The sequence below is a fragment of the Mirounga angustirostris genome, unplaced genomic scaffold (assembly GCF_029215605.1).
Source record: "Mirounga angustirostris isolate CCGP_5_RB_7025 unplaced genomic scaffold, mMirAng1.0.hap1 SCAF_7, whole genome shotgun sequence".
NCBI classification, from domain to species: Eukaryota; Metazoa; Chordata; class Mammalia; order Carnivora; family Phocidae; genus Mirounga; species Mirounga angustirostris.
Window position 1 is genome coordinate 93,084,126 of NW_026991715.1, and position 142,885 is coordinate 93,227,010.

A 142,885-nucleotide genomic window follows, 5' to 3' on the forward strand; every position below is an offset into this window, starting at 1 on the left:
AAACAGTGTACGGAACACTGAGGCTCAGGGAGATGAAATTACTTGCCTGGGGCCCCACAGCTACGTGGGGGAGGGGGGGAAGGAGCCTCCGTTGGCCCATCTGCGAACTGATGCTAGCAGTTGTTCTTTGGCAGGGTTGGGGTGAGCTGCTGGCATGAAGTGTGCTGGGCACTGCAGGTACCCAGGAGGGGCAGCATCAGGGCTGGCTCTGCTCTCGTCTGGGGTGTCAGGCTGAGCCCCAGGATTTCCCAGGCCCCACCCCAACATGCCTGGGCCTGGGCGCTGGAACGAAGAGGAGCCCATCCAGCCTGTGTTGCCCAAATATTGTGGAGGCCTGTTGGTGCCTCTCCATGGTGACAGCACCCCGAGTTGGATGTGCTCAGGCACCCATGGGTGCTGTTCCATCCCTGGGACACTGCAGGAAACAGGCTGGTGTGGCCAATGCCATCTGAATGACACTACAGGGGCAGCTAGGCCTCAGCACTCTCGCCTTTCCAGAATCCCGCAAATGGGTGCTCATTAAGCCCAAGGCCATGCGCTCCAACGCTTCCCTTTCCAGCCCACCTTCCTCAGAAGCAGTCGCATTTCCAGTCCACATGCTGACTGTCTCTCTCTTTCTCTCGAAAACTCTTTCAAGGTTTGACATTTGCTGAGCACCACAGTGGGGTGGGGAGCTCAAAGTTCCAAAGCCAGAGGCCTGGGTTCAAATCCCAACTCGGTCAGTGACCAGCGGTGTGATCTCGGGCATGTGACTTGACTTGGTGCCTTCATTTCCTAATCTGTAAAGGAGGTGACCTAGAGGCCCATCCTTCTAGGGGCTCAGATCAAAACCTCGGAGACATCTTGGACTCTGCTCTCTCATGGCCGTATCTGATCTGTCAGGAAGTCCGGTCGGCTCTACCTTCGGATATATCCAGATATCCAGAATCCAAGGGTCTCTTTTCCTCTCCAGTTGGACCCCACTGCTCAGAGCCATGGCATCTCTCAAGCCCCTGTTCTTTCTGCTTCTACATTGGCTCACCGATAGCTCATTCTCAGTGCCCTGCAAACAAGGGGAAAACCAGAGTCCTTCCAGTGGCCCATGGGTCCACACCACATGGCCTCACCTCCCCTGCCTGCTTCGCCTCCCGACTCTCCCCTCGCTCGCTCTGGGCTCCCTCAGACATGCTGGGGACACTTCTGCCCTGATGAGTTGCCCTGGCCGGTCTCTTTGTCTGGAATGCTCTTCTCCAGATACAGGCCTGGCTTGCTTTCTCACCTGGGTCTTTGCTTAAATGTCATCTTATCTGACTCCAATATTTAAAGGGCAGCCCACCCCTCTCCCCATCCTCTGTATACCCATCCTTGCTTTATTTTTCCTCATGGCCTTAATCACTATTTAATACATTCTCTATTTTAATTTAGTTGTAGGTAACTCCTACAAAACGTAAGCTGCAGAGGGCAGGGAATTTTGTGTCTTTTGTTCTCAGCTCTATCCCCCGAACCTCGAATGGCATGTGGCCCACAGTAAATATGTAACTAATATTGTCCAGTGAATGGCCATATGAACGAGTAGTGCAAACCACGGGTTTGTCGTGAGGATTAAATATGTTTAATGCAAAGTACTTGGAACATGCCGAGCTCGTGTGGGAAACGCTCAGGGTGGGTTTGCTGTTGTTGGGGTGCAGATCTCTGCTCCAGAGAGCTCGGAGTGCAGCAGAGGGAGAGGCCAATGCTGCACCTGCCAGGAGGATGTCCTGGAAGAAAGCTCAACAACACGTGCTGACTCCAGGGCCGTGACAGGACCCAGCGCGCCCTAGAAATGCCGAGCAGCTGGGTGAGCAGGCGTGGGGTGGCGGAGGGGCCCCCAGTGAGGTCAGACTGTCTGCAGCTCCATGTCAGGAAGGGCCTGGGAGGCCAGGCCAAGGTGTTGGAGCTCTCTCTGTGGGCACTGGGGAGCCTCAGGAAGGCTTGGGGTGGGGCTGGGTGGGGAAAGGGTGTGAAGACTCTGAAAACCAAGACCTGTGCCCATCGAGGTCTTAGAGGGGCAGGTTATGACCTTGCATTAGAAGCTTTGTTGCCACAGTTGGGGGGGGGGGGGCGAGGACCTGAGCTCTCCCTAAACGGACAGTCTCCGTGTGGCTCCATGGTGAGGGACCTTTCTGGCGACTCCGTCCTATGCTAGCACAGCATTAGGGAGGAAGAAAGTAGCCCATGTCTGGCAGTTTTCCAGCAGAATTTCCTGGATGCTAGGGAGAAAGGGAGAGCGGCTGGATTGTGTGGCTCCCTGAGCAGCAGGAGGGGCACAGACAGGTTCTCCGTGAGGGGCAGTGAGGGTGGGCCCTGGGGGTTGGAGGCCTCCGGGGAGGGCCTCTTCAGCAGTTCCTCCACCGTGAGCTCAGTGAGCCCCTACTATGGGCCAGGACCGTGCCGTGGACTGGATGTGCAGAGTGACACAATGGAAGCAAGGCCCCTGCCGCTGTGGGGCCAACAGTCCAGCACAGGAGGTGGCGAAATCCATGAGGAGCAGACACGCGATCTTGAATCGCAAATATAAGACCTGCTCTGAAGGGAGTTTGCCTTACTGGGAGAGACTGGTGTGGACTGGAGGCTCAGGGGAAGGCCTCTCAGGGAAGATGACACTTAAGCCAATATCTGCAGGGTGAGCAGGAAGTCTTCACGCCAAGAGTGAGAGGAAGAACACCCCAGGCAGAGGGACCGACTGGCCACTTCCAGTCTAATGATACTCAAGGTGATGTTGGGTTTTCCAGGGCTGGTCAGAATCAGCACTGGGGGAGTCCACTTTTGGCAGCAAAATTGTTTAAGTGAGGCCCCGTGTCATGCTCACTGTGGTCTCCTCTGCCCTTCAAAAAACAATGTTTATCACCTTTCCCACCCTGACCTAGGGAAAAAGGGTCTGGCCAAGCAAGCATTCAAGAGACAGGGAGGTAGAGTCAACACTTTCTCCTTTGGAGGTGGGAATAATCTTACCAAAGAACAGAAGGAAAATTCATTAAAGTATTTCCTTCATTCATGTACTTATTGAGCACCTACTATGTGCCAGGCATTATTCTAGTGCAGGGCATATAGCTGTGAATAGGACGAAGTCTGTACCTTCCAAAGTTTACATTCCGGCAAGAGACCAACAATTAACAAGCAAGTGAATAAAAATATCATTTCAGGAGTGAGATGATAATTGCTATGAAGAAAATAAGGCCAGGACAGAATGGTCTAGAGTGTGGTTGGTGGTTAGGTAGGGTCTCTTTGAGAGAATGATATTTGAGCTGAATAAAGTGAGGGAGGAAGACTGAGAGGATGTGGGGTAAAGAATTCCATACAGAGGGAACAGCAAGTGGAAAGGCCCTGGGGCTTGTGACCAGTTTAAGTGGCTCAAGGAGAAGCAAGGAAGCTAGCATAGCAGCAGTAATACGAGGAAGCAGAATGGTGGTAGGAGAAGAGGTCAGACAAGTACTGAGAGCCAGGTCACATAGGGCTGTCAGGTTCCTCAGGGGCATCTGGGGCCCTAGGACTGCCATAGATGTCCTAGGATTCAAGCCAAGTGTCTGCTTTCAGGCACAGACCAGATAAGATATCTGCTCTGTAGTCTGTGATTCCACATCCCACCACCCCTCCTCCTCCTTTTGTTGAAGTCTCTCCTTCTGGAACATTCCATAAGTCCAGTTGGGTGACGATGATGGCTGCAGAGGTGGAGGGCTGTAGCCAGCAATCTTGTTGCCTTTGGAGAGAGGGCTGCAGCTGGAGGCCTAAGATCCTCCCATCTTAGGCATGGCTCTTCTATCTCCAGTCAATATACTGGCTGCTTTCTCCACTGCTTGCTCCGGATACCCTTCTCTGCCTGGCTTGATCAAAACGCCCCATACCTCACACTGGGCCCACTGGGAGCTCCAGGCTCTCTGCTGTTCCCTGGCCAGCCTTGTTCTAAGCCATCTTCTTGCACCTCTGCGAACACCCAACCCTTCTTCCTACCCTTCACGCTTCAAGTCTGGGCTTCCATTTTGTACCCCCTCTCAGCTCAGCTGGCTCTTAGCTCTGGCCCCATCAGCTGGTAACCTGCCCAACTGATGGCTAACTAGTTGATCCCCTGTTGTAGATGATGGTTTTGGGAGTTTGCCCAGTGTTGACACACACCGCTATGGCCAGGCCCTCTGTGAGGTGATGGGGATGAAAAGATGTCTGCCCTCAGGGAGCTTGCAGATGGCAGGGGCGACAGCTGTAAAGACTTGGCTGGAAGAGTACATGGCCCTCCAGCTACACCCCCACCCCCACAGCCATCTTCTTTTGACTTGTGGTCTCTAGTTTTTTAAATTATATTTGGAAAAATTTGAAATCCACAGAAAAGTTGTAAGAATCGTTCAATAAACACCTCTCTTTGCTTCACCTGGAGCAGTGGTTCTCAGCTGGGGTGATTTTGACCCCCCAGAGGACAGGTCTGGAGGCAAGGTCTAGAGATAGTTTGGTGGTTAACAACCAAGAGGTGCTCCTGGCATCTAATGCATAGAGGCCAGGGATGCTGTTAAACAGGCTATAATATGTGCCATGTGGTAACTGTCCCTCACAACAAAGAATTTTCTAGTTCTCATCACAAGCAAAAAAAAAAAGTGTAGTGATGGATATTAACTAGACTTATTGTGGTAATCATTTCTCAATATACACATATATCCAATCATTCTGTTGTACTCCTAAAACTAATACAATGTTGTATGTCAATAATATTTCAAAAAAGAAAAAGAGATACATTGAAATAAAACCACACTGAGAGTCATGAATGAAAGCCTGGAAAAATGTACACACTGAGAGTTGTGAATAAAAGCCTGAAAAAATGTATAATGTGCAAATACTAACCAAAGAAAACTGGTGTAGCCATATTCATATCAGACAAATAGATTTTAAGCAACTATATTAATAGGAATTATGAGGGAAAATACATAAATTAAAGATAAAATTCTTTAAGAAGGCACAACAATCATAAATGTGTATTTGCCTAAAAGCATAGCTTCTTATGTAAAAAGAGAAATGGACAAATCCATAATTAATTTGGGATATTTTTACTACATCTGTCAAGCAGAAAAAAGAGAGAGGATATAGACTATCTCAGCAACAAAATATATGATTTTCATTATAGATAGATGATAAATAAATGATAGAAAGATAGAAAGGTGAAAGAAAGAAAGAAAAGAAAGAAGAAAAAGAAGAAAGAAAGAAAGAAAAAAGGAAGGAAGGAAGAAAGAAAGAAGAAAGAAAAGAAAGGAAAGAAAGAAAAGAAAGAAAGAAAGAAAGGAAAGAAAGAAAGAAAGAAAGAAAGAAAGAAGAAAGAAAGAAAGAAAGAAAGAAAGAAAGAAAGAAAGAAAGAAAGAAAGAAAGAAAGAAAGAAAGAAAGAAAGAAAGAAAGAAAGATAAACAAACCCCAGCAGAGACTGGGAGACTTCCACTTATACAGTGTGGTACTAAATCTCATGGAATTTGGGCAGTTGTCCTCTAACAGCCCTGGAGATGACATATGAATGCCAGCTCAACTCTTACAACAAAATGATGAATTTGGAATTGCCACATGTAATTCTAAAGTTAAAAAAAGAAAGAAAAAAGAATTTTATGGTCCAAAATGTCAATAATGACGGGATTGAGAAATCCAGCTCTAAATCAACCAATGGTAAATGTTTGACTCATATACTTTAATCTCTCTATTTTTTTTCTTCTTCTCTTCTCGTTCTTGTTCTTTTTCTTCTTCTTGCCCTCCTCCTTCTCCTCCTTCTCCTTCTTTTGCTGAAGGAGTCAGTTTAGACATCACTCTTTCAGAGTTGGAGACATCATGACTCTGCCCCTAAATACTTACGTGCCTCCCTGCATAACCACAATACACATTTGATGCAAAACGATGATCTTGTACACAGTTTACACTCAGACATTGCCAACTGTCCCAGTAATATCCTTGATTGCATTTCTTTTTGTCACCCGGAATCCAGCCCAGGGTGGGGTCTATATTCAGCTGTCCTGGCCCTTTTCTCTCCTTCAATCTGGAACAGTTAGTTCCTCAGTCCTCTGTATCTTTCATGACCTTGACATTTCTGCAGAATACAAACCCATTGTTTTGTAGCATGGCCTTGTCCTTCAGCATGGGTCTGTCAGGTTGTTTCCTCAGAATCAGATCCAGGTCCTGCATTTTTGGCAAAGACTCCCTGACAGCCTTGCTGAGTCCTCAGTGAATCACATCAGGAGGCATGTGATGTCTGATGGTCCCAACTGATCTCTTGGCTAAACTGGTGTCGGCCAGATTTCTCCCCCACAAAGGCTTGCTTTCACCTTTTGGTTTTAATAAGTAATATGGAGACTGATGTTTGGAGACTGTTTATATCCTGCCCACCTCCAGCAAACTAGCCCCTGTGATGATTCTTACTTAAATCCATTTTCACTCTTATGGAGCCAAATGGTTTTTTCACTCCATTGATCCTTGATGATTCTGATCCGATGCTTTGCCAGCATCCATTGATGATAAATGAATTCATTTTTACTACAGTGGTTGTCCATTGATGCTTTTATGAATCCATCATTCCCTCTTCACTCATTAGTTGGCATTCTTCTGTAAGGAAGAGCTTTCCCTTCCCCTCCCTCTCTCCTTCCTTCCTTTCTTTTTTCTTTATTTTATATTTGTCAGGGTAAATTCATGGACTCTCTTATTCAATATGTCATAATCCATTACCATCACTATTCAGTGCTCAATTGTCTCCTATAAGTCGATACTCAAATTGTTCCATAGTTGGCAGCAGTGGCCTCTTCAAGCTGGCTCCTGAACCCTTTCAGTTTATCTCCATCCTTCTTTGGTCATTTCCGTACTTACTGCCAAAACTTGATGTTCCGGGCTCATCTTGTATTTTTCCTGTTTCAGCCTTGGAATCATCCATTTCCCCAAATTGCCCCGATTCCTTTTATTGGGGAATGATATTTATGAGCCAAGATGTGTGTGCTCATTGTTATCGGGGTGTCATTGATCCTGGGCCCTTTCAGCAGAAAGAACTAGAAATCAACATTCATTTGTGTTTTAATATATTTACATTGTGAGCTCATACTTTTACCTCAAATTCCAGTCCAACATCACAGGCTTCTTTCTCTTCATCTCCCTCCCATATTTGGACCTCCCAGGCTGAAAACCCTAACACCCCTACATCAATTAATGTATTTGCTCATTTGCTCTGTGCTACGGTAACTGCAAAACAGTTTCGGACCTGGTGAGCAACAGGAAACCCTATTAAGTAAAGTTCAGGCTGTCTTCTCAGCTTGGATTTGCTCTTTGTCCCCTCTGTAGTATCGTATGCTATCACAGGGATATGATATTAATTCGTTATAGTGAGATGAATTTGCTTTGATTTGAATTTTATTTCAGGTTTTGCCTAGTCTTACTGATTTGATTGAACACCTTGCTTAATTCCTCTCTGCCTCTACTTCCTGTGATGTTGGACAATGTCCCGAGCTAAAAATGCTGGGGTGTTGGTGGTGTTGTTGGGAGCTCCTTGTGCTTCAGGGTTTCCCCTGCTGCACGCTACATCTCTGGCAGAGATGATTTTGATTTCGATTTGGATTTATTTTTAAAAATACTTTATTTATTTATTTATTTATTTTAGAGAGAGAGAACAAGTGCATAAGCAGGGGAGGGGCAGAGGGAGAGGGAGAGGGAGAAGCAGACTCCCCGCTGAGCAGGGACCCCCCCCCCCCCAGGTGAGGCTCCATCCCAGGACCCTGGGATCATGACCTGAACGGAAGGCAGGCGCTTAACCGACTGAGCCACCCAGGAGCCCCTGGCAGAAATGATTTTTATACCAACTTGGCATAAGTAGCAGTAAATCCTCTGGTGAGAAGTGCATTCTTTTTCTGATTCCCCTTCATTCTCTGATGACTTCTGGAGGAAACTCTCAAGTTGCAGCTACTATGGCTTTAACGAGATGGAGACCTCCGACACCAAGCCTGCAGAAGGCAATGATATTTAGGTAAAAGACAACATTGGCTTATTTATCTCTTTGTTTCTTAGAGCCAGACTGCCTGGTTTCAGTGGTAACCTTGCTGCTTTCTAGCTGTGACCTTGGGCAAGCTACTTAAGGTCACTGTGCCTCAGTTTGCCCGTCCCCATGCTTGAGACACAGTGGCAGCCCACCATAGGACTGTTATAAGGATGAGCAGGTTAATGTTCATAATGTGCCTAGCAGAGTGCCTGGCACATGGTAAGCATCAGCTATATTCATTTTTATAACAACCTTCTGTTGATGGGAAGTGATTCTAGCTTTCCATTCAGGATAATGATGCAACATTTCCTTTTAAGATACATTTAGTTCAGCGAGGCAATGAAAAATAAAGATTGAGTTTAAAAACAAGTGGTCTGCAGATTTAGCACAAATAGCAAAACACTATGGTGTGACAAGGCAGATCTGTGGGTTTCCTGCTGCCCCTACTTGTCAATAAAATAATGTACTTGAAAGAGCACTGGAAACTGTAGAGTGCTCTCCTCCCTCTCCCCTCCCTCCCTCTCTCTTCCCTTCCTCCCCTCCTTCCTCCAGCCCTCCTTTCCTTCCTCCTACTTCCTATCCTCCTTCCTCTACCCCACGCCTCCTCCCATATACCCCCCTCCCACCTCCTTCCCTTCTATCCTCCTTCCCCACTCCTCCCTCCCCCCCTTCTCTCTCCCTCCTTCCACAAGTAATAATAAAGACTCCAGCTAGGTGCTACCCCAGGCCCCGCAGCTCCAGAGGTGAATAAGTCATGAAGCGTCCTCCGGGAATTCACAGTCTAGTTGGGGAGGCAGACTAGTAACCAGATAATTATGAGCCTGTGGTAATTGCCCTGATGGTAGATCTCAGCTGAGCATATAATTGGAATAGAGCGGGGTGGGATTGCCTCACCCAGCAGAGGTGTTGCTGACGTCAGAACTCCATCTTGAGGACTGCGTAGGAATTCCTGGGGTAAAGATTGGGAAGATGTTTCCCACGGAGAACTCCACCTGTGTAAAGTTGTGAGGCCTTAGAGAGGGTGTGTTTGCTCAGGAAAACATGAGCACATCAGGGTGGTGGGGTGCAGGGTGCAGGGCTTGGGGGTTGAGGCATGAGGCTGGGAGAGGTCCGCAGGGGTCAGTGATGAAGGAACCAGAAGGCCAAGTCAAAATCCTGCACTTGATCCTGTACTACCACGGAGACACGGGAAAGAGCAAAGTACGGCCTGACTTGGTCACATTGCATTTGAGGAAGGTCATTCCGATGCCGGGCCGCCTGCTGGGAGGGGCAGGCCTGGAGTCAGCACTTGGGGAGTCTCTCAAGCCTGACCCCACAGTCCCCAGATCCCATGCCCCTACCTCCTCCAGAGGCACGTGGACCCACTCCCACCTGAGCCATTTGTGAGCCTGGCTCCCAAGAGAGAGGCCCCATCCAGCATGTTAAAGCAAAGACTGGGTCACCCTGATCCAGTACCCTAACCTAGTTCTGCCATTCTCGGGCTGGGCGGTCTTGAACAAGTCACTTCCCCTCCAGAAATCAGTTTCTTCATAGGCACCACAGGCAGAATCCCACCTGCTTCAAGGGTCACAGTGAAACTCAGTCATGGAACTGTAAGTGAGAGTCCTTCATGCCTCATACAGGGCCCTGTCTATGCATGGGGTGGGTGTTGGCACCCAGTTTCTCAAACCCCCATAGCGCCTGGCTGAGTCAGGACTTCAACGTGCTTTGCTGCCCTGTTCCCACCCATTCCTGTCCTTTCCAGCAGATGCTCTAAGTCACGTCTCAGGGTTCCCTCATCGATGCTCTGCACACAAGAGGTTGCCAGCCCCTGCTGATGGCCTGTTCACAACACTGACACCTGCCCCTACCCTGGATGGCCCTACACTAGAGGACCCTCATACCGGAGTCACTGCTGCCATCTGTGCTCTGACCTACTTCCTGTGAGTCAGGAGGACAACAGAGGCTCAGGTCAAATAATCTTTTGCCCATGCATCCATCCATCCATCCATCCATCCATCCATCCATCCATCCATCCACTTCCGTTCGACTTCCATGCATCCATTCATCTTCCCTGAGCCCCTTCTCTGTGCCAGGCACAGAACTAAGCTCTGAGGAGAGAGGGATGAATGAGATGGACTCATGCTCTCATGCGTGGTGGGTTTGTTCAGGAGAATGGGAGCATGTCAGGGTGGGGGAGTGCGGGGTTCAGAACTTGGGGGTGGGAGCACGAAGCTGGAGAGTCTGTAGGAGTCAGGGTATAGGCTGGTGGGCAGATGACTGCACACAGGTAGACAAGATCATTTTAGGCTGTCACAGTATCAGGAAGGCAGGAACTAGGGCCCTCCAGAGAAAGATGGTCAGGTTTGTTGGAGTGCTGGCCATGGAGGAGGGCAAGGCCCCAGGGCATGTGGACTGGACTTGCTGATGGGGGGCCCCAGGGATACTGAGGAGCTGCAGCCAGAGTATTTGGCTGGCCCTCCAGGTGGCTCTGAGCCTTCTGGGCGCAGGGAAACATCTGCCCCAGCGTGGAGACCTGGGTTCCAGTCTGGGGTCTGCCACTCCTTGGCTACGTGACCTTGGAACAATCACCTTCCCTCTTGGACTTTCGTTTCATTATCTCTAGAATGGGAATCATGATAATACTGTCCTCTGAAGTGATAATGATAAATAAACATCAAATAACATCAAATAACTCAGGAGGGTGCTGGCACCCAAGAGGTGCTAAGTAAATGTTAATTTTCAGTGTCCATACCCTCTTCCTTCTTCTCATCAGAGGCCCTCAGGATTTCCAGGAACCCTGAAGACCCTGCTTGGCTGTAGCTTCTGTTATAGTAAAACAGGGTAATCATAGTGCCTGGTAAATACTGAGTGCTCGGTCAGCATGAGTCGCTGGTACAGAGTTAGGGCTTGGTCAGTGTGAGTAGCTGGTATAAGGTGTGTGCTCAGTCAGCGTGAGTCGCTGGTATATGGTGAGTACTCGGTCAGCGTGAGTTGCTGCTATAGAGTGTGTGCTGTGTCAGTGTGAGTCGCTGGTACAGAGTTAGTGCTGGGTCAGCGTGAGTCACTGGTATACGGTGAGTGCTTGGTCAGCGTGAGTTGCTGGTATAGAGTGTGTGCTGGGTGAGCGTGAGTCACTGGTATTTGGTGTGTGCTGGGTGAGCGTGAGTCACTGGTACAGAGTATGTGCTGGGTGAGCGTGAGTCGCTGGTATATGGTGAGTGCTGGGTCAGCGTGAGTCGCTGGTATAGAGTGTGTGCTGGGTGAGCGTGAGTCGCTGGTATATGGTGTGTGCTGGGTGAGTGTGAGTCGCTGGTATATGGTGTGTGCTCGGTGAGCGTGAGTCACTGGTATACGGTGAGTGCTTGGTCAGCGTGAGTTGCTGGTATAGAGTGTGTGCTGGGTGAGCGTGAGTCACTGGTATTTGGTGTGTGCTGGGTGAGCGTGAGTCGCTGGTACAGAGTTAGTGCTGGGTCAGCGTGAGTCACTGGTATACGGTGAGTGCTTGGTCAGCGTGAGTTGCTGGTATAGAGTGTGTGCTGGGTGAGCGTGAGTCGCTGGTATATGGTGTGTGCTGGGTGAGTGTGAGTCGCTGGTATATGGTGTGTGCTGGGTGAGCGTGAGTCACTGGTATATGGTGTGTGCTGGGTGAGCGTGAGTCGCTGGTATAGAGTGTGTGCTGGGTGAGCGTGAGTCGCTGGTATATGGTGAGTACTCGGTCAGCGTGAGTCGCTGGTATAGAGTATGTGCTGGGTCAGCGTCAGTTGCTGATATATGGTGTGTGCTGGGTGAGCGTGAGTCGCTGGTACAGAGTTAGTGCTCGGTCAGCATGAGTCGCTGGTATAGAGTGTGTGCTGGGTGAGCGTGAGTCGCTGGTATATGGTGTGTGCTGGGTGAGCGTGAGTCGCTGGTATATGGTGTGTGCTGGGTGAGCGTGAGTCGCTGGTATATGGTGTGTGCTGGGTGAGCGTGAGTCGCTGGTATAGAGTGTGTGCTGGGTGAGCGTGAGTCGCTGGTATATGGTGTGTGCTGGGTGAGCGTGAGTCGCTGGTATATGGTGTGTGCTGGGTGAGCGTGAGTCGCTGGTATATGGTGTGTGCTGGGTGAGCGTGAGTCGCTGGTATATGGTGTGTGCTGGGTGAGCGTGAGTCGCTGGTATATGGTGTGTGCTGGGTGAGCGTGAGTCGCTGGTATACGGTGAGTGCTCGGTCAGTGTGAGTCGTTGGTATATAGTGAGTGCTCCATCAATGTTAGTAGCCACTGTGATTGCCTCAGCAGCCAGATGACCCGTTAGCCCACACCTTGCAGACCCCCTTCTGAGTCTGGCCACTGCATCTGCCCCTGACCCCATGCCACCTCTTGCCTCCTCCCCATGGTCTCTAGACTTTTTATGCCTCAGGGCCTTTACTAAAGTGGCTCCTTCTGCCTGGCTCATGCTTCCCTCTAGCCAACTCCCTTCTGCTCTCCTTTCTCCCAGTCCTTGGGCACTCTATCATATCACTCTTTTATTTTCTCCAGCGTCTTATTTTTGCCAGGATCTGAAAGGATCTTTCTCATTTCTTCTATTTATCTGTTTATTATGTGTCCCCTTTATTTCGGAGGTTCTGGAAAGCATAGACTACATCTTGCTCCCTGCTGTGATCCCAGCTCATAGTACAAGCCCAGGTACACAGTGTGTATTTGCTGAGAGAAGGAAGGAGGACAGGAAGGGAAGGTGGAAGGAAGTAGAAGAGATGAAGGAGAGGAGGAGGGCAGCAGTGCCTGTTTAAGGAGGCAAGGAAGAGGGGGTGAGCGTGGGGAGCCCCGCCCCTCCTCCTCTGTTTCTCCACACAATCCTTTTTCAGATTTCTGTGGTGGCTTTCACCTAAGCCCAATTCCTTTTTAGTTTTTATTTTATTGTGGTAAGAACATTTAGATGAGATCCATTTTCTTAACAGGTTTTTAGGTGTACAATATAGTCTTGTTAACTACAGGCACTGTTGTACAGCAGATGTCTAGAACTTACTCATCTTGTGTGACTGAAACTTTATACCTTTTGAAGAATAACTCTCCTTCCCCCTGCCCCTGGCTCCCACCATTCTCCTCTCTGCTTCTACGAGTCCCATACCTCATATAACTAGAATCATGCAGTATCTGTCCTTCTGTGACTGACTGATTTTCCTCAGCACAGTGTCCTCGAGGTTCCTCCATGCTGTTGCCTATAGCAGGATTTCCTTTTTTTTAAAGGCTGAATAATATTCTGTTGTATGTCTATACCACATTTTCTTTACCCATTCATCTGTCCAAGAACATTTAGGTTGTCTCTACATCTTGGCTATCGTGACTAATGCTGCACTGAGCATCAGAGTTTCTGCACAGCAAAGGAAACAGTAAATATTGAAAAGGCACCCCACGGAATGGAAGAAAATATTTACAAACCATATGTCAGATAAAGGATATATATCCAAAATATATAAGGAACTTCTATGACTCAATAGCAAAAAAAAAAAAAAAAAAAAAAAAGAATAACCCACTTAAAAAATGGACTAAACACTTGAACAGGCATTTCTCCAAAGAAGATGCTCAAATGGCCAACAGATATATGAGAAGATGCTCAATGTCCCTAATCAGGAAAATGCAAATCAAAACCTCACACCTGTTAGGATGGCTATTATTTAAAAAAAAAAAAAGACAGCAAGTGTTGGTGAGGATGTCAAGAAACTGGAACCCTTGCACACTGTTGGTGGGAATGCACACTGGTGCAGCCACTGTGGAAACCGGTATGGAGGTTCCTCAAGGCAATAAAAATCAAATTATCACATAGAAACCAAGCTTACTTTTGAAGTAGCCAGTACTCTCCTTCCCCAGGCGTCTATTGTGCAGAGGTCACCGTCCTACCCCTCCCCCCCACCTTGTTCCCACTGCCCCTGGGCCTGGGCACTTTGTTGGGCACTCAGCTTAGGAAGCATCTCCTGACGTGATGTAATGAGCACTGGGTGTTATATAAGACTGATGAATCACTGAACTCTACCTTGGAAACTAATAATACACTATATGTTAATTAATTGAATTAAAAAAGAAAGCCTGAAACTTCTAAATCTGGTTTCTCATCAGCAAATGAAGATTTTGTTGCACAAGGGGCCTCTGTCGCCACCTACTGGGCATCGGGGGGAAAGGGCTCCTACAATCACCCTAAGAGCCCCTCCTGACATCTGGGCATTTATAAATAAATGCCAACAACAACAACAGCAAGAGCAACAACCATGATTACTCTATATCAGACATTGTACCAGGTGCTTTAAAGACATGTTGCCTTAATCTCCAACAACCTTGTGATGTGGCCGGGGTTATCCTCATGTTACACAGAGAGATGAGGAAACAGAAAGAATGGTCAAGGTCACACAGTTAGTGAATGGCCAAGTCTAACCCAGGTCTCTCTGGCCCCAAAGGGGAGCTGAGCAGTGTCCTGGAGAAAGGCAGAGAGGGAATGAGAGAGCGGGCAGGCAAGATGGGAGAACGGAGTGGAGTGGAGGGCCATAGAAGGCTCTAGAAACTATTCCTGGTGTCCTTCCCGGGAAGGTTCACTCACAGTCACTCTCAGGGCACCCATGCTGTCCCAACGCCTTGCTCTGAGCCCTCCTCAGGACATCCTCCCAGCCTATGCTGGGAGTGCTGATGCTGGGAAGCCTCCTCGCAGCTGCCTCCAGAAATGCTTTGTGCCTGTCTGCCTCAGGGCCTCCTCTCCCTCCCCGCCCCACCCTTTAGGGAATGTTAACTGAAGGAGCCCACTGAGCCAGGGCAGGCGCATCTCAAAATACGTATCTGATGAATGAATGATGCTCTGAAATGCACATTTTTATTCCCACCTTACAGATGAGGGAATTGAGGCTTGGAAGGGGGGAGGTGATTTGCCCAGGGCCACACAGCTCTTTTGGGGTAGGACCCAGACAGTAGCACCCTGAGTCACCTCCCAGAGGCATCCATCAGAGAGCTCTGGGTGGCTGGACTCCCTCAATGCTAGCTGAAGCCCCCAGCTCAGGCTTGGGATCAAAGGCAGCCCTGCAGGAAGCCCTTCCCAGGCCGACTTCCCCAGAACTGGGACAGGCTTTGACGTCAACAGGTCCACATTCCTGCCTCCAGTCCCAGGGCGGGGGCACTGGTTTCCTCCCTCCAGCCTTGGCATCACCAACAGGAAGCTGGGTCATGTGGGTGGGTTGGGGCGGGGCAGCAGCAGAACAGGGCGGGGGCAGGTGCCCAATCCAGGCATCAGCTCCCAGCCCGCAGCCAGTGCCTACCTGGCTGGGGCCCCTGGGGAGGGCCAGGGGCTGGCATTAGGATGTGCCCCAGGGTCACACTGTTTCCAAGGCGTGCCCAAGGGGCCCTCAGTGACTTCATCCCTGTTGGTCTCCTCTAGCTAATGCACTCGCATTGACTCCAATTGATCTCACTGATTAACAGTAAAGGCCACCACGGGTTGAGCGCCTCACTCATTCTCATAAACAATTCTCATATCTTCCTTTGCCAGATGAGGGGACTGAGTTACTGGCAAGCTAAATCAGTCGCCCAAAGTCCCGCAGCAGTGGGGAGTGGGCAGGGCAGGGACTCAGAAGGGCGCGGCCTCCTCACCAGCTCAGCCCCTGCCACTGCAGTTGGGAAAATGCAAATCGATTCGTGTCTCTCCTGGGCTAACCCCTCTTCCATGGCTCCCCATTTACCCCAGGGACAAAAATCTGTGCTCTGAGGATGGCATTCTATGCCCTTTTTCTCCTGTTGACCTCACCTCCCCAGTCAGCTTTCCTTCTTTCAGTGTATTGAGCCACTGCTGATTTCTGGAAACCATCATTTTTTTCATAACGGCCACCTTTTATAAAGGAGGAATCGGATGGTCAGAGGGGACGGAATTTGTATAAGATCCATAGAACTGTTGGGGGACAGAGTCAGAATTCACACTTAGGTGTGGCTTCTCCAATGCCTTCCATGCCCAAGGTTCCCAAATGTTAGGGGGCCTGTTCCAATGGCAGCTGCCTGGGCCCAACCTGGGAGATGCAGGGGAGTGGGGGCTGGTAACCTGCATTGTCAGTGATCTCCCCCTCCCCCTTCCCTGCCATGAGTTTGAGCACCTCTGCTTCCCAACACTCCGCGGCCACCAGGGCTATCTGGTGGACTCCCAGTTGTCGTAGAAACTGTAAGACTTCATCCTGTGGGGCTTTTCTAGCCAGTGGGCCCTACCCACCCAGGGCTCTTATCAGCCAGAGCCCACCTCCCAAGGAACGCCTGACTTCTCACTCCCCTTCTCCCTCAGGGTCCTGCACGCTTCCCTCCCCTTTGTCTCTTCTTCCCTAGGGGCAGGTACATTTCACAGACCTGAGGAAGGGCTTGATTGTGCTCCGTGTCCTGCGGAGGGCTCTAGACACAGAAGGCCAGCCCCATCCCAAATCTCTGATTTGGAGGTCCCAGGTGATGCTGCAGCTGCTTCAGGACCACACTGTGAGAACCACAGGTGTAGAGGATGTGAGATGCAGGGGTGACCAGCCAGCAGGCAGGGGGTGGGGGTGAGGTCACCATTTTCTACCATGTACAGCTGTGCCTCAGTTTCCTCATCAACCAACATGGAGAACAAAAATACCTACTTCTCAGAGTTGTGCTGAGGTTTGAATGGTGCATGAGAGTAAGGGACTAGTAATTTGCTTTTCTTTCCCAATCAGAAGTCCTTTTCCAGGCTGGTTCCTTCCACAAATGTTTCTGAGCCAATGCATGTGTCTCCCCTGAGGTTCTTGGGCTCCGGTTCCCACAGGGGCAGGGAGAATTTTTGCCATCACTCTGATTTCTGTGGCACTAGCTCTGTGGAGCAGGGGCTGGTGGTTCAATAACCCCATTTGACAGATGGGGATACTAGTCGTGGCTGAGCATCCTCTCTGCACACAGCTGGGAAATGGCAGGGAAGGGAATCAAACTGGGTCTCAGTGTCTAGTAGCCCTCAATGCTTCTCAGGGAGACCACCGCGCTCACCCGGAAGGAGGAGACCCCTGGCGCCCGGCTTCATCCTCTGCCTGGGGCTTGGTGTAGACAGGGTCAGCAGGGCGATTTTTCAGGTTACGGCGCCCTCTAGTGGCCAGCGTGCAAAGGCGAGGAAGGCCTAGAGATAAGAGGCTTGAATTCCAGTAGCTAAGAGAAGGAGGTGGGGATGGAGGTGGGTATCTATCTATTAGGCAGCAGGCTCGTCAGGTGCAAAGGTCCTGAGGGCGGAGGAAGCCTGGTGAGTGCGCTGGCGGGATCTGGGCTGAGTGGGGCAGATGGGAGGGAGACAGTGATGGGAGAAAGGGAGTCAGACCCAACCTCACAGGGCCTTCAGAGCCTCCGTGGGAAGTTTGCTTGTCCCCTTGGTGCGCCAGGATGGTGTCATGGTCAAGGGGTGGGCTCTGGCCCTAGGCCATGTGGGTTTGAATCCTGTCTCTGTCTTATGCCAGCTGGGTGACCTCTGGCAAGTTGCTGAAGCTCTTTGTGTCTCAGTTTCTTCACTTGGGCAGTTGGGATCTTAACAGAGCTCCCCTCATAGAGCTCCTGTGAGGAATGAGTCTGCACAAGTAATACTCCTGGAACGGGGTTGGGGGGGGCGGGTTGGAAGCGCCCCCTGAGTGCTGGCGGGTGTTGTTGTTGTTCTAGTTATTGGAGGGTTCTGGGGCGGGGCGACAGGATCCGAATCCCAGTGGCAGGAGGACTCTGGCTTCTGAGGAGGGTGGCTTGAAGGGGCATGGAACCAGGGAGAGCAGGGAGGGGCTGCTGCAGCCCACGGGAGGCGAGATGGTGGTCACGTGGACTGGGGTGCTGGTGGGGAGGAGACACATTCCACATGTCGTGAGGAGGTCAGATCAGTGGGGCTTGGCTGATGGATTAGATATGGTGGGGTCCGGGCGCGAGGGAGAGAGCGGTCCCACATGACTCCCAAGACCCAGGACTGCACAGCTGGACAGAACACGAGCTGGGGACCAGGGGGTTGTTACTGGATGGATTGGTATTAAGTAACTGATGGGGGGGGCGGGGCGGGTGCTGGCGTCTGCAGGAAGCGCAGGGCTAGTGCGCAGCTGCGGGGCGAGGCCTGGAGGAGGTGTCGGGGAGTGGACGGCTGGGAGGCCCAGTGCTCCAGGTGAGAGGGTTTCTGGGTCACCTGCGTCGAGGCCGCCACCGCGAGGGAGAGGATGCGGATGTGAAGGAGGCGAGGCCTGGTTCTGAGCACCAAGGAGAGTCCACCAGCAATGGCTGGTTAGGGAAGGGTGAGCTGGAAAAGATCCCTGGGGCTAGGGTTTCTGGACCTAGCAGCACCTGGCCCAGGAAGGCGCATTTCTGTCTGCCCGGCCTGAGCCTTCTGCCTCGAAAGCCTGTTCAGCTCCATCCACCATGTACATTCTTCTTGTTTCTTGTATTTTTGTTTTAAGATTTTATTTATTTATTAGAGAGAGAGAGTGCAGAAGCAGGGGAAGCGGCAGAGGGAGAAGGAGAAGCAGACTCCCCGCTAGCAGGGAGCCTGAGATGACTTGATGACTCAGGGCTTGATCCCAGGACTCTGTTGTTTTAAAGATTCACCCCAGGGTGGGGGGATGGCTTAGCCCGGTGATGGGTATTAAGGAGGGCACGTACTGCATGGAGCACTGGGTGTTATACGAAAACAATGATTCGTGGATCACTACATCAAAAACTAATGATGTATTGTATGGTAACTAACATAACATAATAAAAAAATTTTTTAAAGATTTTATTTATTTATTCATGAGAGACACAGAGAGAGAGAGGCAGAGGGAGAAGCCGGCTCCCAAGGAGCAGGGAGCCTGATGCGGGACTCGATCCCAGGACCCTGGGATCATGACCTGAGCCGAAGGCAGACGCTTAACGACTGAGCCACCCAGGCACCCCATAACATAATAAAATTAAATTAAAAAAAGATTCACCACAAAGGCAAAAAACAAGGAAAAGATTGATAGCCTTGGCTACCTGAATTATCATTTTTTCTCTTTACGTATAAAACATCTAAGCAAAATTGAAAGTCAAATAAGAAACTAGGAGAAATACTTTCAACATATCTGGCCAACAAAGGATTATTGTTTTTACTAGCATTCTTACTCTTTGGGAATAACACTTAGCCAAAAAATCCTCAAAGGACAAGGAAAAGTAATTCACAATAAGATAGGCAGTACTCAAACAATAAAATGCAGTTGTTGCCAATAATAATACACAGTGATTGCAACATCAAGGAGAGGCCATATATTTAAAGTATCGAATTGATTGAGGATGAAAAATAAATCATACCCAGAGTTTGTGAGGTTATAGGGAAGTAGATAGTCCCACGTTGCTGGGGAAGTTGTAAATTGTTTCAGGGTTTTTGGAAAGCGGTTTAGCAGCAGAGGTCTAATGTCTTAGATCTTTGCATATTTTTTGACCTAACACTTCCTCTTCAAGGAATTCCTCTTATAGAAATTCCTATAGAAATTATCCTATAGAAATTGTGAAATGAGCAAAAAGAGCTTCAAGGACCTGCATGATAGGGCTGTTAATAATTGGAAAATGTTGCATACAATTAAAATGTTTATTAGTAGGAGAACGATGAATACATTATGGATCATGCAATCAATGGAATACTGTGCAATTCTTAGAATTAATGATAAAAATATACAGTAGCAATTCGGAAACTGCCAACACATGGTAAGGACTCTGGGGAGCAGCTGCCCTAGAAGCGACCGCTCAGCTAAAGAAGCCTCGGGGCCACAGGAGTAGAGCAGGGTGGGAGCCCACGTCCCTGGGAGACTCTCAGGGTGATCCTGCCATGCCTCCCAGCCCTCTGGGCCTTCTGTCTTCCTCCAGACTTTCACTTAGGCCTATAGTCCCTGTACAACCCCTCAGCTGGCCCGATCCTGTCCATCTCCCTCTTCTCCTCCCCTCCCTGCCCTGCCCTCTCTCTCTTCCACAACACACTCCCGCGTCCACTCACACACACTCACACCCTCTCTCGCGCATGTCCACACTCACGTGTACCCGCCCACATTCACACACTTAACACTCCCAGAAACTCACCCCCCCCCACATATAGGAACACTCAGCCACCATATATTCATATGCACTCACACACTAACATGCACACACCCTTTCACACCCGCACTCCCACTCAAGACATCCTTACACCACCGCTACACACTTACATACACATCACTCCCACCCACACATCCGCACACTCACCCACATATTTGCACATGCTCACGCTGACACCTGGTCTCATATTCTTCTGCACTTGCACTCACAGGCCCACTCCTGCAGCCCCCCACCCCCTTTCTCTCTGAGATCAGCAGCTGCTGCTCTGAGCAGTCCCCTCCTCTCCTACCTGGGCTGCCCCTGAGGACGGGCTCCCTCTAGGTATTTGAGGCAGAAGATGCGTCCAAACTCATGCTGGGTGCCGGGGGGCCGAGGATGGCTCTGCAGATTCCCAGCTCCCTCTCCTTGAGAATCTATCATCTGGCCACACCGTCCTCCCTTCTGCCTCATGGCTGCCATCTGCCACCCCACTGGACGCCCCCCCAAATCACAGAAGACTGGAGCTCACTTGGGGGGACCTGGATGCTCACAGGAGTGGCCCATCCAAATGCTGAACTTCATGCCCTCCCACCTCCAGTGACCTTCTCTTCCCCAGCCCCTCAGCCCCCTGGCCCCACTGCACACCAGTGACCTGTCATCCTCAGAAACTATTACCCTGCAATCCCCCTGTGGCTCTCCAGGTTTCCTGTCCCACTCTGAGAACACAGCTTCCCCCCGGCTGTCTTTTCTCAAGCCCCCTCCTTCTCCCTTACTCACAGCTGATGATCTCAACTTATTCTTCATGGAGTAACAGAGGTCTCCAGGGGCAAAGCTCACATTCCGCACCACCAAACCTACCACCTTCCCACGTGGTGGACACCTCCTCTCTCCTGCCACACAGCAGGTGTCCTTCTCCCCACCACAGCCACCTCGCCTTTTGGGCTCTGGGTCTCCTTGGGCTTTCTCAGGAGCCTAGCTTATTTGATTTTCCCTCCCTTCCACATTACTGATGTCTTCTTTTTTAGCTGATCTCCCTACAGCATCGTCCACATGCTCACAGGAGTGGCCCTGTGAGCCCGTGGGCCACATCTGGCCTGCAAAAAGGGCACAAGGGCTCAGCAGGTAATTGATGCTCTAGGACCAGTCTGGGTCACCGTATGGATGGAATTGAGGATCAGCTCCTAAGTTCTACGTCCACTCCCCATCAACATCTTGGCTTGATACAAGCCCCTGGAACTTGGCCATGACCTTGGGGAAAAGGGAGGGAAACCCAGTGGAATGGGGTCTCAAAGTAGAAATGAAGCTGTGAGGAAAATAAGCTCATTTCATGCATGCCTGGGTTTATGGATTGAGAGTCATACCAATTGTACACATGCTTCCCTCTCTGCCCCCACTCCAAGTGCATACCCTCACACACATTTTACCAGGGTCAAATGATCTGTGGGCCACATCTGGCCTGCTAACCCCCTGAGTGCAGACCACCTCCATCTTTGTCCCGGACCACTGCGGTGGCCCAGCACATCTGTCTGGCCTCTCCCAGCCCCCGGTCATTGTCCACAGCTTCTCCAGAGCTTGATTGAGCACCTACCTTGTGCCAGATGCTGGGGGTAAAAAGTGAGTAAGATAGACTTGTCTCTGCTTCCATCCAGCTTCTGATAGGGTGAGAGAGAAAGTAAACCGACAGAATGTGATAAATGCAATGAAGAGGGACACCTGGGTGGTTCGGTCAGTTAAGCAGCTGCCTTCGGCTCAGGTCATGATCCCAGGGTCCTGGGATAAAGCCTCACATCAGGCTCCCTGCTCAGCGGAGAGCCTGCTTCTCCCTCTCCCTCTGCCTGCCATTCTCCCTCCTTGTGCTCTCTCTCCCTGACAAATGGATAAATAAAATCTTTTTTTTAAATGCTATGAAGAAAACGGGGTGCAGGAACACACATCTGCATAGTGTGGTCAGGAAGGGTATTTCTGAGTACGTGACATTTAAGCTGAAACTTTAACATGGCAAGACCTTGCAGGCCCTAATGTGGAGCTTTGGGCTGGATGACATAATCTTTGAAGGATTTTAAGCAGAGGAATGATGTAATTTGGTTTACGTTTTGAGAAACTCTCTGCAGCCGCTGTGTGGCCATCGGATAAGGTGGGGTGAGATCAGGAGGAGGTGGGAAGCCTGGACCAGCCAGGCCATGTGCACAGCCCTCTTTCGGGGGAATGACACCAGCTGACAGCATCCACCCACATGGGAGTGGGGTGGGATTTGTCTCCTGGCGAAAATTGAGGTGCTGTTTCCCAAAGGAGGGGAATGAAGGCTGGGCAGGAAAAAACAGCTGTCCACGTCAGGGACCAGAATGGAAGGTATCAAAAGGAATATTATGGAGGTGAAGAGCATAAGGAAGAAAAGGGCTGTCTCCACCTGGGATGTGTGGAGGCTCAATGAAAGAAGAGCTAACATAAGTAGCAAATATGGAGGGCTGTGCACTCCGGGAGGAGAGATCTCTCTTCCCTGCTGCTGATTCAGGCGGAGATGGAAGAAGAGTTAGTGACGTTCTATGGTGGTTTCTCAAGGGTGTTCAAGCTTAAAAAGCTGTGATCCACATTTTCTGGTCTGAGAGACAGGCCAATTTCAGCAGCTATCAGAAATAACTCCCTCTTGGACACCTTCACCCGCTGTCTTCCTCACCTACCGGGTAGTCATTTGTTCAAGTGGAGAGCCATCTGGGGGTGCCTACTAAGAGGTGGGCACTGCTCTGAGCACCAGAGATCCAAAAGTGAACTAGATCTTATCCCTCCTCTTGAGGACAAAAGGTTTACCGAAGGAGACAGAGAAGTAAGCAAGTTAGTACAGATTAACCCAGCCCGGTGGTACAGGGGTGAAGGGTGGCGTCTGCCAGGGAAGGCTTTCTGGAAGAGGTCATGTGGAAACTGTGAGGTTTGAATGGAGAGCAGGTGAGTAGGAGTGACCCTGGTAAAATGTGTGTGAGTGTATGCACTTGGAGTGGGGACAGAGAGGGAAGCATGTGTACAATTGGTATGACTCTCAATCCATAAACCCAGGCATGCATGAAATGAGCTTATTTTCCTCACAGCTTCATTTCTACTTTGAGACCCCATTCCACTGGGTTTCCCTCCCTTTTCCCCAAGGTCATGGCCAAGTTCCAGGGGCTTGTATCAAGCCAAGATGTTGATGGGGAGTGGACGTAGAACTTAGGAGCTGATCCTCAATTCCATCCATACGGTGACCCAGACTGGTCCTAGAGCATCAGTTACCTGCTGAGCCCTTGTGCCCTTTTTGCTTTCTGCCCTGTGGAGAAGAGAAATCCTAGGTAAGGGAGGAGAGGAGAGACCCCAGGTAAGGGAGGGAAGTGCCAGGGGTCACGGAGACTCAGTTAATATTTAAAAGCTAAGAGCCTCCCACTTTCATAAAATTGGCTTACTCTGGGGGCGCCTGGGTGGCTCAGTTGGTTAAGCGACTGCCTTCGGCTCAGGTCATGATCCTGGAGTCCCTGGATCGAGTCCCGCATCGGGCTCCCTGCTTGGCAGGGAGTCTGCTTCGTCCTCTGACCCTATCCCCTCTCATGTGCTCTCTCTCTCTCATTCTCTCTGTCTCAAATAAATAAATAAAATCTTTAAAAAAAAAATTGGCTTACTCCGGCTAGGGCATAACAAAGTGCAGGGTCAGGGTGATGGGGTGTAGGAACTGTAGGGGAGCAAGAGAGGGCAAGAGTTGGAGTGGACCCCACCCATCCTCGCTCTTTTATCCATGAAGGAGGGGGTGACCTGAGCCTGACAGGGTCACTGTTCTCTCCATCAGCAATGGGTGGGCTCTTAAAGGCCATCTGGGGTCTCACAATTTCACTCTTCCCAGATCCTGCAGTGAGAGGTCTTGTAGGTAGTTTGGGGCTACCACCTACCTCTTGTGTTACTGTAGAAACCAAGGGTAACAAACAAGTGCCAGTCACTTTGCTGGGGCCATGGAGCTGACAGAGCCCACTTCTCAGCCCCTACCCAGGGCACAACGCTGGTTTCCCTTGCAAACAAACGGGGAATGATAAACAGCCCTTGGACACTCATTGTTCTGATTTAATCTGATTTAACTGCTTAGCATTAGCTGGGCAATTTTGCAATTTATCAGGAAAACCACAGCTCTGGGGAGAGGCTTAAAAGGTGAACCAGGGCTTAAGTGTTTTCTATTTTATGTGAAGGAGGAAGGGAAAATAGCAAGGACTATTTACAAAGAAATATTCAAAAGCTATCATCAAGGTACAGTATACATCCTCTCCAAACCATCTCCTTATACTTTTGTTGTTGTTGTTGAAATTGGCCTGATAAATCACCCAGACTGGAATGAAGCTGCCTTGGGACTTTTGCACCCACTGTTCCATCTACCTAAAAAAACCTTTCTTCCTTTTCTCCACCTGGAGACCATCTGCTCCCCCTTCAAGATGCTCCTCGGGAGGTGCCTCCTTCCAGAAGTCTCCCTTGACCCTCTCAGGGTAGATCAGGGCTCTGACATCCTCTGGGTTTAGCCTGGTCGCTCTGCTGTGACATCTGCATCCGTTTCTGTCCCGCCCCCTGGTGGCGAGTTTGGTGAGGTCGAGGGTGTACTGTTCGATTAACCTGCTCCCTGGGCTGGGCTCCCCTGGGCCAGCTCTCTAGACGGCTGCCTCGCTTTGTCAGATCTCTTTTCCCACTGTCCAGACCCTTCTTGCATTAAACAATGATAATGACATTTCCAGGATTCATATGCTGAAACCCTGATCCGTCAGCGCGACTGCCTTTGCAGATGGGACCTTTGGGGAGGTCAGGAGGGTTAAATGAGGTCGGAAGGGTGGGCTTGTCCAGTAGGACTGGGGTCCTCATAAGGAGAGGAAGAGATGCCAGAGCACTCTTGCTGTACATGCGTGCAGAGGAAAGGCCAGGCCGGGCCGTGATGACAGGAAGAGAGTCACCAACACACCACCCTGCCAGCACCCTAACCTTGGACTTCCAGCCTCCAGAACGTTTCTGTGGTTTAAACCACCCAGTCTGTGGTATCCTGTTATGGCGGCCCTGGCAAACTGGGACACGAGTGTAGGGGAGCCCCCCGCCCCCCCGCCATGGCCAGAGCAGCAGGTTTAGCAGCGCTGCCATCCTTCATCTATATTTGAAGAATTTTTTTCCTTTCCATTTTTTTCTTTCCAATTTTTTTTCTTTCCAAAATTGTGGTGGGGTGCCTGGGTGGCTCAGATTGTTAAGCGTCTGCCTTCTGCTCAGGTCATGATCTCAGGGTGCTGGGATCGAGTCCCACTATGGACTCCACGCTCAGCAGGGAGTCTGCCTCTCCCTCTCCCTCTGCTTCTCCCCCTGCTTGTGCTCTCTGTCTCTCTGTCTCTCTGTCAAATAAATAAATAAAAGCTTAAAATAAATAAATAAATAAATAAATAAATAAATAAATAAATAGTGGCAAAATACACATAACATAAAATTTATCATCTTAACCATTTAAAAATATTTTATTTATTTGAAAGAGAGAGCAAGAGTGAGCTGGGGGAGGTGCAGGGGGAGAAGGGAGAGAGAGAATCTCAAGTAGACTGCACACTGAGCACAGAACCCGACGAGGGGCTTGATCCCACAACCCTGAGATCATGACCTGAGTCGAAATCAAGAGTTGGCCGCTTAACTGACTGAGCCCCCCAGGCGCCCCCCATCTTAACCATTTGTAAGCATACAGCTCAGTGACATTAAGCACATCTTTATTGTTCAGCCATCACTATCATCCTTCTCCAGAACATTTTTCATCTTCCCAGACAGAAACTCTGTGCCAGTTAAATACTAACTCCACACCCCGCTTTCCCCAGTCCATGGTAGCCTCTCTTCAGCCTTCTGTCTCTATGAATTTGACTACTCTAGAGACTGCATGTAAATGGAATCATACAGTATTTGTCTCTTTGTCACTGGCTTGTCTCACTCAGCATCATGTCTTGAAGTTTTCTTTTTATTGCATTTCCCACTTGTTTAATTTTAATGTGCCTGACACAGGGTTGATGTGTGGGTTAGACTGAGCCAGTCAGATCAGTGGCCTGAGGTGGGGACCAGAGTTAGGGGCCAGGTAGCATCCTCCTAGTATTGCAGGGTCTGGGGAAGAAACCTGTCCTGGTCCTAGCTCCAGTCCTTCCCCAACAAAGCTGCAGCACAACCCAGACTTTGATGTAACCTCAGCCCGGCCCCAGTGTCACCCTAACTTGTCCTCCTCAAGCTTCCCTGGACCCACAAGGCCATTTACAGGAGCCGGGATTCCAGGTCATCTGGTGACATCTCCAGGATCTGCTAGGGGTGGGGTGGGGGCAGTGGATTCATCCAGCCCCTGGACCTTGACTGCCTGTCCAGCAGTTTCTTTCTGCTCGAGTCTTTGCTCACTCTCTCAAGACCATGAGAGGGCGACCGTGCTCCATCTTCTGCAAAGAAACAGCCGCTCCCAAGGAGGAGCCAGGAAAACCCTCTTCTCTGGACCCCAGGACTTCCAGGTTCACGGCCTGGAAGGTGAGAATAAGGAAGAGCTCGTTGTTCCAAGGGGATGGGGCCCTACTCCATTGCCCTGAGCCCTAGCAGGAGCCTTCTTATCCGGAGCTTGGGAAGCCTGACCTGTGGGAGGAAACCTGCCTAGGAGCCAACTAGCCAGCAGAGTCCTGGGATCCTCTTGGAGGAAGAGAGGCTGGTTGTAGCAGAAGGAAAAGTCTCCTGGGGACCTCTGTCTGGGCCCTGGTCTGTTCTTCCAGCAGGCTGCCCTGCGTCCTCTGTGCTGGGGCAGCTCCCTTCTGTAGAGCATGCTTGGGCCAGTCGCTGCTGGACGTCTGCTGTCCACCCTCCAAGGCCCAGCTCTTGTGTGACTTGCTCAGGGAAACCTCGACCCGTACCCAGGCCTCTGTTAAGAACACCATCAGCTGAAACCCCTCTCCCCATCCTTTCTCCCGAAAGGGTGGAAAGACAGGAAAACTGGCCCAGGAAGGAAGGTCCTGGAGTCAAATCTGGACAGCTCTAGAACTACCTGGAACTACTTCTCAGAGGGGGCAGAGGCTGAAGGGAGACTAGAATTCCTCAGAATAACGGAGAGTGTTCTGGTTTTTTTAAGGTGCGGGGTGGTAGCAGAAAGGGAGAAGAACACTAGCTAGCAAGGAGACTAGATGGGGAAGGCCAGAGACATCTCACTGGGAAATTTCTTTCACTTCTGTCCTGTGCTGGCAATGGGCATCTTCTATCTCCGCCCCTACCCCCCTCCCCGCTCCATCCGTCCTTGGTGGGGCAGATCTCCCTGGGGGACGTGGAGGTGGGCATGGCCAGTGCTGAAGCTGTGAGCAAGGCCAGGCTGTAGGCAGCTCCCTGCTCAGTTGAGCTGGGGGAAGGCCTGGCCCTTCCCACGCCCCTCCTGGAATGTAGGGCTGCTCCTGGGAGTTGAGCAAAAGTGTGACTTTCCCTCTGGAGTCTGAGGTCAATCAGCCTCCCAGGCCTGGTCCAGCATTCTTGATGGGGAGCCAAAACAAGCAAGGGGCGAGGGGCCGGGGCAGACTCCGAGGCCTGGCAAGCCCCCGCCATTTGATTGCCCCTTGCTTTCATTCCTTGTGGGGAGGAGGTGTGTTAATGCCAGAAATTCCACCCTGGGGGGAGGGGATGTAAATACCAAGGCTCTCCTATTTGGTAGACCGTGCTGGTCACCTGTAGATGCTGCTAACAGTGTCACAGGGCCAACTCCTGAGACAGTACAGAGCCTGAAGGAAGGCCCAGGGGACCGTGGGAGACAGGCCCAGCTGGGATGGGGGGGTGGGTAGTGGGACAAGGGAGGGAAGTGATATAGCACAGCCTATAATACTGGTAAAAAGAATAACCACCGTTACTGAGCACCTCCTGAATGCCAGCCACTGCCTGACTCAGTTGGTTCATCTTGACACAAAAGGGGGCTGAGGCCTCAAAGATCCAGAAACTGAGGCTTAAAGAGGGTCAGTAACTTGTCTAAGATCCCACAGCAGAGGCAGGCCTGGCCCCCAGGCTCATCCGTCTTCTCTGCTATGCTCTCATCACCCCCTCACCTCTGCCACCCACCTCCCCACTAGGCACCGACATGCTGGGCACAGCTGCTCCAAGCTGCGAAGCCAGGATGCAGACTCCCCTGGGCGAAGGTCCCCAGGAGACATTTTCGTTCTGCTACAATCGGCCTCCCCTCCTCCCCCTGCAGGCTTGAGGGGATGGTCCTACAGGCCCTACCTAGAAGCAGGGTAGTGAGGCATAGAGAAGGGGGCTTCCCATTGTACAACTCCAGAGGCCATATCCATGCAAGCTTCAGGATGAACAGCACCCCCGGGGGCCACTTGGGGAGGCCAAGTGCCCCTGCTTGTTGGGGAAGAGTGTGGATGCGAACTCAGGTCAGTTCTGCGGACTCCTAAGCAGGCCCTTTGGACTCCTGGGAGGATGGCTCAAGCCTTTCCTGGGCAGCTGGGGGGAGGCAGGTGAGGGCAGTCTGAGGAGCTCTACTCAGGGAGAAAGGTTACACCTGGGCAGGCCAAGCCAGGAGGGGAGGGGGCTGAGGAAAGCTGACTGGCTGCCCCAGGCACTTTGTGTTGATGCAGCTGCCCCTGGGCTTCTGGAAGCTTCCCCTGGGTGCGTTTAACAACCAAGGCGGGGGCTCTGTTCCCACTGTGGATGCCTGGAATATTCGTGTTTTCCACATCCCTGTGTGGGAGCCAAAACCAGCTTCCAGGAGCCAGGAGAATTGAGCCTGAAGGGAGAGGGGAAGATTCTCTGGCCCTGGAACTGGCCTTTGTGTAAGTAAGGGACCCAGCTAGGCAGATTTCTCTTTGTCCTTCTATGTGCACAGCCTGGTTCCCTCCCCTCCTTGCCCCACATTTCTTCTCTTTTCTCCTCCCCCTCCTCTTGCTCATTCCCCCCAACCCCCTTCTGATAATTTACCCACAGACAAACTGTGATGCTGTGGAAAGAGTCAGACCTGGTTCAAATTCCGGCTCCACAGCTCACAGCTGTGTGATTTGGGGCAGGTCATTGCCCTCTCTGAGCCTCTCTTCCCTTGTCTGTAAAATGGGACTATAATATCTATCTGACAGACTCTTGGTGGGGTCAGTGAAATCACAAGTACATATGTTCCGGGACCATTTGCCCTTGAAAACCACTGGGTCTAGATCCTGGGAACTACTTTGGTCTTTGAGAGGCCATATGGAATGGCATAAAGTTACTTAATCTGAGTCTTGGTTTTCCCTCGTATAAAATGGAAGTAATGATGGGACCTACTTCAAAGAGCTACAGTGGGGAGTCAGAGATGTCATGGGTGTCCTTAGCACATGGTAAGTGTTCAGTAGGTGATTTGTTATTATCTTTGCGGAGGATTGTTGTCCTGCAGGAACCCGGGGAATGAGGGAAAGAGAAGTCTCCATATAGAACTCCTCTGAGGCTAGCTGTGCTTCCAGCAGTGGGGTGGTGAGGGTCGGGGCACAGGCTTTGTACATTGAAGCCCTAGAATAGAAATATGATGTACCAGGAAGCATGACCCAGGCATTAGTGAAAGCCTGAACAGCCCGGAGAAAGAAAGATGTTTAAATTATATCACCAAATGATCTATAGTCTTTATGCCTTGAATCCAATCTGTCCTAGCAGCCTCAAGACCACACTGGTCTGAACGTGTCTGTTTATGAGTCTGCCTTCCCCTCTAGATTGGTTGGTCCTTGAGGGCAAGGGCCATGTCATCCTTGGTTTCGTGTCAAGTGTGGGTATGTGACAGAAATTGATTTAGAGATTGGGCTTTTGATCCAAGGGGTCAAAAGACAGATGCCCTGGGACTTTTCCTGAAAGGTTTCTAAAGGGTCACTAAGCTGGTATGATATGAGTGAGGAGCCACTGGGGACCATCTTGGTTACCACAAAGGGAGAGCCTGCCTGAGAGTGATGTCAACCCAGAGGAAAGCAGAACTGAGACAGAGGCAGACGCCTGATGACATCGTGTGAGCACCTGGATCCAGCCATTCCTGAAGCAAGAGTTGACCAGTTTAGTTGTGTGAGTTGTTTCGTAAGTTGTTTTTCTTGAGTTGGGTTTCAGTCTCTTAAAACCCAAGGAGTCTAGATTAGTATGGTCTTTCCCCACCTTTATTTAAAAAAGAAAAAGTCTTGATTATCAGAAGATAGCTATGAAAATGTCCCCTGGCCTAGTAGAGATAAGTGATATCTTTCAGAGGCACATTTTGCCTTAGCTCTGAAACAGGTACATCTAGGGTCCAATCCTTCTTCTACCTTGAAGGGACCCTGGCTCCCTTACCTGTAAAATAAGACCAACATTGTTGTGAAGAATCATCAAGAGAAGTAGGAAAATCATGGTTTCTTTAGCTTCATAAATGCAACTTCATTTCTCTTACCCCATTGCTCCCCAAACTCAGTGTCACCAAACCAGGCTATTTCAGCAAGCCAGGAAAAACAGGCCTGAGCAGCTCCACCTTCTCCCTTCGCCTGCTACTCCTGATACCATGCAAGGCTCCACCCCCAGGAATCTGGGTCCTAAAGCCTGGTCTGGAGGAAGCCCAACCAAACTGGTCAGCCTGGCCTGGTCTCCACTGGAAGCTTGCAGGCCTTTATCTCCACCGTGACTAAATTTGGATCTCAAACTCAGACAATCAGCCTGGGAATTCCTGACGAATTCCAGCAAGCGTTAGCTGTTTTCATTGGTTTTTACAGAGACGGGAGATATTTTTTCCAAGTAACAAGTTTAAAAGCAGTAATTTGTCATTAGAGAAAATTTAGAAAACGGGGAAAAGTCCAATAATACCATTATCCTGACACAGCCCCCATGGAGATTTTTGCTTCTTTCCTGTTGGTTATTCCAACACAGTCTTGTTTGGAGGCTGTTGTTTATTCGTTTGCTTGCTTGCTTGTTTTTACATCCACGAGATCAGAGTGTCTGTGCAGTTTTATATCTTAATTTTCCCACCATGTTTTGACATAAACATGTTCCCGGGTTACAAACTCTTTGCTGAGTGCCAGACGCGGTGCCTAGCACGTCACCAGCATGATCTCGATAATGCTCACACCCATCCTAAAATCAAGAAACCTTACGATTCTTGCTTTGCAGATGAGCAAACTGAGGCACAAAGAGGTTAAGTGTCTCTCCCAGTCATGGTGAGGACCGGGCTGTCCTAGGTATACTAGGACATACATCTAGGTATACATCTGTTATACAGATGTATAACTAGGTATACATCTGTATCACAGTTCGTTCAACCTTTCTTAGAGAGCTAGAGATGCCCATTGCTCCTGCCTGCCCAGCACTAGTTCCCTGGAGACTGCGATTTCCTACTCTCAGTTCTAGGAGAGCAGCTATTGGGTGGAGTTGAGCGCCTATGCTGGGTCTGGCCAATCAGAGGCCCGTATCTCCCTGGTCTCTGCGATTGGCTCAGGAAGGGACACGTGATCCAGGTGGGCCCACACAGGGAGGCTGTTGGCTGCGCCTGCGTTGTGCTGTGGCCAATTGTCTTCAGAACCTGCCTGGGAATGGGTCGCTGCAAAGGAGGACAGAGCGAGAAGCGGGGGAGACCAAGTCCTGTTGCAGCATTTCAGATTCTGGATCCAGTTGCACCTGAAGTGGGTTCTTGGGTTCATGATACTGGACTTTGCAGTTAGCTGAGCTTTTAAATTCCCTTAAATCAGTTTGAGTTTGGTTTCTGTCACTTGCAACCGAGAGTTCTGTCAAGTTCACCATTGCTGTTGGACGTTAGGGTGGCTTATACAATTTTTCTTTACCATTATAAATAATGCTGCAATGCACATCTTTACATATAGAGCTTATCCTTGATTAGAACTATTTCCTTGTGATATTTTCACAAAAGTTACTTGGCAAAAGGATCAAACATTATCAGGATTCTATGGACATTTTGCAAATCGTTCCCTCAAGGTTGGCAATGTTTTGTATCCCTTACCTTCACTCCCCAACAGTATGTGCAACTGCGATTTTTAAAATTGAGTTCTGAAGAAGCTTTCTTTTTTAACAAGCCAAAGTTGTATTTGTTTTTTAAACAGAAAAATTATGTTAATATAAAACAGATAAAAATAGACAAAAACCAAAACACACAACACACAAAAGCACAACACACAGGACCAGTGCAAACCCTTTCCAACCCACTCCCCCCAAGTTTTAAAACCTTTATTACAGATCCCCAAAGATTAGATTGTATTGGAGAAGTCACAGTATTGAATCAGAAAAATAAGAAAAGAGACATTTTTAAAAAGGTCTGTATACAGGTAGTGGGGGGATGGGATGAGAGAGTACACCTCATCACTCCTACATCAAAAACATAATGCAGAAGGGTTTCAGTGATGAGCACATATTTCTAGAATACTACTATGTATGCTAGTCCCCTGCCCACTTTTTGAAGTTGCTTTTAAAAAGGATAAAAAGTGCACAGACACTTTCATAAGGCACAGACAGATTGGTGTACAAGTCATTTCATTAGGGGCTTGGGGAAGACAATTAAATACCAAGAAATGCCACATGTTCCTGAGCAGGCATCCCTCTGCCAGAACTGGGGCAGGGATGGGATTGGGCAGGGAGAGGTTACTGCCTCTCGTTCTCCAAGACTTTGCACAAGCCCATTCTCAACTGGAACTGATGGGGCTCTCTGGGCACCCAGGTATTGATTCCAGCAACCACTCCCAAGCCTGAAAGTAGCAGGTAGCCGTCTCCCCACGGGTCTCCCTGGTGGGACCTGAGGGTAATCATCCAGCGGTGGGGCCCTTGAGGGTTCTGCCCAAGGCCATTTTGGCAGCAGCTCACTGACTACAAAATATCTGGCATTTCTAACGCAGAGGAGGCTTCTCAAAGCAGGCAGGAGGTTCTGGGTCAGGAAAGCAGTCATGGGCACTCACCAGAATAGATCCCCAAAGGCAACAGAATGGCCAAGAAAGCCCAAAGGATTCTGTCCCTAGCATCTCATTATCCTCTAATGTCTCTACCTCTGAAGGCAGAGCTAGGGTGCTGTCCTCTCTGCTCCGCATTCCCAGCACCCCATACCTAGTAGGCACGCAGCAGATGCTTGTTGAATGACTTTGTGTGCATGTATATGTGTTTTACCAAACCCCTGAGCCCTCGTAACTTGATTTCGGATTTCTCCCGTAAACCTTTAATGAGTGCCTACTATGTGCTAGCACAGGACCCAACGCTGGAGGGAGCAAATAAAAGTTTACAAATCCGTCCAGCTCCGGACTGTCTGCTCCCTGCGGCTCTGTCTTTAGGCCCAGTTCCCAACACTGTGTGCAGAACCCAGGCCATGCTGATGAGCGGGTGTTCAGCAAAATGTTACCGCACATAGAGGAGCAGCTGCCCTGGGCAGCTAAACCCCAGCAGCCTCCCAGTTCTGGGAATGGACTAGGAAAAGGGGCTTGTGTTGACTTGGAAACAGCCCAATTTCTCTGGTGGTTCAAAATAAGCAGGCACAAGACCACAACAAGGGAGTATCTTCTGGTCACCCCCTTCTTAGCCCTAGCGTCCCTGCCTGAGCGAGTGGCAGTGTTGAGGCCCAGGAAGGTGGTGGGACAACGCCCTCAGCCCCTCCACGAAGTTGCCCCGTATGTGCACCCCTGTGTCACCAAAGGAGGCCTTCAGGTTGGACTCAGGATCTCACATAGCTCAGCTCTGCCAGGAGAAGGCAGGCAGCGGGAAGGTGAGCCTGAAAGGAAGGACACTTGTCCTTCTAGGGTATGGGTGGCAGAGGGACCACAGCCTGGGGCTGGAAGCCTCCATACAGGCGCCGGTGCCCAGGCTCTCTCCAGGGGCTGCCTAGAGAAGTTTCAAGAAAGAAAACTCAAGGCAGTCTCAAGCTTTCTGGAGCTTGGGGCCAGGCAGCGGAGAGAGTGGGATTCAGCACCAGACACTCCTGGGTTTGAATCCCAGCCCTACCACCTGCTGCATGTGATCCTATCACTTCACTCACAGGACCTCAGTTCTCTTACCTGTCAAACGGGAATAATACCGTGTTTTGTCAATTCTAAATAGCACAGCTTTTTTTTTTTTTTTTCACATTTCAAGTCTCTGATTAGAATGAATCATATAGCTGTGGTATCTCACAGTTAAAATTCGCATTTTTTCCCTTAGCGGTACATAAAATGGTGTATTTTACAATCAGTGGTGTTTTAGATGTGACTCAGTGGGGTAAGACCTGCCTCACAGGATTAATGCGTGGAGACGCCTCTCCAGCCCAGCGCCGAGGCACATAATGACGTGAAGTGAAAGAGAGGGGTTCCCTTTCCTCTTTCTCCCGCCACGTGAGGGCCATGTGAGCAGCTCCTCTATAGCACTGAATAAATCAGTTTAGAGCATCAGGAAATGTCTGGTTTTTAGAAGACAAACACCCCCTTAATTCCTCTTGGAAACAGGGAGGCTATTTATAGCAGCTGCGGAGCAAGTTAAACAGGCCACCAGCTCCTTTTGATCCAGGTAACAGGTCACCAGGAGCATGGCCCAGTCCACGTCGGGTCCAGGCCCTCAGTCACTGGTTTCCTGGTGGTGGCTGTACATGACCCTGGCTGGAACCCAGGGGTGGGGGCAGTTAGGAAGAGCAAGAGGCAGGGGAGACCAGCTGCCTCCTGCTGGCTTCGAGGACCACCAGAGCTTGTGACTGGCTCAATCCGGTCAGTGGGCACTGCTGCCTGGAGAACCAGCTCTGGTGGGGAGGAGGTCACGAGTCCTTTCCCACATGGTCTGGGCCCATACATGGGGAAATTGGAAGGCTCCTGCTGGCCAAATGCAGCTGGGCACTGAGTGCTACCCAGCGTCTCCGGCTCTCGTCCTCCCCAAAAACTTCCGTCACAAGATTTAAAGGTGGGCATGTTTCCCAGATTCACTAGGGGGACAATAACCAATCAGGGGTTCTTGCAGGGGCAAGAGTGGGGGTTCTGAAGTTGAGATCAGGTCAGAACACTATGACCACTCCAGGCAGAGAAGAAGCAGTTGGTCCAAGACCTAGAACATTACAAAGACCACCTGGTCTTACAGGCTTTGATTTGATGAGGGCCCAGCTGAGCTGGGCTCTGGGCCCCCAGACACCCAGCACACATGTGTTCTATGAATGCAGAAACTCTCTGAATGTTCTCCTTTCTCTGCCATCATCTGTGCAGCAGAGGAACAGATTAGGAATTGTAGTAAAAGTGTTACCTGTTCTTTGTAGGGTGTCTTGGGCTTTTTAGATGTTATGCTGGTTCCCTCGTGGGTTCTGGAGTAGGAAGGACAGATTGAGAACTGAGAATCAGAGAGGCCCAGGGGCTTCCTTAAAAGTACAGCACGGATAGGGCAGAGGTTAGGCCCTGAACTGGGGGCAGAGCGGGCCTGGGCCAGCCTATCAGCCCAGGGGTGGTCTGGGAGTCTGCAGACATGGGCCTCCGCAGGGGTGCGGAAGTCGGGGACAGGGCCAGGTCCCAGGAAATGCCTGTAAATGGCCCTGGGAAGGGGGAGAGTCCCAAGGTCAGCATTTTAATGTCTCAGCTCTTAACATCTTAATGATCATTTAACATCTTAGTAATCAGCAACGTAAGGGAAGCTGAGAATCAGAACCAGTTGCAAAGTCTTTTCCTCCTACCGCTTCCCCAGCAGGCTGTCCTGGTGATGCCCACCGCTGCTGGTGAATGCCAGGCCCGGGCTGACAACACGAAATGTGAAGAGCCGTCTGCGTGATGGGGTGGCCTTTCCAACTGCAGGTGAGTCACCTGCCTCCAGGATTCTTTCTCTCCTCCAGGAAAAGAGAACCTGCTGCTTGCCTTCTTCTTGGGGACAGCAAGGGATGGGACAGACAAAAAGCATCTAGAGGGACCGAGTCAAGGTGCACTATGCTTATTATTAGGCTATCTGGGTTGAAGGGGTGAAAAGGCTTCTGGGGATGACACCACCCAGAGCTCTCGGTGGGCCGCAGCACCCATCAAAACTCCTCTCTAGGACTGAGGAAGAAACTAAAAAAGCAAATTGTTCTTTTCTGTTCTCCACCCACCTTCCCCCCAAGGCGTTGCTGCTTTGGAGCTGTAAACAATGAGCTATTTTTTCCTTCCCTTACAAAATCTGAGTGTCCCTTTTCTATACCATCCAAGGGAGTTCTGTTTAGGTGCAGGCTTCATACATTCAAAACCAGCTGACGTTACAGCCCCAGAGAGTGAACAATTTCTAGTCACACTACCGTCTGGGCTCTGGATTGCACATTCCTTAGTGTTAAATAACCTCCCAGAGCCAGGATCCCTGGATAAATACCTATGCGTTCTCTCTCACTCGTTCTCTCACACACATTCTCTCTCTCTTCTCTGGCCACTCCCTCCCCTCACCCTCTCTCACACACACTCAACCCAACTCCAGCAAAAAGCATTGCACAGGGAATGCTGTTTCCCAGCCGAGAGGTCACCGAGGGACAGGGTGGTCTGCTAGGCAGTTCCTGAGCTTGCTTTTGGGACGGCCTTTTGGGGGCAAAGCACTTTTGAGCCAGAAGCAGCCCTTGCCTGGGCTCAGACCCCCAGGGCCTCATCTCCATGACTGTCATGCCTTGCCCACCATTGGAGAGTGGCAGATGGGATGGCCACTGCCCTTGGACTCCCTGGTGGCCATAGCAGTTGCCTGGCTCAGGGGGCCTTCAGAAAGGTGACCTTGCTCTGGCCAAGGCCCATTGGTGGGCCAGGCTACGGCCTGTAGATCTTAATGACATCCTTGATGGGTCGCCGGCAGATGGGGCAGCAGGCGCGGGCCTGCCTCTTGAGCCGTAGGCCACAGCTGTGGCACAGACACATATGTCCACACGTGTAGATGACTGTGTCCACTTCCCCGTCAAAGCACACCGTGCACTCGCCATTCTTGCTGCCTGCCGGCTCCGGTGGGGAGAACACAGGGGACACTGGGGGGCTCAGCGGGGAGCTGGGTGCGGTCACTGCAGAAAGGGAGAACAAGACAGACCTTAATAATGTGGTTTTCACGTGGGTTCTGCTGGGGCAACCCCAAGAAGGCAGAGCTTCTATGGCCGAACTTGTGGGGAAACAATTTTTAGAGACACCAATTTGGGGTTTTTCTCCTGGGCTTTGCCCCCTTCCTTACTCTCCCTCCCCCAAGCATCAAGCACCATGATCACCCTTTGGGATACGACATGGAGATTTCTCCTCCCTCTAGATGACTGTACAGCCGAGGAAGGAGAAGATGCAGGCGGAAAAGGTGGCCATCCTTGCTTAGCCTCAGGAAGGCTCTGGCGCAGCTGAAGGAGCCAGGCCAGCCACCAGCCCCTACCCCCTCTAGGGTTTATACCTCCTTACCCAGGGATGACTCAGATGCTGAGGAGGACTGGTTGACACTGAAGGCCATATCAGAATCGCTATCATCCTGGGAGCCGCTGAGGGACCCTGATGGGGACGTGGTCGCAGGGCTGGACTGCAAGGTGCCTGAAACCAGAGAGACTCCATCAGGGGTGGTAGAAGGTGAGTCCTGTTCTGCTAGTCCCTGGCTCTTCGCTCTTTTGCACCTTAGCTTCCCCATCTGTCTAATGGGGGGATAAGAGTTGCCTCCCAGGTTTCTGCTAAGGATTGATGGAATTGTACATGTGTGGTGGACACCTATTCTTTGCCTGCTCGGCCTCCAGTCTTGTTTATTTCAGAAACAGTACCAGGATTTTTTGTTGGGGCACTTACTTCACCCTCACTCACATGATCTAGGCCAGGCCAGAAGAACTTCTACCCCTTGGTCTCAATGATGGTTTAGGTAAGGCTACATAACCCAGTGAAGGTCAAAGAGGTCTTCATGAGAACACTACAACTGTTGGGAAAGAAGGGGCGCATCCATTGGGAGGTAGGTCTGGCACTGTAGAGCCTGCCTGAGAGTGAAGCCAACATAGGGGAAAGTGAGCTTTGGGATGGGATCCTGAGGACATGCTTTTAAAACCTCGATCCGTCTGTTCCTGAATCCATCCAATATACTCCCAGACTTTTGAGGTATGTGTACCCATACATTTCCCTTTCAGTTTAGGTCACTTTGGGGTTTTGTCACTTGCAACTACAAGATTCCTGACTAGTAGTAGTCAACACGAATGAGTTTTCTCCCTTATGTTCACTGCTGGTTCAGATAATAATGGGTTATTTCTTAGGTGAGAGAGATGTTCCTTCCCTTACCCTACTTGAGGATGGATGGACAGATAATGCAGTGCTAGGGTTGCTGACAGGTAGAAATCAGGAGGGCAAGTCCCTGGCCTCCAAAAGAAGTCACTTCTATTCTACCTTCTCTTCCTGACCACTCAAGGACTCATCCTGGTTCCTCTGGAGGTGCTGGGGAGGAGGGTAAGGAAGACTGATTCTAGGCTTAGTTCTTGCCAAAGCCCCAGTGGGGAACTTAGGCAACTCATCTCAGGGTAAATGGTGACTATGTCTGGTCATTCCTTAAAAACAAAAACAAAAACAAAACAACAAACGATACCACCGCTTCCTTGTTCCTCCTCTGCCTGCAAACAGCAGTCATTGTTGTTACTACGTATTAAACATGCTAAAGGTGGCAGGCACCTGCTGAAAGCATTATATGCACCTCATCATTTCATCCTCATGACAATGCCAGGATGCAGGTAATTGCTCCCTCTGTACACAAAAGGAATCCAAGGCTCAGAGAAGGTCTGTGATTTGCCCAACATCTTCATGGCTGACCAGCTATGTGACTGGGACAGTCAGTTAATCTCTATGTACTTCAATTTTCTTATCTGTGGATGGATTAATGATTTCGGTTTCATAGAGGCATCAGGAGTATAAAATTGAATGAGATAACAGGGAATGTTCATTCTTTCTGTTACCATTTGGACTGACTTCTTGAATCATGAAAATGGAGCTGTGCTCTCTGGGAACCTTCCCTGACCACCACCTCCATTCTACCAAATGGGAGAGAAGCCCCTCTGCAGTGGCCCCCATCACATGGTGCAGCTCTCCATTCAGGTGTGTAAGTTCCTGCTGGGCATGGCCTATGTCCTGTCCTCTACCATGCTCCATCCTGGAGCCCAGGGCCTGGCCCACAGCTGGTGGGTGCTCCGCGTCTATTGGTGGCATGAATGAAGGCAAAATCATGTCCAAATCAGATGGTTCAAGCCTCCATCCCATTTGCTGTGGATGCTGTTATTCTGATGTCCTCTTTTAAGTGTAGCTGTGTTTACTTTTTCTCCTACAACTTAATATGCCTCATGTATATAAGAAATGAATGTGAGATAAGTCATAACAGGAATAAAAATTGCACTGACCATTTACCGACTGCATAAAGCCTTCCAGGCCCTGACCCCAGTGGGAACTTAGGTCCTCGTTGGCCAAGTGTGGGCTTGGGAGCAGCAACATGGACATCCCTGGGACACTTGTTAGAACTGTATTTCGGGGCCGCCCCTACTAAATCAGAAACTCTAGGCGGAGGCGGAAGGGCGCTAATAGCGCTCAAGCCTGGGAAGCGGGCCTGGGCTTCAGCGGTGCGGCTCGAGCCACCCAGCGGCGGCCCGGCGCACGCGCGGTCGGTCGGGGAACTCACCGAGGAGGCGCAGCTGGCCGGCGGCGCCACCGCGCACGGCGAAGAAGGCCCAGAGCGCCTGCGTGGTGTCGACGCACAGCAGGCGGCCGCGCGGGCGCCCGTTGACGCCCAGGAGCACGTCGCCGCCGGGCCGCAGCGTGAAGCTGAGCGCGTCGCCGCCGCTCGGCACGGGCCCGGCACGCGCAACCACCCAGTACTCCTTGCGGTCGAGCAGCGCGTCGGGGTCGGCCGGCAGCTCCGCGGGTCGGAGCCCGCCCGGGTCGCACGACGTGATGCCGAAGGCCAGCGCGCTGGGCGCCGCCAGCCCCGGGCGGCCCACCTCCACGAAGAGGCTTTCGCCGGGTCGCAGCGGGCGTTCGGAGAAGACAAGCGTGCGGCCGCCGTCGGGCCGCGGCGCGCAGGCCACTTTGCGGTCGGCGGACAGGCTCACGTCGGGTCCGCGCGTCGCGTGGAAGCGCAGGTCAGCCTCGAGCAGCGCCGGCGACGATGCGGGCCGCGGGCGCTCGCGAGGCCCGCACGGGATGGCGGCGGCCGAGGCGTCGGCGGGCAGCGGGCCCGGGGCGCGGCTCAGCGCCAGGTGACCCAGCTTGGCCACCACCTGGTTGTTCTCGAGCTCGTTGTTGTCGAAGTTGGCGGCGTCGTGGCTGCTGGGCGGCAGGCAGGCGCTGAAGCGGGCCTGGCTGAGGCGCGCGGGCGTCAGCGTGTCGGCGAATGCGCTCTCTGCGCCAGGGCAGAAGGGGGGCCGTGAGGGTGCGGGCCGCCGGCGGGGAGCCCCCGGCACCCGCGGCCTCGGTCCCCCCGCTCCCCCCCGCCCCCTCCCCACAGCCCCTCACTTTTTCTAGTTCACGTGTGTATTGATTGAAGAACCACAGGTGCACAGAATCTGAATAAGCACAATCCTGCTGGGCATGGCCTATGTCCTGTCCTGTACCATGCTCCATCCTGGAGCCACTTCTCTTTGGGATGGGCGGATAAGGCCCTTCCTCCGTTTTTCCTTCCTTCTTCCCTCCCTCCCTCCTTCCTTCTTCCCTCCCTCCCTCCTTCCTTCTTCCCTCCCTCCCTCCTTCTTCCCTTCCTCCCTCCTTCCTTCTTCCCTCCCTCCCTCCCTCCTTCTTCCCTTCCTCCCTCCTTCCTTCTTCCCTCCCTCCCTCCTTCCTTCTTCCCTCCCTCCCTCCCTCCTTCCTTCTTCCCTCCCTCCCTCCCTCCTTCCTTCTTCCCTCCCTCCCTCCTTCCTTCTTCCTCCCTCCCTCCCTTCCTTCACCCTTCCTCCCTCCTTCTTCCTTCCCCCACTCCAGAGGTTTTCTCATACTTTGGAAGATTTGAAAACCCTTTATTGTTGGCCTCCCCAACTAGAACATAAGCTCCAATAAGTGAATCCTTCTGCTCTTTATTTGTGGCCTTATATGACAGGCGCTATTTTAAGCTCCCTTGGCGTGTTATCTGAGTCCTCACACAACCTGTGAGGTGTGTTCTGTTATCACCAGCCATTTAACAAAGAAGGGAGGTGAGGCACAGAGGGGTTAAAGAATTCGACCAAGGTCACACAGAAACTGGCAAAGCCACAACAAGAACCCAGGCTCTTCAACATGTGCTGAATCTGAAAGAACAGAGCCCAGTGCTGCACAAACATTGAATATGTTAGCTTTCTGCAAGAGATGGCCTCATTTTATAGGACAGAAAACTAAGTTTTAAGTCACCGTCATGAAAATATTTTTGAATAATTTTTAGTGGGATGGAAACATGTTCTTGATACTACATATTATATAGTTAAGTAAAAAAACAAAATAGTGTTTCATTTAGGTAATACAGGTCTTCATACTTTGGTAGATTACTTGTCGATTGTCTCCCCAACTAGAATGTGAGTCCTTGCCTGTCTGTTCACCACCACCTTCTCAGGGCTTAGCAGGGTTCTGGGCAAAGAACCTTCATTCTTTATTGTATGAATAAATGAATGAATGAGGTTTCTAGAAGACTGCCACTCTGAGTAACAAATCAGGGAAAGAAAGAAACAGTCACTAAAGTATTGTGAAGTTCCTTTAGTGATAAAAATATTCTCATTAACCATAATAAGTAAAGCAAGAAAAAGTGTTTTTCAGACTTCTCTAACTAGACTCCTCTAGCTAAGATTTGTCATTCTGTAATTTATATCATGGAAAAAACTATTTCTTCCTCTTTAGTTTTCCAAATATGAAATGAAGTCATAATAGTGAATATGCTTTTTCAAAAAGCGTGCCCTAGCCCCTAGTGAGAGTCTGACAAGTTACTCCCTACCCCACCTGCAGAAATCCACAGGGCAGATTTTGTAAACTGGCCATCCACGTTCTGACCTGGCTCACAGAACTGTTTGTTTGGCCTACTGGTGTATTATCCAGTATTTCTACAATAAATACCTATATTACAAGTCTTATCAGAAAACCCCAATATTTTAAAAAATCTTTTTCAATTACTAGTTAATAATGTGGGAAAACACCAATGATATAAATTAAGTGAGCAAAAGAAAATACAAAACAATATATTATTTGGTTCCAATCGTGCGGGAAATGTATGTATAGGATGCATAGGAAAAATACAGGAAGGATATACATAACAATGTGAGGGTGGTTATCTCTGGATGGAAATTTGCTTTACAGTTTTTAGATTTTCTCACTTTAGTGAACATGTATTGGTTTTGTAATCAGAAAAAAAAAGGCACATATAAAAGATTAAAATAAGATTTTCTGTTTGTTTTTTTAAGACATTTTAGATAAGTGGATGTTTCTGGTATAGCATCCACTTCTGGTGGAGCCTCCTGGTGTGATGCACTCTCCCAGGGCTCTCTGTCCTACACATCCTGCTAGGCCAAGCCTAAAGGCACTGGCCGTGACTCACCCTGGGTCTCTGCCCTTGCCAACGTCTGCTTCTGTCCCCCACCCCAGTGCTCCTCCTCCTTGCCCAAACAGCTCTACATAGGAGTCCATCCTTCAGTGCAGCATTCTAATTAAGAGCATGGCCTGTGGAGATGGTTCAAGTCCTAGGTTCAGCGCTTCCTGGCTATGTGACTTTAGGTAAGTCACTTAATCTTTCAGAGCCTCAGCTTCCTCAGCTTAAAATGGAATAATCCTGGTCCCCCTCCTTCATGTTGTTACAGAGATGAAATGAGATGTTTTTATGAATAGTGTAGCACAGAACATGGGACAAAATAAGTGCTCAAATCATGTTATCGTTATTCCTTCAATGTTTTTTGAACAAAATGTATAGAGCACTTGCCATGTGCCAAATGCTGTGCTGGGTGCTGGATGAAGAGAGATGAACAAGCAGGCACAGCTCCTGTGTCCATGGAACTCCCATTCCAGTGGGAAAGACAGACTTTAATGAAGCATCGGACATAAAACTGTGTAAGTAGAAACTGTGGTGAGTGCTACTAAGGGCCACTGTCCTGCACGGCTCTTTAAAATGAGCATGTTTCAGTGGGGGAACTCAGACTCTGAAAGGCATGGTGAGTTACTCCACGTCACGCAACCAGAGAGTGACAGAACTGGAGTTCTCTGAATGTGAAAGGGAAACTTGGTCAGAAGTGAGGCCACAACGGGTCTTTGTGACAGTGAAGATGGAGTGAAGACCTGAAGGCCAAGGGAGTAGAGTGGTGCCTGGAAGTGGGGTATAACCATTCCAGGCAGAAGGAATAGACTGTGTGAAGGAACAGCATTTCTGAAGTGAAAGCTTAATCTGCGAGCCTGGTGTAACAACATATGTGACAGCATTTAGCCTGATACCTGGCACACAGCAGCCCCTCAGAAAAGGTTGATTCTCCTCACTTATCTCTATGCAAGGAGCTTTGTCCCCATCAGGCATTGTCCCTGAGTGAGACAGGCCCAAGACAGCACAGTGCTGGCCTAGGCCTGACACTTCAGAATCCACCTCTCAAAAGATTCTCTGTGGAGAACCAGAAATCCCACAATAATACCAAGAGGCCCCCAAGGGAGCTTATCAAGATTTCCTAACTTCTAACCTGTGATTTGCCTCCAAACTCTCTAGACCTGATGAAAGTATATACAGATATTTTTTTGAGACCCTACCTACCAGATGCAGTTCCGCACATTATCCCTATCAGTCCTCACCACTATCTCATGTAGCTCTGTAAAGTGGGCACTTTTCATAGCGGGAGAACACCAAGGCTCTGAGAAGTGGAGCGAGTTATTTAGGTTGCACAGCCAGGGGTGACAGTAATGGGATTCCTTCTCAGGCTATATGACTCCAAAACCAGATCCCCTGACCACTAGCAGTACTGCCTCCAAAGTTCACCTTTGTTCTACTCTTAGAGCTGCCAGCACGTGGACTCAGCCTCCAGCAAATGGCTCTTGGGGTTGCAGTCCCCACGAGTCTAATATGACCCCTGAGAGAATGAGTCTGACAATTCTGCCCCCACCCCAAACATCTGAATAGCAGTCCCAGGCCAGGCACAGGGGAGACTGGGGTGGCTAGGATTGGCTCCACAACCTCCCACTCTCGCTGGGCCATGTCCAGAGCCTGGCTCTGGATCTGGGAGAAAGCTGGATTTTTTCCTTTCTTTCCTTTCCCTAGCGCTCTCAGGTCAAATATGTCTGGGACTGGAAGTAGAACAGAATTTATGTCTCAAGAGAAACCGTATTTGTGTGAAGACAAAAGAAGCCTAGAAGAATTAGAGACAGAAAGGGCCATCCATCAGTCACTTCATTGTCTCCAAAGGTGATTCAGGATATGCACTAGAGGCAGAAGGGGCAGGGCATGCTGGCAGAATGGATGTAAGGCAAGGAAAAGAGGAATCAGGAATGACTCCTGAGGTTTTGGACCAGTCAACTAAGTGGGTGGTGCCCTTCAGTGACAGTGGGGATGGCTGCCTGAATGTTCAGTGTGGAATACTTTTTGGATGGTAGGAGGAGATGTGAGTAGGTAGAGGGAAGTCTGGACTTCAAGGGAGCCATCAGGGCTAGGAATATGGACTTGGGAGCCAACATCCTAAAGATGGGATTCAAGACCTGGTGACAGGCTTGGATCATCATCTGGAGAAAGGGTAGATGGAGAAATGGTCTTCCTCTATGATGGCTTGTTAAACTCCACAGATGTTTTGTACACTTTTCTACATGCATATTGTATTACATGATAGAGAAGAAAGCTGACAATAGAACCCTGGGGTTCTCAGCATATGGAGACAGGCAGGGAAGGAGCCAAAAAAGAAGCCAAGGAGGAGCAGCCAGGGAGGCTAGAGGAAAACCAGAAGCTTGTGAAGCCAGGATGCATGAGCAGGTCAGAGAGGCAGGGAGAGACCACCTGTGCCAAAAGTGAGAGGCCAGGTAAGAAGAAGAGGCTGAACTCTGGATCTGGCAGCCTGAAGTCTGGTGAGATAATGAGGATAGCTTGGGAGCAGCCAGATTTCAGTGCATGAGGCAGGAATTGGATAAAATCATTGTGAGGAGGTACATGAGCTCCAGCTACCCCATGTGTCACTGCTGCAGCTAGGAACAATTTTCTTCAAAGTACCTGGTGGTGAACTTAACCCAGGAGAAGATGAAGGACTAAAATGCTGACAGAGCTACTAGTCATCGAGATCAAGTCCTGCCAGACAGGGTCATTGCTAATTGTATTGGTAACTGGTAGAGACCAAATTTTGAACCTCCTCAGTATCCATTTTTTCCTGTACATATTACAAAGCCCTAAGGAACTAAGCTGTTTTTGGTTCAACTTCGAGAGGAAGCCTTGTTTATAGTCCCTAAAAATTACAAGCTGGTAGTTATATCATTGTTTGAATTGTATGACAATGCACCAGGCTATGGATCCATCATTTCTTGTCTCCAGCTTCTGAACAGGTTCAGTTTTATATACAGCTGAATTCTGTGCAGTGGTGAAACAAGCACACAGCCATACACAGTGTAGAATAAACATGGTAGAAAAGTCTTTGGGGGTTTCTTTCCCACTCCCTAAATTGCTATCCACTTTTACTGTTTGAATAGTAGAGTTAATGGGGAGAACAAAGTGTTTGACAAAGACTTGGAACTTACGGATCCAGATGCAGGGCCTGGAGGTCAAATGCACCGCCAATTATACATGGCCGCATATCCATATATATAAATGGTATAAACATATGTGATATGTAATTTATTACTGTTTCTACTCATACTTCTTTGTACATTAAAGAAAGTGGACTTCATTTTAAATTTCACATTAAGCTTTTAAAAATAAATACATATTACTGGGATGAGCTAAAGAGGATTGGGATGAGGGAGGTGGAGAGGGTGGCAAAGATATTTTTGAGAAACTTTTGCTCTGAAGAAAGCAGGGAAATGAGAAAGTAGCTGGTGGAGGAGATTGCCAATGGCATTTTAAAAATATATATATTATTTGAGAAAGAGCACGAGCCAGAGGGATGGAGGGAGAATCTCAAGCAGACTCCATGCTGAGCACAGAGCCCAACATGGGGCTCAGTCACATGACCCTGAGATCATGATTTGAGCAGAGATCAAAAGTCAGAAGCTTGACCAGATGAGCCATGCAGGCGCCCTAAGGGTATTTTTTTTTTTTTTTTTTTTTTTTTTAATGGAAACCAGACCTCTTGTGTGTGCTCATAGGAATGATTTTGTGGGGAGGGAGAAAGTGAGGGTGGAGAAAGGGACAAATGATAGGAGCAATGTCTCCAAAGAGGCAGGAGGGTACAGGAGCAGAGCTCCTTCAGCCCTGGCCACAGGAGGGCTTGCAGCAGGGCAGGGGTATTGGGGCTTAAGAAGGAAAGATGCAGATGCCAGGTCTGTGGGCCACTGAGCCCATGCTTTTCCAACCGAAGAAGGCTGGACCAGGGGAGACAGACCTCCATTGGACCCTGTCTGGTCCTGGATGTGACCTCCGTTTCCTTCTGCAATGTGAGGACCTTCACCCCTGTCTCATAGGTCTGTGGGAAAAGTTAATGGCAGATCTGTGGAATAACAATGTACTTGGCACTGTGCCTGGCACAGAGTAGGCTCTCAGGAGCCTGGGAAACCACATTCCTTCAGGCCACCCTGCCAGGCAAATGCCTTACTATCAGGCAGGGAGCCCCTTCATTAATTTAGTTACCTACTATGCAGCAGGAACTATGCCAGGAACTTTACCTGGGTGATGTTTTCCAGTCCTCACTAGAACACTGTGAGGCAGGAAATAGCTGGCCTAGACTGGAGAGAATACATTAACTGCAAAAGCCAGTTCCCTGTGCTGCTGCCCGCTGAGGCTCTGGATGAAGCCACCTGCAGCCATTCCTCCTGTGTGATGTGGGGTGCTCACAGGTCCCATGCTGAGGCACCCCCACCCCAGGATCCTGGGCCCAACCCCCTCCCTTATCATGACCACTTATCAGCTGGGTGACCTTGGGCAAGTCCCTGCCTCTCTCTAGGCCTCAGTTTCCTCACTTGAAGCATGGGGTGGTGCATTTGACCTCTAGGCCCTGCATCTGGATCATAAGTTCAAGTCTTTGTCAAACACTTTGTTCATAACGCTAATAAAAAACAAACATGGGGCGCCTGGGTGGCTCAGTTGGTTAAGCGACTGCCTTCGGCTCAGGTCATGATCCTGGAGTCCCAGGATCGAGTCCCGCATCGGGCTCCCTGCTCGGCAGGGAGTCTGCTTCTCCCTCTGACCCTCCTCCCTCTCATGCTCTCTGTCTCTCATTCTCTCTCTCAAATAAATAAATAAAGTCTTTAAAAAAAAAAAAACAAAAAAAACATGAACTCTAGCACCACCAACTGATAGGTAACCTTGGCCAAATTATCCATCCATGCAGGATCTGCAAATGGGGATGATGCTATTTCCTGCCTCACAGTGTTCTAGTGAGGACTGGAAAACATCACCCAGGTAAAGTTCCTGGCATAGTTCCTGCTGCATAGTAGGTAACTAAATTAATGAAGGGGCTCAAGGCTTTGAAAAATGGCAAATGACTCCCTTACAAGGCCTATATAGAGCTACTGTTTCTGGGTGTATGACATCCTCTCCCCCTTCTTCAGGTCCCAGCACCCGGCTTTTCTTCTAAGAGAACTGCCCCCACACCCACCTCCCAGTTCCACTGATTACCTTGAGGAGGAGGCCTTAACTTGGCCAGTCACTGTATCGCATCCTCCTGGCAATGGAGAGCAATGAGGCTAAACCTTGAACTTTAGCTAGACCTTGTAGGAAAGCAGCTGTCCTGCTAGATTTGTTAATCTGGTGGGATGAGAGACATGGGAATGGAGCTGCTGGTGCCCCCCCTCCCCCCACCTCCAAAAGGGAGCCCAGCTGAGGATGATGCTAATAAAGATGACAGCAGGGCAAGAAATAAAGGCAGGCCAATATTTCAGGTGCTGTTCATTGGACCCCTGCATCAAGCCAGCCTTACAGGCAGTCGTTCCCCTGAATTTTCAGTCACATGAGACATTAATTTTTTTTTCCTTGCTTAAGCAAGATTGAACTGGTTTTTGACACTTAAAACCAAAGATTTCTGACAACATAGCCCGCAATGCCATGGCCTTGGACTGGTGTTGCTTATTTGGTCTGACCAGCCTTCTACCACTGGGCAAAGGAAGGACAAAGGGGCTATATGACAGCGACCACTACTGCGTTGTCTGTAAGAGGGACAGAGGTGCCTCAGGACATGGGGCCTGAACTCCAGAGCTCCAAGAAAGAGCTTCTCAGAGGAGCCAGGGAGAGGAGGGGGAAACTTGGCCATACCTGCCTCTCTAACTACTAATTCAACAGAATGTCATTTGCCTGGGCTCAGCCCCTTCTCTTTGGCCCAGAGGAGCATCTAGAGAAATCACAGGTTCTCAAGATGGCCCACTCCGGGATCCAGCAAGGCCATCCTGGTCTGTGCCCCAGAGAATGGTAAACCTCAGAAGCCACAGTACAGCCTTGTGGGAGAGTGTGCCCTGCAATGTAGTTTGCTTGGGTGGGGGGGCTGGTGGCGCCCGAGTCCGTCAGTGCAGGAGCTGCTAGGGAACAAGAAACCAGACAGATCTAAAAGTGGGGCAAGTGAAAAAAGAACAATGGAGTGATTCTTTGCCCAGTCCCATGCATGTAAAACTCTTTTTTTTTTTTTTTTTTTTTTTAAATACTAAACACCAGAGTGGTGCCTATCTGGGCAGGGGAAGGGGTGAATGGGAATTTAGAGTAGGGGCTGGGGGTGAAGTAGAAGAGTCAAACGAGAGAAGGGGCTTTAGTGGTCCAGGGATGACTCCCATGCCTTGATCTGACATGTCTGAAGAACTCAGCTCAGCACCCAGCAGGGAGGAGAAACAGGCGCCCATGCAAAGGTGACTGTTGTGGTCACAAGCCTGGCTATGCCCTGGGATCACCTGAAGAGCCTTGAGAGATCTAGATGCCTGGGGGCCACTCCCTGAAGTTCTGATTGAATTGGTCTGGATACAGCCACAGCTGAGAACCACTGAACTAACGACAGATGACAGACGGATGCATCTGGGTTCTAATCCTGGCTCTGCCACTCACAAACTTGGTGGTTTTAGGCAAGTCACTTCCCTTCCCTGAGTCCTGAAGTCTTGGGGCTAAATTCCCTGTCTTGAGGAGAGAATGAGCAGGTCACAAGAGAAGGCACACCAGACATGGGGGTCTGCAGCTGGACCCCCCTGCAGGAGGATGCTGGGCTAGGAACACAATTCCAACAAGTGAAAGAAATACCCATTAGGCCTATGAACCTTTTTCTTTTTGAGACTTAACTTTAGCTCAAGTTCCAGGACAAATAAAGGGTCCCCCTGTCCCACAAGACAGGGGGATGTTTCTCAGATGAGGGGTGCCAGATAAAATCCGGGATGCCCAGTGACATTCGAATTTCAGAAAAACAAATGCTTTTGTAAGTATGGCCCAAATATTATATGGGACATACTTGTACTAAAAAATTATTTTTCTGAACTTCACATGTAACGAGGTGTCCTGTATTTTTATTTGTTCAATTTGACAAGCTTACTTAGATGATACTTGAGCTTGTTGGTTTTCAGTCTTTATCTACTGGTCTGAGAGAAGTGAGGGAGGGGTGAGGGGTCTCTATTCTGGAGTTTTCCATTCTGGAGTTTCACAGCTGACAATCTCTAAAGGAACTATGTCACCTCCTTGTTCCTTGTGAGGAAAAGGAGATCAGAGGGCCCTGGATTGCACAAACACTGGCTGCCTTGTATTTATCCACTTGGTACCTTAGACACCATCATTAGAAAGCCCAGTTCTAAGAATTGGGAGAGGGAGATCCCACTTAGGATGGGATTTCTGTGGTTCTCATGTTGCCTCACCCCTGTTGCCAGCAACAATAGGGTATCTGTTGCCTGAACTCAAGCCAGAAAAATCATAAAAGCTTAGCTTTCTTATTTTTATTATAACTTTTTTTTTCCTGATCATGAATCATTAGTAACTTTGGTGGTAGTGGTGGGGATCACCCATAATCCCTTTACCCAGATGTCCCCAATGTCAATTTACTCTTCCCCTGGGAAGGAAACATTAAGCTTTGATCACATGCCAGAAACTTCCCCATTATCTCATGTAACCTTCAGAAAGAAAAATAACTTTATTGCCCTTTCTCATTGTAAAAGCACTATAAGCTCTTCACACATTTTTTTTTTTTTTTTTTTTGGTAAAGTAACTCATAGATGTATAAAGAAATGAAATTCACCTAGAATCCTATCACTCAGAAATGGAATTCCTTTGAATCTCACTTGTAAACCTAGTCCTGTAGCACAGGGCTTCCTATCAACCAGCACATCTCCGGCACTGCCTGAAGATAAGGAAACTGAGGATCATGTCTACCACGTTACACCAGTATTCCAGGGGGTTCTCTCCCTTTCCTCCAAGGGGCTTGGGGCATTAAAGGGGGCTCAGTAAAAGTTTGCTAAGTGAACAAATGAACGGGGGAAGAGTCCATGACTCCTCAGATTAAGTCATCAAAGGTTCCTTCCAGTTTGTATTTTCAAAAAACCCTAACCCACTTGTGCAAGATTACAGGGTGGATATGATTTCTTGGCGGTTACCCCAACACATGGGCTATATGAGGGAGCAGGTGAATGAGGTGTGATTGTTTCCCTGCTCTGAATAGAGAGCTCCAAAACAGAGTGACAGGAGATCTAGGAGGCTTTAGAAACCTACATCTCTTGGAGGTGAAATGCAAAACCTTCTATGGAAAACTCGAGTGTGGGGCAATGTGGTTAAAATGCCCAAGTAAGGCCCCAGCATAACAGGGTGGGTAGCTATTTGTAGTCTGGTCTGCCTAAGCCTGGAATTCAGACATGTGCTTAGCCCCACATGCAAATGGGCAGAGATTCTGATTTTTTAGCTGTTATTTCTTGAGCACCTTCTATGTGCCAGGTACTGTGCTGTGTCCCTTTCATATACCCTCATGTCCCCCAACAATGCCAGGAGGTAATGCTACTGTGAACCCATTTTACAGATGAAGAAACTGAGACGCATAGAGGTTTAGTCACCTGGCCAATCCCACACAGCTGGCAAGTCGAGAACCAGGTGTGAAACAGAGGTCTGTGTGACTCCCAACCTTCTACTCTTAACCACTCAGAAGTTCTGCCTTCCTTCTTCTGGGGAAGGAGGGCACAACTGGGATGCGTGTCTTTTCCCTCCTTGCCCATTGGTGGTGTGGGTGGTAGTGGAGAGCAAGGAGCCTGGGCCAGAGTTTTCCCTCAAGGTGCAAGGCAGAAAAACCAGAAACAGCCCAGACATTCAGATCCACCAGCTATGGTACATCTATATCTTGGAATACTACTCAGCAATTAAAAAGGAACAAACCACTGATTCACACAGCAACAACATGGATGAATCTCAAAAATAATGTGCTGCGATAAAGCAGCCAGACAGAAATGCATATATACTGTATGATTCCATTTACATGAAGTTCAAGAATAGGTGCAACTAGTCTATGGCGAAAAATCAGAACATGGGCTGCCTCCAAGAAAGAGGGGAACTTTCTTGGGTTATGGCTGGTGTATAAATCCGTCCAAACTCAAACTTAAAAAACAAAAACTTTAAATCTGTGTATTTACTGAAGGTAAGTGACAGGTAGGGCTGTGTCCAGATCCCCTGAGAAACCTGATCTCCCTTCACTTCCTCAGAAATCAAGGTTGGGCTGGCTCACATGTAACCTGTGAGTTCAAGAGCTAAGGCCACAAATACAAAGGACAGTGGTTGCCAGGGGCTGGAGGTAGGGGAGAATGGGGAGTGACGGCTTAATGGGTATGGGTTTCCCCTTTGGGGTGATGAAAATGTTTTGGAACTAGAGGTGATTGTTTCCAACTGAATGCCACTGAATTGTACACTTTAAAATGGTTGCTTTGAAGTTATGTGAATTTTAAATCATTTTAAAAAGTAATAAAAGAGGGAAAAAAGGTCTCAAGGGCTTCTTCCCCAAGGGTTCTCGCCACCAGGATTTTAACATTAGCGGCTGCCTCCTCTGTTAGAGCCAGGGCTAGCCTGGCTTGTCTGCCTGCCTCCCCAGTGGACCTTGAGCCCCTTAACGGTGGCCACTGTAGATAACTCGAGGACTGGGGCATAAATTTGATTGTTGAGTAAGTGGATGTGTGAGTGACTGAATGAATGAGCAAATGAATATACCTGTGTGAATGACTGAATACACGAATGAGTGAGCAAACACATGCATAAGTGAGTGAATGAGCAAATGAACAAGAGAGTGAAGGAATTAGCAAAGGAATGGACAAAAGCCTGAGTGAGTGAATGAGCACAAGTACCTGATGTATGAGCGAACCTGAGCCAGGGCCTGGACTCTGGACCCAACCCTTGTGGGTTCCAGTCCTGGCTTTGCAACACAAGTTATTTAACCTCTCCATGCCTCAGTTTTCTCACCTGCAAAATGAGTATGGCGGGTTGTGGTAAAATAATAATTAATAATAATAATAATAATGAGTTAAAATGTGTAAACTGCTTAGAACAAGGCTTGGCAAAGTAAGCCCTTCGTGTTTGCGAATATTAAAAAAAATACACATCCATGCGCACAGAGACCCGGTGCCTGGACGGCGCGCGACCTACCGAGGAGCTGCACCTCGTCGGTGATGCCGTAGACGTCGATGAGCGCCCAGAGCGGGCCGCCCACGGCCACGCCGCAGTGGAAGAGCACGGGCTCGCCGTCGTTGACGCTGTAGAACACGCGGCCGTGGCGGTCCGCCCAGTAGGCCAGCACGGTGTCGCGCAGCGCCAGGTTCTCGGGCAGCGCCTTGGCCCAGTAGCCAGGCCGCGTGACAAGGTCGGGGCAGGCGTACTTGGGGATGTCCTGGGCGCTCATGAGCGATGGGTCGTGCGCCGTGAAGCCGAAGCGCAGCGCGCCGCTCCAGCCCGGGCGCACGGCCACCAGGCGCAGCCGCACCTGCTCGTACAGCCGGATGGGCCGCTGCGTGAACGTGACGCCGTTGCAGAAGCTGTTGCGCCGAGTGGCCCGGCGCGAGTGGCCGTCCAGCCGCACGTTCTTGCCTTTGGCCTGTGCGTGGAAGCGCGGCGCTTCGCCCAGGACTGGGCGCCGCTCGGGGCCGGGGCCGCAGCACGGCCGGGTGGCCAGGAGGCGAGCCGGCGGGCTCGGGTCTGCGGGAAGAGACAGGCAGGAGGGTTAGAGCCCCTCAGAACTCCGCGAACAGGTTCGTCTTTTCATAGTCATTTGCATTTTAAATTCCATCTTAATAGACCCGTAATAAACTTTGAGAAGTTTCCAGCTACCGCCAGCCTGCCCAAGGCTGTCACAACAAAGTCACTATGATCTGTGGCTTCCCCTCCCATTTACCCATAGAAAATGAAGGCATTCTTTATAAGCAAGGTTGGCTTTTCTAGAACATGCACCTTGGAGGGTTCGTTTCTAAGGGAATTTTGCACCAAAGGACCTGGAGAATCTTGGGAGGGTCTCTTTTCAAAGGAGCTGGCTGCTGGCCACAAACTCAGGTGGCTGAGTGTTGAGGTGGGGGCTTCATCATTACCACCTTTCCTCCTCCATCCCAGGGGCAGTTCTGGCTCTGGCAGCCTGGGAGGTGGCAGGGTGGGTCATTACTGCATGAGTCTCTGCTGCTCATTCACAACAGCAGCTGAGTACAATTTTCATGGCAAGTGCTTATAAATCGCAGGCAACCCCTGGCACACAGGGCTCTATAATCGTGGCAGAAGAATAGCCACCTCAGGGAATGAGAGGCCACTGCTGGGACCACTCCTCCCACACCCAGCCATGGGGTTCACTGTGCTCTGGGCACGTTGCTGGGCTTCCATTAATACTGAGACTAATGGGAGCGAGGGCAGGGGAAAATGAGAGATGTGATGACGAGGCAGGCAAGCCATGGCTCCCCTCCCCAAGCCCGTGGGGGAGGATGCCCCAGTTAGGAGGTAGAAAGCCATGCTGGGAAGCTGGAGGCCCCTCTCTAAACAGAAGCCAGTGATCCACAGAAGACAAAATACAAGGACTGAAGCCAAGGTCCTGCATAAGAAAAACAAACAAACTTAAGGGACTTTAATCATTCGTTCATTTAACAATGTCTAGTGAGCACCTAGTGTGTGCCAGGCACCATGCTAGGCACTGGAAATACAGCAGTCACCAAGAGGGATAAGGTTCCCACTCTGAAGGAGTGGGCATTCTGGGGCGGGGGGCAAAGTCAGACAAGAAGTAAAACATACTCTACCTGGTGGGAGGCACCACAGAGAAAAATGCAGTCAGGAAGTGGGGGGGAGAGAAGTATTAGGATTTTCACAGAGGGCCTCTTTAAGCGGTGACTTTTGAGCAGAGGTGAAGGGAGTGAGCCATGAGGGTAGCTGGAGGAAGAGCTTTCCAGGCACGGGAACAACACGTGCAAAGACCCTGAGGCGGGAATGAGCTGGTGTGGCTGAGAAACAGCAAGGCGGCCAGCTGGGGTGGTGTGAGCAGGTGGGGGAGGTGGAGGCAAATGAGAGCAGGGCCCGAGCAGTGAGGGGTGGCAGGGAGGGAGGGGGTGCTGTGGTCGCTGCTTGTTTTTTCTTGAGCCAGTTTATCCTACGTGAGAGGGACATTATTGGGGGTTTCGGACTGAGAAGTAGTGAGACCGCTCAGGGTGCTGTGTGGAGAGGGGACTATTGGCAGGGGGGTGGCCGAGGAAGCTGGGGGCTAGGGCAAGGCCACTGGATTATCCCAGGCACAGATGAGGAAGGCTGAGATTGGCAGGTGGGACGGTACCTGTAAAGGTGGTGAGAAGGGGTCAGATCCTGGATATATTTCGAAGGCAGTAGAGATTTGGAGTTTTAAGGTTTTAATGAGAGCTGAAACATTCCGTGTACTTGCTTTGGATGGTTAAAATATAGTCAATAAATAAGACTAGTAACGGATACTTGACGGGGAGGCAGAGAGGTGGTGAGGAGGGATAGGGAGATACTAGGGTTGGATCCTGGAGGGCAGGGGCTTTTCCATTTCATCTTTGATTCTCCCATGCTCAGCAAAGGCCAGTCACACACCAGGCACTTGATAAAAGCCACCTGCCGCCTCTGTTATGTTAGAGCTAGAGCAGATCTCAGAAATCATCTCTGACAAGCCCATTTTACAGGTGGGGAAATGGGCCCAAAGAGGGATGGGGGCCTGCCAAGTTCAAGGTCAGTGGGCGTCTGGGCAGGCCGCCTCTGAGGCAGGAGGCAGAAGGGCAGAGGTTACTTTCACCCAAGGAGGATAAGGAGAGCACTCTTTGGCTTATAAGCCAGCTTGAGCTAGGTTTCTGATCTTTGCAGCCCAAACTGCCTTGATTGGTAGGAACCTTGTACGGGACAGCGGGGAGAGGGGACCACAAAGGGCTTTCGCAGAGCAGGCCCAGCACTGCCTGCTAGGGAGGGGCCCCCCAGGCAGCGCAGAGGGTGGACCCAGAGCCACACTGCGGGTCATCTCCAGAAGCACAAGGATAAGAGCAAGGGCCCACTGGAGAGCTATTTTGGAGGACAAAAATCAAACAAGGGGAAATACGACCCGGTGTAAACCATCAGGAGAGGCCGCCCAGGGACCACAGAGCCCACGTTCTCCATGCACGCTGTAGTCTTGTGCAAGCCACCCAGCTTCTCTGGGGCTGCAGCTTCCTCCCGTGTCCACAGGCCAAATCCTCCCCAAGGTCCCCACAGCTGACACACTCTCCAGGGAACATTAAATATGACCACAGATCAAAAGCCCTTCTGAGCACCAAAGCCCACAAGCCACGGTTATGTGATTACTTTCCTCTCCCCCTGACATCTCTGCTGTTTCCCCATCCTTCTCTCTCAACTGGAGAATTTCTTTACCAAACAGCTTGGGAATCCTAAGTAGATATCCTTTCAGAGCGACCTGGCGGTTGAAATGAACACTGGCTGGGGAGACACACTGCTTTGTTCCTACAAGGGGAAGCTTCCTATAAAACCAGCTATATGTTAGGACAAAACACAGCCAAGTGACCTGCGAAGTTTACATACTTGCTGAATCTTGATTGTATGATCCAACTTCCTTCAGGGAGTGAGGGATAAGCACTCTTTCTACCCCCTCAGAGGCCAGTGTCCTGACATGAGGTAGAAAGACCAGAGTGGAAGTGTCTAAGAGGATGTGTTATTTATACAAATTGAAAATGCTTAAGATGAAAGAACAGTAATAAGCAATCTCCAAATTGTACACCACCAACTGCTTTTAGCTCGGCTCAGGGAAAGTGGCTTCCACAAGAAACAGAGAAATGTGAATGCGGGCCCCAGGGGCCCCACGGAACATCCTAGTTCAGAGATGTTAGCAGAAAACCCGACGTTTAAACACCACAGCCACGTGAGAGACAGTTTGGTGAGGAGGAGGAAAATCCCTCCTTTTTACCTACCTTCACAGCCTAACTCACATGGCATTTTCCATGGTCTCTGCGCGGCCCTTATCCATGGAAGAGCCCCTGGCTGTGCCCTCCCTGTGTGCTATGCCTCATGCCAGAGGTCTTCTGGGACATGGGATTGTAGCTACTTCTCAAAATCCTTCACCTGCAGGATTTTCTAGGCGAGAAACAAAACTCCAGGCAGCAGAGACACTTCCCCTCAGCTGCGAGAAGCAGTGTAGAGATGTCAGCCCAGCAATGTCTGATCCCAAACCAGCGTCCTTTCCTCCAGTCCCAGCCTTTTTCCACAAGCGGTGTGGAAGTACTGAGTACTAAGTAGTCCTCAGCACCTTTTCCAACTTCACTGCAGTCAGAGCCCGCATCCAGTTTTGCTTCCTGCCTTTTTGTTTTCTAACTCAACATTACATAAAAAGCATTTTCCCCACATGGCTCCTGAACACTCACAGTGCTTAGGTTTCTTGGCTGCAGAATATTCCATCAAGGGCCACAGTGTCCCCCACCGTTCCCCTCCTGGGGATCACTTCAGCTGTTCCCCCAAATGGCCAAGTCTGTGGGCACAGAGGTTCCTAGCTTCTGGCAGCAGCACCAGATTCAAACGGGCACGCTGTCACTGGTGAGGAAACCTTCTGCCAGGAAGAGGCCCCCACACCAGGCCAGGGAACAGGCCCCGGGCCCCTTTCTTCCACCGAAGGCTGAGCACCCGCTGGCCTTGTGAGGGTGCCGCCTATGGCCAGGGAGCCCCCTCCTCTTCTGGCTGGGAGTCAGACCTGGGGACTCTAAGGACAAGGCAGGGCAGAGGGGCTGTTGTCCGGTGGGAGCCCAGGAGACCTCTGCAGTAGCCTAGGAGGGAGCAGGAGACATTCCTGGCCCAACGTCACAGCTGACCAAAGGCTGCTCCAGCCCTGCCAAGACCAGAGGGGAGGGTCTTTCCAGTGTTTCGTCAAGGAAGCAATGCCTGGACTCTAAATGTAGGGGCAGAGATTGAGGGGGGTGGCACTGAGTGGCTGTGGACAGTTAGGACGGGACTCTATTCTGACTAAATAAATGTTGTCACTGCCCAGCCTTGGACAAGTCCTTCGGTTAGACAGGTGGACATGAGAGCAGCTCGGGTGGTGGCTAATGTGTTTTTCCCTCATCTTTGCTTTAGAACACACCTCATGGGCTCTGGGTTCAAGCCTGTGCTTTGCTGCTCATTTGCCTGGGGGCCCTGGGCAGCCACATCACTTCCCAGCACCGCAGTTTTTCATCTGGAATGGCACGTGACCTTAGACCCCTGTCTCGGACTGCTGAGAGGCTGGGAGAGCGTAGAGAGATCGGGCAGAAATCCTGGCACATAGTAGATGATCACCAAACGTTCATTTCCTTCCCCGTGGGAACAGCAGATCCAACTCCTGGGTGAGCCCTTCACCTCCATCCCTCCCAGAGTTTCATTTCCTAAAGGAGGCAGTTAAAGAGAACATAGGCTTGGAGTCAGACAGATCTGGGTTTAAATTCTGTTTTGTCATCTCATAGCGGTGTGATTAAGGTCCATGCTTAACTTCTCTGGGTCTCCCCATCCAGCGCTACAAAACTGGCAGGAGTCCTCACTACCCTGCAGGACCGCTGTGAGGAGTTTTGAATTTGCGAGGTAAATCCGTCAGACACGATGCGTGGCACGTAGTAGGTGTTCACTAAACACGTGGTCTCTCCCATTAGTCACCTTACTTCGTTCCTTTGACAAGAAGGTTTCTGATGTCCTTTGACATCAGAGACGTCTACTTGTAGGTCTGGGGAAATACATCTGGACATGTTTCTCCATAGAGGGCTGGTGACCTTGGCCAGGAAAGTCCTCTCGAAAACCCTGGGGTGGCCTTCCCTTAGTGTCTGAGGACAGAAGCCCATTTTTATGACGTCGCAGCAGTGTCCCAAGTGTGCCTCGCTCATTGCCCCAGCCCGGGCTCTCCACTGATATAAAAAGAGCCTGAGCAAATGGCATTCACGGCCAAGAGGATGGCAGGAAGCAGCGCTCCAGCTTCTCTGGCCGCCGAGATGACAGCCTCCAGCGTGCCGGCATTCAGCAGATGGCATCCTGGCTGAAATTTGCAGCAGGTTCCGCTCCACGGGGAAAGGGACTCGCCAGCCGGGAGAACGGTCTATTCTGTACCCTCCTTTCACACGCAGCCTATTACTGAGCCCCTTTATGGGCCGGTGAGTGCCTCTGTTTATTCGATTTAGTCTTCGGTCCCAAAGACTAAAGGGTAGGTTTTACCACCTTCGTTTTCCAGAGGGGGAAACCAAGGTCGCAAAGCTGGGCGGTGGCAGCAGAGGGCCAGGCCTGGGCCCTTCCTCCCACACCCCACCCCTTCTCCAAGGCAGCCCCCTGTAACCATTGGGAGCAGGGGTTGTGGCCCTTGTTAAGGGCTATAAAAGCTGTATAAGCCTTTCTCCCCTGAAAAATACCCACACTCCGTGCACACAGTTTGGCATACAATTTCAGGGGCTTCCTGGACTCACACACCCTCTAACCTCAGACAGTGCACCTCTGGTGAGAAGTCACTGGTTCCAGTGACATTTGCCCAGGTCCACAATTCAAATCAATGCTGTTGGCAGTAGGAAGCAACATGGTGTGTGCGTGTGTGTGTGTGTGTGTGTGCGCGCGTGCACACGTGTGAGCCTGTCCTTTAGAGAGGAAAACGCAAGGCTGGTATTGGCAAGGCTTCCCTCCACCCAAAGCAGGACAAGAATATCAGTCTTCTCTGGCAACAGGAAGTACCTTTGCCATTGGTGGGTTTGGAAGTGGGCTAGAAAAAAACTAACCAGGCTTCCCTCACCTCTGCCAAATGGGGCAGTGACGGGTACCCAGGAGACAGACGCCAGGGGACTGGGACTTTGTTCTCTGCTTCAGAGGCCTGGTAGGCCAGCACCCAGGATGGAAAGGGGCCAGCCCACACTGGAAACCGCCACCCTGCTCCTCCCCGCCCCGTTTCTTTGCAAACAAAACCCGGTCACCCCAGTGCAGCCGGGAAGGCCCCGCGCTCCTGTCAACAGTTACGAGGAGGCTGGGGAGGGAGGCCGGAGGTCACGCGACACTGCTTGTTGGGAGCAGGGCCCACTCCTTCCAGGCCTAAGTGGCAGCCCTCTTGGCTCAAGTGGGCTCAGATGCGCCGAGTTCCCAGGGGGTGAGGTCATGCCAACGCCCCCTCGAAGTGTGCTTAGTGGAGTCAAGATTTCCTAGCCCTTTCTGACCCTCTGCTAGGCCCCTTCACTGAGGTCTCTTCCTGATAAACTGCCCCAGGAAATTCCCAGGTGCCAGTTCCCACAGTTAGGGCCCCACTGCCATAGTGGGGCGGGGTGGGGGGAAATGTGCCCTCATTCTTTCTCAAGCACATCACTTCCTCCTTCATCTGACATTTAGGGGGCGTGCACTCCATGTCAGGGCCTGCACTGCTACAGGGACCCATACGCTGACCAGCCACACACGGTCCCTGCCCTGTGAGCTGAGACCGGCAGAGGGACAGACACCGACACCAGGACTGCGCAGGGTGGGTGGTGGGGAGGGCCCGGGCCATGGGGACACGTCTCAGAGCAGCCCCTCTACAGGACTGAGGCAGAAGTGGCTGGGAGGATGATAGGGATGGAGAAGTGTGTTTGATGCGGAGGGAATAGCACTTAAGGAACTAGAAGGAGTGTAGGGCAGAAGGGAGAGGGGAAGCTGGAGCCGGAGTCCGGGGCTGCATCACAAAGGGTCTTAAAGGCCATGCAAAGGGGGTTAAGTTCCTCAAGAAGGCACCGGGGACCACTGAAGTGTTTGGAGCAGGGAGGAACCCCTGCGGATCCACCTCTCCAAAGAATGAGAGTCAAGCCCAGTTTCTTCCCATAGAAACTGTCCCTCTCTCTCTTCTCGGCCTATGAGAATGACCCAGCATAGCGGGAGTAAGAAAAACAGTTCAGGTTGTTTTGTTTTTTTAAAGATTTTATTCATTTATTTGACAGAGAGAGACACAGCGAGAGAGGGGACACAAGCAGGGGGAGTGGGAGAGGGAGAAGCAGGCTTCCCGCCGAGCAGGGAGCCCGATGTGGGATTCGATCCCAGGACCCCGGGACCATGACCTGAGCTGAAGGCAGACGCTTAACAACTGAGCCACCCAGGCACTCAACAGTTCAGGTTTTGAATGTTGCTTCCAACTGCTGGTCCAGTCCTGCCCCTTGGCACCTGCTTCTCCTCCAGGCAGCCCCTGGCAGCCGCCTGGTGATAAGCTGGCTGAGCCTGACCCCTTTCTCCTTCTCTTCGCCTTCAGTGTAGCCTCTCCCCTGTCCTGGTGGGGCCCAGCAGCCTGACTGCTCACTAACCTGCAGGGCTCCATCCCGACTCTTTGGGACAGCAGATCCACTGGTCCTTCTCAGGGCCAAAGCAACACTGGACAAGGAAGCTCTCCTTGAACTCCACTGTTCTGGCTCCTGGAGCCAAGGCAGTGTTCTTTGCAAGCCCCACTGCCGGGGAACGTTTGCTGACTTGAGAGGCGGGGAGCCCGCGTCTGCGGGACACCACATGTGCGCCATGTGCCTGCCGTGCGGCCCGTTCGCCCCTCACCACCCGCTGCCGGCTGGCTTCCAGATGGCGACACCGAGGCCCCTCTCTGCACACCCTTACAGAGGCCCCCCGGCGTGTGAGGGCAGTGTCTGCATTCACATCTGGTCCTGTCGGATTCCAGAGGCTGCACCTCTCCTGTTTTATGCCTCACTCCACCCCAAGGTCTCTTGGGGTGCCTCCTGACCTGCAAGAAAAAAGCTAGACTGTGTCCAAGTAGCTTAAGCCACCTTCTGGTAGAAGAGGTGGAGGGATGCCCTGGCTTATCTCGGGGAGGGGTGGGGGGGTGGATGTCATCAGTCAGCTTGTTTTGAGCTGCTCAAAGGCCACAGTTTGGCGGAACTCAAGATGAACAATAAGCAGCATCTAAAAAAGGAAAGTGGGTGACTGATTACAGCAGGGCAGGGATGGAGCCCCTGTGCCTCACGTCCCTAAGGCCCAGAAAAGGAATTGGGGGTGGGGCTCAGTCAGAGAGACAGACTTTCCGGGGGGCAGTGCAGAGACTACAACTGGCCCTGCGCTCACCAGACCTCCTGTGGTCCTCCTGGGGGAGGTGACTGCCACCAGACCCGTTGCCAGTGAGACAGGGAGGCTCCGAGAGGTTGGGAGAGCTGCCGAAGGCCACACGGCCAGGACGCGGTGGAGTTAGCGTTTGAACCCAGACCAGCCTGGTTCACAAGACTAGGCAGAAGAATGCTCTGGCTGCTTCGGGCAAAGTGTAGAGTCATCCCTGCACGGAAGGATCAGAGCACAGTGCCCGGCACACAGTAGGTCCTCAGCTAATGTTTCCTTCCCTGCCATGTCTGGTTCTGAGGCCTGCAAAGAAGTGACTCTGAAGGATGCCTCTCCCACTCCGCTTCCTTCTCTGAAGACCTAGCTTTCTCGTTTCCCTCCGCCTCCTCCATCATGCTGACCATCCGCTAAGAGAGTGAGGATTGAGGGTGCTGCAGGAAGCCTTTGTGGTTCAGGTAAACAGCTGGGTCAGGATTGGACTCTGATGTGAATCCGAAATCCATGCATGCTCTTGAGCATTCTTCAGAATTGCTTCTCTAGCCAACCAGCGGGTACTTTAGATCTCTCACAGGGACTTGAGAGGAACAGGACTATTGGTCCTATTGTTCCTCCCACCTCCACCCCAGTCCCCCCATTGCAGGAAGACAGATTCCTTGCCTTCAAGGGGACTTCTGGAGTCCTCATCTTGTGTTGGGCTCAGACTTCTCATGGAGTTCCCTATTTATACCTCACTGCCTCCCTGTAAAGGAGGTACCATCATTATCCCCATTTTAAAGATGAGGAAGTAGAGGCTCAGAGAAGGGCATGCCTTGCCCAGGGTGACCCAGGTTAGATATAGTAGAACTACTTGAACTGAAGCCTGCCTCCAAAACCAGTGCTCTTTCCATCACCTCTTGGGATTCCAGCCAAAGACCTCATCTATAATTGTTCTGGGAACCGGCACAAAGTTCTGGTCCCCAGTGTCCCATCTGCCAGATAGGAGGTAGGTTCTGAGCACTCTCTGGTCCTAGGAACAGAGCCCCTGGGGGACTTGTCTGCAGGGATGAAGGCCTCGGCCATCCTCAGAGTGAGGGAAATTCCGCTGTCCCGTCTCCTGACCTTGAATTGCCCCGAACCTTGAGGGGAAGGGAAGTTCTTCTGTGGAGTGGAAAGTTACCAAGCAGACCCGGCTTGGGAGATGCAGGGTATGCGTGTGCCCACCCATCTCTTAAATCCATCATCCTTGGGGGGAAAAGGAAAGAAAACACGTGCCCAAGGGATAGAATTGTAATATAAACAATGCGTATTGTTGAGGATATAAACAGAATACACTTGTGAAGAGCTGTGGGCACCCTGCTGAGTGCCAGTAATAAGAATAAAGAGAGAGGGGCGCCTGGGTGCCTCAGTCTGTTAAGCGGCTGCCTTCGGCTCAGGTCATGATCCCAGGGTCCTGGGATCGAGCCCCACGGTGGGCTCCCTGCTCAGCGGGAAGCCTGCTTCTCCCTCTCCCACTCCCCCTGCTTGTGTTCCCTCTCTCACTGTGTCTCTCTCTGTCAAATAAATAAAATCTTAAAAAAAAAGAAGAGAGAAAAAAGGGACAAGGGTGAGCTGGGACTGATGTCCAAGGATGACTGTCCTGGACCCTGGTGAGGGCAGGTGGCTGCATCTTTCTGTGCCTCAGTGCCTGAGCTCTAAAATGGGCCGAAGAGCTTCCAACTTGAAGAACTGGCAGGAGGATGTTATAAATGAAAGACTGTGAAGGGGCCTGTAGGTGTTCAGCAGATGAACACCGGAGAGCATTCCCTTAAGACCCCAGGGTCAAAAAGCACTTTAATGAACAATTCATCCCGGACCCATCTGATCCTCAGTTGCCGCTATGATGTCCATATCAAGTCCCAGTCGGGCTAAACACCAGTGCCACTCCAGCTAAGGGCACTTCCTCCTCACGCCCTCGTTCCACCTGCAGACTGCTTCAACAGTTAGAAAGTTCTTCCTTTGAGCTGAAATCCGCCTCCACGTGATGGCCCTGCACTGGTCATGTCTGTGTTTGGTCCACGGTGCCCTTCCCCATCAGGTCTGCTCTCTGACCGTCGGGATCTGCAGAGAGCTCTCAGGCCATATTGCTAGGGATTCTCTGCTCCCCTGGGGATGACATGGGCCTCGCTTTGCTGTCTAGAAAGCCCTCAAGACATCAGCTATCCCCTGAGCTGCTTTGAAAGGGGGTTGGAGATCTACACATCAGGCTTCGGGGACTATCAGCTGGGGTCCCCTCAGTGAGCCCCTAGACCACTTGGAGACCGTCCCCACCCTGCCATGCCCAGACACAGGATGTGAGACAGACACCTAAAGAAGTAGGTAAACAACCAAAACCGAATCTGCCAGGACACTTACAGATTTCTGCTTAATACCACGAAGGCTTCCAGTGCCAATGTGAACAGTGCCCACCTGACCTCCCACCCTGACTCGGCAGGCATCCTCCCCAGACTGACATCCTCTCCTTCTAGCAGCAATCGTGTTGCTACCAGAGCTGTGTGCCCTTGGGCAAGTTATTTTCCCTCTCTGTGCCTCTCTGTTCTCTCAGCAGTCAAAAGGGAGTAACAACAGTAGCTGTCTCCTGAGGCTTGTCCTGAGGGTCAAATGCGGGGACCTGCTCAGAATAGTGGCTGGCACAGACCGGCTGCGGGACACAAGTTAGTGGTTCTTCTCTGGGTCTGTCTCCCTCAGGAGCACAGGGCTCAGCGCAGAGCAGGGGCTGCTTCCCCAGTAAATTCATAATCATAACAGGCACCCCGTGTGAGCCCTTACTATCTGTCAGACGCTCCGCATGCCTGCGAAGTAACATCATCATCCTCTGTCTGCAGAAGGGAGAACTGAGCACAGACAGGTCGAGTTGCTTGTCCGGCTAAGGGGCAGGACCAAGACGCAGCCATGAAGGGCCACAGCCTGTGCTGTTCCCAGCTCTGCCAACAATGAGAGCACGGCAGGGGGCCAGGACGCTCCTCACCTGCGGTAAAGCCTGGGTGTGGACAACAAAGGGCTCTCACCCGAGCCCCGTGCCCTCGCTGACAGATGGTGGCCACTGGCTGGCCCTCTGGGCGCCCAGGGCCCTGTGAGTAGCTGGCCAGTGTTCACCAGGCAGAAACATCAGGAGCCTGAGCCCGAGAGACGCAGGAGGAAGGGGTACAGAGTTCAAGTTCACCCTTCTCCAGGGCAGGATTCCCAGAGGCCACCTCTACCTTTTGAGTTTCAAAGTCTACAGGCCTGGGGTGAGGTCGGGAGGGGTGAGGGATGAACCTTTCCTATGGGCAGCTTCATTCTGGCTGCTGTGGACAGAAGTGATTCATCTTCCCAGGACAGAGAAGGTGGGAAGATGCACCTGCAGGCAGGACATGTTGAGAGCTGGGGCTCAGGATGAGGACAAGGGGCAGTAGCCCCAAGAGGCCACAGGGCGCCGTGCCCTTTGGCGATGGAGGAGAAGGAGCTTTGAAGCTGGCTAGGCCTGGGGTCAGATTCCACTCTGCCATTTCCTGGCTGCCTGTCTCAGGGCACGTCTCCTTTCCCCTGTGAGCTCAGTTTCCTTATCTGTGGAATGGGAGACTACTGGAAGGCTGATCCTGACGGTTTAAAGAGGACGAACGAGACAAAGGGCCCGGTATGCGGCAAGCATGCAGAAGCTCTGAGCGCTCTACTGTAGGCCAGGTGAGCGCCTACTACCTACAGGGCTGTACCCAGGTCTCCTTCCTTTTCCCTCCCCGCTTGAAGCGCACACCTGGCTTCTGGGCTTCTATTTTAAGCCCTCACAGAGCACCGCGAAGTACAGAAAGCCCTTTGGTCCAAAAGAGGGCAGAGCTGACTCTTCTTGTCAGTGGGGAAGATTAAACCGGGGAAGATTAGACCGTGCTTATGGCCAAGCCCGGTGAAAATGCTACGCCCCTGCTGGCAACCTCGGCCCATCAGCCCAGCAGGGAGCGCGGCAGCTAAGAAATCTAAGCCTCCTGACTGCAGGCTGGCCTGCAAGAAACCATCCCCTCCTCTGACTTGGCCTCTGCCCACCGCTCGAACCCCATGGATCACCTCCACTTGCACTGGGACCCCCAGAACGCCACAGCTCCCCACGTATGTGCCCTGTTCTCCCTCCACTCAGGCCTCTGCACATCTAGCCCCTCTGTCCTGAACAGCTTTTCTCTCTTGGCTAACTTATCTGCTTTCTGGTCTCACCAGACAGCACCTCCTCCAGGAAGCCTTCCTGCATCCTTTTCTGGGCTCTCAAGGGCCCCCACTTACGGTAACTGCCCTGTCCTTGTTGGTCTTTCCCACTAGACCTTGAGTCCCTAAGCCCAGGCTGTGACCCCAGGCTCAGCACAGAGCCCAGCCTGGAGGTCTGGTGAACAAATGGAAATGGCAAAATGCAACGTGCTAAGAAGAGTCTTCTCATCAGAAATCTGGTGTCCCAGACAAAGCTGGAGAAGCCTTGGGAATTGCAGCTGTTGGGACACATGAAAGGGATGCCTCCCAATCCAGTCCTGGGCTCAAGGCTCATGATCACCTGGGACTGGGCTTTCAAGGCAGGAAGTGAAAGGCACCTCTCATCCGTCCCCATCCAGGGACCCCGGGACCCCAGGGGTAGGTTCAAGTCCTCTCTTTCCACAGCGGCAACAATAACCATGACCATGAAAGCCCCAGCCATTGTGCTAAGTTTACCTGCCCTATTCCACTTAATTCTTGCCACCCCAACCACCAGGGAGCTCCCCCTATCATCCCCACTTCACAGTGAGGAAACTGAGGCACACAGAGGTAAGTACCTTGCCCAGAGTCACTCTATTGAGCAATGGCTGAGCTGAGATTTGAAGCCGGGCAACTGGACTCCAGGATCCGTGTTCTAGACCCAAACACCAGACCTCCCGCTGCTGTGGACCAGCGAGTGGTCCCACCACAACTCTTCATCGCTGGGGCCCACGGAGTCCAACGCACACACATGCACACACAACCGACACAAAGTCTATGAAGCAAAAATTCTCCTTACGACCTCAGTGCACCGTATATTTTTTTATTCTATTCTATGTCATTAAGGATTTTTTTTAAAAGTTGGTCACGCATGACCCACAGTAGACAGACCAGTTGGTCTGGTGTCCAGGCCTTGTTTGGGGCCCTGGGCCCCTACCCCTCCCTCTCTGAGGCACAGGGCAGCCGCACTTAACCACCTAACCAGCTACCTGTCCTATTCTATTCCTGCACCCTATTCCTCTTCCACTAGGGGCCAGCTCCACGGGGGCCTCCGGTGGCTTCCATCCCATTCACAGCTGAACCCCCAGGGCCTGGCACACGACAGGTGCCCACAAGATGTCCGTTAAATGAATGAAGGTGCACACTCAGGAAAACGTAGGGCAGGACAGACCCCGGAGTCACTCCAGCCTGGGCACACGGCCCCTAAGGACAGATGTTGCCTGCCTGGAAAATGGGGCTAAATATAGCCCCTCTAAAGGGTTGTTACAAGGATTTAAAATAGATAACATGGGTAAAGCCCCTGACTCAGAGCTTGGCACAGACCAAGGTCAGCATACTTCCCTCACTCCAAGCTCCAGGATGCCTGACTATTGAACTAACACTAAAAAGGGCCATTGACTTGGTCAAGCATGGACCAACTTGATGATTAAACCCAACTGGCAGTTTGAATTGTCTCTTCTCCAACCAGAACTGTGGGTGAGCCCGAGAGGCGCGCTGAGGGAAGGGTGGCAATGTGCTGGTGAGAGAACGGGCAAGAGCCCCGCTGCCCTGGAATTCCAACCTCTCCCAGCCCCGCTTGTTTACACTTTTATTTTTTTCCTTACAAACCCCAGATTAAGGGAAACGGGGCCCAGAGAAAAGGACCATGTGGTATTAGGAATAAGACAGACCAGGGTCTTCTAAACCCAGCTTTGCTAGTGCCTACCTGTGTGAGTTGGGTCAAGTGTTTTAACCTCTCTGTGCCTCATTCTCCTCATCCATAAAATGGAGAAGAATGGCACCTTACTTTGCAGTATTGAACTGCAACTAGAAAGAGAATGGGTAACGCACACAGTAGGAGCGTGGCAAATGTGAGTTTCCTTGCTGGCTCCTGGACACTTCTCTTTATAGGGCATTCGTCTGAATTTGCTGATGCCCTTTGTGAAGACTGCCAAGGGACTTCCCACATCAATCATAAAGGACCCTCCCTTTCTTTGACATGTCATTATTGCACACAATAACATGACATATTTACTTTGGGGCACCCAACGCATGTTGTCTGAACCATGGATTGGGAGGATACTGCATGTCGGAGGAAGAATGTAGAACTTTGGAGCTAAATCAACCTGGATTCCAATCCTGGTTCTACCAACTGGATGAGCCATGTGAGCTGGAATGAGTCATTTTATCTCTCTGAGCCTTGGTTTCCTTATCTGTAAATGGAGATGATGATCCCTACCTTGCAGGGCTGTTGCAAAGCATTAAATTCATTCATTCATTCAACAAATATTTACTGAACATCTGTGTACTAGCCACTGCTCCGGGTGCAGAATATACAGCAGTGAATAAAAAGACAAAATCCTCCCTGGGGAGACAGGTGATTAAACAGCTAACTACACATATCGTGTGGCACATGGTGATCATGCTAAGGAGAAACACCAAGTGGGGGAGAGCAGGTGGGGCATGCCGGGGGCAGGGGTGATGGCAGGACCCGCACTGGAGCAGAGAGCTAAAGGAAGCGAGGGGGAAACCATGTGGAGGTCTGGGGGAAGAATGCTCCAGGCAGAAGGATCAGCAAGTGCGGGAGCCTTAAGGAGAAGCATGCTTGGCATGTAAATGAAGCCACATATGCAGGAAGCCTGGCATGGAATCCAGGTGCTCAGCAAATGCCAGCTCTCTATTTCAAGTCCCATAGAAGGAACCCCACGCATGTGTCCTTTTCCTGAGAATGAAAGCACAAGGATTTCTACAGGGCAAGACTGAGCCAAGTGTTCTTTCAGCCTAAGATGCAGGCAACATGTGAGCTCTACGACTGGTTTTTGAGCCCCTGCCAGCCACTAGGCTCTGGGTTGGGCAACCAGGGATACAAGATAATTGAGACACGGTTTCTGTCCTCAGGCAGCCCTGAGGCAAGTTCTGGACAGGGGTAACGACAATGCAATGTGGTCAGATGAACAAGCCGAGCCTTAAGAAGGTATCTAGGTAGCAGAGCAAAGGGTGGGATTGGTGTGGGTGGTCAAGGAAGGCTTCCTGGAGGAGGTGACAACTAAGCTGAATTTTAAGAAATGGACTAGACAAGGAAGGATATTTCAAGTGTGGGAAGCATCACGTACTGATCACAGAGTTGTAAGAAACGGCAGAGTGTGTGTGAGAAACTAATTACACACAGGTGGGAAAACAATAAACGGCCCTTCATATTCTCAGCACAGCAACCTGATGTGTCTCAGGAACTCCAGCTCTGTCCCCTTCCTCAAACTCAGGTCAAGCTTCAGCTCCAGTGGAGAATTTTAATTTTTCACACTTAGTTACTGCAGTGGGTAACAACCTTAACCCTCGGCTCCTAGCCCAGGTGGCCCAGTCCACAGAGGAAGAGCCCTGTGGGATGGACAATATAGAAATCTCCAGCTATTTTTAGCCTGCCTGGCTGTGTCTGTCCCTTCATCCACCCTACGGCCGACCCACAGGTGGCAGAATGGCTTTTTTACTAGAACAGCATAAATATTTTTAATTAAGAAATCCTACAAAGGGGCCCATGCTGCAGCCAGGTGTCTGTGGCTGGGAGAATATCTGCTGCCATATTTGCCAACAGCCCTGGACACCTCCAGACCGGGTGGGTGGGTCCTTCCATCCCCACCCAGTCAATATCTCTGCTCATAAGAGGTGGAGGCCACTGGCCCATAAGTGGACCTGGGTTCAGATCCCACCTCTCCCTCTGACTAGCTGATGACCCTCTCCTGGTGACTTTACCTGTCTGAGAATATGGGGGTTTTGAATGCAGTGGCCCTAAAGCTGCCCAGAAGCTTATAAACTAGGAGTTGCTCCTCTTGCATAGCCCAGCCTTGGGAATCCCGGGCACAGCATCATCCATTTTAAGACCCTCCAGAGGAAGAAACAATGATTTTTTGATATAAAGCCTAGAAGGGGGGACTATATGGGAGTGTTAGAGCACAGACCAGTGATAGGTCTCTCTCCTAAAACCTCACACTAAATCTGCACTGCAGCCGACTTGCTTCCCCACTGAGCTGGGCCTTGGTACTTTAAAAATACACACATCTCTCACTTTCTGCCTACAAGATGCTACCAATGCCCAGCCTTAAGCCAAGATAAAGACTTTTTCTAAAGACTTGGGGTGTGGGGGACGACTGCGCAGGCAGACAGGGGGCCCAACCCAGACTCACCTCCTATTAGCAGTATGACCTTGGGTGAGTCATTTCTTCTCCTCCGAGCCTCAATTTCTTTATTTGTAAAATTGGGATAAACATCTTTACCACGAAAAGCTGCTTTGCATGCCGCCCTGGCCCTGGGGTATGCAAAATGCCTGACACAGAGCCCCCAGTGCAGTGATCTGTCACCCAAATCACCAGGTATTCTCTAGTAAGTCCTCCTCTGCCCCCCACTCCCACCTTCCCACCTCACCCCCATCCCCTTACTCTAGCCCCGGAAATTCTAAGGTGATGTTAACTAGGGGGCGATGCGTTCTGCAGCAGTGACTCCGAGGGACTAGAAAGCCCCCAGTTGAGCGGACACCAGAGGGGGGCGCAGCCGGGGTGCGCGTGGGAACATGGCCAAACCAAGGCAGCATGTGCCGCGGGGGCGCTGGCGGCTGGAAATTGGGGTACCCCTGCAAGCGCCCCCCACTTTCAGCAGCTGCAGTCTCGGCACAACGGGTGGTTCTGGCCGTCGGAAGCCCTGGGGAGCCCGACTCCTGTCACTCCCCCAGGGCGCCCCGGGCTCCCTCCTCAGCGCCCTCGGGCTGAAACAAAGGCGAGGGGGCGAGCGGCAGCGCCCCAGCGGCCCCTTCGCGCATCTGGCCAAGCAGGGAGAACGAGGACTGGGGTCCCCAAGGTAACCAGGACGCGGTACCCGTCCTCCCGGAGCGCAAAGCCCAGCCCAGGGGCGCGCGCGGAGCCGGGGTCCAGGAGGCACCGAAGACTCCAGCCCGCTGCCGCCGAGGGCTCCAAGGGGGTGGGGTGGCTCTCCGGAAGTCACCCAGCGGGTCCCCTGGGGAGAGGAGAACCCCAGCGCCCGCCTCCCGGGCAGGGCTCCCCGGCGTACCTGGCAGGGTCCTGTGCACGGTGTTGCCCATCGCTGCGTCGGGGCGCGGCGTTGGCGGCGGCGCGCTCCGGCTGCACGGAGGCTAATAACGCGGTGGGCCGGGGACCCGGGCCAGGGTCGGGCCCCGGGGCATCGCGGCTGCACGGGCGAGCCGGCGGGCGGCAGCTGGGGCGGGCGCCTGGAGGGAGGCGGCGGCAGCCGGAGGAGGAGGCGGAGCCAACCGGCCCAAGCCCGCCGGCTCCGCCTCCGCCTCCGCCTCCCGCCGCCTCCAACCGCGCAGGGACAGGCGGGGCGGCGGCCGCCGCATCTTTTGAAAGTTTGGACCGGGCGGCGGGGGCAGAACCGCCGAGTCTCCCGCTCTCGCCGCTCCCGCGCCCGGGGCGGGAGGACGTGCCGCCGGTTGGGTGTCCTCGGCGTGCCAGGCCTTTCATTCATTCCTTCCAACACTTCGCTAAGGCCTAGTGTGTGCCAGGCCCTCTTGCAGGCGCTGGGCCCCAGGGGGCCAAGCCCTCACCCTGACGGCGCACTAATGAGGGGTGCGGAGTGGGGGGGGGGGGGGGGGATGTACACGCAGGCAGAAGGTCGCCTACGGCAGTGTAAAGGGCGGGGTGACCGTGGTGGGGGTGTGCTCACGGACCTACAAATAGAAACCTAGGCAGTAGCCAAAGGTTGGGAGGAGGGAACATATTCGAATATTTATGAAGCGCATGCCAGCCACTGTGCTGGACACTGTAGGTAGAGACAAGGCATGTAAGCGGTGAAAACAAATAACAAGCACTTTATTTTTATTTTTTATTTTATTTTATTTTTAAAGATTTTATTTATTTGAAGAGAGAGACACAGCGAGAGAGGGAACACAAGCAGGGGGAGTGGCAGAGGGAGAAGCAGGCTTCCCACCGAGCAGGGAGCCCGATGCGGGGCTCGATCCCAGGACCCTGGGACCATGACCTGAGCCGAAGGCAGACGCTTAACGACTGAGCCACCCAGGCGCCCCTATTATTTTTATTTTTAATTTAATTTTATTTTTAGAGTTTTGTTTTTTTTAAGGTTTATTATTTTGAGAGTGAGCAGGGAGAGGGCGAGCAGGGGGAGGGGCAGAGGGAGAGGGTGAGAATCTCAAGGGGAATCCCCGCTGAGCGGGAGCCCAAACGGGGCTCCATCTCAGAACCCAGAGATCATGACCTGAGGCGAAATCAAGAGTCAGAAGCTCAAGAGACTGAGCCACCGAGGCGCCCCAAAATAACAAGCAATTTAGATCACACAATATAATGATCAAAGCCAACAAGAAAATAAGATAACTGTTATAGTAACTTTGGGGGGCTCAGGGAGAACCTGGGGCCATGCCAGCTCCATCTGAAGAAACAACAAGGAATCAGCCATGGGAAGAGCTGGGGAGCATATTCCTGGCAGAGGGAGTAACAGGTATTCCTCATTCACCCCACAGGTATTCTGAGCAGCTCTTTCCTGTACAAGAACCCAGACCAAACTCAATGGGAAGTGAAGCCTGCTAGTTCCTGCCTTCACAGGGCTCTGTTTTGCAGATTAGAACACTGAGGCTCAGAAGGTGCAATGACTTACCCGAGAAGACCCAGTTCTCAACCAGTTTTTTTTTTTCCAACTCTACTTTCCATGCTCTTGTATCCTTTATGAAATATGTGTTATTACTCCCACTTCACAGATAGGGAAACTGAGGGTCAGGGAACGGAAAAGAGGTGCCCAAGATGTCCCAGCTGGTAAGGGGCAAAGCTGGCCTGGAGCTATGTGAATGAAAGAGGGATATCTAGGACAGAACCGCCAGCTCTGTTTCTCCAGTGCCTTCTGCCTAGGATTCCTGACGCATCTCAGAGGGTTCTCATTCTTCAAGGTTAGCTCAAAGCCTCCACCTCTGGGAAGGCTTCTCTATACCCCACCCACCCTGACTCATGTACATCTGCACATAAGGTTGCCTTGTATTTGAGTTACTGATTTCTCATTATTACAGGTGCTCTCTCAGTTACTTAATTTTTAAACACAAGTCCTGTTCGAGAAAGGTACATTGGTTCAAAACACCTTCAATCCATATGAGTTTGGGATGCATATACAGGTCAGAATTATCACCTAAGAAGCCAAGGAAATTTTCCTCATGCAAAGCAATGTGGTGCAAATGGGACTTTGTGACTACAAGGGTCACAAAGAGAGGGTCACAAAGGGTGACTGCAAGGGAGGTTGGTACAAACAGACGGTTTAAAGATCACTTTCAGAGCATCCAAGTAAGTGGCTGTGCTGTGCAGACCACAATGCACATCTGCAGCAAATAAAGCCTCAACTGCCCCAGTGTTATGCAGATGGTGCCTGTGGAGGGGACACTGTTCGGTGGCCAACTGACACATATATCGAAAAGGGCCGTGTGTTAGCCTCTTGGTCCCTGTGAATAACATCCGCTGCGGAGGGGTGCCTGGGTGGCTCAGTCGGTTAAGCGTCTGCCTTCGGCTCAGGTCATGATCCCGGGGTCCTGGGCTGGAGCCCTACAAAGGGCTCCCTGCTCAGCGGGAAGCCTGCTTCTCCCTCTCCCTCTGCCCCTCCCCCCTGCTCATGCGCTCTCTCTCTGTCTCTCCCTCAAATAAATAAATAAAATCTTAAAAAGAAAAAAAAGATCTGCTGTGGAAACTGAAAAAGCACCCTCCAACACACACCAGATGATGGGGACACTGGCATCAAAGCCACACATGAAGAGTTTGAGCCAAACAGTTTCTTGAAATTTGAGCGTGGACAAAGGCAGTCTTTCCAAATTAATGTTTTATGTAAAAATTATTTAAAATCTGTATGTCTCGCTAAAGAAATAAATATTGTAAGTAGATGTCTATTTTATCTCCACCCTTTAAAGTTTATATTATTCAACTTTATTGTGCATCTTCTCATTGGAAGAAAAGGGATTGCTCTTAACCTTTCCTTGGGTTGCCTTATATTTGTGCATGTATGGTCATTGCTCACCCCTCTGAGGTACGTCTGCACTTTGTCCTGTCCCTCAGTTATACCCTCAGGGTAGGTGCCATAGCTGTTACCCTTCCATTCACTCCACTGGCAGATGCTAAGCCTCCTGTGGGCAGGACCCGGGTCGTATTCATTTATAAATCTCCAGTGCTCAGAGCAGGACTGGTGTACACAGATGGTCAGTACACCTTTGAATAAACTGATTGCAGAGATGCATTGCTCTGAACTGGAAAAAGAAATGGAAGAAGAGAAGGGCAGGAGGGAGGATGGGTAGGAAAGAGCTGTGAAGGAATGAGAATTAGTTGATAGTAGCCTTGGATTCTGGTGTGATCACTAGTGATATGGGTGGGGAGAAACAAACAAACAGAATAGGGGTCACCTTCCCAGAAGTATAGTCTCTAAAACAAAGCAGGGGCTTGCTGCTCCAGCCATTCGAGGAGACGATGCTTTGGGCACCATACCTGAGAAGCGAGGCAAAGCTGGTCCACAGAGGTGGGGAAGGAGGCTTTGGGAGAGAGAGATCCCTGGCACAGGGGGTGTGCAAACAGAAGCAGGGGACAGGGGAAGCATCCTCGGACCTGGGCAGCAGCCTCTGGTCATAACCTCTCCCGCCTTTGAATTCTACGCCCCCCCACCCTTTCCCTTAACCACACCCAGAACCCCACAGACCGTGCTGCCCTCCTTTAGTACCAGGGCCCGTGCTTGGGTTGCAGGGGCCCCTGGGGGGGGCCGACTCTCTTGGTTGTGCAGTGTTGGCACGGCCTCCCAGGGCGGTGGGTATAGAGGGGAGGCCCTGGCCAGGTTTACTGGCATTACTCCCACAGGGCACGCCCTGGCACGTGCTGCCCCATGCAATAGCAGGCAGTCAGGTGCACCTCGTAAAAAGGGCACGCACTGAGCTCGGGGGCAGGATGTGTGAAAAGACCCCTTCTTCCAGGGAACCGAAGGGTATTTGCCTACACTCCTCCCCGCAATTCACTCAAGAACACAGAATCCAGGTTGCAATCAAACCACAAAGCTGGGTGTTTTAAATTGCTACAGGAAGGCTCTACCTTTCAGTAAACTCCGCCTATCAAACCCTCAATTCCCAGCCCCAGCAGGTCTTCACCCACAACAGCAACATTTTTTAGTTCCTGGTTACAAAGCGCCAACCGGGGAGCGGGCACCAGGCTGTGCCCTGGGAGTGAGCCTCCTCGAAATCTAACAGTGTGGTCATTGACACAGTTCCCACCTTGCAGGAGAGGAAACTGGAAGCAAGGAGAGAGGAAGGAACTGCCCAGTTCACACAACCAGGAGGAGGCAGAACTCAGAGGGTTCTCTGTCCTCTCTTTTTACAGAGGAGGAAACAGGCTCAGAGCGGTGAAGCCACTCGGCGAACCAATCATGCTTGTGTGGAACGGAATCGACTGCGCATTACCCGGCAGCCAAGGCAAAAAGGGAAAGAGGCTCATCCCATGCTTTAGTTGTCCTGTTCCCTTGCAGACACACACTTGGTGCTGGAGCAGGTGCCAAAGGGGAGCTCTTCCCTGGCGTGTGGGAAGGCTGATGGGCAGAACCTTCCTCCTGACTTTGCCTGAAGACACATCAGCAACGTTCTGATGGATGGCTCCCATGCTGGCCGTCAGAAAAGAGCAAGGGCTGGCCGTTTCCTGGAATCCGGCAGAGGCAGCTCTGTGAGAGGCAGGGGGCATAGGTGCCTGGAACTCAGTTTTCTCATGACACAGGGACAGAGCTCAGACACTCCGAAACACATGATCATTCTGGGTAGGTCACACGAGCGAGGCAGTGGCTGAAGGGAAATTAATTTATGATTCCAATAGCTTGCACTTACCATGCACTTACAGTGCTGATTATGACACAGACAAAGCTAACATTCAGAGTGCCAGATGCTGTCCTAGGTCCTTTAGATGTATTAAGCTCACAATAGCCCTAGGCAGTGGTACTATTAATGGGCCCATTTTACGGAGGGGGAAGCCGAAGCCCATAGAATGTACGTAGCTTAACCACCAGCACACAGGCATAGAGCAGTCTGACTGAACATACTAGGCTGATTTATGTAATCCTCACGACAACCCTATGAGTTAGGAAGGGAGATAAGGGGCAAGGTGTTGCATCCCAGCATTCGTATGGGTCGCTTTTTAAAATCTTCATCTCCATTCTATGGGGCCTGCTGGGAAGCTCAGAGAGGTGAAGTGATTTGCCCAGGCCTCACACCCAGGATGGGGACCCAGCCCGCTCTGACCTCAGAGTCTATGGGCCCCTCCTCTTAGCCCCTCAGGTAGCCGAGAGTTTGCAGAGCCCAGCCCATCCTAAGAAGAGCAACCTGCAGGCTGGCCTGTGCTGACCCATTTTCAGAGTCCAGTGCCCAGCCCTGGTCTGACCCTGGGAGAGCTCACCGCTCCCTGCTGACTTCCTGGAGCTGTGGAGAACCCACCCAGGGGAATGTGGACTTTCAAAGAAAAACTGGAATAATGGATTGTAAAGGGCTTAAGAGTCTAGGTTCAGATCCTAGGTTGGCTACTTACTACCTGGGCAACCTTGGACAGGCTACATCTCCTCTCTGTGCCTCAGTTTCTGCATCTGTAAAATGGAGCTGCTAAGAGCCCACATTTCATAGGATATTTAGAAGAGTAGATGTGTCCATCAAAGTGGCCTGGCATATAGTAAATGGTCAGGATAGGTGAGCTTGGGAAGGGCTCGTCTGTCTCTGCTCTCCCACTCCTAGACTCACCCCTGCAGGCCCACAAGCTGGTTGCAGCCCTTCTCTGCCCCAAACCCTTTCCACTGCAGAGAGGGTCCAGATGGGGCCAGAGTGGGCTGGGTTCTAGTCCTGGTTCTGTTTCTTCCTGCCTGGGTAACTCTAGGCAGGTCATTTCATCCCTCTGAAGTTTTACCTCCTTCTCTGTAAAATGGAGAGATCATCTGCAAGCCGGCCAGACCTGTCCGGGCACACGAGGCCCACTGCCTCCTGGCCTATGCATCCTCTAGTTTCACTGATCCTCCCATCTTGTTGGCTGTGTGTCTTTGTATTTTTTTTTTTTTAAGATTTTCTTTATATATTTTAGAGAGAGAGAGAGCACAAGCAGGGATGAGAGGCAGAGGGAGAAGCAGACTACCCGCCAAGCAGGGAGCCTGATGTGGGACTCAATCCCAGGACCCTGGGATCATGACCTGAGCCAAAGGCAGACACTTAACCAACTGAGCCACCCAGGTGCCTGGCTGTGTGTCTTTGTAGTTACTGAACCTCTCTGAACATCAGTTGCCTGATCTCTAAAGTGGGGATGGTAATAATGCCAACCTAATAGGTGATACAAGCTTTCGGTGAGATTGTCTTTGGAATGTCCTTAGCACAGAATAGGTGCTCAATAAATGTTTAACGAATGAATAGACGGACAATCCCAGGGGCAAGAACTGGGTCTCACTTACAGATCATGAGGTGTTGGCCAAGAGTTCAGGCCCTGGAATCAGGGTGCTGGGTTCATTGTCTGGCTTCCCTCTTATCTAGTTGTGTGACCTTGAGCATCTTATTCAACTTGTCTGTGCCTCACTTTACCGGTGCATAAAATGGGCTAATAGTACTAGCCTTATAAGATTGTTTTGAGGATTAAATCCTTACATATCAAAGCTTAGAACAGTGCCTGGCATGTGGTAAATACTCAATAAAAGTAAGCCATCATTATTATTCATTACTGATTTTTGTTATTCCTGAGGTCAGTTGCTCAGCAAAGAGGCACATTTTCCTAGAGTAGGGGACTCAGGTGGGCCTAGTGGGGGAAGCTGCCCCTCTTGGCCCTGAACACTGCAGTGTCTCCATGTCTTGGGGCAGCTCCTCTGGGCCGGGCCGGGGCCGGGGGGTTGTGCCAACCTGGGGTTGATACGAGGAGCGGGTCTCACCTAGTGCACCGGGACGCTTGGATGCCTGTTGTCCTGTGGTCTTTCTGGCAGTCTCCATTGCCCTCAGCCAGCCCTGCTCTGGCCCAAAGCATCAAAGGAGTCACAGAGGCCCCAGGGCTGTGTGAGTGGCAGCAGGAACCTGAGCTGGGGAGCTCAGGTTGGCAAGGCTTTGAAGCAGAGTGGGGTCGTGGGACATATGTGTCCTCCTAAACCACACCTTAATGTGCTGGGTCCTGTCTGTTCAGAGGGCAGGGCACCCTGCACCACTGATGGGTTCAGGTGGGCTGTGGGAAGGTGGGGGTGGGTGGCGGGCAGACACAGGGCTTCCTCCAGCTCCGGCAGGGGATGCTGCAGAGGGGAGACTCCCGCTCTGGGCCCCAGCTTAGGTGCCTACCCAGCCTGCTACTGCCCAGCTAAGGGTCCCTCAGCATATCACGTGCCCACTCTGAGCCTCAGGTTCCTCCTCTTCCCAGCTGCCTGAGGGTAGAACAGGCTCATGTGTAGAATAAGATCCAGTGTAAAGCAACCTTTCCTCCCAAATGCTTGTGTGGCATAAAGCAAGATTCAGTGGCATTTCTCAGGGCATTGCCAGGAGCTTGGTGACACCATTACAAGGCCCGAGAACAGAGGCAGACCTCAGTGGGACAAGATGAGTTGGGGGAAGAATGTAAGCCAGGGGGCCCCAGCAGGTGCAGCCGGCTATGGTTTTGGGCCCTGGGGCTAGATGGCTTGGGTTCAAAACCTCCTCTCTACCCTTCCTTGGCCATGTGGCCTCTGGCAAGAGACTTTCTTCACTGAGCTTCTGTTTCTTCCCCTGAAAAACGAGAAGAGTGGCAGGGTCTGTGTCCCTGGTTAATAGGAAAAGTAAATGAGGCCAAATGGCCCTTCTGTTGCCTCAGCGCCTGGCAGGGAGCCTGGCACAGAGTGGCTCTTTAGCTTCAGGAACCACCACTATTGCCCCAGGAGAAGGGCTGGGGCCTCTGTCTGCTTTCTGTGCTGAGGGACTATGCTTCTATTTAGGGATCCACAAACCACCCCTGCCCATGCTGGAACCTTCTCACTGTGGCCTGGCTTTTGCTTCGAGGTTTCTGTCCTGTGCAGCTCGAGGAGAGATGCCTGTGTTCTGTGCCCAGAAGAGCTCAGGCACTGACTGGGACTTGAAAAGCCCAGGATCAGCTCGGGGCCTCAGGGGCCTCAGGCAGGCCTCAGGCTCCTCATCTGTAAAATGGCCAAGAAAAATAAATCGGAGTTGCAGGCTTGTTGTGGGGATCAGGTGAGATTCGAGTGGGATCGTGATATCCAACCTATGTGTATCTCAACCCCACAGTCGGATGCACGGGGCCCGGCTGGCAGCCCAGGCTTTGGTCACATAGACCTGGGTTCAAATCCTGATTCTCCCTCCTACTCGCCCTGTGACTTATGTCTTACTTGCCTTTATGTCTCAGAGCAATGCGGACTCAGTGACAGGGCAAACTCTGGGGAAACAAGGACCCTGCATGAGCGAGGGCATCAGTGCCCACAGAGGTGTAGAAAGAGCAATGTCCTCTTCTCTCCCTCCTCTCCCCGACAGTTCCTAGTTCCTGCTTGCTCTGCCACCCCTGACATCTCGGGAGGGCTCTTGAAAATTCCATCCCGCGAGCATTGCAGGGCCACCTGTTCTGTGCCAGGCCTAGTGTCAGACACTGGGGGCCCCAGGATGAGCAGCCACTCCCGCTGAGCCACCAGCAAGGATTGCCCATCGCACCCCATCTGGTTCCAGAGAATTGGTCAGTCAAGGTGAGGTGGCAAGAGCTGGGTCCTGGGCCCGTGGGGTAGTGACTGGGAGGGAGCCTCCTTTCTCCTCTAGCCCCCAGAGCTCATGCAGATGAACGCTCTGTGGATACCCCACACTGAGGGCACTTTCCAGGTCACAGAGCCATTTCCCTGTCATGGCCTTTTTGCCCATTTCACGATGAAGAAATGGAAGCTCAGAGGAGTAAAAGATTTGTGGAGGTCACATAGCTGGATATGAGGGACGTGGGCCCCTCCTGGGGACCTTACGGCTAGGTCCTCCATCGCACTGACCCCTCACTTGCAGAAAAAAGAGACTCCTTCAATTAAAAGGAAGGAGCCAGTGAGAGGAGGCGTGAGTGTCTCCAAGAGCCAACAGTAACCCCCAGCTTGGGCACTCGCTGGCTGGGACCTTGGGCTGGTCACGTGACCTCTCTGTGCCTCAGGTTCTATATCTGTAAAATGAGGTAAATAATACAAACTCCCTAAGAGGGTTGTGAGGATAAATGAGCTAACAGGCCTGAGGCATTTACACCAGCTAATAAATGCCCAGAGATGTTCACTACACACTATGTATACAAGCATAAAGTCACAAATCTCTCCTACCATAGCGGAGTGTTTCGTAACTAGGCGTCACTAACAGAACCTTACCGAGCTCCTGGCTGTGATGTTTCCAAAGAGTTTATAGAGTCCCAGGAGAGCAGGCTGGTGTTTTAATGTTAAGTAAGGAAGGCTGATCACAGAATGGTAAACTCAGAATGATGTCAATCTTGTAAAAACAAAATAAGAAAATACAAAATGTGTATAGAAACAAGATGAAAGAAAATGCATCAAAATATGACCAGCGATTATCTTTGAGTAATAGGAATACGGGTGGTGCTTTTTCCTTTTGTCTACCTGCTGGCAATTTCTAAATGTTCTCTACTGAACATGTATAAAACTTCTTTCAGGGGAGAGAATTCAATAAATTACTTTTCAAGAACAGAGTTTTATCTGGGAGCTGAAACCCTGCCTGATCTGTTCTTGGCATGTTGGCATGGATTGGATTATCAATTTTCTAGCAATGAGTTGAACACTGTGGGATGGGAGTGTGACGGGTAGATTTCAGTCCAACCATATTCACAAGGCCTTGGTGTTGGGCCCGCTTCAGAGTGTGCATGGGCCGTGGGTATGGGGGCAGGGCCCAGAGACAGGCACAGCTCGAAGTACTTTGGATACCAAGCTGGCTGGGGGTACAAAGAAAACATTCTGGGAATGTTGCTGTCTTCATGATTTTGCCATATCCTAATGTTGTCTGCACTTCCACTCCCTTCCTAGTTTTTAAAAAATTGGTTCACCTAAAAATACTCAGAAAACTATAAAACATTATTGAGAGGAATCCAAGAAGGCCAAACTAAATGGAGGGACATATATTTATGGACGGGACTCAATATGTTACAGAATTCCATTCTCTGCAAACTGATTTATAGATTCAATGCATACAACCCAAATCACAATCTTCACAGGTGTGTGCCTATGTGTGTGTGTGTGTGTATGATTGAGTGATTGAGTATAACTTGGAAAACAGATTGTAAAATCTATGTGCAAACACAAAGGGTGAAGGATAGCCATTTTTTGAAAAAGGAGAGCAAAGTGGGAGGATTTGCTTTACTGGATAACAATACCTATTATAAAGCTAGGTAGGCAAGTCAGTGTGGTATTTTTTGCAAGGATAGATGAATAGATCAAGGGACTAGAAGAGAGATGCCAGACATATATGGACACACGTTTTATGACAAATGTGACATTGCCAAGCAGTGGGGGAAGGATGATCTTTTCAATGACTAATGCTGGGTCAATTGGAAATTTATATAGAGCAGAAATAAAACTTGATTCCTACCTCCCACCATTCACAGCATCAATTTTAGGGGGACTGTGGATCTAAATGTTAAAAGGCAAAATATTAAACTTCTGGAAAGTAACATAAGAGAATATCTTCATGACCTCAGAGTGGTAGAAAGATTCTTAAACAAGACACACAAAGTGCTGACCATAAAAAAGGATTGATAAAATAACTACATTAAAAGTTTTTTGAAAGACAGTAAAGAGGACAATAAAAAAGGAAGGTACAAAGTGGGAAAAGCTATATTGCCCACATATACCAACAAAGGACTTACTTGTTTCCAGAATAAACACAACTACAAGTTGATATGAAAAAAGACTAACAACTCAATATAAAGATGGGGAAGAACAGGCACTTCCCAACAAGAATGTTCCAATGACTAGAGCACCTGGGTGGCTCAGTGGATTAAGCGTCTGCCTTCGGCTCAGGTCATGATCCCAGGGTCCTGGGATCAACTCCCGAATTGGGCTCCCTGCTCAGCGGGGGGGCCTGCTTCTCACTCTCCCTCTACGGCATCCCCTGCTCATGCTCTCTTTCTCTCTTTGTCAAATAAATAAATAAAATCTTAAAAAAAGAGAGAATGCTCCAATGACAATACATTTATAAAATGGTACTGAATCTCATCAACCAACAAAGAAATGAAAAATTAAAATCACAATGAGACAACAGGGCACCCCAGCCAGATTAGCTACCATTAAAAATTTTAACAATACCAAGAAATAGCAAGGATGTGGAGCAGACAATGCTGATTGGAATACGGTGTGCTACACCACTTTGGAAAAGGATTTGGCAGTATCTTCTATAGTTCAACATGTATCTATTCCCATGATCCAGCCAAACCTCTCCCAGATAAACATCCAAAGAAATGCATATTTACATAAACCTAGAGCCTGTGATGGCTCAGAGCAGTTTTCTTCAACATAGCACCAAACTGAGAACAACCCACATGTCCACCAACAGTAGGATGGATCAGTAAACTGGGATATACTCATACAATGGAATACCATACAGTAATGAGAATGGACAAAGCAGAGCTGCACACGCCGACCTGGGTGACTCACCAGCATAATATTCTGTGAGAGTACCTACTACATGACTCCATTCATCTGATGTCCCAACACAGTGATAAAACTGTGGAGAAAGCAAGGAATGACCATCAGGAGAGCGGTCACCTTTGAACAGGTGGGAGGGGTACCGAGTAGGATGGGCCCAGGGCTTCTGAGGGGCTAGAAATGTTCTATTTCCTGACGTAGGTGTTTGCTTTTTGATAAATTATAGAACTGCACATTTTAGTTTTGATGTGAGCTTTAACCACACACCATGTGTTCTCTCCCCGTTTTATATTTCACAATAAAAAGGTTGGGGGAAAAAAGAGCCTTGCAGGGCACCGAAGGGAAGGCAGTTTGCAAGAGTCTAGCTCCTGAGGGAGCACCCTTAGGGCAGGGAAGCAAGGTAGTGGTAGTCGGACACAGAAGCCACAAAGCCTCTCTCCACCCAGGAGTCACCTGCCTTATCCGTCTCAGAATGGAAATAACATTTAGAAGAGAGGGTTCACATGTCCATTAGCACATTTCCTAATTGAAAAATAAACTCAGATAGTCTTCTGACTAGAAGTCAGGCCAACCTGGCTTCATGGTTTGGCCGAGAGGGTTGGCTTTGCCACTGGGTTTGCACGATGGAGTTTTCTGAAAGATGAAGAAGCTGAATCTACAGCTCCGAGGTTTTGATGAGATTTTATTTAGAGCCCTTGTTCAATGTACAGCGTGCTAGAAATTACATCCTTTGCAGCTGTTTACATTTGCAATAAAAACATTTAGATGCCAATTAAAAATGTTTGTGCGTTGTATGTAGTTTTCAAAATTCTTGTAAGAGCCACGTGAGCCCCAGATTTGAAGACCCCGTTTTCGTAGGTGTTCTGAGTGGCCTGTCACGTGGAGAGAGGCAGGAAGGGCCCTCTGGGGGAGGAAGAGCTCAGGCAAGGCCTGGAAGCCAATCTATGCTGGGAAGGCTAGCGGGGAGAGAGGAGAGTGGGTATCTGGCCTGCCAGGGAGCCCTGAAGAGTTTCTCTGGAGGACTGGAAAGGGGAGCAGGAACAGGAAGAGGCCCAGGGACTAGGGAAGCAGAGCCCAGTGGGGCTAGCAGGAAGAAAAGGCGAAGGGCTGGGGAGCCTTCGAGGAACAGGTGGCAGAGCAGGTGTAAAAGAAGAAAGCAAAGAAAAGGGGCATCCCCGGCCCCCCCTTGTGTGTGGCCACGGCTCCTGAAAAGACCCAACAAAGCAGGCCCCCTACTCTGGCAGCTGCCTTGAAAAGGCCTTGTGCCCACCCATCTGCCACCAGCTCTCATCCCCCACTATTGCCAGGCTCTCCTGGCAACATTGGCCCCGTCCTCGCCAGATGGGGGGCAGGGAGGGAGGTGGAAGGCCATCCTGCCCTCTGCCTGGAGACGGAGACTGCTGGGGGCCACGCTGTCCTTTACATCTCTCTTTGGGACCTTGTCAATACAAAAGATAGTCGCTATAATAAAGATAAAAGTTCAAACAGTGCCAAAATGGCAGAAAGATCAGAGTGAAACTGCGCTCTCTGTAAGTCTCCACCGTGGGCAGCTGGCCATGTATTCTGGTCATCTTGTTACCTCTTGTCAAATACTCCCCAAGAGAAAATAACCAGGGCTTCAGAGTCAGCCAGCTTGGGTGTGCATCCTAGATCCGTCACTGCCATGTGACCTCAGACAAGTTCTTTACTTCTCTGAGCCTTATTTCTTCATCTGCTAAATAGGTCTAGGAATGGTACCAATCTCAGAATATTGATGCCAGGACTCAGGGTCTTCCACAGAGTGAATTTCCTTCCCCGATCCCTCCTCCACCAAAAGTGAAGGTAATGGGTAGGTTCCCAGCTCGGGGAGGAGAGTAGGACACTCTTAGCTCTGTCCCCCCGCCTCACCGCCCCCCCAACACCCACATACACACTCAGAGGGAGCTGAGGGCACTGCCCTAAGGAAGGTCCAGTCTGGTGGGCAAGACAGATAAGAAACCAGATGTCTCATATAATGTCAGGGTGATGCATGGAATGAGGGAAAACAAATGAGCAGGGTGTGTGGGTGAGGGGGGAGGGTAGCCTCTCCAGCCAGGCGGTCAGGGAAGGCCTGTCTGAGGAGGGATCTGTGAGGGGGACAGGAAGGGAGCCAGGTGGCTGGTTACGGCAGGGTGCACCAGGCAAAGGGACCGCGCGGCTTGAGCTGAGAGGCAGCCCAGTGTCCTGCAGATGACAAAGGTCTTACCCGAGGAAAGGGCAGCTCAGAGGAACAAAACCAAGACACTCATTCAAGACTGCCTAGTTAGTGAGTAGCGGAGCTGAAAGATTTTAACCCCTGTCTTTCTAACCCCAAAGCTCTTGACCCTGAGGTCTCCATAGCTGAATACGGCTGCCTGGGACTCCCCATGGTAATAAGGTAAGAGTGCTCCTCTCCTCCTTGGAAGACTGGGGACGCCGTGCGGGAAGTTAGTGCAGCAGGACCTTCTGCTCAGCCTGCCCTGGCAGGGCCCAGGGAGCCTCCCCCGCCTCCCGACGCCTGTCTGTCCAGTCTCTGGCTGCCCCTGAGCGGCACCCCAGAGGAGGGGCTCCGGGACCAGACACCCCTCTGTCCTATCCCAGCCACCCTGGGCCACTCCGTAAGAGAGTGAGGTTCCCACCCAGCCCAGCTGGGGTCCTTGCTCGTCCTAGGACTCAGACAGCTTTGGGGGCAGGTGGTGAAGCCCTCCCTGGCCTGGGCCTCCTGCCTGTGCAGGCCACTCTCTGGCCTCAGGCGCCACAGTTAAGGACTTGGACCAGGGCCTGACGTGGTCCAAGAGCAGTTGCTGAGTACTAATGAGTGAAGGACTGAATGAATGCATGCATGAATGAATGAATGAGTGAATGAATGAATGAGTGAAAGCGGGAGTGGCTTACTGAATGGAAGGGATGCCCAAGCAGACAGGTGGCATGGAGAGTGTGGGCTGCCAGGGCCTGGGAGGAGGTCAGAGGGGGATGCCGTGAAGGGCCGGCCTCAGGTGGGCCCCCTTTACCCCTGCCTCTCAGGCTGATGTGCCCTCTGTGAAATGGACCCGTTATGGACTCTGCGGTCCGTGGATGCCTCTCCCTCCCTGTGGTTCAGTTCTGGCCTCTGGCCAAAGGCAGTCAGGCTCAGGGAGCCCCCCTCACCTGAACCCCTGCACACACAAGAGGGGAGCCCCCAGATGAGCAGCTCCTGCTTACAGTACAGAGCCTGGCCCCATGGGCCTGCTTCACCAGGCTTTTACCAGCCCCTCAGTGGGCGTCACTGTCCCTGTCTTTTAGGGGCAGGCAGAAGCAGCCACTTGGACCTGGCTCCCAGCACGAGGTTACACAGGGGCCCGGAACCAGAGTCAAGTCCAGATTTTGGACTCCAGAGACCCTAGGCATGCAATTGTCCCCTGGGGCAGGGCCTCTGTGGCAGGAGTTCCTTTCCCAGGCAAAGTTCTGGCCAGGTCTCTGAGAGTCTGCTCTGATCCTCAGCCTAAGGTGGGGTGGGAAAGGCAGTGGGGTGGGGACAATGTTTCAGGACCTATCATATGAAAACAGGCTGAGGATCCCCCTATTTTTAGCAACCAAGCCTCACGTACCTGTTTCCCCCCCACTGGGAATAAAATCTTGATAAACATCCTTTCACACCAGCCAAATAATTCCTTAAATAAAATAGCTACAGTTTGGCATCCTCTGAGCTTGAAATATATGCTCCTTGGATTTTTAATATCGCATGTGGTCTGCATAATTTTAACCCAAGTGCATCAGCTGTTGACTGCCTTAGTACATGAGTCACTGTTTGGGGTGTCAGGATAACAAGAGCAGATTGGCAAGCTCGGCGGGTTTGGGGGCTCCTGGTGCTCAATCCTGGTGGTCTGTGTGAGGAATCTGGGTTCTCCTGATCCTGCAGGGAAAGGCCAGTAATCATAGTGAGGTCTACCAGCTACTGAGCTGGGCTTCCTATATCCATTCTGCTCACAGCAGACAGAGTCCTCCTCTGTGACATGACCCTGGCTGAACCCCTCTAGTGGTGTCCCTTCCCAGTGTCCCCTTGGACATCGGGAAGTCCAAGCGCACTTCCCCATGCCCACAAAGCCTACCTTGATGTGGCTCTTATGGACCTTTCCCACCTACCTTCCCACCAGTCACCTGTGCTTACTATGGTTCCTGCCACGCTAGCCTTCTTCTATTTTTTAGGTACACTGAGCTTCATCTAGCCTCAGGGCCTTTGCACCTTCTGTTCACCCCATCTAGAATGTTTTTTCCTTTAGGTCTCCCAAGTGGCTCCATCCCATCACTCAGGTCTCAGTTCAAGTGTCATCTCCTCAAAGAGACCCCCTCGATTCTGCCCACCCTGACTGTTGGACTTAACTTTCCTGCTCCTCCTCCCTCAGGGATGGGTTATCTTAGCATTCTGTTTTATTTTCTTCAAAAACTTTATTTCTTTTTTTTTTTTTATGTATTTGACAGAGACACACAGCAAGAGAGGGAGCACAAGCAGGGGGAGTGGGAGAGGGAGAAGCAGGCTTCCCGCGGAGCAGGGAGCCCGATGCGGGTCTCAATCCCAGGACCCTGGGATCACGGCCTGAGCCGAAGGCAGACGCTTAACGACTGAGTCACCCAGGTGCCCCTCTTCAAAGGCTTTCTGAAAGTATCATGATAGGATTACTCATTTATTATCTTCCTTCCCGCTAGAAGGCCTGCAGCATGAGAGCAAGGATCTCATCTGCCTTGTTCACTGCTGTATCTTCAGAGTCTATGTGCACATAGTAGGTGCTCAAGAAATATCTGGTAAATGAATGAATGAATGACTTCTCACCACAACCCCCAGCAATGCTACTGCTATTTCTCCAATTTTCCAGGTGAGAAAACTGAGACCCAGAGCGGTTAAGTGACTTGCCCAAGGTCACACAACCTGTATGTGGGGAATCTTCCTAGTGGGTCTGGGGTTGGGAACCCAGCACTGAGCCCAAACTTTCCTTCACTCCTCAGGGGCATGTGGTGAAAGGCTGGGCAACGCCTGCCTAAATTAACCAGTGCCGGGCCACCATGCAGAGAGGACAGGCCTTTGATTGCAGCCCACGGGTGATGGGATAGGACCTGCACCCACAAGATGATTGTGTCACTCAGGCTAGCGCCTCTGACAAGCAGCTCCCCTGGGCTTGTCATCGAGTCAGGTCATTAAAGGACATTACTGTCGCCATAAAGGGCCTTGGGATGAAGGTGAGAGGCGAGGTACCTTTCTAGAAACTTCCATGCCAACTCCCCAAATCACCCATTCAGAGAGAAGGGAACTCACACTTACCAGGCTCCTAGTGTGTGTCAAACACACACTAGGTGCTTTCCTTACACTCTTGCCTCCAATCCCCCCAGTGACTGTGGGAGGTAGGGGCTTTGTTGCGTCTGTCAAACCTAGGATGCCAACCAACATAAAATGCATTCTGGTTTCAGACCCACCAAAACTTGAGCGAATATGCCTTGTAGAATTGATGAAACCTGGAGTTATCTTCATCTTATAAAGATACTCGAGCTCTAAGAGGAGTAACGGTGGTCCATGATGGTGGCCCTCCAAGCTGCCTTGTCAAACTGCCTTGGCCCTCCACCCTTTCCACGGGCCTTCGCGCCTCCCAGCTGTTCTGCGTGCTCTTTCTTCTGCCTGGAGTGACCTTCTAGTCACCTGCCTCATTTTAACCTGCTGAGCTACCGCCCACCTTAACCCCGCCCAGCCTAGACGTGACTCCCTCTTTGGTGCTCCCTGGCCTCTGCGCTCTGTGGGCCAGCCTGGCTAGCAGCTTGGCCTGAAAAGGGGTTCATCAGTTCTTTGTGGGCCGTGTCTGAGTCCTGTTCCCTCCTGTCTGTCAGCAGCAACGTCAGGGACTCTCAGACCTCAACAGGCCCCAGAAGCACAAAGGGCAGTGTGTTTGAAATGCAGAGTCCTGTGAAAGCCTGATTTGAGAGGTCTGGGCGAGACCCCGGAATCTGCGTTTCCACAACCCCAGCCCGTGATCCCGCTGTGGGAGACTTCGCAAACCACTGCTCCAAGCTTTAGTCTGAGGTCAGCTCGACTGGCAGAATGGTCCCGAGGGAGCCTCGGCCCCGCGAAATGCGTAATCCGTGTCCTCCCGCTTAGAAGGTGGGAAAGCAATACAATCATAAACACCCAACGTTTTATTATGATTCATTCGTTTTATTTTATTATACAGTTTTATTATTATTTATTATCTCCCCCAAAGTTGATTACTGTGTTGTACAGTCGCATTCAGGCCGGCCTAACTCTTTATTTCCATTTGAGTCCAAACTTAACCCTCCTATTCCTTCATCCCTTAGAGTTGTGCATGTCGCTGGCTGAGAGCCGGCTCCCTGATGCCCCAGCCGTCTCTGGGTGCCCGTGCTGAGCTGGATGGTGTAGGTGTGGGTGTAGGTGTCCGCTGCACGTTCGTGAAGGCCTTCAGGAGGTAACACTTTCGTGCAAGGCGGTGGCTCTGTGGCAGAACTCCAGGCGCTGCCGTGAGCGCTGGTGGGAGGCACAGGGGCTTACATGTTCGTTCCTGCCACTGAGGACGTGGTCTACCAATAGTGTATAGAAAAACCAAAGAGGCCTGGACCTCACTCCTGAGCTCTTCTAGTTACAGCCTTGCTCGATGTTCTGACAGCTTCTCAAATATCACTTCCCCAACACTCAAGGCTGGAGTGGGGAGTGGGAGCCTGCCTGATGAGAGCCCTAGGTCTGGAGGTTAAGCCAGTAGTCTGAGGATAATGGGGAGCTATGGAGGGCTTTTGAACAAATAGCAAATGGGTTGGAGGACCGAGAGGGTGGAGACATGTACCCCTGTGAGGAGGCTGTTGCAATATTTCATCCATCTAGCCAGCATTGTGGAGGGCCTCCCGGTGAATGAGGGAGGTCCCCGCCCTCACGGAGCCCACAGCCCAGCCACTTATGGATGGATGGATGGATGGATGTGCAGTTCCTCCTTGTCCTTCCAGGAGACACTAGGTTATTTTACAACTGATGGCAAGTCTGAAAGAATCTGCCCACTGGAACTCCCTCTACTCTTGCTCCCCTCCTTAGAAGCCAATGACCTTGGGCAATTTGATTCTCTGCTTCAAACCTCAATTCTTACCTCTATAAAATGGGCATCAACATGAAATCTGCCTCACAGTCATATTGGAAGATTCCAGGAAGGAAAGAGCTATGTGGCCATGCCTGGAATTTAAGTGTCCTGTATGGATTAGGGGTGGGGCCTATGTCAGAGGGCATGCTGGTAGAAAGAATGAGAGGGGCAGACGTTTCTACCAAGTCTGTCAATGAGTAGGAGGTACAGACAGAGCAGATGGACATTTGAGAGGGAGGTTGATTTTCCTCAAGACTGTACTATGTGGTTGTTGCCCCAGTGTCTTCTGCTTTCTCAGCCAGCCTGATCGAGGCTGTACCTTCAAACTTAGAGATAGCCCTATACACACTAAAGCTTTCATACGCAATAACCTTTTCTTCCCATAGCACCTAGAGTCTCTTCTACACAAATCTGATCATGTCCTATTTAAAACACTGAAGTGGTTTCCTATTCTCTTGGGATCAACCCCTGTTCCTCTCTGTGGTCCACTGAGCTTTGCGTGGCCTGACCTCTGCTATTTTCTGACTTTATCTCACTCTTCTTGGCTCCACCCATGGGACCTGCTCCCTCCAGGCACCTGCTCTTTGTCCATGCTGCTTTCTTTGCCTGGAATGATTTCCACCACTGACCTTCCCCTAAGTGCCTCCCTCAGACATCAGGGAAGCCTAGTCTTTACCCTTCTCCTCTCACCTTGCTCTGAGTTCCCGGATCGCCTCACTTTTCCTCTGTGGCACCTCTCATGGGCACACCTAAGCATTTGCTCATGAGATGATTTAGTTATTGCCTTTTCTCCTAGTCTGGGGCTCACAGAGGCGGGAGCTGTAGCCATCTGCTTGCTGCTGCGTTCCTGCCTCCCGGCACAGGCCAGCACATAGTAGGTGCTCAGTCAGTGCTGGCTGACTGGACAGGGGGAAGGATGGGCAAAGCACAGAAGTCATTAGGAAAGAAGGGCCTACTATGTGTACAGAGCTGAGTCAAGCAGGGGGATCTGGACGGGTGTGGTGAGTTGGGCTTCCTGTAACCCCTGAGGAGGGGACTCTTTCCCATGTCTGAGTCAGAGGGGTCTGGACCCACTTGCTTGGCCCACACATAACTTGGCTCTGTGACCTGGGCAAGTCCCTTGGCCTCTCTGGGCCTCAGAGCCCTCATCTGGGAAATAATCATCGCTGCCCTCTGCGCTGTCGGAGGTCACGGCGAGCAATTCGAGGCAGACCATCAGGCCCTGCGCCTGGCACACAGTATGTGCTTCATAAATGCTCGTTCCCTTCACACTGCAAATAAACCTGTAATGTAGTCCATCGGGAGAACATGTTTCTCACAGGGTTTGGGTCTCTCTTCACATTGGCTAACAGGCTTCAAAAAGCACACTAACACCATATTTTGAAAAGCTGTGTATGTGAGAGGAGAAAAGGAAGGGGAGGGAAGACATTTCTTTGTGAATTTGATTTCATGGGAAATGAAAATCCTAGCTAGAACATGCTTGTTCAGGGCCCAGTGGCATTAACTGTGAAGAAGGCATGATGGGAGTGGCCCGTGGGCCAGGCCAGCTCCTGGAGCTCAGGGTACCCTGCCACAGCTAGCCGGCCCACCACGCCGACAGTTCCCACCGTTAGCATAACCCCTTTGTGTTAACTATGCTCAGTCTCTGGAAAAGTGGCTCTTTGGTCATAATAGGACTCTATGGGGGATGAGGGCGGGGGGGGGCGTGTCTGGGGGGGTGTTACATGTATGAAATGTAAACCTCCTCTACCTGAAAGAAGCTGATAGAAAAGCAAGGAAGGGACCCACACACAGAGGAAACAATGAGGGATTGTTTTTCCACAGCTTGGGTGAGACCGTGAGTCAGCGGGCGGATTAGGGGGGAGGAAGGTTCCAGCTGGAGATACTCAAAGCAGCCCTTGGTTCTCTGAGGGAGACTCACGGGGGCTGGCCTCAAAGCTCTGCATCCCTCTGGGCTCCTCCTACGTCCCCAGCATGATTCAGTTCCACAGGAAGCACTGACCCCCTCCCGCTACACCATTCATGTCACAGAAAGGGAGTGCCTACTTCATGCCACGCCATGTGACATGATAAACACTTGGCTACTCAGTGTCTCATTTAATCCTCACAGCAGCCCTGAGAAGTAGGGAATATTCTACCTCTTTCACAGATGAGGACACTGAGACTCAGAGAGGTTAAGTTACTTGCCCCAGGCAGCACAGGAAGTCAGTGGGGGAGGGGGCTGTCTCTGGAGGAGCTGTGCAAACTTCCTTCAGACAATTTGACAAGATGCAGCAAAAGGCCGCAAAATGTGCCTACTTTTGACCCAGCTGCTCAACTTTAGAAACTGAGGATTATCATCAAGAATCTCAACAACTCAGCTCTGTGCAAGTCCCGGGCAGCGTTTACCATCACGGCGACACACTAGAAGCCGTATTTCAACCAGTGGGAATTTGGTTTTGTTTTGGGGGGAGAATTGGCTAAATAAACTCTGGCAATAGAATACTACGCATCCGTTACAAATAACGGTTGGATGCCGTTTACCAGTGTTGAAAACGTCCACAAGCGGCAGAGCCAAGATCTGAACAGTCCATGAAGGCCCTGAACCTCAGGACCAGCTCAGCCATTCAGCAGCCACGGGACCCTGGGCAACTGGTGAACTCTCTGTGGCTCTGTGTTTGCATTCTAAAGTGGGGACAAATCGAGAATTCGAGAGCTTTTTTAGGCGTTGAAAGAAGGGGATGAGTTAATATGTGTCAGCACGTGGTACAGCAAACAACCTGTGAACATTAGCTATTATTAGATCTGTGGGTTGGGGAATTTGGAACCAATCTTCAAATATTTTTCTGTCCTGCAGAATTTCACATATATTAAGCTGCTTGAAGGCGTTCCACAGCTCACTGATGCTCGATGTTTCTTTGTAATTCTCTCCTCTTTGTGTTTCATTTTGGATCGTTTCTATTGTTCTAGCTTCCCATTTACCAATCTCTGCCATGAACCCCACCCAGTGTGGCTTCTCCTACATCGCAGTTGTCCTCTCTAGAAGCTTGTTTTACATCGTCCAAGTCTCTCTTGAACTTTTTAAACACGTGGAAGGCAGCGAAAATCACGGGTTTTACGCCCTTGTCGGCTAATGCGAACGTTTGGGTCACTTCTGGGTCAGCTTTCATCCACTGCTTTTTCTCCTTATTATGGGTCCTATCTTCCTATCTCTTGGTATGCCTGGAAAGTTTTGATTGGATGCCAGAGATTGCGACTTTTACTTTGTTAGGGACTGGGTATTTTTGTCTTCCTGCGTTCTCGGGTGAAATTAAGTTACTTAGAAATAGTTTAATCCTCTCAAGTCTTGCTTCTAAGGACTGGATCGATGCTTAGGAGTTCATTCATCAGGGCTAATTATTCTGCACTACAGGGGTAGCAGGACCCTTCTGTGTGGCCTACCTGATGCTCAGCGCATCCTGAGCTTTCCAGTCTGGCTGGTAGGAAGAGGCACTTTCCCTGGCTCTGCGTGAGCATCAGGAGCTGCTGCCTCTAATCCTTCCCGGCAGTTCTTCCCCGGCTCAGATAGTTTGCTCACATGTGGGTACTGGTGTATACGTGGCTGAGTGCTCTAGAGGGCCCTCTGACTTTCCTGGGGTCTCTCTCTCAGTCTCTCTCTGTGCAGCTCTCTCCAGGCCAATACTCTGGCCGGGAACTCTAGCCACGTAGGCCTCCCTGGACTCTCCATCCGGCTCTTGAACTCAGAGAGGCCATCGGGCTTTGCCTGGGTCCCTCGCTCCCTGCACCCTATACTGTGGCCAGGGAACTCCCTCAAGGCAGTAATTTTGGCTGAATTCCTTTCCTCACACTTGGAGATCCCTGTCCTTCTGTTGCTTCATGTCCAGTGTCTTAAAACAGTGTTATTTTGTATGTTGTGTCCGGTTTTTGGTTGTTTGGGGCAGGAGGATAAATCCAGATCCCATTACTTCATTGTGGCCGGAAGCACGAGTCCTTGCATTAGCTATGATTAATAGCTATCATTAATCCTCATGCTCTAGTCCTTTCTCAGGGCCCAAGATCTTTGGAAAGGCGAGACACAGAGAGCTAAAAAGTGACTTGCCCAGGGTTGCAGTTAGTAGATGGTGGAGCCAGGATTAGCATCAGGCTTGGCTGATACAGAGTCCCTTCTCTCTCTTCAGACGACTGCCTCTGGGCGGGGAACTGGCGAGAACCAGCGGTGACTGAGAAGAGGGGGACAGGAGGGCAGGTTTATGCTTCATGTCCTGAGACTCACCTTCACCAGTGTGGGGGAGGTCTGGGACTGAAGACCAACCTGAGGCAGGACAAGGCCTTTGCAAGTTCTGGAGGCCCGGTCAGCTGTCCTGCCCGCTTACTCCGTCCCCTAGATCCTGGTGGTGTGGAGGGTCAGGAGTGGGCCTGCCAGGCCTCAGCAATTGGAGTGGGGCTGCCCTGTGCAGGTAATAGGCAGAGGCGAGGGCAGTGGGAGGGGCTGTGTGGCAGTTGTCCTTGTCCCCACCTCTGGGCCCCGTGTGGCTGGGGGGTGGGATGAGGGAGAAGGGCCCTGGGACTCCTCATTCATCTGACCCATGGAACCATCAGTGGACCTTTCTAAAAGACCCTTTCAGCTACCTGTGCTGTGGTCTTGGTGAGGCCAAAGCCTCACCCTTCTTCCCCTGGGATGCTACCATATTTGCTACTGAAGAGAGAACAGAGAAGAGGAAGAAGGGTGAATTTCCCAAGACTGGGGATTATCACTTGGCCATGACGCCCCGCAGGAGTCCCTCAAGCCTAGAAGGAAGTCACATCCTCTGGGCATTAGGGAATCTGCATCTATAGACACACCTGGTCAAATGACCCCATCTCCCTGGACATCAGTTTCCTCAAATGTTAAATGGGAATAATTCCCGGGACGATTACAAGGATTAGATATAACAGTTTATGTCAGATGTCTAACCCGGGTCTGCCCCGAAAGAGGTGCCCAGGAACTATCTGTTGAAGGAATGAATGAATGCATTTGATCACAAACCTGGGTCCTGCCTCCAGGCTTGCCAATCTCGATTCTTCCCCAAGAGAGGCCTAGGCTTCCCTAAGACTGCTTCTCCCACCCAGTATCTCCCCTTCCACCCTCTCCCCGAACCCCATCAGCCGGAGGCTGGTCAGTAAGTCCCCTGACTTCAAATCCGTCCCTAAAACCCCACGGAGCCAAGAGACACCCACCTGTGTTTGAACTCAGCAGGTCTACCAGCTCCCCCTGGGGACTCTGGGAGCCAGAAAGTCATTTTTTACATCACCACCATAAAACGTTATTTTGTTCCAATGGGCGCTACTGACCGATGGGAACTAGGATCCTAATTCTTGCAACACCTCCTGTCCCTCTCAGAAAAGGACTTAGCACATGAATCAGGTTGCTACTTTTCTGAAATATAATATTATACTTATATGCAGAACATTCAGAAAAGCATGAAGAAAAAACCCCAAAAGATAGATAAATAAATAAATAAAACTTTAAAAAGTCCTCCTTAGTCTCAGGTGGTCCCTCCTAACATTTCAGTATATATACACCCAGTCTTTTTTCCCCCTGTGCTGGAGTTAGAAAGGGGCAGAGTTACATTTTAATGAAGGTATTTTTTTTTTAAAGGTTTAAGGAGAGCATGCTCATAATCCAATCTCTACAGTAAAGTTTATCTTCCATCCCTGCCCCGGTCTCCCCCCACCCCCACCATTTGCTCTCCCTAGAGGTGACTGATGCTTCATCCTCTTACAGAGACGTTCAGACAGTCTGTGTCTCTACAAGTGTGAGTGCGTGTGCTTGTGTGAGTGCTTGTGTGCGTGCCTGAGGTCAGCAGGTACCTACTATTCTGTAGAAGCCTTCTTCACTCAGCACCCACAGGGATGTATTCCCACATCAGTCCATGTACTCTCCTCCCCGCACAATGTTCTGTTGCATGGACCACCTTCATTTATCCAACCCATTTCCAATTGTTGGGCATTTCAGCTGTTACCAATTATAAATTATCTTTACCGTGCAGTGTTGTTGTTGTTGTTTTAAGGATTTTATTTATCTATTTGATAGAGAGAGAACGCACAATCAGGGGGTGCATCTGAGAGAGAGGGAGAAGCAGGCTCCCTGCTGAGCAGGGAGCCCGATGTGGGGCTCAATCCCAGGACCCTGGGATAATGATCCGAGCCGAAGGCAGATGCTTAACCCACTGAGACACCCAGGCACCCCGACCATGCAGTGTTGTTAAACGGATAAATGTTCGGTTCTCTGAGGGGTGTAAATATTCCCATCATGGTTGATTCTAAGCTACTGAAACATAACATCCCTGAGTGAGCGCAGTCCCTGAAAGCCCGTGCGAGCCAACTCCAGAGCACCAAAACCCCACTGATGACCTATGGTACCGTGGCGCATGTCCCTAATTCTTCCAAAGTGAAATGGCTGCCAAAGCATATGCATAATCCCAAGGCTTTTAATGAGAGCACCAAATTGCCCTCCAGAAAGATATTATCAATTAATACTCCCTCAGCCTCGGTGATGCCTGTTTATCTCACCCCACCCCTCCAACAATGGCTTTTATCAGCCCTTTTAATCTCCCCCATCTGCTAGATAGATTACTAGTAGCTCATTGCTATTTTCATTTGCATTGCTTTTGGTGACTAGCTTAAAAATTTTTTTATAGTGCAGTGAAATTTTATTTGGGCAACTGTAAGAACATTTCCTGAAGCTTCTGTGGATTAGAGGTGTCCAGGAAACAATTTGGGAATCATGGCTTTGGTACATTGTTTTGCTCACCAATGAGATCAAACAGGAGATCCACTCGCTCACCAAAGAGCATCAAAGCTTTTCCCAGAAGTCACCTTGCTGTATTGCTCAACCCCGTCTTGTCCCAATCACCCACCCCCTATGCCACCACCACCCTCCTATGTTTGTTTCAGGCATACACATCTGGAAATGCTAGAGCCTTCACTTAGCCTGGGAACTGACACCAACTAAGACCTGTGCTTAGAAAGAGTCAAGTCAGGCAGTAGGGGATCCCCAAGGTGCTCTACAGATAAAGGATAAAGGAGGTGTCCTGTAGGTGGCTATGTGGCCTAGGACAGTTACTTCATCTTTCTGAGCCTCAGTGCCCTGCAAAGTGGGGGTGGGGGTGGGGTCATAATAGTATGGCCCATGCAAGATTGCAGTGAGAATTAAATGAGCAAATGCATCTTGAGGGTTTAGCACAGGGCCTGGCGTACAGTAGGCATGCAACAAATGGCAGTCGTCATCCTCATCATCATCACCACCCTCATCACATTGTCAAAGTGCTTTGCAAACCACAGGGTTTTTTCTATATGAATGTGAAGTGGCAACATTATGATCCTTCCTGTTTCCTCTAGCTATTCTGCTCTGGACCAAGAAGGTCACCATACCCCTCACTTGTTCAACTCAAAAGCCAGTCTTCCCTGAAGTGGGCTGGACCCCCTTTGGGTTCTCTGAATTCAGTAGCTTTATTTGACCAAACAAGACTTTTCTTAGAGTGGAGTGAAAGGCTTCTTCTAGGAGCTTCCTCCAACAGGTAGGTCCTTTCTGACTTTGCTTGGGTGGGGACAGAAGTGCCCTAATGGGACTCTTGCCTCCTATATCTACCCCCCACCTCCCGCCAGTTGTCCTGCTTGAGATAGCCTCATGAGTCTTTTAGGACACAACCTCTCACCAGTCCACCCATCCATCCATCCATCCATCCATCCATCCATCCATCCATCCATCCATCCATCCCATTCATTCAACAAATTGCTTAGGTCTGTTCTCAGCTATGATGAATAATTACAGAAATCATGCACTTGCAGGGACTCTAATTCCAAGCAAATTAAAAAATAATAATAATAAAGAAGTCTTTACCTTGACCTTCATGCTCTGACCTCTGCCCATCTCTCTAATCTTATGTTACCATTCTCCCCTTACCTACTGTGTTCCAGCAACGTAGTCAATTGCAATTCCTTGCATACTCTAAGCTATTTCCCCACTCAGGGCCTTCTTCCATGCTGTTCCCTAAACATGGAGGGCTTTTGTCTCTCCTCTTTGTCTAGCCTGTTCCTTTTCATCATTATATTTCCAGATTAAATGGTATTTCCTCCAAGGGGACTTGCATTGCCCCATCTCAACTGAAATTATGCCCTCTTCATTATGCCTCCTTCATAGGCTTATCATAACATGTAAAGATGTGTTTTCTTTGTGTTTTTATTCATTTAATGTTTGTCTTTTCTGCAAGAATGTAAGTTTCATGAGGGTGGGGACCCTGCCGCTATGTTCATGGTGGTGGGGTCAGAGCTTAGAACCATGCCCGGCAGCATACATCCTCAAGATAAATTTGTGGGATGAGTGAGGCAATATTTAGCCAAAGCTCAGTGAAAGAACCAATACTGAGTTAGGACTCCTTAAAAGACAGATTGTCCCTCTTCCTTTCCAGATATTCTCCAATCTATCCTGGAGGCAGCCAGTTGGGAATGGAGACTCACCGTTGGGACTTGGGTTGTAGACCTGAGATGTGTATTGACAGAAAAGCATAAACGTGTGGAATGGTGGGATAGAATGTGAAGCCCCTCCCATGTCTACTGCAAGTGTGTTGGTTATGACATAGTGTCCACACTTGTGAGAACCCTTGGGAGAAATCTTGTCTTGGAACTGCTAGAAGATTAATTAGAACCAAGGCTCTGAATTTAGATGTTTTGTGTTCCGATTCTTGATCCACAAGCTCTATGACCATGGGCAAGTTGTGAACTTTTCCTTCCCTGTTAGTGAAGATAATAATAGTGCCTCTCTTGTATAAACACCCAACAGATGCCAACTACTATTATAATTCTCCTGGGCAACTGGTTTGTTCAAATGGTATGATCATTGTGGTTTATGTCACTGACCAAATTGCCCTTTTCATGCTGGCTGCTAGGAAGTTCAGCATCAATCTTGTGAATCAACCACAGCAAATTTCAAGCGTGCTTTTTGTGAATAGGAGGTATTCACAGATCCATTTATTATCATTTGTTTCTTGCTCTAATATTTATGTGTGTAGCTTGATCTAACTTATGTGTCCTTGAAATTGCCTTTTATCTTTCTAGTAAGAGTACCTTGTATGAGAAGTTTCTGCTTGCATATGGGGCTATTTTATCTCCTTAGTGAGATGGCGGGTCCCTCAAGAGCAAGGACTGTCTTCGAGGCACTTTTTGACTCTCCCCTCCCCCCATGGTTAAGTAGTGCATTCTAAGCTGAGTGGATGGGTTGATGAAATGTTAGAAGGCAAGGAACTCAAAGTTGCTCCCTGCCTTAGCCGTAAGAGAGGAAATAGCTAACCCGAAAGATCTTTACTCTCTCAAGTGTCCATAAAACCAAAAACAGCTTCTTGTAGGAAAGGTCGGTGACCAATGTGCCGATTTCCTGTGCTTCTTGACCACAGAGAACAGCAAGGATGTCTGGAAGAGGAGTGGACAATCAGGGGGAGACTTTGTGGTCTGGGAGCTGCCTCACTGGCTGACCAACATGAGGAATCAAGCTCCATTTTCTGGGGTAGCAGAGATTGTCCTGGTCCCCCCTACCCCCCACAACATTTGAGTCATCCTCTTCTTTTAGGATGCATGGAATACCAATCATGTATTTCATATCTTCTCATGAAAAATTGCACATTTGGGCAACTCTGGGCCCCCAGTCCGACATGGCAACCATCAATACCCTCTTCTGATGGGCATAAATCCTTGAGTGCTGTGCTGATTCCCAGTTGCCTGGCCTACCTCACCTACCTACATCCTCTGCCTGTCCCTGTGGGCATCTGAGGCTGAGCCCTGGCTGATGGTGACATTGAGGATTCTGAGACCCGGGCAGCCTTTCTTGCCGCCTTGGAGACCCTCTCCCACCTTGTGCAAACTTGGCAGGCCATCATGCTCTTAGGGACTCTCAGTTTTCCCATTTGTAAGTTATAGTCCCGTTGGACACCCATCCCCACTGCACCCCACCCATTCACCCAAATCTTTCCCATTCTTTAGACTTGAACCATCTCATCCCCCCTGGAAGGGGATGTTCACTTGCCCTCATGTTGTTCTGCAATTACTTACCTGTAGTCCTGCCACATACTCACAGACCTGCCCACACTAGGGGCTCAGAACACGCTTGCGGAATGAATGAGTGAGTTCGAGAACGAACCAATACATAATCAAGTGGATTCAAGTTGCCTGAGTTCCCATGGGCCCAAGAAGCAGAATCCAGATTTGAATGCAGGACTCAGAATCCTGTGCTCACCTACAATATCACCCTGGCCAGCGTCTGGAGCACGTACTGTCCTCCTGTCTCTCCAGTGCTAGGCTTTGCCTACAGAGCCACTGTGAGCCGGGCCACCCTCGCCAAGCTGACATCGGGGAGGAAGATGTCACAGCACTAGGCAGTCACACAGGGCCCTGCCTCGTCACCTGCTTTGACTGAGAGGAGCAGCCTCCACCAGGAGGCTTTCTTTTCTCCTCTCCGGCAGCCTCTCCTGTCGCCGTCCCCTCCTGCTGCGCCCCCCTCACCCAAGCCTCTCTCTTTAATTGCTGTTCCGGGGAGCAGGAAGAATGTCGCATTTGTTGCATCTGTTTCTCTGGAAGACTGTGAAGCCGCATTAAAATATGTGCTCTGTGGGCGTTTGGTAGGCTGGGGCCTCTCTAGCAGCTTAATAATTGGGGGAAAGAGCTGAGAAAGGAAGAAATGGGAAGGACAGACTGACAGCTAAGGAGACACTCAGAGGGAAATGGAGAGACAGAACACAGAGTGACCGAGATTGAGAGAGAGAGAGACAGAGAGAATCAGAGGTAGAGGAAGAAGCTGGAGAGAGACAGAGGAAGAGGGAAGGGGAGGGAAACTGAGACTGTGGCCATCACCACCTTCCTCTGGTCTTCAGCGTTTCTCTAACTGGCCCTGGGTTTATCCTGGATTTATGAGGGTTTATCCTACACATCTACAGTGCCAGGCCCACAAGATATGCACTGTGGTTATTTTCGGGAGCAGCGGCAACGTGCTCGTGGGAACCCTGCTGGCCAGGGGCGCCGAGGGCCTGCCGCTCCCCTCCCTTGTCCTTCCCGTTTCCTGGATTTCTCTAAGGAGCCGGCAGGGCTCACCATCCCCAAGAGGCTGATGGCCCTCTGTGGGCTGGGCTGGTTGGTGGGGGCAGCCTGTCCTGCTGAGGAGGATGCTGGGCATAAGCCACAGGTGGCGGGAGTGAGGGATGTGTGTGAGGGAAGCCTACAGGGTCGAGGGAGAAGGTCAGGGAAGTAGAGGTGCAGCGCAGTGGCTCTGGGACAAAATGTTCAGTGAGTGCAGACTCTGTCATCACCACTGCCCCACGGCGTAAGAGTTCTCAATCCCCTCATTTCATAGATGGAGAAATGGAGGCTCTGAAGGGAAGAGGCTTGCCCGAGGGCACACCGTCAGGGAGCTTTGGGAGAATGCAGAGTAAGTATTTGACCACTGGCCCCTCAGCAGCCATTTCCCAGCTCCCTCTCCTAGCAACTCCTGTTTCCATTTAGGGATCTGCGTGGTTTGGGATGCTGATTCCATTCGGGGTGCAGAATGATTCAGTCTAAGCATGGGGACTCATTCTCCCCTTCTGGCGACAGTGGCTGGAGAAGTGGGCAGAGGGCAGGGACCCAAGGATGGTGATGCCTGGCCAAGGGGCTTGGACTGGATCCAATGGGGACAAAGATGTCTCAGGAAGATCCTAAGCAGGGACTGCGGGGTGGGCGGGGGGGAGGGGGGGTCAGGCCAGTGTCTAGGAAACGAAAGCAAGCTTCTCCCAGAGCATCCATTGCAGACTGTGGGTTAGCGACCTCTCTCCTGAGATAGTTAATGCCCAGACAAGCATACACATGTACACCTTTTTCTTATACACAGAGAATTGTACTTCTACAACTTGTTTTTTAAAAACAGTTTCATTGAACTAGAACTCACATACCATAAAATCCACCCATTTAAATGTATGATTCAGGGTGCCTGGGTGGTATGGTCAGTTGAGCGTCCGACTCTTGGTTTCGGCTCAATAACAACCTATCTTTCAGCTCAGGTCATGATCTCAGGTCGTGAGATCGAGCCCCGCGTCAAGCTCTGCACTCAGCGTAGAGTCTGAGGCTGAGCAGACTGCCCACACAGTGTGTCCCCCACCTGCCTGCTCATAAATGACACACCCCCACACCCACAAAGAGTACACATACCACACCCCATACATGTGAAACATCACACACATCGCACCCAACACACACACCTCTCCCGTTCTCAATGACATCTCACAAAACATACCTCTATCTATGACACACACACCTGCGGAATCATCCATCCTCACCCCCACACAGGTGTACACCCAGCCCTGGCCTCCTGCCAAGGACACCGCATAGGAATAGGCTGGGGAAAGTCCAGTCCTAGATGCCTGGAAAATCAAGCTCAGGGAGACGAGCCCAGGCTACAGGGCTGGTGTGTTTGTGTGTATGCATGTGTGTGTACATGTGCGTGTGTATGATGGGTATATGCACGTGTATGTCTGATGTGTGTGTGTGTGGCCACCCTTAGACCCTACCTGGCAGGGGAGAGGGAGGCCACAGTGAACCCTTAGGCCCCAAATAACTGAGGTAACCCCTGTTTTCAACCCACCCAGGACAGACACTTCCAGCGCTACGAGGAAGGAAAAGCCTCACCTGAAGAGGCTGGGGTTTACTCACCTGAACGCTCCTGTCCCTAGAAGAGAACGAGAGGGTGCCATGGACCTGTGCCTAAAACCCTTTGGGCCACCTACTATAGAGCCCCCCTCCTCCTGGCTGACAGGCAGCCCGCAGCACCCAGCTGGGTCAAAGAGTGTGTGCTGGACTTCAGTCCCATCCACCCCTGTGGGTGTGGCAATATGATGGCCCTGACAACTCCTACTTGCTGAGTGAGCGTAAGCAAGCCACTTCATCTGAGCCACAGTTTCTTCATCTGTACAATGGGCAGAACAATGCTAACCACATAGTTTTGCAGAGATGAAGTTAAAAGACATAGTGCCTGTGGGAGCCCAGGCCCACGGCAGGTGCTCGGGCATTTAGGGCCAGCTTTCTCGGGGACCCCTCAGGGCTGTGCAGGGCACAAAAGTGGGAGGGGGTTGCTGGGAGAGGATGAAATCTTACAGTCAGAGTGAAGCTGTGAAGGATGCTGCCTACGAGCAGGGGACTGAGGGCCCAAGCAGCAGAGCCTTCACCACGGGGCACTGGCCTCCCCGCTTACCATTCCAGTCAGCACACTGGGAAGGAGAAGGGAGCAGAACTCGCCAACCATGTGCCAGACATCTACTAGCACTTGGGCCCCATCAGTCACTCCCAAAAGCCTGGGGAAAGGTGTCATCATTCCTGTCTTACCCATGAGGAGGTTGAGCCAAAGAGAAGGCAAGTCACTTCTGGCCACACAGCTTGCAAATTACCAGGCAGAACTCGGGAGCTGGTAGTGTTGACCATGTGTTTCTGATGCTTTGATAGCTGGGGCCTGGTCATCTTGACCCTGAAGAGATTGCCCCTGCCGGGGCTAGCCAATCCCTAGCATAGTAAACCACTCACCTTTAGCATGCTTTCCACATGCAAGCTAACCACCGCAGCACCCAGCCCTCTACCACCTCTTACACTCGGGGCCTCTACCCTCACCCCAACCACCCAGGGCCAGGCACCAGACGGCTAGGGCAGCCCCTGCACCTGGAGCCTGCTGGACTTACTCAAACTGGCCAATCCTAAGCCTGCTTATTCTGCTTTGCCCATTCCTTCCCACCGTAACCCCCAGAAAGGCTCTTGCCCATATTTCTCCTTGCTCCTCTCTGCCCCATGATGAACCCTGGGCTCCCCTGTGTGGTCTTGCCCCCTCCTCTTGGGAACTGTGAGTAACAACCAATCTTTTCTTTTTCCTTTTTTTATAAAGATTTATGTATGTATGTATGTATGTTGCTGCCACACCTGAGCTGTAACAAAGTCTACATTGTAAATCACCCATAACAGCGAATTCCCAAGATCTCATGTAATTCCCTCACCACGCTGCAGCTGCTGGGGTTCCTTGCCCCGGAGGGGGCAGTGCCCCTTGTCTTTGCCTCTGTGTGAGGAATGAATGGCTTCCTGCCATCTCTGTCTTCTGTCCCAATTCACTGTGGCTTGGGGATGTTTGCGCCCCTGAGGCCGTCCCCAGAGCCCGGCTTAGGGCTCATCTGCCTAATGTCTACCTCCTCCACAGAACCTAAACCCCCCGGGGGCGGGACATAGAAGCCTCTGTACTATGCCCGAGCCAGTTCCTTCATCTGACCCTCCTAGCCACTCTCTAGAGACGGCTCAGTATGGATGTTTGTACCCATCTTACAGAGATGGAAACGGAGAAGTGACGAGGCCTCCCCAATGGCTACATGGCAGGCCAGACACAGAGCAGGGATTTGAATCTAGGCCTGAGCCTCTGAAGTCTGGATGTTTTCTTGGCAACTGTGCTTCATGATCTTGTGTTCCAGCCTGCTCACTACAGGGGACAGGCTTGTACTCAGCCATTCTAAAAACGATAAAAGCCAGAGGCCAGCCAAGCCACAGGGAGGGAACAGGACGACGAGCCAGGGCTGGGGGACTGGGGAATGATGCACCACGGGCCTTTGAAATAAAGTTGAAAAGAAGACCTGATTTATAAATGTATAAATAGAAAAAAAATCCCAAGTAAAACAACAGCCGTCCTGCTTTTTTTTTTTTTTTTAAATTGTTTTTGGTGATTCCCGAAAGCAAGCTGGTGGGGGATGCTGCTAGCTTTGGAGGTTCCTTACTCTGCCCCCCTTCCCTGGCCGGCGGAAGATCCCCTGCTTCTGCTTAGACTCACCCTCAGAGAATGAATGCCCCCAGTGGGTCCTAGGGTGAGTTCTGCAGTGGCGTCCTTACCTGCCCCTCCCTGGACATCGCTGCACATATAAATGAATGGATGGGTGGATACAAGGACAGAGGGACAGTTTTTCTCAAGCCTCCTTCCCAGTGAGATCATCCCTGGTCACCTCGTGTAGATTGCCACCCCTCCTCTAGCCTGGCAGCCCCTCCCCGCTGCCCCTGCCTCTGCCCTCTTCTCTCTCTAGCACCTTCCACCTTCTTGGTCTCTTTCACCCACCGGCTGGGCCATAGTGCGATGACAGATCTGCTGTCCAGTCCATCCTCCAGGGCTTCAGAGGGTCATCCCCACCAAATGTCCTCAACCACCCCATTCACCAGGCTGTCTGCGTCCCTCCGGAGCTGCTCTCCCAGGCCCCACCCGCAGCAGGGAGCTGGCTGCCACTCTCCTTGCCTTCCTTTCTCTCTCATCCCGCATCCAAGCCAGCATTTGGCCTCCAGAACCACCCTCAGACCACCTCCTCTCCCCATCCCCACTCGCCTCCTCACTGGCCTCCCTCGCTCCAGTCCACCCTCAGCATCCTTTCTGCAGCCAGAGATGCAGATGCAGATGTTTGGAAGATGCATATCTGACCTTATCAGTCCTCTGATCAAAACCTTTCTCCCCTTAGGGAAGCCCGGGTTCCTTAATGTCTTTGCGAAGACCTCTGTTCCTCCACCCACAGCTCAGTAAACACCTCCTGGTCCCAGAAATTTTCCTTGGTCTAGCTGTGGGTATTGTGGGGGTGGGGACCCCACCTTTTCTGCCCCTTTCTGAAGCTGCTGATCTGTCTGGTGCCTGGTGCATCAAAGGGGCTCAGGTCATGGTTATGACCTAAATCAAGATGAAATAAACTGAACCAAACCGAATGTATCCAATGTAAGTGATTGACTTAACCAGGAATTCAAGGTACAGTGATAGTAGGCAGTTTTTAATCCTCATTTTGGACCCTCGCAGCATCCAAGACCCTTGTTTACAGATGGGGAAACTGAGGCGCAAGGGGAGTAAATGTCAGTGTTCAGTCTACATTTTCAAACTTATTTCTCCTAATACAGGACTTCTGTTTTGTTTTGTTTTTCCTTTCTTTGAGCCTATGGCTGGAAGGACCTGCTGCTCCACCAAGCCTCCTGGCTTTAGCAAGCATGAAACAGCATGAGGAAGGAAAGAAAATCTCAGAGAGGTGAAGTGACTCACCTAACATCACACAGCTAGGAGGTAGTGGAGCTGGGATTAAAACTGAGATCCAGTTGACCAGAGTCTCTCCATGGGCTGAAAACAATGGTCATATCAAGGGGCAGGAGGTTGACTGAAAATATTATTCAGAGATTCCGCCTTCAGCCCATGTATCCTTTCCAGCTCAAGTCACATCCAGGCATGGCTAATGGAGGGACAGGCTACTCACCTGCTTGCCCATATGTCCGCTTCTGCCCCTCAAACCTGGGCTCAGACAACTTCAGAAGCTTCCTGGGTATGCACAAGGCAGCCAATATTTGTCTGATGTCCCAGTCAGGCTAATTTAGGGCAGAGATGCTTTTTCCTTTTCTTTTAACTTTAAATAGACAAAGAGCTCTTACAGTCAACCCAGTAGAAAACAGAGCAAAGAACATGAACAGGCAAGTCACAAAAAGGACACACCAACAGCTAATAAAAGCATGAAGACAGGATCACTTGCATTAATAATTTTGTAGATGTAACTTAAAATTTCAACCAGATGCCATTGTAAAGACTTCAAATCAGCAAAGATTAAAACCAGAGTTTGGAAACTCAGAATCTACAAAAGCCAGGCAGTTCTCACAAATGGAGCAAGAATCGGCAAAGATCATAAGGAACCAACTTCTAGGGGGAGCAGGCCCCTGGCAGCTGTGATCATGCCCAGGAAGACCCTGGACAGCCAGATTGCTTTACTTGTCAACCACAGTCAGAAATCAGATTTTTATGAGAATGTGGTTTTTCTTTAAATTGTTGGCAGTTGCTTCAAAGTTAGACACAGTAAATTTTACTCTTGGAAATAATTGGATAAGTGCACAAAGATGCACATATAAGAAAATTTATAGCAGCACTAACTATAATAGTGAAAGATCAGAATCCCAACTAATGTCAAGCAATAGGGCATTGGTTAAGTAAAATAGGAACATTCCCACAATGGAACACTAAGAAGCCCTTAAAATGTTGGATGTGTCCCATTGGGTTCATGTCTACACCATACATCTCCATGGTAGATAAGAAAGAGAAATTGTAATTTCAGCAACCAAAAGGCTTTAGATTTCTCAAAATCAGACCAGGCCTCATTCACAAAAAGCAGTTGCAAAATAAAATCACTCAGGTTGAATATGATGAAGAAAGAACCTTCAAAAGAAACCACTTCTAAGTGACCTCAATACTACGCTGTAGATAAAGCATTCAGAACTAATACTTGCAAAGATGAGTTTTGTCAGGCCATCTACTAGTAATAAGATAATGTGAACAAACGTCCCTTTGAGAAAAAGAGTTTGTGAAAAAAGTCTAAATGAATCAGGTTCGTTGGGGACAATGATGGGGACGCTTCTTAATGCAATGGATAGAGTGGATAAGAAGCCCTATACCACATTTTCTTTACCCAGTAACTGATGGACACGTAGGTTATTTCCATATCTTGGCTATTGTGAATAATGCTGCAGTGAACACTGGGAGGGCAGGTATCTCTTTGAGATACTGATTTCATTTCCTTTGAATATATACCCGGAAGTGGAATTGCTCATATGGTAGTTCTATTTTTAATTTTTTGGAGAAACTCCATACTGTTGTTCATAGTGACTGCACTAATTTACATTCCCACCAACAGTGTGCAAGGGTTCCCTTTTCTCCATACCCTGCTCGACACTTGTTATTCTTGTCTTTTAGATAATGGCCATTCTAATAGGTGTGAGGTAATATCTCATTGTGGCTTTGATTTTGTATTTCCCTGATGATTATCAGTGTTGAGCCCCTTTTCATATACCTGTTGGCCATTTGTATGTCTTCTTTGGAAAAGTTGTCTATTCAGGTCCTTTGCCCATTTTTAATTGTGTTATTTGGGTTTTTTTTCTTATTGAGTTGTATGATTTCCTTACATATTTTGGATATTAACCCCTTATCAGATATATGGTTTGCAAATATTTTCCTCATTGCATAGGTTGCCTTTTTAGTCTGTTGATTGTTTCCTTTGCTGTGCAGAAGATTTTGGCTTTAGTTGCCTATGTGTTTGGTTTCGTATCCAAAAAAATCATTGCCCAGACCAAAATCAAGAAGCTTTCTGCTATGCTTTCTTCTAGTGTTTTTATGGTTTCTGTTCTTATGTTTAAGTTTTTAAGCCATTTTGAATTGATTTTTGTATGTGGTATAAGATAAGGGTCCAATTTCATTCTTCTGCATGTGGATATCCAGTTTTCCCAGCACTGTTTATTGGACTGTCTTTCCCCACTGTATGTTTTTGGCACCCTTGCCAAAGATCAGTTGACTGTAGTTGCATGGATCTATTTCTGGGCTCTGTATTTTACTCCATGAGTCTATGCGTCTGTTTTTAATGCCAGTACCATACTGTTTGTTTATTGTAACTTTGTCATATAGTTTGAAATCGGGAAGTTTGGTATGTCCAACTTTGTTCTTCTTGCTCAATACTTTGCAAAGCAATACTCTTGCTTTGGCTACTTGAGTTCTCTTGTGGTTCCATATGAATTTTAGAATTCTTTTTATATTTCTGTGAAAATGCCATTGGGATTTTGAGAGGGATTGCATTGACTCTGTAGATCACTGTGGGTAATATGGACATTTCAACAATATTAGTTCTTCCAATCTGTGAACATGGGATGTCTTTTTATTTATCTGTGTCTTCTTTAATTGCCTTCATCGATGTTTTATAATTTTCAGTATACAAGTCTTTCATCTTTTTGGTTAACTTTATTCCTAAGTATTTTATTCTTTTGCTGCTGTTGTGAAGAAGTTGTTTTCTTGCTTTTCTTTTCAGATAGTTTGTTGTTTGTGTGTAGAAACATTAACTGATTTTTGTATGTTGATTTTGTATCCTGCCACTTTACCAAATTTGTTTATTAGTTCTAGCAGGTTTTTCTTGTTGAGTCTTTAGTGTTTTCTATATACACGATCCTGTCATCAGCAAAATGAGATAATTTTACTTTTTCTTTTCCTATTTGGATACATTATTTCTTTTTCTTGTCTAATTGCCCTGGCTAGGACTTCCAGTACTATGTTGAAAAGAAGTGGTGAGAGTGGGCATCTTTGCCTTGTACTGGATCTTAGAGGGAAAGCTTTCCATTTCCCCCCATTGACTATAATCTTAGCTGTGGGCTTTTAATATATGGTCTTCATTGTGTTGGGATAAGTTCCTTCTATACCTATTTTGTTGAGAGTTTTTATCATGAATGGATGTTGAACTTTTTCGTCTATTGAGACAATTATGTAGTTTTTTTCCTTTCATCCCGCTAGAGTGATTATCAAAAGGACAAAAGATAACAGCATTGGTAAGAATGTAGAGAAAAGGAAACCACTGTGTACTGTTGATTGGAATGCAAATTGGTATAGCCATTATGGAAAACAGTATGGAGGTTCCTAAAAAAATTAAAAATAGAAGTACCTTATGATGCAGCAATCCCACTTCTGGGTATACATCTGAAGGAAATGAAATCAGTATCTCAAAGGGATATATGCACCCCCATGTTCATTGCAGCATTATTCACAATAGCCAAGATATGGAAACCACATAAATGTCCATCGATGGATGAATGGATAAATAAAGAATGGTATATATTTACAGAATGGAATATTAGCCTTCACAAAGAAGGAAATCTTGCCGTTTGCAACAACATGGATGAACCTGGAGAATGTAATGCTAAGTGCAATAAGCCAGACAGAAAAACAAACACTATATGATCTCACTTATATGTGGAATCTAAAATAGTTGAACTCAGGGCGCCTGCGTGGCTCAGTCATTAAGCGTCTGCCTTTGGCTCAGGTCATGATCCCAGGGTCCTGGGATTGGGCCCCGCATCGGGCTCCCTGCTCAGTGGGAAGCCTGCTTCTCCCTCTCCCACTCTTCCTGCTTGTGTTCCCTCTCTCGCTGTCTCCCTCTGTCAAATAAATAAAATAAATAAAAAATCTTAAAAAAAATAAAATAAAATAGTTGAACTCATAGAAGCAGAGAGTAGAATGTGGTTGCCAGTGGCTGGAGGGAGGGGAAATGGGAAGATGTGGGTCAAGGGGTACAAAGTTTCAAGTATGCACGATAAATTCTGGAGAGCTATAATGTGCAGCTTGGTGACTATAGTTAACAACTGTGTATAGTTGAAATTTGCTAAGAGAGCAGGTCTTATGTGTTCTCACCACACAGAAAAAGATAACTATGTGAGATGATGAATATGTTAACTAGATTGATTCGTGCAATTATTTCACAACGTATGTATATCGAAACCATCAAGCTGAATGCCTTAAATATTCAATAGGTATTTGTAAATTATACCCCAATAAAGATGAAGAAAAAAAACCCTCCAAAGGGCCACACCTGTGAACAAGCCATCACACTTCCAGGATTTAAAACAATCATGGCAGGGCGCCTGGGTGGCTCAGTTGGTTAAAACAATCATGGCATTCAGCTGATTCTCATTATTCACAGTAGTTATGTCCTATGACGTCTCCATGAACACAGTTGGCAAATACTGAATCAGGCCTCCCAGAGTAAGGGTCCCGGGAACCTCTGGTCACAGTATTTTTAAGACCTATTAATACATAACCTTGCTCTATGTGTGTTTCTGTTTAAAGACCCCCTTATTTAATGTATATGGCTAATTCAGTAACTTCAAGCTCGTGGCTGACAGCGCTTGAGTGCATACCTGAAGGAAGCTTGTCCAACACATATATTTTCTCCGTGAGGCACACCCCGGCCTCCTTGCGCTTCGGGACCATAGACAGCCCTTCAACACTGTGCTGAGGGGCCATTTCAAACAGCACAATCACAAACAAAAAGCATAAAAACGTGACAACCTTGGCACGAAATAGACCGCAAACAGGATGTTTGTTTATAGTAGAAGAGCTGAAAGAAGACAGCAAAGTGTCACTTTGTTCCACCCCCGCCGGGAACGTGTGTGTGTGGCTGGCGGATCACACTTTTTGCCGCTCTGTGGGTCCTTGAATGACCACGAGAGTGCCGCGAGGATTGATTTTGTGGTTACAAATAAATTCTAGTGAGCATCCGAACTTGAAAATACATAATCTGTGAAGAATAAGAATCAGTTGTATCGAAAGATGTTGATGGCAACATCGTAACAACAACGCCACTGGATCTGACCTGCGTGTAGGGGTTGGTGAGGCCAGAGGGTCTGAGCCTCAACTCTCCTGACATTTAGGACCAGATCATTCTCTGTTGTGGCCGGAGGGGAGGGTGGGGGTCACCGTTCCTGTACATGGTAAGATGTTTAGCCGCATTCCCCACCTCTACTCAGTAGTTGCAGGTAGCATTGCACTCCCTCTGAGTTGTGACACATGGCACAGTCCCTGGACGTGGCCAAATGACAACCTCCAGGTTAGATAAAAATAAAAATAAGAGGCAGCCACACAATGATATGCGGTGCGGCCTTTAAAAGGGATGGACTATAAAATGACTTGGAAAGATTTCCATGGCATTTTTGAGTAGAGAAAAAAAGAAAAAAGACAGGTGACAAACTGGATGTATACTAAAATTGCATTTGTACATCTGTGTGTGTTCCACACATGTAGAGGACAGAGAGAACGAGGGAGAAAAAGTGACCGATTTTCTGTCTTTCTGCTGGACAAGCATGTTTGAAGCCTTTGCACCAACAGAGTCTTGAGCCTGAATTTCAGTGTGGACTAGAGACAGATATGAGGGCCACGGGGACTGGCTCTGGACTCACACTCTTGTCAGGGATGGCTGGGAACTGGAGTCAGGCCTCACCACCTCCTGGCCCTCCTGGCAGCTGTCAGTTAGCCCTTCGGCTGACACACATGTCCCCTCTGGCCCCAGCCTGCTCCCTACCCTCGCCTCCAAGCCTTCAGCCTGCTCCCCACCGCACGCCCTTAGTCCTGCTTAGCTGTGACCCTGGCCTTCTACTCAGCTGGGACCAGAGCCCTCCACTGGGCACAGGACCCTGGTCCAGAGTGCCAGCCCCTAACTGGGGTTACCCTCGGTAGGTCAGAAGCCCTAGCACCATGCCATGCTCCCTCGGCTCCCAAGCTGAGCCCTGCCCCCAGGCTTGATGCCCGTGTTTATCCAGACAGTTCCCTAGCATAGCACAGCTCCTCATCACCATCTCCTGGGGCTCGCATTTCAATCAGTCCCATTGCACCCCCAGCGAACAGAGTCGGGAGCTGAGTTAGCTGTTCCACCTGTCCCCTCCCACGTCAACATCCTCCTGCTGCCCCCCTCAGACATGGTGGGCTCTGGAGCTAGACAAACCTATGCTCGGATCTTGCCGCAGGCACTCACAGCCCACGTGGCTTTGGGCAAGTTACCGAGCCTCATTTTCCTCGTCAGTAAAATGGATTTCTTGCAAAGCCATGAGGAGGATTAGCTGAGCTAATGAGTATGAAGCACACAGTAGGTCCTCAATCAATAGCAGCTGACAGGGTTTCCATTTGGTATTATGCAAAGTTCTGGAACTAGATAGTGGTGACGGTTGCATGACATTGTCACGTGTACTTATTGCCACTGAACTGTACACTTAAAATGGTTAAGTGGCAATGTTTTTGTCATGTGTATTTTACCACAATCAATCCATCAATGTCTCTAGTTCTTTATGCTCTGGCCTGTCCAGGTTTAATATTTGGCTTTGTCTCCTCTTTCACCTTAGAAAACTGCCCTGACCTTGAAGCTGACTGAGACATCTTGTTTTTTCCTCTTCCTGGAAGGCCCAGTCCCCCAGAGACCTTCCACAGGGCAGTCAGGCAAAGGGCCGGACCAGAAGAGGCCCGCTGCCCATCCCCCCATACTTCAAGCCCCATGGCTACAGTTGGCAGCCTGAGAGGGAAGGACCCCACCCAGCCCAGGAGTTTGGAACGAATCCTTTGTGTCTCTGGGGTGGAGGTTGTCAGCAGCCGGGGGTCCTTCTCAGGGCCTGTAGCTAAGGCTGGCCTGGTGAACTCTCCTGGATTCTGCCCTAGAATCTGCTCTGCCCACACACGAGGCCCTCAAGACAACCTGTCTACACCACATTCATCATTCATCATCTCCCCCGCCCGACTCCCTCTTCCTTCATCCCAGATTTCCATACCCGGGAGTGGCACTGTCCTTTCAGCTGGCCACGCCACAAACCCAGAGCTCACAGCTCTCCTTATGACCCCACCCAGATACCCAGCACCCCCAAACTCTCTGCCAGACTTCCAGGGTCTATACGGATGGCCCGAGTCCCTCCTCCTGAGCGTGGACTGTACCGTTGGCCTGTGTGTGCATTTGTCAGCCTGAAAGAGGGGCAAGAGCAGCTGTTCGTGGTGGGGTGGGACACTGGAAGAATTACATGGGGGGAGCAGACCCAGGGGTGCAAAGGGAAAAGGGGCAGACCCTGGGCAGCAGCCTGCAAAGAGATAGGGCTGGGTCTGCTTCCAGCACCCTGAGGAAGGCTTGTTTCCTCCATTCCCAGCTTCCCGAGCACGAGGCAGAGCCTGGTGCCCGTCTCCCAGCCTCTGAAGGGCAGCTTTATGTCAGTTCCTGAGTGTTTAATTCTATGTTTTCAGTGCATCCACCACACCACTTAGCTCTGCGCTTTCCTGTGGCGAGGAGCCAGGCTTCAAACCAGTGAGGCCTGAGGCTTAGCCTGATGCCATCTGGAAGGTCTGCCAGGAGAAAGAAAGGATGACAGGAGATACCCCTGGGCTGGGTGTGCACTGGAGCCCCCCCAGGGCACAGCTCATACCTCAGCTTCCTCCAAAGACTGAGGGAGCAGCTGTTGATCCTCTAGGCCTGACTCGGTCCCCCTGTGGCCCCCCACTTCTCCTCCTACTACTGGTCAACCTGCCCCCTTTCTCCCTGGTCTCTGCCCCAGCCAGCCTTTCTCATCTGTCCTCCACCCTGCAGCCAGAATGAACTTTTGAAAGCACTGGCTGTCTCCCTGCTGACACATTTTCAGGGGCTCCCCAGGGCCCCCTGGACAGTGCCCAGGCTCTCACAGGACACAGCCCAGCTGACCGCTCCCTGCCACACCCGGCCTCACATGGACACTGCCCCGAACAGCACCTACTGGCCCTCCCGGGGCGAGTCGCTCAGGGCTTTTGTGCCCCTGCATCTACCATATTCTCCACCTGCTTCCTCGCCTGGCAAATTCTCCCTCGCGCACATCCATCAAGACGTGCAAGGTGAATCTTAATAGCGCCCCTGACATAATAATACCTAAAAGCTCCATTAAAGGAGGCAGCTTTGAGGATTAGTCTGCTGTCAGATGGGCCTGGGTGCAAAACCCAAGTGTACTGATTATTGACTGTGGAGCCTGAGGTAAGGTACTCAACCCCACTGAAGTTATTTCTTCCTCTCCAAGGTGGGCCAATCAGATTGACCTCACGGAATGCTCATGAGGTTCCCGTTACTGTGAGAGGTGCACGGACTTGACCGTGCTGTTGTAAAGTCCCAGCAAGCTCTGCAGCTGGAGCTGTGACCACATCCCCATTATTTTCTGCATCCAGAAGGAAACGTAGGTAGTGGGTTCCCAGACGTAAGAGCGAAGATCTAATACAGGGCATGAGAAACAGTGATTGGAACAGGCACCACATACCATCAGATAAAATGAACACATCCCAATGGTGTGTATAGGATAACTGAATTTTTGCAAAAACAATAACATATTTTTCATAGAGGGAAGAACATCTAGAAGGAGACAGCCCAAAATGTTAGAGTGGTTATCTCTGTCTGATGTAAATTTTCAATGATGTTATTGATTGATTGATTATTTATCACTATTTCCTCTATTTTTTCCTAGAATGAAAATGTTGTGGGTTGAATTGTATTCCTCCAAAAGATACATTGAAGTCCTAACCCCTGGTACCTACGAATGTTATTTGGAATCAGTTATCTTTTCAGATGCAATCAAGTCAAGATGAGGTCATATTCACCTAGGGTGGGGCCTGATCCAATGTGACTTGTGTCCTGAGAGGAAGAAAGAAGATAGACACACACAGGGAGAATGTCGTGTGACTGTGGAGGCAGAGATTGGAGCATTACATCGACAAGCCAAGGAGTGCCAAGGATCGCCAGCAACAACAGAAGCTAAGAGAAAGGCACGGAAGGAGGCTCTCCTAGAGCCTTCAGAGAGGGCACCACCCTGTGGACACCTTGACCTCAGATTTCTAGCCTCTAAAATTGTGAGAGAATGAACTTCTGTTGTTGTAAGCCACCCAGTTTTTGATAATTTGTTATGGCAGCTCTTGGACTTGTCTTACCTGAGTGTTAGAAAGGGCCAAAAGTTTTTCTTTTTTAAGATTTTATTTTTTAAAATAATCTCTACATGCAACGTGGGGCTTGAACTCACAACCCTGAGATCAAGAGTCATGTACTCCACCGACTGAGCCAGCCAGGTGCCCCAGGTATTTAAAGAAGGAGAAAGAGAAGGAGGAGAAGCAGAATCTTGAAGTGTATCTGCTAAGGGCTCAGCCCAGAAGAGCAGGGAGTATTTGTTGAAGGAATAAATATGTCTCCTTCATGCAAAGTTGTCCTTTTCTCTGTCTCATCTCTGCACCCACCTCTAGTTCTAGGCCGGGGCTCCCTTGGCCCCCACTAGTCAGCCAGGAATCATGGAGGAGCTCCCTGGCTAGGGCAGCATGCTAGGTGCAGCCCTGCAGCCCTGCAGCTGGGGAGGAACAGTGGGTAGGGGCTGAAGGAACTGTAGGCCAACAGCTCTGTCACTGCCAGGCTCCCTAGGGTCCCCAGGTGGGACCCCGCGCCCTCTGCCTCCTATCAGGGTTCTTGTTCCTTGGGACCCAGCCACACCTTATCATTGGTCATCCTTCACTCTGCTTCCAGCATAATCTCCCTCAAACACAGGTCAGACTGTGACACGCCCCCCCTTAAAGACTGTCTGTGGCTCCCAACTTCTTGGCACAGCATCCAAGGCCACTGTCTATCCCAAGCCATTTTCTGGGCTTACCCCCGTGCCGACATCCGGGGCCCTTGCTGCCCTGGCCTCCCCACTCACACGCTGTCACGCCCCTATGCTGCCCAGCTAGCCCTCCCCGTCTTCGGCAAGCACCTACAATGCTCAGGCCTCGCAGGACCGGAAATGCTGGTCAGAGGGCCAGCTCTCCTTCCAGGAAGAGGGAACAGAGTGGGGCTTTTCTGGAATGTTTCCAGACTTCTCTTTAGCTGGATAGGGACTCAGGCTCCAGTAGGGGAAGAAACAGCAGATGTCCTCTGCTCCCCCGAGTGACCTCGTGGGCCTGAAGAATCACAGGAAGCAGCCCTGGGGACCTGCTAATTAGCGCTAATTCCCTCAGGCCAGGCAGAGGACGGGGAAGGAAGAGACTTTGGATCCCCCTTGATTACACCCTTTGGCCTTTCTTCTACCTTCCAAATGTCTCCTTTTTGCTTCTTGAAGGGCAGGGAGGCATGACGACAGTCAGGGTTCTGGGTAGAGAGGGGAAGCCAGGCAGGGGGAGCCCCACGCATTCCCTAGTTTGGGTTGGCTGGAAGCAACTCTTTTCCCTGACATTCCCCCTCACATTCTTGAGCAGGATCTTCAAGACACCTTAAGCTTGGTCAGGGCTTGTTTTCTTCTCAGGAACAGAAAACCAGTCAGGAGAACAGGAATTAGTAGGAACCTGGGAAGCGACATGGGACAGAGGACCAGGGGCCACTGCACCGCAGAGAGTTGTCACCAAGGGGGCCGCTGTCTCTGTTCTCCCACCTCAGCTCACCTCTCTCAGCCCATCTGCAACAGTTTTCTGATTCCCTGTGGAGATCAGCTCCCTCTGTTTGCTCCTCAGGGTCCCAAATGGCAGCTTTGGTTCTCAAACCTTAGAGGGCCCCCAGGCCCAGCTGATGAGTCCAGTCTCTTCGCACTTGGACTTACCAACCCAACGGCAAACACAGATGCCCCAGTTGTGTGCTAGGCACTAGTCTAAGGTCTCAGGTGGGAATTTAATTTTTAAAATAACCCTACGAGGCAGGTTATAGTATTGTCTTCATCATAGAAGGGAATAGAAGCACAGAGTGATTAGGTAACTGCCCAGGATCACTCAGCTTTTGAGTGGGGGAGGTCAGTATTTGAACCCAGGCAGCCTCGCTCCAAGGCCTGTGTCCTGAAAATGATTGGCCCCACTCAGTTTCTGGATTGATGCTCCAGGATCAGGGGTCCCTTCCTGGCCCCATCAGCGATGTCCACCAGGATGGGGTGGGTCACATAGCACTTCAGGGCTGTGGAAGGAGGAGGGGACAGGGCTCGCCCCAGAACAGAACTTCCCCCAGGACAGAAATTTTTGTCTGTTTGGTGCCCTGATGTCTCCGGTGCTTAGAACAGTGCCTGGCACACAGCAGGGGCTCAGCAACTGTTTGCTGAATGAATGAACCCCGAGCATCTTGGACTTGTTTCTGCCTAATGAGGAGGCAGAGTTAGATGTAGCCTTACTAGGACTATATTGGACTGTCACACCCTTAAAAAAAAAAAAAAGAAAAGATATCCTCCCTCTTTAGCGGGCCTCCCTGTCACTGGTTTAATCCAGGAGGACCAATCCAGGAGTTCTGCTCAAGGCTACGCTATAGGATGCAAATAGCCATAGAAGGCAGCAGGCCCTATGCTCCAGATGGCAGAACGGACAGTCTGGGCTAAATAAAGTGGGGCTTGTGTTTCTCAGTCTTCATCAGCTTGAGCCCCATGACTCCCATGCATTTCTTCCCAAAGTTATTTGACCACGAAGCCTTTTCTGAAGGCATCTCATGGCGGGGGGGGGGGAGGGAGTAGGATGAATAATACACTGTGAGAAATGAAATTTCAATCAATTTTGTCACACCAATTTCATGTGATACAGTCTTTGGCTCTCCCCAGCTCCTCTGGGCTTTGAAGGGCTCTAGAGTGGGCCCCTCCACTCCATTCCCACCCTCCTTAGCCCCGCTCGTTGGAATTCACTCTCGAGAAGCCCTCGTGCCTCCAGGTCTTCTTCTTAGGCTCTGGTGGGTCTGGGAGAGGGAGCTTCTCTCCCCACACTTGGGTTGTCCGGCCTCAACCCCTTCTTTCACACTGTGGTTTAAAATGCAATTATATATCCCTCCGCAGGTTCGAAGCAGAATCTTAAGCTTGAAAACAATTGTAGTAGATTGCACTAATTATTTTCATTTCGGTGAGTCTGAAGGTTGGGACCTTGGATTAGGACATGAGAGTGAATGAAAATTAGACAACATCTTGTCAGTGAATGGGTTTCTTCAGTGCCAGGTAGGTGGCTCCATGCTCGGAAGATTTACAGCCTCAAAGCCGTTTCTGGGCTTGCCAAACATGCATCAGTCACCTGTCGTGCCCCTCATATGAACTAGGTGCTGGGGCTATGAGGCTGGAAAAGACACAGCTCTGCCTCTTGGCCCAAGGGCCTTTGCCTCCTGAGCCTCCCATTTCCCCATCTGCAAAGTGGGTATAATACTTCGTTAAACAAGGAAAGCACCTAGTACATGGTAGGCGCTCAATGAATGCCACTTCCCTTTTCCTTGACCTCCTTACCGGGTTCTTCCTTGTGCAATACAGGTATTGTATCGATCTGGTAGAAAGAGCACAGGCTTACAGATTCTTAGCGAGCTGTGTAATCTTGGCCAGGTCACTTAACCTCTCTGAGCCTCAGGTTCTCCCTCTGTGGAGTAGGGATAACAGTACCATTCGTTGTGCTTTTATGTGGATGAAATGAGAGATTACTTGCAGAGTGGCCAGCACAGTATTGTTCAAACTTCCCCTTAAAAACTCTACCTGTCCGAACCAAAGCCACCCCTCTGTAGCTCTCTCTCAGGGCCAAGCTGCGGGTAGGGGTGGCACTGGGCAGCAGGACGGAGGCCACCCCTCCTGGGATCCAGTCTTCCTCTCTGTTCTTTTTCTCTTGTAGTTTAAAGTCCTCTCCCGCGCATGCCAGCCCCCTGGGTCTCCACCCCCTGCTCTCAGCCGCAGCCGGTCAAGGTCACGGAGAAGGCAAAGACTCCACGCGGCCTGGTTCAAAGCTGCACCTTGGGCCGAGCCCTCCTTGGCTCCTTCCCCATCGCGCCTCCTCTCTCCTGAGCCTTCCTGACTGGCTCCTCAGGTGTCACTTTCAGATGACAGTCGTTTTTTATATGCCACGCCATCCCGGGAGGAGGTCCTGCCCTGTGCTGACTTCAGAACCATCCAGGCCCTGTAAAGTCCCTGGGACTGTGAACCCATGAGCTCTGGCTTCTGGGATGCAGACTAAACAATGTCCCTGCCCCCGGGACTCTGAGAGCTTCTGCTTCCCTTTCCCTGTGACATCCCTGGACGTGAGTCCTCCAAGCTCCGGGCCCCTCAGATCCCCTTCTCACACTCTCTGCTTGTTTATTCTGCATGTCACGGACAACAAAGCAGAGTGGTCAGCTCACTTCCTCGAGCCCAGGCGCTGTGTCTGGCACTTGGGATCCGGTCAGGAAATGTTTGTGGAAGGGCCGGGGGGAGGTCTGGTGACGGGGGCGTGCGCACGATAGCCGGCCTTCTCTCCTTGCCGGCTGACGTTTCTTTGCAAGGGGCCCCCTTGGGCAGCACTATCTGGCCAGTTCCAGAAATGCACGAGTGTTTGTGGGGGGGCGGGGGGTGTGGTCAGCCTGTGCTCCGGCTGGGAGAGGCGTCCTTTGTGAGGCCAGTGCGGAACCCCCCACTCAGACACGTGTGCACGACACTCAAGTGTCCCAGTGCATTCCTGGGTAGCACGCTGCGGGGACCACAGCCCCAGTGGGCAGGGGCCAGCACCTCGGGCTGTCCCGGCAGATGCACGGCGGTCCTCTGAGATTGTCATAGCAGCTGCCACCTCGGCCCATAGGCACTGTCCCACACGTTCCCCCCAGCAACCCCTCAGGGGAGGTGTCAGGGCCTCCACTGTGCTGAGGAGGAAACTAAAGCACAAAGGGGTGTGGGGACTGCCAGAGGTCACACAGCAGTAAGTGCTGAGGCTGGGTTCGAACTCACAGTCTCCTGACTCACGTGTCTGCTCTCCCGACCGCGTGCGTTGTAGCAAATAGGGCTGACAGACAAGGACATAGGGACTTCCCACAATGCACGGGACACAGCCGGGGGTTGGCGTACGGTGTTGTCGGTATGCCAAAATCAGAGGAGGGAAATCCACTGTGGGGTGGGGCCAGGGTGAACAGGGCCACAGTGGCCCAAGGCCCGCTGGATGTGTGCAGACCCAGCCACAGACAGGGCTGAGGGGAGTGGGAAGGGGGACGAGAGTCTTGTGGCTCAGGCTCAGGACTGGGCCAGAGAGCCTGGGCTCTGGGTCCCAGGAGTGCCTCTTGCTGGCTGTGTGACAGGCGTATGTTCCTTCACCTCTCTGAACCTCTGTCCCAACGTCTGCACAGCAGGGAGGTGAGGGAGAAGGAGGAGTACTCTGTTCAAAAGCACTTGACCTGGGCCCCACACAGCAAAGCCATCCAGCACAGCCCCCCTCACTTCCTCCCCTCCCTGCATGCTTCCTTCCCTCCCTCCCTCTGTCCTACCCTCCCTTCCACCCTCCCACCCTCCTTCTTTCCCTCCTTCCTTCCTTCCTCCTCCCTCCTTTCCTCCTTCCCTGTACCTCTCTCTCTTCCCCTTTTATTCCCCACCCCCCACTCCTCTTCTTGGACACTTCTCTTCAGAGGCTTTGAAGAGCCCCAGTCCCCCTTCCAGGGCGGATCCCAAAGCCTCCAAGACACAGAGGCGGCTGACCTCCAGGCCACCTTTAGCAGGGTTGGGGGTGGGAGCGATACCCTGGAGGCCCTTCCCAGGTGCTCTGCCAGCCACCAAGGCCACCTTCCAGCAGGGCCAGAAAAAGCAGGGCTCCCAATCCCCCACAGACTAAACCTAGCAACAGTCAGGGTTCCTATGGCAACCCGAGATTTATTTTTAGTCCTACTTTAACATTAACATGATGTGAGGGGATCTGAGACTTAACATTACTCTCTTTTAAACAGTACCCAAAAAAAGGAAAGAGAGAAAAGAAAAAACTCCTCTTTGTACAGCAATGTGAACCACTGGGGTAAAACAAGACTGAGGCATCCGTGAGGACTCATCTTGGGGAGAGTCAGTGGCGTGGGAGGGGAGGGGGGCTCCAGGATGGGGTTCAGAGAACGTGGGGTTGTCAGCCTAACGGGGAGACAGCTGTGGCCCTTCATGGCCAGAGCATCCCAGTCACTTTGTGAAGGGCCTCGGCGCCTCCCACGTAACAAGTGAGGGAAAAAAGGAAAAGCGGAAGCAGGCAAAGCCAAATAGGCATGTGACCTGGGACACCAGCTCCTGGGGTTCCAGCCAGGTTTTGGGGGACTCAGAAGGAATGCAGGGCTGGGTTCTGCCCCCCACCCAGAGGACAGGGAGTTGGATGTCCCCCAGGGAGGGCAGGGCTCAGCTGCACAGATGGAGGCCGTGGAGAGGATGCTGGATCCTGGCATGAAGATGTGAGTTCCAAACCCCGCTGTGTGCCCAGCCCCGGGCTGAGCATCAGGGCCACAGAGGCGCAGAGCCCAGCCCTGCCTGGGGGAACTCACAGGTGAAGCAGACCCAGAGTGGAAGGTGCCTTATGGGGCAAAGGGTGCCCAAGGAGGAGGAGGTGCCTGGGCTGGTTCTAGAAAAAAATGGGGATGCACAGCTACAGAGAACAGGGAAGGCCTTACTAGGTTTTCAGCTATATGATTTGAGCTCCTCTCTTATAGGATTATCCTATATTAGTTGCTTTTTTTTTGTCTGTCCAGTGAGGGCTCCTGATTCCTGTGGTCATGGACAGTGCCCCCCTGCCCCACCCTGCTATAGGACTGGCCACTTAAAATACTCCATCACTGGCCAGTGTGATTAGCCCAAGGAATGGGCACATGACCCTAGCACCACCAATCAGAGTCCTTCCCTGGGACCGAGCTACGGTCACCAAGAAGAAAGCATCTCTCTCTCGACTGGGTTGCTGAGCGGGGGCTTCTGAGAGCCTCAGCCTTGGCCGTCTGGAGATGGCATAACAGCAGGAGGAGAAAACAAAGGTGATGGGCAAAGAGAGGAAGAGACAGAATGTTCGTTGTCCAGCACCCACATTGCTTCCTTCAGTGCTGGGCCCTTTGGCATTAGCCTCTTCAATTTTCCCTTAAGCCAATTCAAGCTGGCTTCTGTCTCTGACAATTGGCCCAGTCTGAAGAATTCAGATAGTCCTTGTAATTTTGCTAACACAAGGGTATAAAAGCACCTTGTGAAGAGCGAAGGAAAGGAACAACGTTTCTTGTGCTTTCTATGTGCCAGACGCCATGTCGGATGAGCTTTGTCAGAGCCTCATAACCACCTTGGAAATTAAATACGAGTTATTACCAGTAAGGAGCCTTCGGCACAGAGAGGCAGAGAAACTTGCCCAAGGGCACACAGCCAGCAAATGCCAGACCTGGACTGGCACTGAGGTCTTTCTGACTCCTCATTGAGCTACATCATCTTTCTTTCCCAGCCCCGGGGCCACTGGCGACATAGCCTGTGATTCCCCAGGTGTACATCATGGACAACCTACATGGGAAACACAAGGGTGCTGCCTGGGAGCAGATCCCAGGATTCTCAACCCCAGACTTTCTGGATAGAAACCAGTCTCTCCAGCCTGCCTTCTGACCCGCACCATCCCCACATGTCCCTAACCCCTACCCACATCCCAGCAGCCTGGGCTGGCCGCGGATCCTCCCTAAGCATGGCGGCCATGGCTTCCCTCATGCCGCTCCTCCTGTCTGCAGCAGCGCCCTCCCCTCTTCGTCCACCAGCTCAGCTGACATGTCGCCTTTCTCCCCGTAGCTCTCCATGACTCTCAGCATACCTCTACCCCAACACACACATGCCTGGCCCTAACCCAGGCAGAATCTGGGGCTCCTGCCCCGGCCTCCGGCAGCATCCTGTGCCTCTCCTCCCCAGCATTTATGCCCCAGGCTATTACCCGGTCCCTCTGGCTCCCCCCACCCAGCTAGGAGCTCCCGAAGGGCAGGTGCTAGCACAGGGCCTGGCTGAGTGCCAGCATCCATAGGGGACTGGGCTGCCTGTGACTCTGTTTTTGGAAAGGGCTGAAATCCTCTACTCTTGATGCTATATGCCTTTTAAGGGAGGAATCTCATTTGCAGTTTCTTAGGATGAATTCCACTGGGGGCAGGAAGGCAGCTTTGCACGGGGTTAAAGGCATAGAAAACCAGGCTTCTGCCTCATGTGAGTTATGTAACCCTTGGGCAAACGACTCTCCCTCTCTGTGCCTCAGTTGTCTCATTTGTACAATGGAGAGAACAATAGCACCTCATAGGGTTGTGGTGGGGGTGAGGTCGATGGTCCCTGTTGGATGTCAGCCTTCATCACCATCACCTGATGGGAGCCGAGTCAGGGGCAGCAGTCCCCTGCAGCCCCCTGCAGCCCCACTGGGACACGCCTTTGGACACAACCTCATTTAATCCTCTTGACAAACTTAAAAGGCAGAAATGTTACTATAATCACCTAACAGATGAAGAAACTAAGGCTCAGAGGGGGTCAAGTGACTTGCCCAAGGCCACCCAGCATATAAGGAACAGAGCTGTGATTTAAATACTGGCTTATTGTTGAGCACAGACTTTGACATTACACAGATGTGACTTCAGGTCCCAGCTCTGTTCTTCACTAGCTTTGTGACTACAGGCAACTCATTTTACTTAATTGAGATTAATTGAGATCTACAAAAGGAGGATTATTATCTCTAATTTGAGTGTGAATCCTGGCTCAGCAATGATTGTCTTCTGCCATAACGAGCTACCTCTCGGCTGGCAGACATGCAGGAAGAGAGTGCTCCCCACCTCCTGGCCCCCTGATGGGTCCCAGGGCTTCCCAGACTTCCTTTCCAGGGGCTGGGCACCCTGGGCAAGAAGGTGGGCTGGGAAGAGAGAGAGGGCTTCCCTTTTCTGAGCCTCAGTTTCCTCATCTAGAGAACGCAGATGGTGATGGCTCCCTCCTGGCAGGGATGTTGCCCCAAGGAATGACTTAGCACAGCACCACCTAACCCACTGAGATACCTGAGAGCACCGTATCCATACGCCAGGCCACTGAGTAGGAACACAGAGTACACCCGGAAACACAGCCCGGAATGCATTTTGCTCTGAAAAGAGAGGAAGAGAGATGACAGGGAAGGACTAGAGAGAAAGACAGAGGGAGGGGAGCCAGAGAGAAGGGTGAGCTGTGGTGCAGGGTTGAAGGGCTGCAAGGCCCAGCAGTGGGTTGGTTGAAGATCACTGTCAGGGGACCCCAATGTTGATTGTGTCTGCACTTCTACAAATAAATCGCTCCTCATCTCTGCCCCACAAATGCTTAGGAAGTGTCCCTCACTCACAAATGTTCAGACACGCCTCAGAGACACCCCACCCCCAGCCCACCCCTGGCCAGCTCTGCTTTGACCAGAGGGCGCTTCCTCCTTCTGTGTCCCATCCGGTTGGGTCACTCTCTTATGACTCCTACTCCTTCCCTGTTCAACACCTGCCCTCCACCTTTCCTATGAGCCAGGGCAAATTCCCTGGTGAAGGATCTTTCTTATTTCCCCTCAAAAATCTTCATTTGCATTTCAAAGATCAGGAGGCTCAGTGGCAAAGCTAGGACCCTGACCCAAGTCAGCCCCTATCCCTAACTACTGTGCTCTGCCACCTCCCTGGACAGGACAGGTCAAGGAGTGGACACGAAAGGGCCATATAGGGCTAAAGCGGTAATTATGGTCCCCATCCCCCTCCCTGTCCAAACTCTTAGAACCTCAGCATCCCCATGCTGCCCAGGCACTTGGCCACGGTGAAAGATGAGCTGACACAGTCATTCACTTCTTTGCCTTTAAAGGAAATGCCCAGTAAACAGCCTTTCTGCTGGGAATTGAGCACAAATCATGGGATTTTAGGCACTAGAGAGAGGGATGTCTTCAAGTCAGGGTGCCTCTGAGAAGTCTCCCCATCACAGTATGTGATGAGAGCCGACCCTTGAATGGACACAGCTAGCTCACCCCCACCCCAAGAGAAGTGGGGAGAGGGCCTGGCCTCTCAGCTGGCTCCAGCCTGCTGTTCTGACAGGACAGGTGGGACAGGGCTGGGTGGGGGCGGGAGAGAAAGCAGATCTCTGGCCCCGGGGGCGGGAGGTGCTTCCAGAAGGGCTTGGGCTATAGTACACCCGCCTCCAACAGTTCCCCTGAGCAAGGAGCTTTCTCGCCAAAAACCAGGGGACTTTTCCATCTGGACAATGTCAGATTCTTGTCTAATTCTGGCTCAACATAAACGAGATGGAGTGGGAATAGGGGAGCACTGGATGATGAATCGGCAGCTGGGGGAGGGCTAGTCTCCATCCCACAGCCCAACCCCTGGGACCATGAGCAGCATTCCCCATGCTGAGCCTCAGGGCCCCACTTGGAAAGGGAGCCAATGGACCAGACACCTGGGAAGGTCCCTCCCAGCTCTGCACGTGAGAACGCCCATGGTGCGTAATGGGCAACATTACTATGGTGGAGGGGGGGGAGGGGGGTGTCTATCAAATTTCTGACCACTGGAGCCAGGAAATCTGAGGCCTCCATGGAGACTGGAACATGGAGGTTTGATAGGTGACCCGAAGAAAACTACCAACCCACAGACAGGATTTTAGGGGCCAGGTTGTCCTCTGTACAAATCCCAGCTCCAACACCCAATTGCTGTGTGACCTTGGGCCACCCAGTTCTGAGCCTCAGTTTCTATTTCCTCCCCTGCAGCTTGCCCTGCCCTCCCAAAGGCCAGGGCCATGCTGTGACTTGCGTGGGCCCTAGGTACTTTTGTCTTCATGGTCCATTGCCCTATAAACATTTACTAAAAATTCTATTTTATGACTGCATTGGCATAAAGATGAATGCATCCAGAGTAGATTATAATAATTACTTTTAATGACTTTATAAGAAATAAGCATGGTTTCACGGGCCCCTTAAGGTCTGGTGTGCGCTAGGCATTATACCTCTGGTGCCTGGAGGATGTCAGTCCTGGGTCCTCTGATGTTTCTACCATACAAATATGAAACTTCACATCAGCTACTGAATCAAGCTTAACACACCAGGGAGAACCCCCTTCTTCTGAGTATTTATGGGAAAGCCCTATTGGGATAGCATCTCCCAAAGCAGGATAGGGCTTGGAGGCTGAGAGTCTCTGGGAGTGTGGATGGGGCTGGATTAGGTCAAGTAAGGCAGGGGCCTGCTGAATTGCAGCCCAGTCAGATCCAGGAAGCCAGGCAATCTGAGTTCCCAAAAACCAAGCATCTGACTTGGGCACATGTGGAGATGGGCCCAGGACCCAGGGCCCTACGTGTACTGGAGTGATGCCAGCTCTCAGCCTTCATGGGCCAGGCCTACGCCACACCAAGAGCCTCATGTGTATGACCTATATGTATGAGGGCAAGACTAATTTCCCAATTTCTAGATGAGGAAACAGGCTCAGAAAGAGCTTATCCTCTCCTTCCAACTTTATCTCCCTGTCTTCTTTTTTAGTCCAACAGATCCTGGTACATGCTGGCAGTCTACTCCTGGGCATTTGCACATTCCATTCTCCCTGCCAGGAATTCCCTCCCTCATCCCTTCCATCCCCCATTTCAAGCCAAGGTCCAGTCCCACCATCTCCAGGAATGACTTGACTTCCTTGACTGCTTTGGTTCCTTGTGATCATTCTCTCCTTTAAACTCCCTGGACTTGCTAGCTCTACACTCATTCGACTTAAAAAATGTTTACCATGCATCCACCCTGGGCCAGACCCCTTGTTGGGCTCCAGGGGCACAAAGGTAACTCGGTGGTAGGTTGGCCTGGAAGGAGCTCCCATCCTGTCCTGTCATGGAGGCTGGGTGCCACAGATGGTGATAATGCAGAAACCCAGGATTCAGGTGGGGGTGCCCTGTTGCTGGGAGAGCTGGGAGGAGAGAAGTTCCCCATTGCTCAAGGGGCTGACATTTGGGCTGGGTATGAAAGGGTCAGTAGGCATCACCTGGCCTGAAGGAGAGGAAAGATGAGGGTTTAACTGAGGCAAGGAGGAAGGGAGAGAGGGAGGAGAAGGTGACTGAAAGTAGTGTATCAGATGGGATCCACAAGGAAACCTAAGGTGCACTCAAGTGAGGTAATTCGAGGATGTTTTCAAAGGTGCGGTCTAGGGAAGTCAACCATGGCACAGTGCCAGTCACTGGGAAAGCCAGCAAAAGCTCTAGCCGGAAGGGGTAAGGGGACAAGGTTACCTGTGTGCGGAGGGCTGCCTGGGTGAAAGCACTGTAGGGGGGCAGTGCCCTGACCCCTGCCAGGCTCCTGTCGACCAGCCCCAGCTAGAAACCATGTCATGAGGGAGCTGCTGACAGAGTCCATGCAGGCCAGGCTTTTGGGGCCCAGTCCAGGGAGCAAGGGTGCAGGACGAATCCAGAGTGACAAAGGAAGAGTGAAGGGCAGTAGGCTCTGGCCACATGGACCACAGGCGCCCCTCCAGAGGGCCCAGTCCCTACCGTTCAGCTAAAACCCAGCTCAGGGCTACACTGGGGTCAGAGACACCTCCCTCCCTGCCCATCAAGGCTCAGATCCTTGGTAGGAAATAGCTGTTTCACTGGGTCCTATCTTGTTCCAGCATTGTTAAGATGTCACTAAGTGTCATCTGAAAATAGAAATGCTGCCTGGGCCTACCATGGAAACGCTGTTGCCCGCCCCCCCCCGCCGATGCCGTGCAGGCAGACCACCCGCCTGCGGATGGAAGCTGCCGTCATCCACATGCTTGTTCAGCGGCCAGGAGAGAGCTGGTGTTTCCTCAGAGCACCCGTGTGCCAAGTGCCTGGTCCAGCTCATTACACACGTGAGCACGTCATTTTATATTCGCACCAACTCTCAGGGGCAGCCTCTCCTTCCCATTTAATGTGGGAAGCTGAGGGTCAGAGTGGTCGTAATTTGCTCAAGATCACAGGCCAGTAAGTGATGGGGCTGGTATTTGCATCTGATGCCAGATGCAGGTTTCATGAGTTCTCAAAGGAGAGCATGGCCAGGAAACCAATGAACTTGAGAGCTGTTACTTCTTCTCCCTTCATCCTTCCATCCAATCAAATCATCAAATATAAGAAGAGCCAACATTATTTGAGCCGCCATTGTATGCCCAGCTCTGTGCTGAACTTGCTTACACATTCAAGTCTTACCTCCATTTTATCAGTCATGAAACCGAGGTTCAGAGAGGTTAAGCAACTTGCCCAAAGCCACACAGCGATGAAGAGGCTGGAGCAGGACTCCAAGGCCAGAGCTCCCCACGTTTACCAGCCAGGCCCCATGCCAGGCTGTGTCAAACAGACTTGACCAAGGTCTAGGCCCTGTCCTCAAGGTGCTCCTAACGAGAATTTGGTCACCTTTTTCTTGGAAAGGTGTTTCAGAAAACTCAGATGTGGTCACCCCTTCCTATAAACTTCCAAAAAGGCAAAGACAAGTGGCCGTGTCCACAGGGTGGGGGCGTGTCCTCGTCTCACTATGCTCTTGTGATAGGCCAGCTCATCTAACCTCTCTGAAGGCCTGTCCTTCCACTTCAGTGGGGAGAGGGACCCCTTGGGTGATGGTGCTGCAGAGGGGCCCAGTCCTGCCCAGGGTTCCCCGGGGAGAGCAGATGGAAGAGGCCAACATGGTTTCTTCCCTTTCTGGTTGTTACGGGCTGAAGTGTGTCCCCTCAAAATTCCTATGTTGACATCCTAACCCTCAGTACCTCAAGATGTGACCTTATTTGGAGATAGGGTCTTGACAGAGGTAATCAAGTTAAAATGAAGTCATTAGGGTCGGTCCCCATTAGGCTAGGGCAGTTGGGACAGACAGGCACTGACAGAGGGAAGACACACACCCACACCCACACCCTCCCCTCCCCGCCACGGAGAACACCAGGAAGATGCAGGGAAGACCACCACCAGAAGTTAGGGGAGCAACATGAACACCTTCTCCCTCATGGCCCTCAGAAGGTGCCAACCCTACCAACACGTGGATCTCAGACCTACAGCTCCAGAGCCGTGAGATGCTATACTTCTGTTGTTGGAATGGTTGGGTTGATCACACAGCCCTAGCAAGCTAATACCTTGGCCTTCTCTGTGAGGGCCAGGCCCTGTTTGCCCGCAACCTGGGCTTTCCCACCCTATTTCAGAGCGTTCCCGGGCAGGCTGCGTGTGATGGGGAGGTCCCAGAAAGAGCAGGGCCACATTGAGCCCGCTGTGGTCCCCAGCGCCAGGCAGGCAAACCACTGAATGAGTGACATTCTCATCCAGTCCTCCTGCCAGCCTCGGAGGGGTACTTTGGTGACTGTCCTCATTTTTCAGGTGGGGAAGCAGGAAGAGGGGCCATCAGCTAGGGTGTGGCAGGCCTGGGATGCAGACCCGCTTCACTCCTCCTCAGGCTTCAAAGATACAACCGCCACGTTCCTCTGCTTTCCAGGAGGACGGAAAGTGGAGAGTAGGGCAGAGATGCCTCCACCACCTGGACAGCCACTGGCCGCTGGTTCCTCAAGCCCTGCGGAGCCCCCACCGGCTGCCACTGGTATGGCAGGACCCAATGGGCTCAGGCCCACACCCTGGAGTTTCACGTCCCACAAGGTACCAGATCACAAGTGAGGTGCACCCCAATCCTCTGCAGAGCAGGCAGTCTCCAGAGAGGTGCTGTGTCTTCGGCCCAGCGCTGCAACCCCCTCCCCACCACACTTTCCTGCTCCCCCCCGCCACCCCCCCACCCACCCCCCACCCCAGGGCAAGAGGAGCAAATGAGACAATACATCTAATCTGCTGAGTGCAGTGCTTCGCATATAATCAGTGCTCAGTGAGTAGAGACTATCATTATCATTGTTATTATGATTATTTATGATTATTACCCGCCCACATGGCAAAGACAGAGGGAGAAGGACAAGATCACAAACCGGGTTCCAAGCCCAGCTCTGTCTCTCCCCGCTGTGTGACTCCGGACAAGTCAGCCCATCTCTCTGAGCCTCAGTGTCCTCATCTGTACAGCGGGGATAACAACCCTCACCTCAAAGGATTCCTGGATGAGGAAACATGTATGAAGCTGCCTGGTAGCTGGTTGGAATTTAAAAACAAACAAAGATTGTCTCCTGCTGCCAAGCTGTTCCCCGACTTCTGGGGAACATACCAAATGAAACGATGCAGGTGAAGGCCCCTGGCACATAGCGGCCGTTCAGTGTTTGAACCTGAACAGACAGGCCGAGTGTTTGTCTAAGATGTGTGTTGGTGTTGCACGTGTGCACGTGGATCCATATGATGCCGTCCTCGGGCCCGGCTCTTCCGGGCTCACCCGCCCAGGCAGCATACTATGCTTTTGCTCAGGGGACGGATTAGGAAAGAGATCCAGCTCATCTTTCAGGGCTGACAACGCCCATCCCAGGCCCTGCCTTGCAGAGGCAGGATCCACCTGCCAGCAGCAGCCCCCAAAACAAACCTCCAGGAACCCTTGGGTGCCGTTCTGGGTGGGGTCAAAAGCTTGTTGGTATTCTCCTTGCTTGTTTATTGGGCTTGTCACCTGCCGGGATGCCCATCTGCTGCTTCTGCTGCCCCGCCCTGTGTGTGATGGCACGGGAGAGGGCAAGATATTTGTCATCACCCTGGCTGTGTCCCTGGTCCTCTGGGCTCTCCCTAGAAGATAGCTGCCCCCCCAACCCTGTCTGATGGGACCTGGGAGGAGGAGGTTTCCTTAGTTTAGTAGATGAAGATCCTCAGCCCATGAAGGAGTCACAGCTCGTAAGAAGCTGGAGCAGCAAACGGACCCAGGCCTCTGATTCCAGTCCTGCTGTCTTTCCGCTAAACTCCCCGCCTCGGCACAGAGAAGACCAACTGGAGACAGGCGCTAGGGGTGACATGCTGTCCTCCTTTAGTTACTACTGGGCAGCAATCCCACTGCCTTCAACCATTTGCATCTCCTTGGAACCTGAGTCCCAACAATCAGTGCCGAACACCACAGTGGGGGTGGTGGGGGGCAGAAGTTGCTGGCCGGGTGTTCTCGTGGCCCCAGGGAATCAAATGGGTGCACATGGGCTTTAATCAGGAGAGATCCAGAGTCCGGCCACTCCTCACCCTCCATATCCCCCCACTGCCAGCACCCTGGTCTTGCCTCGATGGCTGCCAGAGCCTCCGCACCGGTCTCCCCTGTGCCTGCCCCTACAATCTATTCTCCACCCAGTGGGGCCCTTCGGAAGCAGAAGGCAGAGCACGTTTCTCCTCTGCTCGGAACCCTACAACGGCCCCCACCAGTGCAATGGGAAAGCCCAGGACCCTGTGACGGCCTTCGAGGCTGCTCTCGGACCTCATCACCCAGCCTCCCTTCCCCACTCTGCTCTGGCCCCACGGGCCTCCGTGCTGCTCCGTCAGCCAGCAGCTCCATCCTCTGCTGTAGCTGGGCCCTGAGCCTGGATCTTTCTCTTCCCTTCCCTCTTCAGGTATGCCAGCATCACCCACCCCTCCCCCACCTCTTTATTTCATTCGGCAACTGCCCCCCCCACCATCCCTTGCAAGCTGGATCCTTTGATCTCCGTTTTTCTATTGTTGGTTTTATTTTCTTTTGTTTCGCGCATCCCCCTTATCACCTAACACACCACATAACTTAGTCATTATCTTTTCTGTTTGTTGTGTGTCTCTGCCATCCTGCCTCTGCCGGAACGTCAGCTCCCAGAGGGCAGGGGTCTCTGTCCGCTTTACTCACATACCCCCAGCACTTAGAATGGTGCCTAGATCCTACGAAGGAACTCAATAAATAGCTGCTGAAGTGATCAATGAATGGCCACAAGAGAGAATGTGGCTGGATGGAAAGAAGGACTTCCTCACTGAGACAGACCCAAGGCGAGGTCTGACAGAGTGCTCTAGGGGAGTCACAGCAGGCCCAGTCCCTTGGTCTCTCCAGCTCTGGCCCCTCAAAGCTGTCTGCTGGCTGTGATGAGACCACTTGCCCCCTCGAGAGGGAACGTCCCCGGACACATTGGTCTGAGAGACAGCAAGTGGACTGCAAAGAACAGACTCGGAATGGGGTTTCCGGACTGACTTGCTGTTGTTTTTGCCTCACTGGTCTTCATCTGGGATGTGGGGAAGTTGGTTCTAGCTCAGAGAAGTGTCAGGGCAAGCACACTCATGACGGCCACCATCGCTTGCTACTCTTCATTGCACACTTGCTACGCGCCCAGCCTGGCACATACATGATCTCATTCAGCAGGTCAAGGGGAATGGGGGATTCCCATCATCCCCATTTTACAGCTGAGGAAACCAAGGCTCAGAGGGCTGGAGCCACTTGTCCAAGGTCACACAGCAACGGAGCACACGGTGATGGAGCTGGGATTGGAACCCAAGGCCGTCACATTATAGGGCCCCCTGAGTGGTCATGGACCTTGGGGTGTAATGACCCGCGGTGGTAATGTACTTGGTTAGTGAGTGTAACTTGGCTGGTGCCCCACATACACAATATCCTCTAAAATCTTCCTCAACCATTCTGAGGTGTTAAGTAATATCATTATCCCATATTATAGGTGAGAAAATGGAGGGTGAGTGGTGGGGTGACTTGCCCAACATCCCAGCACTGCTAAAAGGTGGGAGCAGAGTCTTGAAGGCAAATCTTTCCTGCACAGCAACTACATAACTCAGACTTTCCCAGGATGAGCTGCTTCGAGGGGGGCCGCTGGGCTAGCCAACCACTCTCCTTTCTGTTCCCCGTGGGGTCGAGCACAGGCATGTGCAGCTGGCTGGTGGGGCCCTGGTGGCTGAACTCATGCCCAGGCTCACCTGTCTATGCAGCCAGCCCCTTCCTAGTGGCCTTTGATCGTGCCCCTGGAGCCCCCCTCTGCATTTTTAGTTCATCCTTTTTCCTTCCTTTTGGACCAAATCATGGCCTAACGGCTGCTCTCCCTCTCCCACCAATACTAGCCAAGGCTCACCATCACCTTCTCAGTGTGGGGACCACCGTACCTTCCTCTTGCTCTTACTGCCTGTTCCAAAGATCCATTTCAACCAACTTATGGTAGACCAGTAGAGGGTGCACTGACTTCTCTGTCACAAGGGCAGAAGTGGGTGAAAGCAGCTGGCACAGTGCTCGGCACACATGAGGGGCTCAAGAGATGTCTGGCCCTGCCGATCTCTATGCCTTCCTTTCCTACCTTTCTCTCCTAGGCTCCCTGGGCTTTAGCCTCATTGTCCTTTTCCCTGTTCCTGGGCAACACGAAGCTTGGTTCCTACCCCAGGGCCTTTGCATTGTTGTTTCTTCTGCCTGGCACGTACATCCCTCAGATCTCCAACTTTATTGTCTTCTTCTTGTCATTTAGGACCCTGCTCAAATATCGCCTCCTCGAAGACACTTTGTCTGACCTCCCAGTCGAAAGTGGTAATCCCCAACCCTGGTAGCCCTCTACCACCCTGTTTTATTTTCTTCATAGTATTTATCATTTTCTGAAATCACAATATCAATGTTTCTAGTTTTCTTTCCTCTTCTCCCTAAAGGTTTAGCTCCACAAGTTCAGGGACCTGGCTACTCACATCTCCCCCTATGTCCCCAGCACACGAGCCATGCCTGGTCTGTAGGAGGCAATCTCGAAGTCTCAGACAAGCACACAACTGAACAAATGCAGGAATTCTGAGGATAGATTTGTCAAGTCTGAAGTAGCCGGCCTTGAAAGCAAGATAGTACTTTGAGATTTTACCCTTTATTTCTTTAAGTTTCATGTAAGTTTTTCATTTTGATGTGTTGTATCTGTGTTTTTTTAAATTTTTTAAAATGGGGCTCTTTTCCTCTCAAAAAGATGAGTAAAATTAATGCTCTGGGAGGATGACTTTCATTTCTCATATATCCTCGTGAACCCATGAGCTGTGCTGGAGAATAACGCATCCAGCCCGAGTGCTGGCCAAGTATACAGACTCCGTGTGGGTGAGGCTGTGGGTTAGCAGGCCCTCCTGTCCGCTGCCCATGGGGTGTAGACCAGCCATTTGGGAGGACAATTTGGCAGCATCCAATTAAATGGAAAATGTGCCTACTCAAAAACTGTGGTGAATTGACTGCAAAAAAATGGCCTTAATTCTTCCTCTCCCCGCATCCATAACCTTCACAATGTGTCTTGTCACTCTTCCTATCAAGAGATGGATTCTATTTCCCCATCTCTTGAGTGTGGGTGGCCTCATGACCTGTTTTTGGCCAATAGAACAGAGAAGTGATGTGTGCTGGTTCTGAGCCCAGACTTCAAAAGGCCCTGCACCCTTCCCCTCACTCTCTTGGACCCCTCCTGCTACAATGATAACAAGCCAGGCTAATGGGATTGAGGGAGCGAAGCCGTCTAGAGCAGAGATGAGCTCTGACCGTTAAGGCCATTCAAGACCAGCCAGCCCGCAGCTAACCTGACGGCTGACCTCAGACACAGAAGCAGCACAGCCACCATCCGCTGAGCTCATCCTAGGTCTACAGAACTGCCCAACCACCCCATTGCTTGGTGAGAAGAATAAACGATTGTTGTTCTAAGTCATTAAGTCTTGGGTTGTTTGTTATGCAGCATTATTGCAGCAATAGATAACTGACTGATCCAACAACTTGATGATTCCACTCCCTGGAATCTGCCTTGAGAAACACACGCATGGCAGCCAAGGAGGCAAGGACAGGATGCTTGTTGCACCGCTATTTGCAATAACAAACACTGGAAGCAAACATAAATATCCAGCAGTAGGGGAATTGATTCATACACTAGGATTCATCCTTACAATGAAATTCTAAGCAACTAAAAAAGAACAGTACAGATCTACATGTAGTAACACGGCAAGCTCTCAGAGACAGTTTGATAACTGGAAAAAGCAGGCCGAAGAATGATTGGTATAGTATTACATCATTTATGTAAGAACACACACATAAAAATAAATGCTGGACATTTTCTATGGGACCATGTCTACAAATATAAAGGAGGGCCTCTGAGGAGAAGCAAGGGGGTTAGGAAGGGAGCCCTTGTAGTCAAGGGGGTCTCAAGTCTCCTACGAAATGTTTTAATATTCTTATCATATGAATTTATTTATATATGTTACTCATGTAATGAAAAATTCAAGTTTAAAAAGTTAGGTTAGGAAAAGTAGAGATTATGACACATGGTCCTCTAATTCCCCCCAAATTCCCATGGTCTCCTCGCGAGAAGGTCAAGGACCTGGTTCATTTTCAAAATCCCATGAAGGTGCAAGCCTGTGAAAGATGCTTCATATTATTAATCACCAGAGAAACACAAATTTGAAACTACAATAAGATACCACTACCGGCCACCTGAATGGCTAAAATTAAAGATTGCCAATATCAAGTGTTGACAAGGAAATGGGGCAACTGGAACACTTAGACATAGCTGATGGAAATGTAAAATGGTGTGACCACTTTGAGAAAAGGTCCAGAAGTTTCTTTTCTTTATTTTATTGCTTTAATTATTGAAGTGTAGTCAACACACAATGTTACATGGTTTCGGGCGTCCAACACAGTGATTCGACAAATCTATATGTTATGCTCTGCTCACTGCAAGGGAAGCTGCCATCTATCACCTACAACACTATTACAACACCACTGGCTTTATGCTCTATGCTGTGCCTTTTATCCCTGTGAATTTATAGTCTGGAAGTGTCTTATAAAACTAACCATACCCTTACCATATGACCCAGCATCTCCACTTCCTGGTATTTGTTCAAGAGAAACAAAAACATATATTCACCTGAAGACTTGTCCAAGAGCATTCATAGCAGCTGTTTTCATAAGAACCCCAAATGAAAAGCAACCTAAAATGTTTGACAATCAGTGAATAGATAAATACACTGTGCCATATCCGCATAACAGAATACAACTCAGCAATAAAAGGGAACAGACCCCCGACACGTGGGACAAGGCAGGTGAACTACAGAAGCATCTTGTTGCATGAACACGGCCCTGATGCAAAGGAAGGTATACGGGAGGACTCCGTTCACCGGAAATGTTAGAGAAGGTGACACTAACATACAGAGACAGAAGGAGGACACATGGTGGTGCTTGAGCCAGAGGTGGAGTGTATTGACAGATAGGGAGCAGGAGGCCACTTTATCCAGAGATGGAAATGTTCTGTATCTTGATTGGGTTGGTGGTTTTATGGCTTTATGGGTTTATGGGGGTTTTATGCAAACTAATTGAACTGTACTCTTAAACGCATGCATTTTACTGTGTGTAGATTATTTCTAATAAGCCTGAGAGCATGCAAAAGACTGAACTTATCAGTCCCAGTGCTGCTGCCTCCTTAATCGGGAGAAAAACAGCAACCAGCATTTTCGTCCCTCCTTTCTCAGGCTCCTGGGCCAGTCTGCCAAGACAATGAGTAATTAGCCACGCAAGATTCTTGGATATAGAGCCAAAAACAACAGCAGTGTCACATCAAATGCCAAGACATCTCAGGCTGAGAGCTGAGCTCAGCCACCCCCACCCCCAACAGGACCACAGCCACCAGTAGAAGCAAAACAACCCTGTGGGGCGGAGCACGATCAGGGCTGCCTTCCTCCACCCTGTGTCGGCCATTCCGGGTCTCCTGCTGCAGACGGAATCACCAGGATGTGGTCAGTGTCATGGAGGCCCACACTGATAACAAGCCCTCCTCCCTGTGCCCCAGACTCCATGTTAGGCCCTTTCCGTAGTCGGCTTCATTCTCTCCTCCCGCCATGCCCAAGCTACAGGTGAGGAAAGTGAGGGATCCTGAGCTGCCTGACGCCTTCCCACCCAGCCCAGCCCCTGGGGGCTTAGAGTCCTCTGCTACAGCAAGCAGCAACCCCCCTACCCCGCCCCCCCACCACCACAGCCCAGCTCTAACAGCACTCTCTAAGCTCCCTCTCCTGAAAACAGACCTGAACCCCCACCCCTTGCCTTTCCCTGTTTGTGGAAGGGGGACAGGGCTGAGCTGGTTCCCAGCCCTCCAGGCTGGGCCTACCATTCTCTTAAAGCAGCATTGTCCTTCTCTCACGCAAATATCCCTCCTGAGGGAGGCCTTGAGGAAGAAGGGGAGGATGCTGGGGATTTCTGGCCGCAGGGGTACAGTGTTGGGGGGGGTGTCTGGGGGCCCTGGTATCACATCCTGCCCCTCTCAGAGGCCCAGGGTCTGAAGGAGAACAGGGCAGGACATGGGGCTGTGGTCTGGGAGAGCCAAGCTTCCTGCCGGCGGTAGGGCCAACTGGGGCCATAGCCTCCAGAAGGAGTCTTCTAGAGTCTTCTCCTTCGTGCTTTGCTTACAACTTATCCACTCAATCTCAAGTCCAAGCTTCTTAGCAGAGCCTTCAGAGCCCTGCACATTCTGGGCCAAACTTTCTGACATCTGAGGCCAGCACTAGCCCTCAAGGAGGCCCTACATGAGGTGGAAATATGACATATATTATCTGGAGGCAGGAGACCTGATGGTTCATGACCAGATGTAGAAATCCAAACAGTGTCTCCTGTGTGTCCTTGAGCAAGTCACTCAATCTCCCTGATCTCTGGAAATGGGTACAATAATAGGATCTAGGGTGACTGAGGGTATCCAATAGGATCACATATACCTTTCTCAACCCATACTGGTCCTTCAGCCTGGAATAAATTTCCACCTTGTTAAGTGCCTATTCACACCAATAGGGCTCAATCAAGCATTTTCTTTCTGGAAAGCCACCAGACATCAGACCCCAGGCCACAGGATCCTCCCTCACTCTGGCTATAAGACCATCCTAGGGCTGTGTGGACTTGGCACACGTGGTGGATAGCAACAGGTCCCTACCATGTGGGGCTGCTCTAAGGTTTAAGTGTGTGAATGCTAATGGGTACTGAAAACAGCTCCCAGCACACAGGGAGTATTCAGGGAAATGCAATGTCTCCGTGTCAGGACTTTAGCAACTTTTGTCCTGAGTTAAAGTTGTCAGCCCTCCTCATTGGCCTGCAAGCTCTTCTAGAGCAGGGGAGGGGGGGGGCTTCATGTCCATCTGCATCCCTGTGCATTGTCTGGCACACAGTAGGCAACCTTACTTGGAGGAAGAGGGGTTTGCTTTTGGGGCTGGGATAACGACTCTTAGCAGTCCTTGGAGGGCTTGTGATGTAGTCCACATTGGCTTTGTGTGTCAACTTAACCCTGGCTTGCCTTAGGCCTGTCAAACACTGGGGTAAGAAGCGCAGACCGTGATCATGAAAACACGCCCCAGTCCAAAATCATTCTTATTTCCAGGACACACACGGGACGGCTGAGATAAATACTGGTGGTTTATCGCAGGAAGGCTCATCTAGGCTCGGGGAGAGTGAGCATACATGCGTATGCAGCCAGCTGATTTATGGTGACCTGAACCAAGCGCCAGAGCAAGGCCATTTATCTACAGGGTTGGAGGAGAGGTCAAGAGAGAGAAGTCAGAGATGACGCTAAATACGTGACTTGTGTGGAGACAGGAGCACAGAGCCTCTGTTAACTCCTGGGACGTCTTCATTCCACATGTTCTGAGGGAATACCATCATGAGCCCCTCAGTGAATAGAACCCACATGTCACAGGGAAGGCTGAGCTCCTTCTTGGGGACAGCTCTGGCTCAGGGCGGCAGCAGGGGCCCAGGACATTCTCAGCCTCCTGGGGTTGCCAAAGGGAAGGACAGCCAGTAGGAGGGAGGCTGAATGGCTGGGAAGAAGAACTCATGATGCAAGAAGACCTACGGCAAAAGAGAACCACAGTCCACTCCTTCACTGCCTCTGCTGTGGTCAGGTGACCGGCATAGCTCACCTGAACATAACCTTCCAAGGGGTCTTCCTGCTCCCACCCTATCTGCCCAGAACAGAATCTCAAGTGTGGAAATGCCACCATCACCAGCTCCGTGGTCACTCCACAGTCCCCTTCCTCAGCTCAGCTTCTTTTGACATTTCATTGACCTTCAATAACAAAATCTAGTGTTGTACACCCCTGAATATCTTGGATCCCACTTATGGGATTATGGCAAGGCTTCCCTGTAACCCCATGATCCCCTCCCTCCTACATCATAAGCCTATTCTCTCCCCTCACTCACTGTGCTCCAGCCACACTGGTCTCCTTGGTTTATCACTAACACTCCAAATACACTCGTACCTCAGGGCCTTTGCATTTGCTGTTGCTCTGCGGGGGATGCTCTTCCAGATAGATTGTCTTGCTTTCTCCTCAATTTCAAATCTCTGCTCAAGTATCATATTTTCAATGAGTTCTTCCTGGAGCATCCTAGTTAGACTAGCACTACACACACACACTCACACTCACACACAACATCCCTATCACACTCAATTCCTTCCCTGTTTTATTTTTCTCCATAATACTTAATGCCACCCAATGTATCTATGTACTTACTTATTGTTGGACCTATTTGGGACCCATGGCTACATCCCTAGTGTGTGGTCCAATGTGTGACACATTGATATATCATATATCAATACATATCTATTCAGCAAAAGACTAATGATAGCTAATATTTCACGTCTGCTTAATATGTGTGTAGATAAGCTCTGTCTGCCTACTTCTATTTAACACCATAACACCATGATGCCATGATGGAGATACTGCCTTTAGGCTCAGAGAGGCGAAGTGGCTTCCCATGGTCACACAGCTGGAATCAGGATTGAAACCCCCCTAGTACCAGAGACTGAGCTCTCAGGCACCCTCAAGAACAGGGTGCCTGGGTGGCTCAGTTGTTAGCGTCTGCCTTCGGCTCAGGTCATGATCCTGGAGTCCCTGGATCGAGTCCCGCATCGGGCTCCCTGCTCAGCGGAGGGTCTGCTTCTCCCTCTGACCCTCTTCCCTCTTGTGCTGTCTCTCATTCTCTCTCTCAAATAAATAAATAAAATCTTAAAAAAAAAAAAAAGAACAGATATAACCATGGACTTGCTTAGAGAAGGCCTAACCAACCGTTCCTCAGCCCAGGGTGTACTGGGGGAAAGGGGCTTTGATCTGAAAAGAATGACAAAAAGCAAGTAGAGAAATATGTTTTTCTTGTAGTGAAATGATTTGGGCGATTAAAGAGGATACTAAATATCAAAAGCAAATTTCACCTAAAATGAAATACCATGTTTATTGAGAATGACTGCGTGCTGGGCATTGGCAAAGAGCTTCACATCCATGACCCTGTTTCTTTGCAATGACCCTGAACCACACATACTGTTATTACCACTTTACAGTGGAGGGAAGCATGGCTCAGAGAGCTGAAGTCATTTACCTAGGGTCACCGAGTTATTGAGCAGCCTATCTGTCTCATCCCAAAGCCTGAGTCATCTCTTCTTTAACCTGCAGCCCCTGATATCCCGTTCCATTAGACATGCCATCAGAAGCTCCCAAACTGTCCCATGCACTTGCAAGGGGAGAGTCAGGGTCTGGCTCATCTTTTTATTCTCAGCGCAATGCCCTGCGTAAGTAATGCCTGGTGCTCAGGAAGGATCTACTGGCTGGCTAGGTGGATGGATGAATGAATGAATCAACGAACCAAGAAACAAATGATTTGAGTGGAAGGGGAGGTGGTCTCCATCTGGATAGCCTGATCTAAGCCCAGGCCAGGCTCTCTAGAATCCTGAGACCAGCAGACCTACTCCCTTGGAAGCCTCTGCAGGGTTCTTTAAATGCTGAGATTCCTGGACCCCTTGGCTGTCCCTGAATCAGAAGACCTGTGGCCCATGAAACTGCATTTTTAACACATTTTCCAGAAGATCCTGATGTTCTCCAAAGCTTCAAGAAGCACAGGTCTAAAGTGAGCTCAAACCCCAGCTGAGCTGAGCCCCCTCCCACGGATTCTCCCAATGGGCATCTGCCCACTGCGTAAAGAGAGGCCAGCTGGAGGCAGTCCCGGGAGAAGTGAGAGAGATTAGCAAGGATGAGGAGGATGACTTATTAGGAAAGATGGGTAGTGTTTGTGTGAGGGAAAGCAGGAGCCACACATAAATCCTGGGGACGGATGGCAGCCCAGGCTGAGAGGCATCGTATATCCTGGTGTGCAGGCATTACCGGGCCTAATGGGGGCAGGGATTATACACGAGAAACTTGAACTCTGTGCCAGGGACAACTTAGCTGCTCACCCATTATGACGTTGCAATGAGATTCATCAGCTCTGGGCTTGGGCAGTCCTTAGAGAACATCTCATCCATCTGTATTTAAGCTTCTGAGAAGTTTTGGGTGTTTTGTTGTTGTTGTTGTTTTTAAGTGATGGGTTCCTTTGTTCAGGTGAAATCTTATGCATGACCCCAGTATATAAGGCAAATGAAAATAAAGATGTTTGGTCCACCCTCCCTAGGGGCATCTCCACAGAACCCCAGGGTTCCAAAGAACCCAGTGTGAAAACCACCGATCTGAGCCACAGTCCTCACTCAGCACAAGGAGAAACAGGCTCTGAAAACAGAAGGGTTTGGCCCAAAAGCACACAGCAGATTGGGTCCAGGCTGCTGGAGACACAGGGTGGAGCAGATGAGGGTCCCTTCAGAGAGGAACACCAGGCAAATGGCAGAGACAACAATAACCAGAACCGTAAGAATGCCTCACATGCTGGCGGCGCTTCTCTGTGGGGACCCCTGCTTTCAGTCCTTTCCTAGCGTGATCTCCCGTCATTCTCAGTGCAAGCCTGTGGTGGGCTATCACCACTTGCATTTTAGACATGAGGAAACAAGGCACAGAGAGGTTGAACACTGTAACTGGGATCACACAGCTCCTAAGTGGAGATGGAGTTCGAAATGAGGCTGTGGGCCTCCAGAATGTGTCCTTTCACCCCCTCATCAGGTGACCACCCCCAAGAGCACAGAGCTTTCAGCTAAGCTGGAGCTCTCTTGCTTTCTTCACATCGTTCTCCTGAGAGAAGCCAGATGGTTATTTTTAAATTTTTTTATTTAAATTCAATTTAATGTATAGTGTCAAGATGGTTATTTTTAAAGCACAAATCTTGACTGAGCCCTTTTTTTTAAAGATTTTATTTATTTATTTGACATGAGAGAGAGAGTGAGAGCACAAGCAGGGGGAGTGGCAGGCAGAGGCAGAGGGAGAAGCAGACCCCTGCTGAGCAGGGAGCCTGACATGGGACTCAATCCCAGGACCCCAGGATCATGACCTGAGCCGAAGGCAGACGTCCAACCGACTGAGCCACCCAGGTGTCCCCTGAGCCCCTCTCCTGCTCAAACACCTTCAGTGGCTCTCTACTGCCCCTCAGGGTACCCCTCTGGCCTCATGTCAATGCACTGGCCCACTGCTGTCTGGACTCTGGCCAGACCAGCCTTCCTGGCTCTTTCTAGCCTGCCCACCTTTGTATATATACCCGTGGCCTCCAAACTTTGTTGACATACACCTCATCCTTTAACATTTTTCAGCACCCCCCCCAGTATCTGTATACCTTTTTGTTTGTTTGTTTGTTTTATTTTTTAAAAAGCCAGTTCCCTTCATATTCCACTTCCTAAGCTGAAGACATCCCATATTATATATTTTTTAAATTTTATTTTATTATGTATGTTAATCACCATACATTACATCATTAGTTTTTGATGTAGTGTTCCATGATTCATTGTTTGTGTATAACACCCAGTGCTCCATGCAGAACGTGCCCTCTTTAATACCCATCACCAGGCTAACCCATCCCCCCACACCCCTCCCCTCTAGAACCCTCAGTTTGTTTCTCAGAGTCCATAGTCTCTCTTGGTTCGTCTCCCCCTCCATTCCCCCCCCCTTCATTTTTCCCTTCCTACTATCTTCTTCTTTTTTTAACATATAATGTATTATTTGTTTCAGAGGTACAAGTCTGTGATTCATCAGTCTTACACAATTCATAGCGCTCACCATAGCACATACCCTCCCCAATGTCTATCACCCAGGCACCCCATTCCTCCCACCCCCACCACTCCAGCAACCCTGTTTGTTTCCTGAGATTAAGAATTCCTCATATTGGGGTGCCTGGGTGGCTCAGATGGTTAAGCATCTGCCTTCGGCTCAGGTCATGATCCCAGGGTCCTGGATCGAGTCCCGCATCGGGCTCCCTGCTCCGCGGGGAGCCTGCTTCTCCCTCTGCCTCTGCCTCTCTCTCTCTCTCTCTCTGACTCTCATGAATAAATAAATAAAACATTTAAAAAAAAAAAGAATTCCTCATATCAGTGAGATCATATGATACATGTCTTTCTCGGATTGACTTATTTCGCTCAGCATAATACCCTCTCGTTCCACCCACATCATTATAAATGGCAAGATATTGTTTTTTGATGGCTGCATAATATTCCATTGTATATAGATACACCACTTCTTCTTTAGCTGTTCAACTGTTGATGGACATCGTGGCTTTTCCATAGTTTGGCTACTTTTTAATTAAAAAACTATTTCTGTGTACTACCGTGCTAACTTATGGTATATATCTAAAATATGCTCAAATATAATTTAAATAATTAAACAACAAGATAAAGCATAAATAGAGATTTTCGTTTCTTCCTGCACCCCAGGGGATTGCCTTGCACACGCCCTGGGGTGCCACAGTCATACTCGAGGCTCCCAAGGTACACTCTCCCTAGGCGTGGGGCACTCATCTGGAGCCACCTGTTTCCTTGCCTGGTAACCAGCACTCTGCCTGAGATCCTCGCTGCCCTCACTTCTTCCCAGAGGGCTTTGCTTCCCCAGGCCACCCCACGCATCTCCCTTGCA

At 50.7% G+C, this 142,885-nt stretch overlaps 1 protein-coding gene and 1 pseudogene across 1 annotated transcript; one reads left to right on the forward strand and one right to left on the reverse strand.

Moving 5' to 3' along the window:
• Nucleotides 1-31,995: 31,995 nt before the first annotated feature.
• NEURL1B (neuralized E3 ubiquitin protein ligase 1B) lies at nucleotides 31,996-70,801 on the reverse strand. The gene is made up of 5 exons (XM_045901253.3): nucleotides 70,620-70,801; nucleotides 52,515-53,060; nucleotides 39,516-40,235; nucleotides 37,289-37,414; nucleotides 31,996-36,912 (listed from the first exon to the last, which is right to left on the reverse strand). The coding sequence occupies exons 1-5, from the start codon at nucleotides 70,648-70,650 to the stop codon at nucleotides 36,668-36,670; spliced, it is 1,668 nt and encodes a 555-aa protein (XP_045757209.1). The 5' UTR covers nucleotides 70,651-70,801; the 3' UTR covers nucleotides 31,996-36,667.
• On the forward strand, nucleotides 44,766-45,359 carry LOC123853757 (cleavage and polyadenylation specificity factor subunit 5-like; annotated as a pseudogene).
• Nucleotides 70,802-142,885: the final 72,084 nt, after the last annotated feature.

What these genes read in the sequence shown, in the direction of transcription:
- NEURL1B (XM_045901253.3), bottom strand. Translation starts at nt 70,650, where the DNA reads ATGGGCAACACCGTGCACAGGACCCTGCCAG. An exon ending in CGACGAGGTGCAGCTCCTCG is followed by an intron (nt 40,236 to 52,514) that starts GTAGGTCGCGCG and finishes GCCCTGGCGCAG; the next exon opens with AGAGCGCATTCGCCGACACG. An exon ending in CGGCCAGCTGCGCCTCCTCG is followed by an intron (nt 37,415 to 39,515) that starts GTGAGTTCCCCG and finishes CTCTGGTTTCAG; the next exon opens with GCACCTTGCAGTCCAGCCCT.